The sequence below is a fragment of the Schistocerca americana genome, chromosome 1 (assembly GCF_021461395.2).
Source record: "Schistocerca americana isolate TAMUIC-IGC-003095 chromosome 1, iqSchAmer2.1, whole genome shotgun sequence".
NCBI lineage: Eukaryota > Metazoa > Arthropoda > Insecta > Orthoptera > Acrididae > Schistocerca > Schistocerca americana.
In genome coordinates, this window is record NC_060119.1 from 356116148 (window position 1) to 356260326 (window position 144179).

The 144179-nt window shown below is 43.2% G+C and overlaps 1 pseudogene; it reads left to right on the plus strand.

Moving 5' to 3' along the window:
* The first annotated feature begins 140340 nt into the window (after positions 1–140340).
* On the plus strand, positions 140341–140458 carry LOC124555757 (annotated as a pseudogene).
* Positions 140459–144179: the final 3721 nt, after the last annotated feature.

Genomic DNA, 144179 nt, shown 5'->3' on the forward strand with positions numbered 1-144179 from the left:
CTTACATAGCCCCCATGCTCCCCACAAAAAAATTTACAAATAGTTTTGGGCAGTGGCCAATACAGATTTGAAAAAAAAAAATTTCATACTTACAGTACCAAAGAAATAAAATGCACACACTTATTGATACAATGTCGGTCAAAATCTAAAATTCCTAAACAGCCTACTTACAAGATCTCCTACGAACCACACTTTTTTTAACAACATTATGAGCTGTCCGTCTGGTCATTGACGTGTCTGTTCTCTGCATTCAGATTTGTGTCTGTGTCGTGGTGTAATGTCCGACTGCAACAGCGAGGAGTAAGGGAGGACCTGCAGACGTACGTACCACCTGTTTGTTCTACACAAGTACCACATGTCATAACTCTTGCGTTACGTATCGGAACTTTTAACTCTTGAATTCTTTTGTTGTAACATAGCTCACACCCGTTTATTTTAATTTTTTTTTTCATTTCTGTGAGAGATCTATGCAGCATCTCGCTTGCTCTCACTATTACTGGCGATGGTAATATTTTCTTACACCGTGACTCATATTCTGTAACCTGTGTATAGTATGACAATTCAAAATGGTTCAAATGGCTCTGAGCACTATGGGACTTAACTTCTGAGGTCATCAGTCCCCTAGAACATAGAACTACTTAAACCTAACTAAGGACATCACATACATCCATGCCCGAGGCAGCATTCGAACCTGCGACCGTAGCGGTCATCCGGTTGCAGACTGTAGCGCCTAGAACCGCTCGACCACGCCGGCCGGCATAGTATGACAATTGCCAAGATTACAGAAGGCGAACAGACACGTCGATGACAGGACGGAAAGTTGATAATTTTGTGGAAAAAATGGGACAGAGGGAGGTTTGAACAGGGATCTGCCACTCTGCAGTTCAAATGGCTCCAAGCACTATGGGACTGAACAACTGAGGTTATCAGTCCCCTAGACTTAGAACTAATTATACCTAACTAACCTTAGGACATCACACACATCCATGCCCGAGGTAGGATTCGAACCTGCGACCGTAGTAGCCGCGTGGTTCCGGATTGAAGAGCCTAGAACCGCTCGGCAACAGCGGCCGGCCACTCTGCAGTCCAACACAGTGACCATATAACCACGTGGCTGTTCAATTTAGTACGATGTTGCACATTTTGAGCTTGCGCCGCCCCTGTTTCCATTTTACTTCTTTCTTCACTGTTCAGTACATCTTCTTGCATTTTTCATGCTTAATCATTGTTCTGTTTTTGATGGGCTATCCATTATCATTTCAGCACTACATCTGAGAGGGTTGCGATGGGGAGTTTCCGTTGTAAGATAACGCCACTTTTAAATGACTAGGCTTACAGGGGGTGGAAAAAATATGGAAACACCAAAAACACAACACATTAGCATGCCTAAAACGCTTCAAGAAAACCGTTGGTATTCAAAACAGCTTCCAGTTATCTCGGAATGGGTAAATACAGATGATGTATGGTTTTCCAGGTAATATTGTAGCATTCTTCCAGCAAACTAGTGACAAGTTCAGGTAACGATGATGGAATTGGACAGCGATCACTAACTCTTCTCTCCAAAATAGAACACCAAGTCTATATGAATGATTTTTGTTTTGTTTTTTCGGACGTGTCCGACAGAGCAGTCTCCACTGCTGTGTTTGATCCCGCGGCGGAACATAGAATATGTTCAGGAAGGAGAAATTCCGATGTCTGCCGAATTCAGACAATGAAAGAATTCCCTGGAATCAATCGAAAATTTGTGCGATGACCGGGATTCGAACCCCGTTCACTAGGCAGATGCGTTAACCATGTACACTACCTTGGCACAGTGGTTAGAGACAACTGCACAGACTACGCAAGCATGTCTCTCCCCCAGTCCAAATTCCCATTTGCCGCCCACTAAGAAATTAGCGTCCCCTAGCCCGTTTTCCCCTTTTTTTCCTCATCGCATCACGCGAGATACCTCCGCACGACGTCGGGCGAAGAGTGCTCTGCACTGAATTTTGTCGCCAATGAATTCTCTCATTGCCTGAATGCGGCATAGTTCGGAATTTCTCCTTTCGAACATATTCTATGTCCGGCAGCGGAATCAAACAAAACAATGGTTTCTGTTCTATCGGACATGTCCTAAAGATCATACACTACTCAAATCGATATATATGCTTCGTGAAGGCTAATTTGATCCTTCAGTGCAGACCTCTCTTCGACCGACAGCGTGTGGAACTCCGCTTTCTTCTTTGTTATTTTCGTGACACTCGATCTTCTTGTAAAATCTTAGCTTTCATGGCTGACAATGTAACAGTTATTAAAATGTTTTGGGCTATTATGATGTGCTTGGTGAGCTAGAGTGCCGGGATTTACCCCAGTTCACTGCTACTAGCGCCACGTCATCACAAAGCGGCTGTGCGTAGCGTAAAAGTATTGGGCCATAATCTAAGGATGAAATCAAAAATTAAACTAGCTTTTCCAAACTGTGTCAACATATGCTTCCGTATATTAATGTTTAAACTGTTAAATCTCAGAGTGATCAGCTGAATATGTTTCCGTAAATACATCGTTTTAAGAAAAAACTAAGTGGCGCTAAATAATAAAGGTAGAAAGCGAAAAATTGTTCAGAATGTGCAAATGTATGTGAAAACCAACTTTTACAAGTCTGAACTTCGTTGGAACAATAATTTGGTCAAAATCAGTATTTTTACGAAAACTTGAAGGCGCTAAATATTAGACTTAAAATGATGAAAATTGGTATGAAGCGTCAGTTTGATATAAAAGCCATAACTCATTAAGCTACGTCTAGTAATTTTCGAATAATTTACTGGAAACTAAAATTCGAACAAAAACGTCGTCATTTGTAACATATTAAGTATCGTTAATATTAACGGTAAAAAGTTCTCATTATTTTGATTACAGCACCTGATAAAACCCATTACGTAATAAAGCTATAACAAGTTTCAAGACTTTGATGTAAGTAACAATCAACACAAGGTGTCTTTAAAGATGTAGTTCAGAGGTCATGTTCTATGTCAGTTCCTTTCTAAATATTCTAGCCGGCCAAGTTTAAATGCACTCGAGTTATATCTTTTTCTGTGGTTAACGTCAGCTTAACTCCATTCAAATAAAAATTAGGAAGATTGTAAATTAATTCATGGCCGAGTTAATAAATAATATGTGTCCGAGAAAGCAGTTATTTAGAGGCTGCTACCTGGGCATACAGCAGATGACGGCAGAGGTTCTCTTCGGCTGTCCGCTACGCCCATATAAATACGACCTGTGACGTAGTGACGACACACACTTCGCACAGAGCTATCATTCTCTCCGCGTCAGTCAAACACCTGCACACGCGCTGCCTCGGATGACGACACAGCCAATCTGCAAATAAACCTATGTTTTCGGTACAAATAGGAAGTGAACTCGCGAGGAATATACATCGACCTGGATCGCTTAGATTTCGCGGGAGTAAATGTTTGTGTGCCGCCCGCAACGTTAACAAAACCGCATGGCAAATGGTGATATTATTTTCCACTTTCATGGCGAGCAATTATCTGTGATTATTAGAAGTCAGGGCGAAAGATCATTTAATAGGAACTTACTGTAGAGGTTGCCTCTGAACTGCTACTAGTGCTGTTTATGATAGGAATATTATTATTGTTACCATTAGGGATATTATTATGTTCTGCGTGTCAACTTTTTCTGCATTTAATTGAATCAGGTGAGGTGAAGACTCTTATTAATCAAATTAATCAAATTTCCAGCCAGACAAAGCGACTTTGTAACTGAAAGGAGTACTATTAAGAAGCAGGGAGAAGACGGACGCCCTTGTTCCTAAACGAAAACATCTTATAACTTTTTGAAACAAAAGAGTGAAATGCGCTAATGATCAAAACTAACATGCTTATTTTGTTCCCTGAGACGCGTCAATCTAGCAGATACTGTATGTAATTACGAAGTGTCCATGAGAGGTTAAACAGTGTGTTTCCAGAGTAAGACATCGAGGTATCTACTGCAACGTTCGTTTAAAGTGATGAGAACGGCGAAAACCTGAATCAAACTAGCCGCCTCATTTAATTTTCATATCTACGTTCTATTTATTGAAATGCACGTGAAACATTTTACCATTATCTCTGTCCCTTCAAATAGGCATGACATTTCTGCGTAACATTATTATTTCTGTTATTTGGTTATAATGGATGTACCCAATGAAACACTCATTTAGTTCAATTACGCCGTCAAGTTGTTTAATATCTACCAGCAAATAAAGCGTTATAAACATCTGAATTGCAAAAAATTCCAGTCTCTGACACATGAAAAAAAACTTTTGTTTATAATCATAGTTCCTGATCTCGCTGAGTAAATAGAGTGTCGAAGCATTTCTTTCAGTGATCAAAAGAAGAACGTGGACTTGCAGACTGAAAACTGTGGTCAGTATGTTCTCGATCGCTTTCTGCCTGACCGCAAAAGTAGTTTACAGGTTCTCGTAAAAGACGGCAAACAAAATATATTATTTATCTATTAACCCGCCGCCCCACACGTGATCGGCGAATTTCTTGTTGGAATCCAACGTTTCATCCTTGTCTGCGAAGAGCGTGTTCTAGTGCGGTTGTAAATAAAATTCCCTATCCGCGTGCTCTCGAGTAGAGGGCTCACATCACATATTTTGAAAACTCGTGCGCAGTTGTCTGTTGCGGGCTGGTGTCGTCGGTCTTGCTATCACCCCTCGATGAAAGAGCGGTGCACATCTTCTTCAGCACTGGAATCGAGATACCGTTGAGTTTCACACCCGCCTCTTTGCGATTAAAATTACTAGGGTGTTTAGCAGTCTCTATGGCATCTCATATTCTCCGCTTGGAGCTGCCAGTACTTTGATTAGAGTTCTTGAAACGAATGCGTATCCAAAGGAGCGACTTCAGTGGAGCAAGCAGCACTAAACATGGACTGCTTATTTGGAAGAAGTATTGCGGCTCGCAAGCATTGCTTCACAAGGAAAACACCAACGGAAGTGCTGAGTCTAGACTGTGTCTTCCTATGGGAAATACACCGTAGTTTTCAGTCGGCCATGCTATCTCTCAAACTAGCCTGGAAACTCGCACGGACTAAGAGAGTATCTTAAACGTCATATTCTTTAATGATTCAGGCATTTTCCAGTGTTCATTACCGCTTATCCGAAAGTACGATATTACAGTGATTGTGTTGTTAAGAAAAACGATGTGATGTTCCTTCAGACATGTACACATGTCCGTAGGAACACTGCATTGTTCTACTTAACAACACAGGCAAAGCAGTACTGCATTTATCGGCCAATATGAACCAGCGACTTTCAGTTAAAATGTCGTCCCGAGTATGGGAATTACAGTAAGTATATGAGTGCAGGTTGTGCGGCAGTAACGGTGACATACGGAAATTTCTGTCTGGTCGAGGGTCGTACACGGGTAGGTAAAGTGGTTAAGGCGACCGCTTGCGTAAAGTGGGAAACCTGCTTGGTTGTTCGTTGTCGCATCTGCGGATCCGTTGCATGCATTAGAAAGTAGTATTCCCTTTGATATGGTTGGTAATATCTTTTGTTTACTTGATGAGCGAGATAATAGAGTAACAGACATTACTTTGAGTCCGCAGTCGCGAAATTTGAATATTACCGAGACTTGTAGGTCTGTATTCTTAGAACATTTAAGGACCCACCAGCGCAATCAATTACATATTTAAGGGAGTGCTCCTTTGCGCAGATACCTACTATTCTGAATTCAAGCTGTTCTTATGCCTGAAATTTTCCAGGTGGCTGTTCTTGTTATCTTCCTTTATCCTCGTAGGTCTCTGGAGTAACTTTTCCTTATAATATGGTGCAATCTGATCGTAGTTTATGTCCTCCTGCATTCCTTCATTTTTGCCGGCCAGAGTGGCCGAGCGGTTCTAGGCGCTACAGTCTGGAACCGCGCGACCGTTACGGTCGCAGGTTCGAATCCTGCCTCGGGCATGGATGTGTGTGATGTCCTTAGGTTAGTTAGGTTTAAGTAGTTCTAAGTTCTTGGGGACTGATGACCACAGCAGTTAAGTCCCATAGTGCTCAGAGCCATTTGAACCTTCATTTTTATCCTCATAGCACTTAGGGTACGAAAAAGATAAATGGCAGGTGCTAAAATGCAAAACTTCGGCAATAACGTGTCAGTATCCGTAAAATGATAAACTGAAGTAGTTTTATCTTTGCAGCCGCAGAAGAGTTCCACTAATGAGATATCGAGAGATGTTTTATAAACCAGGAGTGCTGAGGTGAAGACTCCTATTAATCAAATTTCCAGCCAGACAAAGCGACTTAGTAACTGAAAGGAGTACTTTTAAGAAGCAGGGAGAAGACGGACGCCCTTGTTCCTAAACGAAAACATCTTATAACTTTTTGAAACAAAAGAGTGAAATGCGCTAATGAACAAAACTAACATGCTTATTTTGTTCCCTGAGACGCGTCAATCTAGCAGATACTGTATGTAATTACGAAGTGTCCAAGAGAGGTTAAACAGTGTGTTTCCAGAGTAAGACATCGAGGTATCTATTGCAACGTTCGTTTAAAGTGATGAGAACGGCGAAAACATGAATCAAACTAGCCGCCTCATTTAATTTTCATATCTACGTTCTATTTATTGAAATGCACGTGAAACATTTTACCATTATCTCTGTCCCTTCAAATATGCATGACATTTCTGCGTAACATTATTATTTCTGTTATTTGGTTATAATGGATGTACCCAATGAAACACTCATTTAGTTCAATTACGCCGTCAACTTGTTTAATATCTACCAGCAAAAAAAGCGTTATAGACATCTGAATTGCAAAAAATTCCAGTCTCTGACACATGAAAAAAAAGCATTCTCTTAATTTTTTTTGTAACAATTTTTATTTTGTATGAGAAGGAAGGCAGATTAAGATGTAACGACCCGTCGTCAACAAAGTCAGTAGAGGTGTGGCGCGGTCTAGGCTTGGAGAAGCAAATTAAACTTGATCTCTGAAAGCAATGGTCACGACATCTGACTTCAGGGATTCAGAAGAAAGACTTTAGGCAACAATGAGCTGTAAACTCATTTCATTAAATTAATAGCAAGCAGTGATGCTTTGCTTGTAGGATCTCGAAAAGTAAGATTTCCTTATATGGCCCGTAAGAACACCGTGAATTATCTCTTGTCACCAGTGATCGATTATTTGCGGCAGATCTGTGGATATGGACTTGCATCAACTACTTTCTTTCCAAAATATAAGGAAAACCGTATAGCATCATATTGTTACTGCCTCATGTATGTACTGTGTCGTCTCAGTGTCTTGTGTTCAAACTTTCAAAAAAATCTGAATCTTATACGATATCTGCGTCGTTTCAACAAGTATACAAAGGATACCTACTGAAAAAACTATTATTAATTTCATGTTCCACGAAGAAAATAATATAGGAGCAATACGAGCTCTCTGTGGAAGCTACGAAGCTTACTCAAGGGACAGCAGCATGATGACATAACGAAATTATGAAAACTGTTGAAAAAAATCTGTCTATCGACTGAAAAAAGTTATTATGCCGACAGGTTCTTCTGTCACCAAAAATACTTGTTTTCGCTACAACCGTCACGCATGAGTACTTTAAAACGAATTACTATAGAATCTTAACTCCGCAGACAGTGAGGAAACGATCCTAAAAAATCATCTTGTTGATATTTCCTGTGTCCTTAATAAAGCCATCCACAGCATTTTATTTCAAAAACAGGAATGTTACAGGGACACCAATACACAGATAAACAAATCAACAAGTAAAATATCCTCTCATTATTGCCACTTGAAGGCAAAGAGTAGGTTTGCTTTGCACACTATCGTACGTTGTTGTAATATGGACTTATGGGATAACGAAGCCAAAATGTTTATACGGCACACGTGAGCGAAACTATTACTGTGTTAGATTCGTAACCACACATTTTGCAGAGATAGCTATAAAAATTTCAGATTTGTTACGCTAACAACCCAGTTCATTTCCTCTCTAATGATTTATCTGGCCAAGAGTAGACTTACAGGTAATAGAGGTAGCTGCCGAAAATTAGCATGCTGATACTTAATATGGGCGCAGGAACACGTCGGTACTCGATGCACGGCAGGTCACGCGAACGGTGAAAGAAAGCCACATCAAATGATGTATACCGCTTGCACCAGGGTAGTATTGAGGCAAGTGGTCTACATCTATATTTTCATCAATTCTCTGCAAATGACAGTGAAGTATATGGCGGTGAGTGCTTCCCATTGTATCTCGTTCCATTCATGTTTCGAGCGCAGACAGAGCAACTGCGTAAACGCCACTGTGAGCCATTTAATCAGCCTAATCTTGTCTTCGCAGTCCGTACGAGAGCGAAAGACAGGTTACTGGTATACAACAGTTCCATCTTGAAACTTCCATTGGCCCACGTTCCATACAAAAACAACAACAACATATTTTATAAATATGCTATTCCTACATGTTTTATAATTAAAGAACTCACTAATGATGGCAACATTCGTCACTGAAACTAGGTTGGGGAGTAAAGAAATACATAAATAAATAACAAAAATATTTTGCATCAAGGCGGACCCACAATCCCGTGTTGTTGTTGTATATTCCTAGTTCCTCACTTAACGTTGCAATACGAAGGGGAGGGGGGGTGGTGTACTTTATACCCACCTTGTGAAATTATTTTAAACTTGTCGGTTACTTTATATTTTAAAATTTTGAAATAAATATTGATTGTTTTTAATGAACTCCATAAATGTTTTGAAGTTTTCATTTCAATTTAACCGAGAAATTTAAGTCTTTGTAGCAGATGTCATTGCCTGCAATTAATGTCATATTCAATATTTTAGGGTTCATGACCTTACTTACTCATCAATACTTTTTCATAAAGTTTGTTGTGAATACAAGTCAACAACTTTTACAGAAATTTAAATTTTTAATTTTTTTACGCTGGACATAAATTACCACTCTGTTGGTAGTCCACGTAATTGAAAGTGCGTTTATGTTGTTAAGAGTGTGTTAAAAGATATTTTCGAGTTTTGTACCCTACTTACACGTTCATTACCAAGCTGATCGTCGAGCTGAAAGCTCGTTACGAAAATCATTTAAAAAAATTCGTTATTTTGTTGAATTATGAAAGTCCACGCTTTGGAGGTTATGTCGTTAACATAAGTCAACAACAATTAACGAATTTCGTTTCTTTAAAAATTTTTGGGCCTGGGAATAAAGAACCCCGCCCCCCTCCCCTCGTTAATGCGCATTGTAGAAAATACATTGGTACTGCTATGGTTAATACTGTTTCTTTTTTCAGACTCAGTGAGTAGGCTTTCACTAGATATGTTGTGTCGGTCTTGAAAAATCTGCCAGCTCTGTTTTTTTCGGCCTCTCCGTATCGCTCTCCCATCGGTAAAACAAACCTGTCACATGCCGGTTCTGTTTCTACAGCCTCTCCGTATAGCTCTCCCATTGGTCACTGTTCGTGCTGCAGAGAAGGGCAGTTCAATATCTTCTGATGGTATCAATATGAACCGGTCCCGTGCACATGAGTAGTATTCTAGCATCGGTCCCCCGATTATATTGTAGAATTCCACCACCCAACTAATCAACCAAAGTCTGCCACTGGCTTTACCTATGACTGAGCTTGTCTGACAAGAGCATTGCGAATCCCTACAAATCATTACATCCACACACCTGATGCCAATTGTCACTAAGTAGACTTGTAGCCATAGGATACTGCGTATTTCTTTAGGTGAAGTGTACAGTTTCACATTTTTGAACAATTTTTCAATCTTTTGCGATTATGAAATCTTATCAAGAGGTGTCTCAATATTTGTTCTGCTTTTTGTCAGACAATACTTCATTTTGGAAAAATAGCATGATCTGCGACAAGTGTAAGGTTACTATCAATATACAGGGTGGCCCAAAAGTCACTGAACACTGGGAACTAATTTAAAGAAAAGACTGTTTCGTTACAAATACAAACAATACTTACAATTACTTTTATGTTCAAACTGTTGTCCGTCTTCATTAATACATCTCTGAATTCTTTTTAGGACACTGCTACATAATCTATGGCACACCGTGGTATCACTGTCCCAATCGTGAACTGCATCGTGTATGTAGTCTTTTAGATGGGCAGAAGTATAAGGCTTTTGAGACAAACACAGTCATTGACGACACTCCATAGGAAAAGATCCATGGGGGTGATATTTGGTGAATTTGGAGGCATTCAATATCTGCCCTTCGTCCAATCACTTTCCTTTGGAAAGTTTCGTTTAAATAATCGCGGATAGCAATGGCATAATGTCGAGGAGCACCAACGTGTTGAAAGTAAATTTCTTGAAAGTCTTGGCACCACGTAATTCTGAAGTGTATCCGAACAGTTATCTCCCGTCACTGTGCCTTAAAAAAAACCTGCTCACAGTGAGCCACATGATGATATTGCTCGAAAACACTCACACCACTTGATTAAGTGGTTGTTCTAACAAAAGATCGTGATGTGTTATGTCTGTCAACCTGTCAGAGTAACTTAAAACTGGCATCGTCAGATCACACAGTTTCATTGAAGAGGTTAGGGCCATGGCTCTGTTGGTCAAGTATCAAATTGAAGACGTCGATCTGGATCATCTTCAAGTAACCAATATTGTAAACGTGGAGTTTAAACTTTAACATAACAAATTCATGTTGCTCAAATCGATGTTGTATGTCGTACACAGTTTGGGTGGTTTTGATCTAAAGTGTCTTCCCCATTCATTAACAACTGGAGTATCATCACTTTCGCAAAACAATTTTAGCGCGAAAATCCTTTCTTCTTTCGTTAACGTCGTAACTACTCGGAAACCTACAGCTGTAAACACGTTTCACACATTACGGTTTCAGCAATTCACTACTTTGATTATTGTGTTCGTTTTGCTTGTTGTTGCAGTGTATACCAACTTGACAAGGCGTAATTATCATCATTTGGTCATAACAACTTAACGGGTTAAAACGTACTACTATCCTACGCCTTGCTGTTACTTTTGTTATATTTTGCGCCACCCTGTGCAAGATGAACAGCAGCGCCCCAAGACAGTTACCTGAGGCACGTCTGAAGTTACTTCTACGTTTATCGATGAATCTCGATCCAAGGTAACGTGCTGCGTACCCACTACCAAGAAATCCTCAGAACAGTCACAAATCTGGTTAGGTAACCCATGTGACGGTAGTCTCGCAAATAAGTGATTGAATACTCTCGTGTGGGGGATGTTAACATGGGATGAAATTGAGTCTGTGGTAATCTGCCACCGTCTCTCACCGACCAACGATGCAAAAACTTGCTGTCCGCATTATGGCACCCTTGCCACCTGGCCTCGATCTTATTTAGCTCACCTGAGTCGCAATAGAGCGAGGTCTGCGCACGGTGAATTCAGTTTCGGCCGCTGTGGGTGGTATTTGAGCGATTATGAACGCGATCTCTGTAACATTTTTTGCCTTTAATTAAGTTCATACCACATCCTGTCACCATCGTCATCGGCGCGGAATGTATGCCGGGTAGGTGTCTCAAATTATGTGTTCGTGTATGTGTGTGTGTGTGTGTGTGTGTGTGTGTGTGTGTGTGTGTGTGTGTGTGTCTTCCATTTGCCACAAATTACGCAATGGTAGGATAGGGTACAGAATTCTTAGAAAAAGGTCTTTCAGCAGGTATGTAATAAGGAACTTAGAAAGCCAGGAAACTGAAATGAAAATTTTAAAAAAATTCTCATGAAGTACTCCTTCTACCTTGTTTCACATTATCTAGATTCAGGGTGAATTACTTCTCTTGGCTTGAAGCCAAGTGTTAATAGTAATTGGAAACACGCCCATACACCTAGTTCTTGTAGATAGCTGCCATAATATGAAAATTATCACTTAATCATGACAACATTATATCAAGTGCAGCAGATTAACAGCAGGCATATGACATAACCGAGGAAGGCATAACCATGTAGCGACTTCTTAATTGTGAACTGAGTTTCAGGAGCTCTTTTGTGACAGTTTCTGCTCTCTCTTAATGGGTACACGGCTTAGTAGGTTATTATTCATGAAGAGAACCATGGAAGACGAGTAAATCTTGAATCTTGTATTATCCAGAGGAAAACAACTTCATAGATCAATACATAATTTGTGATTCTTATTTTATCGACGTTCGTGTCTTACTTAGAATAAATAGTTATTTCCATTGATCGCAATATCACAGGTCCTAAAGTCCGCTGTTGACTAAGGATCTCACCTACAACATGGTAAAGTTACAAATATTCGACGTAATTATTGGCTTGTTGTTTCGAGCAACGCTTTAATGAAGAACGAATCTTTAGGAACATTTGTTACTTTCATTTGGCCATAGGAACATAGCGGCGGAACAGTGCCGTCTGAAATCAATAATGTAAAATATACTCTGCGTAATGGTGGACGTTTAGATAATGATTCTGTGGCATGAATTACAATAAAAAAAGTCACATACATACAAATACCCGATAATAAATGGCTGCGAGTAATAGCTCTGTTGTGAACGTTTGAAATAATATCGTGGGATGCTACTTGTAGCAGCGTGTTTACGCTGTGCAGTCGCGGACAGTGAGAAATGGCGCCTCGCTTTGCTTATATAACAAGCAAAGCGCAACGCGGCGTTCGATGAATATGATACAGGGTAGCCGTTAGACGCAACATATGCGAACCACCACATTCCACTGCAGTATTTTCAGGAAGATTAATCTAAAATATCAACATTGAAATGTGAAGCGAATGTTAGGACAAATAGTGTTAGTACCGTAAAATATAATTTAACTGTGAAACACATTTTGAAGCTGCGTCTTCAAGCAACTTTATCCCGATCACTGTTTTATTTTTCGGCAATATAGGCAGGCTAAACTCACTGTAATATTTATTACAACGATTATAAGACGTACTTCGTTTTACAAACAAAAAATGTTTTTACAAAGTGACGTTCCCATGTGTTTCCTCTGCCTTTATTAACAAGTTTGATATACTATTTCTGGAGTTATAATTTTAAACTTATAGTCGAGTAAATACCCGCATCTCGTGGTCGTGCGGTAGCGTTCTCGCTTCCCACGCCCGGGTTCCCGGGTTCGATTCCCGGCGGGGTCAGGGATTTTCTCTGCCTCGTGATGGCTGGGTGTTGTGTGATGTCCTTAGATTAGTTAGGTTTAAGTAGTTCTAAGTTCTAGGGGACTGATGACCATAGATGTTAAGTCCCATAGTGCTCAGAGCCATTTATAGTCGAGTAAATAAGTTAATATTGTTTGCCCACAGTCAAAGTTCATTATATTATTCAGAAAACAGAATACGGTGGTATTACGAAAAATGCTGTTTCGTACTGCAACCACAATTATTTTTATTCGATTTCACTATGCTGAAAAGTAAGCTGCAACGATAAAAAATGGGCCTGCCGTAAAAAATCACTGCTAGAAAATATGACAGTACATGTCTAACAAGCTGGTTGGCCTGTACTGACATTGTAGTTTTTCTCTTCTCACCGGTGAGCAATGAGTGAAAAATCACCATTTTCGACAGTAGTGTCGTTGTACACATGCCTCAGTTATATTGTTTCCAAAATTGAAAGTTGATTTCAGAAATGTAATATTATTTTATTATGTAGATACCGGGTCATGTTAGTGATCAGTTCTTTGTTCTTCTCGTTGATCTGGTTCGATATCCAACTCACAGAATGTTGAAACCTCAAGCATTGATGAGACGTTGAACGAATAGTGCTGGGATTGAATTAAGTTGCATTTTTACAGACAATGACGACACTGAAAATACGACTTCCTTGCTGCAGACTACCTCGGGACAAAGAAGTTCGTTAAAAGGTGACATTAAAGGTAAGAAACATGAATATTTCGAACGATGTGTGTAAACGATGTCTGTATGTCATGATTAAGTGGGTCAATGTCGCAGTAGATTAATAAGGGAAACAGAAGATATGTAAAATGAGCTGAGGTGGACTGCCTTAAAATTCTCATTAGTTGTTTCAACAAAGATTATCTGGAGTAACGTATCAGTTCATACTTTCTCACGCGTACAAATTCCAACCCTTTAATGCAGTGTACCAATCTCCAAAATAGAAATTTCTTAAGATGAGGTACACTATAAAATTAAATTTTACTATTCCTTATATCTTGACTACTAATCGACGTGATGTTTAATATAAATAATATTTCTTGCATAACAAAGTGTTAGTTTTATGCCATGTTATCCGAAAAGCCATTTGAAACATTTTTTTTTCTGTGGAAACAGAGCAACAGTCGCTCACACAATTAATAATAACATTCCCAGGAGGGCAAAGTTTGTTCATCAAGTGCTTTTGAAGGTCAGGTTTACGTGCTCCATTTCCACATAAACTGGTTAATGTGAAGATCACTGTTTTCGAAATACTGTGCAGTGGTCGGTTTATTGATGCCTGTATCCTGCAACGTCTTATTCAAGAGACGTATCACATAAGGAAGGAACTTTGGACACCGCAAGAAGAGCGATGCTAATCACCTTCACTATACTTTAACAAATTAAAGAAAATCAACATTATAACGAAGCAAATAATGCAGTCAACTTCATCCTGTCAAACTTATCTGGTCGTGATAAGTGCTCAATACTGGTAGGCTTTTACAAGCATAGGCGTCAGCTATAGTTTATACACCAAGAACAAGGCATACAAGTCCTTTGTAATCCTTTATGTACATCGCTCTGCAATTTTATTTGAGTCTGCGTAAGCTATTTTCATTTTTTAAATAAACACTTTACTTCATGCTCTTTTGCTTGTAGCTAATTTTGGCACCATGCTAAACGCCATGTGCAATTTTATTTGCAATGTGATATACGATGGCATAGCGACGAAGACTCGCGCCAGGGTTGCATTTTATTATTCTACATACGGAATTCACATGTCTTGCGACCGCTCCCACCACGTTCATAAGTACCATTCATTAAAGGTATCCCTGTATGGCGCTTCCTCCACACTAACGTGTGGAAGATATGTGATTACAGTTTTCCACTGTTACGGAATTAGATTTAAAACGCCCAACAGGAAGAAATTACAAAATAGCAATAAGGCTTGGAATAAAGTGTTTCTTTCAAAAATAAAAACAGCCTACACAGGACAAAGAAAAATATACAACGTTCAATATGAAAAAAATTCTGGTGCTGTAGCGTCAACGTATTCATAAGGTGTTACTCGGCGTATTTCGCAATGTGAGTACCTACAGGATCACGGATGGTCGCAAGGCAATTACTGATAAAGACTGCAGAAATTGATAATTACTCGTTACTACTTGCCAACAGTGAAATTATGGGATGAACTATTGACACCGTCGGAGCAAGATTTTGTTCTGGCGTTCCAAACATGGTTCAATTGGTTCTAAGCACGATGGGACTTCACATCTGAGGTCATCAATCCCATAGACTTACAACTACTTAAACCTAACTAACCTAAGAATGTCACACATATCCATGCCCGAGGCAGGATTCGAACCTTCGACCGTAGCAGCAGCGCGGTTCCGGACTGAAGCGCCTAGAACCGCTCGGCCACAGTGGCCGGCTCTGGCGTTCCAAGGTACCCAACATGTGTATCTGAGATGAGCAGAAGTAATATGGTGCGACTCAAGTTATGTTGATCTGTCTTTCAAGAATCTGAGCAGTGACATTTTCTGACACTTCTGGAAACGGCGTACGCACAACGTACTCGATAACTGCATTGTTTGGGTGGTTCAGTTCGATACTTTATTTACAGATGGAAGCCTGCAATAGTCTTACGAATTTTTGAATAGACGCTGATGGATCATCTCAACAACAACAAAGTCCAAAATGTCAGTTAAGGTTTTCAAGCAAGTTTTCGAACTAGAAATCACTTCCTATACCATTCTCAACTGGAATCCTGCTACCAAAAATCACATCAATAAGTATCCATGATGAAGAAAGTTTGGTTTTTACAGCAGCCGCATTGCACAGTTTTGAGAGCGAAAACAGCACACATAGAACCATGGTAATATTTGTTGCAGTATTTGCTCCGAAGCAGAAAGTGTTCGTAATGTTTCTCTTACTATTTCTGTTCTGCTGCACCTCTCGGTAAATAATTGTAAGTACAAGCTCGAATATTTTATGTATCGAGCATGGTACTACGCCGGTTTATTTCTATTCACTTTTTAATTTAGGAGAACTTTCTGACAAGTATTATTACAACTAACGATACGATCACCGAAATGCCTGCGATGTACGAATGCTCTTAGATAGTTTTCCTTTCACATGTTTAAGGAGACTATGTTGGCACTCAGAGATAGGTGCTCGCCCTGTTCGTCATCAAGGAACGTACAACATAAGTTAGTGTATATAAACTTAATTTGCGTCATCTGTTATCTGCTTGTTAGCGAATTTCTGCTATTCGTTTATTTGTTATAAACGTAACAAATGCTACAAGCTTTTTTTACAATGATGTTTGCAAGCTTCATACTTTGTACACATACAAAGTCTTGGCAGCCCATCACACTATACAGAAATCTGATTTCGAGCCGATTTCAACACACGTGGAGAGACTGGGAGAAGCCGTTCGCACCACATTCCAGAAGCCCGTTCCAGGTCAACCAATATCCGGAATGGCCGCCAGCGGATTTCTCTCCATGCAGACCTACATGCGCAGGAGACGGAGGCGGGCCAACAGTGTAGAAACAGGCCGAGGTCAAAGAACGGAGAAACCGCTGCCCCTATTTTCAAGGTAGTGCGGCGTTGACCTCTCAATGGCAGCAGCACATCCAGAGTGGCGAAACCACAGGAAAGCTAACAGATAACTTCTACCATTATTTCCTTTATTGGGAATTATTTTTCACAAGGCTCCCTGTGCTATCACGTGGTTGAAGGATTTTGCGTTGTAAGCCTTCGATATCCGGGTTACACTCAATTGCTGTTCTCTTGTGTTTGTGAACGAAGCAATAACCTGTATCAGTGAGAAGCGTCATTTTGTTTTGGCTCTCTATCGGGGTGCTACAGTACTGTGGATTGGGAATTTCAATGTTTACCAAGACTGCAGACGTGTAGCAGCAAACAAAAAAGTTGATGACGTAACTTCATTTTTTAGAGATGATAATTCCCTAACTTGTTTTTTCTGATTTCTAATCGCATCGGCTGTATTTTTCTGCTGCCAGTACGGTAGATCTAATGTGATGATACTGCTGCTAAAATATCATTTACGTGGAACACACTTCACTGTCAGTCACTTTTGGGATACATCCTGCTGCTAAACAGTTCATCGTAGGCCCTAACGCCAACTGGGCTGCCAGGTGTCAAATTCTATGGTAATCTGATCGATATTTGGTTTCCTGCACTTTATTTAGTGATTATTTGATCTCCCACATCCCACTCTCTCTATCGAAGATGCGTATAGCTAAATATTTAAGACGTTTCACGATCTCTTGTTACCAAACGAAAAAAAAACCCAAACAAACAAACAAACAAAAAGAAAAACAGTCCAAGTGCGACAAGGACTCGCATACTGAGAATACCCGCACAAACCTAATTATGTTCATTACATGTAGCTGAGCCATTCTGAGGGTCGAGAATCTCGACGATTCTTGCCTGCTAACGATATCGATACTGGCAAGATATTGCTCGTGGGAATTCCTAAACCGTATCAGAATCTCTACAGAGGTCCCTAGATTAGCCTGGACACAGAAAAATAAGAGAATAGTGGACTTCAGTTTATTTATTTACTAAATTATGACTACAAATTTACATTTTATGTTTGCATGCCTTAATGTTCGTCTGTTATGCTTTTGACGGATGATGAATGCAGTATATATTCAAATGGGAAAAGATATTTTTCCCGTGATATAACTGCGATTTAACAAGTTTCAGCTGTTTTACTTGTACTGCGAAACCTTGCTTCTTGTCAAAATTCGTCATAGTAGATCAGTAGACTTGAGTGAGTTTGCGAACATAAAAATATATGACATAAAAGGCCGTATCTTTTGATTGCATTGACATAGAAGCTACAATATTTTGCACCGCGGAGGGGCCGTAGACGTTAGTATGTGAGATAAATTTCAACTCGATACGTCCACCCGTTCGTGATTAAAGTGGTTTTTGACAGTCGGACAGACAGACAAACAGACAGAAAACAAAGTAACGTTGCAAGGGTTCCGTTATTACAGATTGAGGCACAGAATGCTAATAATAGTGACAAACGCAGTGGTGTAATGTAGAGCGTCCTCTATAACAGTGGTTCCGAACCTGAGGGTAATTACACCATCAGGGGTAAAATGAAATTATCTGAAGGGTAAAAACTAAACGATTCGATTCTGTCTCAGTCACGAAACTGAATTGTTTTCAAAAGATAATTACTATTATTGCAGTTTTGTAAGATTCTAATACTGACTATAAGAGTTGTCAATAATTACTTTTCTCAATTAATTGGATTAATGTAGTGAAGGTTACAGGTTCCGCACATAGTCCACCCACTATACATATACGTTGTGCTTTGTCCCACACATCGCTGATGATAAAAGTGAGACATATAAGTAACAAATGTTAAATGTCTCAAGAAAATGTTTTCTCCCAGTTGTAGATAGTACCTGCAGTAATCCATAAGTTGCTTCACTACTTGCTCCGAAACAGATAAATGAATTAATTAATAGCACGACACAGATGTAACTACGTAAGGGCTACTGTAGTGCTGTTCACAGTGTTGTTATTATTATTATTGTTATTATTAGAGTTGTTAGACACAAAGCATTAATAACCTGCAGTCGTCCTATTTCTGCCAGTTGAGAAGTAAGGAGCGCTGCAATGAAGTGCTTTATGAACAGTAAGTACAGTACACAAATCTGAACTTATTCGATTTTAAATGGGGTTGCAGTGTACAGTTCAAGCACGTGCCGCATTGGAGAAGAGTAATGCAGGGGAAGCATGTTCTGTCACACACACACAAACTAAATATCACTCATCTTTCATCATTTTGGACATTCTACAGTTAAGTTAGATGCCAAAGTTGGTGATAATGTCATAGGGGGGGGGGGGAGGAGGGGGGAGGGGGATAGATGGCAGGGGAGGGGTGGGGGATGACGAAGAGCAGGTATACCATCTGATGTCTAACTTCATTCACGAGTAATGGTGTAAAAAGGTTGGGAACCACAGCTCTATAATTAAGCACAAATGGTCTCCATTATTGTGACATTGTTGCAAAGTGATGCTCAGGAAGGCCTTCAGATCCAAAATAAGAGATATGTCACACATGTACTTCATTCATTTTAAGATAACGTTCCCGACTTTTCTCAGTAGTCTGTCTAAGAATTTTAGATAATAACTCACATAGTTTCCAGTTTTTGCTCCTCAAAGAAACATTGGAGCCCTATTGACACCTTCGAGACTGTGTGGTTAGCTAATCTGCGTCATCTTCTACTACCCTAATGTGGCAAGAAAAAGAAAGCTGAAGCCAGTACGAAAACATTACTGCTCTTGAGCCGCTTGAAGATAATAATTGCATGTATTACACGCACTGCTGTGTGTACAACGGGCAATCAAATAGTTTTCGCTTGAGGGCGTTGTTGCAGTCTGTATACAACGTAGTGCGCCTAGATAAGCAGCACTATGTAGGCAAGGGATTAGTGTGGTGTTCGTGTCTTTCCAATGGGCGAACGGTAAATGAGGAGAAGTGAACTGTGGCGACATTATTACCAAAACGTCCAAACACGACCAACGTACTGTTATTTTTATCATGGCTTCGAAGGACAAACACCGGTGGACATCCATCGGAGAATGAAGAATGTGTATGTGTCAACATACATGTCTAAAACAACCGTTGTGGAATGGCGCGCCAAGTTCCGTGCTGCTCGCGATTCGACACACGTATCGCAAATGACGTGAACCAGGAATTACGCCTACTGAAGTGAGAAACACTGGATCATCCGCCCTATGATCCTGATTTCTCCCACACAATGATCACGCCTTCGGCCCCTTAAAAAAGACCTTGAAGGTTCGAGGATTCCTGTCGGACGAGGATGTGCAGCAGACAGATACGGACTTCTTTAGGCAGCATCAGTGGGATGATTGCCTCTCGGCGGTATCTCACTTAGAAGGGGCGATTTTGTCTAACAAGGGGACCCTCCATACCATAAATCACGGATTTTGATGCGCTTCAAATATGTTATAGAGGCACTTACCCTGAGTACGTGGCTACCCGGTTTGTTTAGCTACGGGCCTTGGTTTATGAGAAAATCAATTTTGAAGTTCATTGCGTGGTATGTATACCCGTAACAGTAGACGTATGTCGAGCGAGTCAGCGTAACGCAGCGGTAAAGTGGCTCTGAGCACTATGGGACTTAACATCTGTGGGCAGCAGTCCCCTAGAACTTAGAACTACTTAAACCTAACTTACCTAAGGACATCACACACATCCATGCCCGAGGCAGGATTCGAACCTGCGACTGTGGCAGTCGCGTGGTTCCGGAATGTAGCGCCTAGAGCCGCTAGCAGCGGTAAAGGCTCACAACTGCCGCGATAGAGGTACCATGTTCGAATCATGCTCGAGTATTTTTTTTTTCATCAAAATCGACCGAATTTTTAAATTTTACTGCAAAGAAGATCAACAAAGGTGAGCGAAATTATAAATATATGTTAAGTTATTAATTTTTTCAAATATTCATTCCGTTTGTGGTTCGCATCAGATTCTCCCAATTCATCTTCTTCGTTGAAATCTATCATTTCATCTTCAATAATTATCTGTCTTTCGGCCAAGAGATCCTGTATTGCGATACATATCTCATCGCGAATTGCAACCGAATTGGCAGAGATAACGCTAGGCGGTGTATTCGTTACGAGATTCAAATCGCGGAGTTGATTTTCAGCGTATTTAATGGCTTTTGTGATTTCGCCTTTTGATTCTTCGTTCAGCTCCTCTACTTGTGGATCACACGGCGCTAGAGACGCTTTGCGAGCAACTAACGCTGCAGTTAGATGCGAACGTAAAGGAATGCGCCTCGCATCCTCATTGGCCTAGGAGCTGGGGTTCCCGTTACGGCTAACGGTATTCACGGGAGGGGGGACGATAATGGGCGGATATCGATTTCAGGTAATACAAGAAGCGACCGTTGTACGAACATTTGTAACTCCAACTTCGAACCACAAACGGAATGATTATTTGAAAAAATTAATAACTGAATATATCTTTATAATTTCGCACACCTTACACTGTTGATATTCTTTGAAATAAAATTGAAAAATTCTGTCGGTTTCGAACTAAAAAATACACGTGCAGGATTCGAACACGGTACCTCCAGCGCGGTAGCCGTTAACTTTTACCGCTGCGCTACGCCGACTTGCTCGGAATATTTGGAATGTTACAGATATACGAAGCTCGCAATGAACTTAAAAATAGATTTTCTCAGAAACCAAGGCCAGTCGCTAAAAAACCGGATAGCCAGATACTCAGTGAATCCGTGAATTGCAGTATGGAGGGTCCCCTTGTAAGTGAGATACCGATTCTGAACAGAATAACTTTTCTGATCGCACCATTTTTTCGAACACGTGCTATGATACACTGCATTTTTCGCTGTGTAGTGCACTTGTATTATCGGTACAATATCAGTTTAAAAATGCGCATTGTTCTTAGAGAAAACTGAAATTTTGTATCATTCACTTTAAAAATGGCTACCAGATTTGTCACATTTAATTTCGAAGAAGCAGAGAACGCGTTGGGGGTACGCGGCATATCCGAGACCTTCACAGTGATCACTCAACATCTGACGCCCTTCTATATCTTACCAAAACTGGTAACAACACTAAACACGAACTGCACTAACGCACTCGCAAGCACCGGCCGCTGTGGCCAAGCGGCTCTAGGCGCTTCAGTCCGCTGTTGCTACGGTCGCAGGTTCGAATCCTGCCTCGAGCATGGATGTGTGTGATGTCCTTAGGTTAGTTAGGTTTAAGTAGTTCTAAGTTCTAGGGGACTGATGACCTCAGTAGTGAAGTCCCATAGTGCTAAAAGCCATTTGAACCATTTGAACTCCGGCAACCGTTCTATGGTCCTCATCTCTCTCCAATTTTCTACAGAGAATTACAACTCTTATCGATTACATGCCCGTCGATGTTATGTACCTGTACAAAGTAACATTGTCATCCGACCACGTGTTCATGGTGTTTCATTTTTTTTGCTGTACAGCGTATTTCGCACGCGAGCGAGAGTTCGGTCTGATACCTCAAAACGCTTCGCAAAGACCGCTACAGTAGACTATGCTGCTATAAATGTTACTTCCGCTATGTAGACTTCCCGCCATGTCTTCAGACTGAACCTCAGCAAGTCCTGCAGAGGGCTATGTGAATGATTCTTCTACTTTGCTAATATTACTGCTGTGTACACTTCTTTGCGTTTTGTTGCACAGTGTTATTCCGTGGGGAGTAAATAACGGGTGTCGTAGATCTTGAGGGGGATAAAGCTTGGCAGCATCGGGAGGCGCGCAGCGTGGCAGGGCGCGGGGCAGGGGCACGTGGTGGGAACCTGTTGGTTACGTAAAGCATTCCTGGCGCGGACGCGCCGCCCGGATGCCCGGAGCGGCCAGGGCGCGCGGCTGACCGCTCCCCACGTGCGGGCCGACCTCTGCCATCGTGGCCGGCTCAGCGTACAGTTTAACTGCCGCCTCTTAGCCGCACGGGAACAAACGTCGCTCTTAATGTCTCAATCCCGTATTTTATGCGTCCGTAGACCGGGAAGTAGCACTGTGCACCGAGCTCTGCAGCCACATCACAAGGGCGCGTGTGGCGCGTGTGGCGGTCTTACAACACGCGAGCCAAGCTCCAGAGGTGACTGACCGCACGCGTTTGCTCAGAAGCTGACGCCTTCATTAAGAAAATAAATTTGCGTCGTCCAAGCAGCAATCGTTCCTTTACTATATCCAATGGCAGTAATCGAGAGTTGATTACACAACAATTCTCGTCATCTTTTTCGTTTTCAAGGTTTCAGCGCATTCTGGTAGCCGCACCTAAGACTCGTCGTTAGCATTAATCAGCTTTGGCAAAATCGATTCTTACCCCGAGTTACTCTAGCTCAGTGATGGTGCTTCTGCCGGCCGCAGGTTCGAATCCTGCCTCGGGCATGGGTGTGTGTGATGTCCGTAGGTTAGTTAGGTTTAAGTAGTTCTAAGTTCTAGGGGACTTATGACCTCAGATGTTGAGTCCCATAGTGCTCAGAGCCATTTGAACCATTTTGATAGTGCTTCTACAAAAAAACAACCATTGTCAACGACTTTTCTGACAACATCATTTGGCAAGGGCATTTTTGTGGGAATCCTGGTGACTTTGCAATCTCAACATTTACACTACCTGCTCAAAAGTGTTCGGGCACCTAACAGTAGTGAACATTAATACGATGTGGTGGGGACATTTTCAGTGAGGTGTCCGAATGTGTGGAGGAATGGCAGCCCATTCTTTCTCAAGAGCCGAAACCAGAGAAGGTAGTGACGTTGGACGCTGGGTAACAGCGAAGTCGACGTTCTGACCCAGACCATAGGTGCCTAGTTGGGATCAGATCGGTACTCTGGACAGGCAAGTCCATTTCAGGGATCTTGTTCTCTACAACCATTGCTTCACAGGTGCTTCTTTGACATGAACCATTGCCATGCTGATACAAAAAACCATCTCCCAACTGTTCCTCTACTGTGTTCATACCCTTACGCATTTAGTGTTTTCTTAAGCGCAGTAACAGGTCACAACCTTACCATGAAAATCCACCGCCATATCGTAACACCACCTCCACCGTAGAAGGCAACGTTCCAGAGGCATTTTCCAAGCCCAAAACCTTCTATCATATTGACCCAGCGGGTACAGTGACCCATCCCTCCAAGCCACTAGTTTCCAGTCAGACAAACTACAGAAGCGTCGCATTTTACGGGGCTCGTTCAATAAGTAATGCCCCACATAAAAAACATTAATATACATAGATTAATATACATAGATACACATTTGATGTTTGTTCTGTGCGCCGATGAAGTTTCGAACCGCTCTGTAAGATGGCAGAGCTATAGTTCAGCGTTAAAATGGCGTCTACATACGACTCGCGTTGCAAGCAGCGTGCTGTTATTGAATTCTTCTGTGGAGAAAAAGAAACCGCGGTGAAGATCCATAAAAGTTTGCGTGCAGTGTATGGCGATGCTGCAGTACATTTGGGAGATGGACAAAGAAAGTTACATCTTCAGGAAATGAAGAAACAGAGCTGCATGATTAGCCACGTTGGGGACGTCCTGTGACGGCCACTGCTCCAGACATGCTGAATCTTGCGGATGCCATTACTCGTGTCGACCAGCGCATCACCACTCTACAGCTGGCTCTACAATTGCCGGTCATCACTCGAAGTGCGTCTGCAATGACCGAGACTCTCGCATATTCAAAGAAGTGCTCACGACGGGTTCCACGGATGCTCAAATATTCAAAGAAAGGCCATTTATTCTGAATTGTTGAAGCGTTTTGAGACCTACGGAGAGGCGTTTCTGTCACGGATCGTTACGGGGGACGAAAGTTGGGTGCACCACTTTGCGCTGGAAACAAAAAGGCAGTCGATGGAGTGGCATCATCCTCATTCACCACAAAAGAAGAAATTCAAGACAGCTTCCTCTGCCGGAAAAGTCATGGTGACAGTCTTCAGGGATTGTGATGGCGTCATTATCGTGGATGTGATGAGAAGAGGGTCAACCATCAATTCAGAGGCATACTTGGGGACTCTGAATAAAGTCAAGAATCATCTCCGACATGTTAGACCGAACACCAGCAGAAATCTTGCCCCAACACGATAATGGATGCCCACAAATAAGTCTGACAACCGAGGAACACATCACCAAATTTCCTCATCCACCTGCAGTCCAGACCTGGCATCCTCAGACTTACGTCTCTTTGGGCCGCTTAAAGATTCTCTAAGGGAAACACACTTTCAAGAAGACGAGAGTGTCAGTAATGTAGTGAAAACATGGCTACGCCTACAGGACAAGAGCTTTTACCAGCAGGAAATACATGTTCTTCCACAACGTTGACGTACGGCCACAGAACGTGATGGAGACTACGCAGGAAAATAGGACATGGACAAAACATGCTGATGTGTATTTTCACTAAATCCTGACTCTTTAACAGTAAATATGTTCTGAGAAAAAAATATTGGGGCTTTACTTATTGAACGACCCTCGTACACCACCTCAACCGTCGCTTACCGTTGACTATGGAAATGTGTGGCTTCTGAAGAGCTCCTAGATCACTGCACCACATTCCTTTCAACCCTCTACGCACAGTTATTGTGCTAAGTGACCTGCTGGCAGCTCTTTTGAACTCAAGAGTGATTTTTACACTCACGTTCCACAATGCTCGACGACCCTTGTCCGCTAGTATATTAGGTCTTCCTGGTCTTGGCTTAGCAGTGATTGTTCCTTCACATTTCCACTTTACAGTCAGATCACCAGCAGTCAACATGGTCAGATTTAGAAGGGCTGAAATGTCGTTGATGGTGTTGTTATTCATATTGCATCCAATTGTAGTCCCCGTTCGAAGTCACTGAGCTGTCTTGACCGACCTATTTCGATGTTACTGTTTCCTACAGAACACAGTACTCCCTGCTTCGCCTCTCGTGACATCCAATGGTCAGTTCCACATCAAACGAGAGTATCTGGATCCTTTTGATCAGGTAGCGTACGTTTTGTCAGAAGACGGCCATTCTCATTCCGAAAGTAAATTTACGTCGTCCAGAGAGCTATTGTTCCTTTATTATATCCATCCTCTATACTGAACATGATGATGATGATGAAGCCCCATACTTCTTGACAGAGCGTAGGGGAACGATGCGGGAGACGCGCACCGCCGTACTAGGCAAGGTCCTAGTGGAGGTAGTTTGCCATTGCCTTCCTCCGACCGTAATGTGGGTGAATGATGATGATGATGAAGACGACACAACAACACCTTGTCATCTCGAGGCAGGTGAAAATCCATGACGCCGCCGGAAACCGAACCCGGGACCCCGTGCTTGGGAAGCGAGAACGCTACCGCGAGACCACGAGATGCGGACTCTATAGTGAAGAGTTGATAACAAAAGCAACCTACGTCTTTTTTTTCGTCTTCATAATTTCAGCGTATTCTGCTAGCCATGCCCAAGACTAATCTTTTGCATTAATCAAATTTTGCGGAATCAGTCTTTGTCCTGAGTTACTGCAGCTCAAAGATAGAGTGATTATACAAAAACAACTCTTGTCACAAAACGTTCCTGATGAAAACAGCCTTTGTCATTTGATAAGGACTGCTTTTTTGTGGAGTTTTGGGGACAATGCAACGTGAATATCTATTACTACGGCTTTCCAGTCCATTCCTTGTCTGCGTTACGGTTCAGTGCCTAAGATTCTGTAATGGATTCCGAAATTCCGAGGACAGCGTCCAAAACATCAAGAAACAAAGGAAAAGTAATACAAAGAAGAAGGAGATGACTGCAAATGAACGCTGTATCTGCTTTCTCGTTCCGTTCGCTACTAAGTTTTTCAACTGCTCTTCTTCAGAGGAACGTGTATATATGCTGTTACCTGCTCTCGGTGACTGCACGTACAAAAGACCACGATGCTCTCAGCCGACAAAAACTGAACGAAGACAAAAACTTTTCTCGAAGTTCTACAGAATGGAGTTAAATTTTTTTTTAAAGATTTCTACTTGACTCTCTTTATTAGAATTGATAGTATGAAACAAAAAAGGACCCTCAAAACAGTGCACGGACAGGGAACAAGGGCTAGTGATAGTGCAAGTTCAGTGTCCGGTACCCCTTCTGCATACAACTCTACTTATTATAAACCCCGAATGACCGCTGATGGTACTGCAACAAAGCTACTTGTCCGCAGAGAGACCTTCCTGCATTTACAGGTTGACTATGCAGTGGACAGCAGCGTCCGAAATCGAACAACAGTTCTGCAAACGACAGTCCGCAGCTCGTGGTCGTGCGGTAGCATTCTCGCTTCCCGCGCCCGGGTTCCCGCGTTCGATTCCCCGCGGGATCAGGGATTTTCTCTGCCTCGTGATGACTGGGTGTTGTGTGATGTCCTTAGGTTAGTTAGGTTTAAGTAGTTCTAAGTTCTAGAGGACTGATGACCACAGATGTTAAGTCCCATAGTGGTCAGAGCCATTAGAATTTTTTGCAAACGACACGAGGGCAAAGCACAATAACACGTCTCTTGCATTTCTTCGATGACTCAGATACGTTACTGAACATCACAGATGTCTGTATTTCTTGGTGGACAGCCTGGAAGTGGCTAACAGTGTAGCATACATTTTTCCCGTGACACTTCTTCTTTTAGTACTCAACGCTCAGAATTTATTCTTAATCTTAAGAAACACAATCAAGACATTGAAGTTCGTGATGATAACTTAACCTCTTGTTCTGTAATTCATTAGCAAAGTATGATTAGTTCAGTTATTGTGTCGTTCCTTTCTACTCTCAGCTAAATTTTCTGACAAAAACAGCCTGCTTCGCTAAGCTCAAAAGATAGGTTATTATAATATCGTAGGAATGTTCGAGGCATGCTTAGGAAGCAATTTAAAAAATACAATTGACGACAAGATAATATACAATAATTTACAATATTTTATCGGTTCCCTGAAAAATGCTAACTTTTGGCTACGATAGTATGTGTTTTAATTTCATCTGTAGAATAATAATTAGTGTCGCGGCAACGAAAAGTTTCTAATATCAACAAGTTCTCTTCTGAGCTGTAGTAAATATACGGTCTGATCGAATTTAAAATATTACAGTCATATTCTCAGACGTATCCTGCTGAAACATGCACATATATATCAATGTCAAAATATTCGCCAGTGCCAGAAGCAGGTATAGTACTAGAAAACTCTCTCTCTGTGTTCCCTAGCGTTTATCCCATCGTACCTATTCAGCAGTTTTCATGATTCGGCAAATTTTTATTTTATCATCAAATTTTGGCCGGACGTCCATCTTGTCACAGTCGCCAGGGAGGGGAGAACTGTAAACTGTCTGTCTTTCACGGTGTATATTTTGTGTTACCGTGTTTTAATTTTCTGCCATGGAGGACGTGGACGTGTTCGATATTTGCCGAAACGAGCGTAGAACACAGCTTGAAAAACCACACTCAGACTGATCGATCGACCAATCCAATAGTCGTACCCGCAGCACGGATTGCTTTCTGCAACTGTCTCACCTCTTTGTCTCGAAAACTCTCTCTCTGTGTTCCCTAGTGTTTATCCCATCGTACCTATTCAGCATTTTTCATGATTCGGCAAATTTTTATTTTATTATCAAATTTTGGCCGGACGCCTATCTTGTCACAGTCGCCAGGGAGGGGAGAACTGTGAACTGTCTGTCTTTCACGGTGTATATTTTGTGTTACCGTGTTTTACTTTTTTGCCATGGAGGACGTGGACGTGTTCGGTATTTGCCGAAACGAGCGTAGAACACAGCTTGAAAAACCACACTCAGACTGATCGACCGACCAATCCAACAGTCGTTACCCGCAGCTCGGATTGCTTTCAGCAATAGTCTCACCTCTTCGTCTCCTGAGTTAGCGTATGCACGACAAAGTATGCGAGAAGGTAGATCATAAAAACTATGCAGCGTAAATGTGAAATTGGTGGAAACTCTCTCGCAACACACACCTGCTCAAACAAAATAAATGAGAAACTCTTTGGTGCAGCTCCATCTAATCGAACAACACTCTCAATAAAATTAAGTTTCTTTTTCTGACTTCGATGTTGAAATGACAAATTGTTTGATATCGATGTAGACGAGCTGTGTCGCACCGGATAGGGTCCCAGAATTGATTTATTCCGATCACATTGTAAATTAACTGTCACCAATGAAGCAAGTCACTACCGTACAGAGAATACACCGAGATGAGAAAAGTCATGGGATGTCTCTTAATATCGAGTCGAGGCTCCTTTTGATCGGTGTAATGCAGCAACTCGACTTGACATGGACTCATCAAGTCGTTGGAAGTACCATGCAGAAATAATGAGCCATGCTGAACCTATAACCGTCCATAATTCCGAAAGTGTTGTCGGTGTAGGATTTTGTGCACGAACTGACCTCTCGATTATGTCCCATAAATATTCGATGGGATTCACATAGGTCGATCTGGGTAGCCAAATCATTCTCTCGTATTGTCCAGAACATCCTCCAAACCATTCGCAAAAAATTGTGGGCCGGTGACACGGTATCGTTGTATGAAAACATGAAGTTCAAAATGGTTGAAATGGCTCTGAGTACTATGGGTCTTAGCATCTGAGGTCATCAGTCCCCTGGACTTGGAACTACTTAAACCTAACTAACCTGAGGACATCACACAAATCCATGCGCGAGGCAGGATTCGAACCTGCCACCGTAGCAGCAACGCGGTTCCGGACTGAAGAGTTTTTAGCAAACAGAACACAGCATGTTGTTATCAATGGAGAGACGTCTACAGACGTTAAAGTAACCTCTGGCGTGCCACAGGGGAGTGTTATGGGACCATTGCTTTTCACAATATATATAAATGACTTAGTAGATAGTGTCGGAAGTTCCATGCGGCTTTTCGCGGATGATGCTGTAGTATACAGAGAAGTTGCAGCATTAGAAAATTGTAGCGAAATGCAGGAAGATCTGCAGCGGATAGGCACTTGGTGCAGGGAGTGGCAACTGGCCCTTAACATAGACAAATGTATTGTATTGCGAATACATAGAAAGAAGGATCCTTTATTGTATGATTATATGATAGCGGAACAAACACTGGTAGCAGTTACTTCTGTAAAATATCTGGGAGTATGCGTGCGGAACGATTTGAAGTGGAATGATCATATAAAATTAATTGTTGGTAAGGCGGGTACCAGGTTGAGATTCATTGGGAGAGTGCTTAGAAAATGTAGTCCATCAACAAAGGAGGTGGCTTACAAAACACTCGTTCGACCTATACTTGAGTATTGCTCATCAGTGTGGGATCCGTGCCAGATCGGTCTGACGGAGGAGATAGAGAAGATCCAAAGAAGAGCGGCGCGTTTCGTCACAGGGTTATTTGGTAACCGTGATAGCGTTACGGAGATGTTTAATAAACTCAAGTGGCAGACTCTACAAGAGAGGCGCTCTGCATCGCGGTGTAGCTTGCTCGCCAGGTTTCGAGAGGGTGGGTTTCTGGATGAGGTATCGAATATATTGCTTCCCCCTACTTATACCTCCCGAGGAGATCACGAATGTAAAATTAGAGAGATTAGAGCGCTCACGGAGGCTTTCAGACAGTCGTTCTTCCCGCGAACCATACGCGACTGGAACAGGAAAGGGAGGTAATGACAGTGGCACGTAAAGTGCCCTCCGCCACACACCGTTGGGTGGCTTGCGGAGTATCAATGTAGATGTAGATGTAGATGTAGAAGCGCCTAGAACCGCTCGGCCACACTGGGCGGCAAAACATAAAGTCCATGAATTGTTGCATAGGGTCTCCATGTAGACGAACATAACAATTTTCAGTCAATGATCGGTTTATTTGGATCAGAGGACCCAGTCCGTTCCATGTAAACACATACCACAACGTTACGGAGCCAGCACCAGGCTGCACATGCGCCCTATTGACAACTTGGGTGCAAGGCGTCGTGGGGGTTGCGGGACACTCGAACCCTACCATCAGCTTTTACCAACGGAAGTCGGGACTCATTTGACCAGCGCACAGTTTTCAGGTCGTCTTGGGTCCAGATGATATGGTCACGAGCCCAGGAGAGGCGCGGAAGGCGATGTCGTGCTGTTAACTTACGTACTCATGTCGGTCGTCTACTCTAGGACTGCTGATATTTTTAAAAATATCGGGTCCGATACATCGGTATTTGTAAAATAGCACTATCAGCCGTCAATAAATCAAATAAAGAATCGATATACGGTCGGAGAAAATATCGACGTACCGTTCAAAAAGTATCAGTTGCACTTTGTAAATATACTACCGATTTCAGGGCTGTAAATTTAAGTATTGGGTTATTATTAGGTATTATGTTCATCATAAAGCTAGCAAACCCGCTTATCCCTCTTAGAGCAAAAATTGGAAAAAAAGGATACACGCCGACCGCTGTGGCCAAGCGGTTCTAGGCGCTTCAGTCCGGAACCTCGTGACTGATACGGTCGCAGGTTCGAATCCATGGATGTGTGTGATGTTGTTAGGTTAGTTGGGTTTAAGTAGTTCTAAGTCCAGGGGACTGATGACCACCGACGTTAAGTCCCATAGTGCTCAGAGCCATTTGAACCATTTGAACCAAAAAGGATGCACGTTAACGCTTGGCGATATCCACTTTGCTAACAATGGTAACTGCATGTAAGTAGCACAATAAAAGGTGTCCAATGGGTATGTCGTTCGGTTTCCTCACATGTCGGATTTGTCCAGAACACTTCATGTCGATTTCACTGTTTTTTTTTTTTTTTTTTAATTTCCGCAACGGCAGCGACCTAGCATCTGTAATATCATAACTGCGTGATGACGTTAAACGCTGCAGTTTCTGTTGGTAGCACCGAGTGCGAATTACGTTAGCATTTCCCCTCACATGTCTCCGTCTACCGCAAAGATCAATCTTGTCATTTAGAAATCGTTCATTGTTTTCAGCAACTGTTTTTGAAGAATGCCGAAGTGAAGAAATAGCACACTAGTTGCGTTAAAACTTTTTTTTAACACAACTGGTATGCTATTTCTTCAAATCAGAACTGTTGTTACACCGGCAGCTCCCAGTGTAATCGGACTTCTTCTTTGTGCCACCTATACTTGCTTCATACAGTCAATGAGAAAAACTGGACGTGAAGAAAGCTCAAAAAGTAGAAATATTCCTTCATGCAGTGAAAGTAAAATTATGTTCTACCACAACTTCAAAAGAACAATTCAAATATTTACCGAAAATTGAAAAAAAATGTACAATATAAGTATCTGCACTAGATATAGTCATTTCGATGTCGATTTATCTCGGTGGAAGGTATAGTCGACGTAAATCGATACTTTTTGAAAAAGTACATATGTCAACATTTTACCAAGCGCTCTACTCTACTGCCATAGCTCATTAACGCCAGACTTCACCGCACTACCGTAAAGGATACGTTCGTCGAATGTACCACATTGGTTTCTGTGGTTATTTCAAGCAGTGCTGCTTGTCTGTTAGCACTGATAACTCTGGGAAAACATCCCTGCTCTCGGTCGTTAACTGTGTCGTCCGTGGTGAGAGGTAATACCAGAAATTTGGTATTCTCCCCCCCCCCCCCCCCCCCCTTGAAACAGTAGATCTCGGAATATTGAATTCCATAACGATTTCCAAAATGGAATTTCCCATGCGTCTAGCTCCAACTAACATTCCACGTTCAGAGTCTGTTAATTTCCTTCGTGCGTCCATAATCACGTCGAAGACCTTTCGACATGAATCACCTGAGTAAAAATGACTGCTCTGCCAACTTTTATACCTCTTTTACGCGATACTACCGACATCTGCATATCGATATCCCATAACTTTTGTCACCTCAGTGTAGTTCCCTTTAATATTTTCGATGTGTCAGGTAGTTCTAAGTTCTAGGGGACTTAGCCGGCCGGAGTGGCCGTGCGGTTCTAGGCGCTACAGTCTGGAGCCGAGCGACCGCTACGGTCGCAGGTTCGAATCCTGCCTCGGGCATGGATGTGTGTGATGTCCTTAGGTTAGTTAGGTTTAATTAGTTCTAAGTTCTCGGCGACTGATGACCTCAGAAGTTAAGTCGCATAGCGCACAGAGCCATTTGAACCATTTTTTTCTAGGGGACTTATGACCTAAGATGTTGAGTCCCATAGTGCTCAGAGCCATTTTTTGAACAGTTGATTCATCACGGCGCAGTCACAATTACGTAGGGACATGAAACGTGTTTGGTTTCGAAATGGGAGTACAGGTCTCATGTCCGATGCAACAGGTGCGACGAAATTGTAGGACTGTGAACCCTCACACGAGTAGCTACCCGCTGGTCCTTTAAGTAATTATGAGAATGAAGAAATTTTAAAATAATTCCAACCACTCTCTGTCTTAACAGCAGTCTTTAAGACGTTATAGAATATTCACCTTTCGATTATTATCGAGTGTATGAAGTGCATAAAGTATTAAATAGAGAAAATGTTGATGAACTCTTCTGGAGGCATCAGACGGGTGACACCGTCGTTGCAGGATCATGGTTGATATCCTGAGAATATTTTATCAGTTTAATTCGCCGGAGAAGCCGGCATTCCTATAGAGAAACTGTTGATATATGTCAAGGGTGACGTGTGGGATAGAAGACTACTGGGTCACAGTCTCGAGGCTAGTCAGAAACTTCCTTTTTTCCTAAGAATCTGATGGCACTAATAAACTGCGACAAGTAATGGCAACTGGCGAAACGGTAACATAATACTTGCTAATAACAACAGCAAAAACAAACAATTTTTGTTCATAAATACGTTTAAAATGTATAAAATTCAGTTCAACTGACAGCCTTTGTTCTTGACTTTGTATTAACGTGTTAAAGATTAATACGACAGTTACATAGGGTTTGTAAGCATTTTTAGTATCCATGATACGTAATGATACGTGTACACAGTAAACAGTCCATTGTCACAGCCTCTAATATGAAGTAAAACTTGAGTTTAGATATCAAATCTAATAGCAGTAAAATCTGAAGTTATGTGAATCACTTATTGAAAATTCTATCTTCGGAGCAACGTTACAAGAAGAACTAGGGAAGCTAAACAACGAAACTATTTCTGTTTGATTTGGTGACAGAAAAGAATAATTACCAATATTATCACTTTCTTTGGTAGTTTTCTGAAAATAGCTGCAGCGCACAGTTTGCTTGGAGAACTATTCGTACGGCAGTTGTTTTATTTGGCCCTTCGGAAAACGTTACACGGAAATGTTGTCGGGCTTCGTAGAATAAATATGATTGCAGGCTCTCCCGAATGTAGTAATTAAGTTATAATCACGCACGAAATGGCGCTTGAAGAGATCACGAACCAAACGAGAAGTCTCCTTACTCAAATATTTCGCGTTTACTCACGTGAATCTTTTTACTGTACTTTTCATTGTAAGGATGATAGAATAACATCGTCTACGCACAGAAAACACGTTTTTTTATATTTTGTAATGTGAGTCAGCTTTCATGACACTTACGAAATAACACAGCCCAGCGACAATCTCGTATCGACAAATGATAAGATACAATAGCGTAAGTGAATAAGTCCGCAAGAGGAAAGAGAGCAAGAAATAACAAGTTCGTTTGCATGGCCATCATCCGCAGCAAGCACAGCAATATTAGTTTTGTAAATAAAAACCACCTCTTTCTTGCTGCAGTGTATTTTATTTAATACAGACGCTATTCACCTTTTACCTTAAGGCATCTTCAGTGGTACAGCTATTCGAGTTTTTGACTGATAGTTGCGTTTCCTCTCATCTGGCCACGTGCTAGAGGTCGCAGCAAAGCTTCACTTATGAAACAAAAGCACATTTTCATTTTGCGAACTTTTTTCTTCGAAATTTTCGTATTTTTGTGCTAATTGCTGTGGAGCACTATTAGTGAACGCACAGTAGTTACAAATTTAAACTACAGTTTCAGGTAAAATATCTACAACTAGCGACAGGAGACTAATAGCGCTCCACAGCAATTAGCACAAAAACCATGAAAATTGTAAAGGAAAAAGTTCATAACATGAAAATGTGCTTATGTTTCATATGTGAAGTTATAGTGCGACCTATGGCATGTGATCTGATGAGAGAAAACGCAGATTGCAGCCAAATACTCGAATAAATGTTCCACTGAAGAAACAATAAGATAAAAGGCGAAACGCGTAGGGAACAAATAAAATACAATGCAGCAAGAAAATGGCGATTTTTATTTACAGAACGAAAAGAGCAAGAGATCTTTCCACACAAGTACACTGTTTTATATAGTTCTTTGATATTGTTATCTTTGTGTATTTATTATCTCGATGATAGTTACAAGACTCATGCTTCGCTGCAATACGTAGATACATGTACAAAATAAAATTAAATATTATTTTACTCACGCTTACTGGAACATGTCATTTAGTAAGTATTACTCTCGATACGTGGATAAATTCTTCAAGCCTGGCTGTGACGCCACTACAGCAACGGCTGTTGATGTCTTTACTTTGTTAGCCTGCTGTTCAAAGGACTTACACGATTGTTCACCTGTTTCCAGAGAGTGTTATTCGATTTAAGAAAGGTTTTATGGTTCTCACAGCGAAATACTATACCTTATTTCGACTGTCGGCTCTCGGAAATCTCGATATATTTTAAATAGCAAGTGAAATATTACTGGTACGCACATTTCGTCGTTCCATGAAGTATTCCATTGCTTTTGTGTGTGTGTGTGTGTGTGTGTGTGTGTGTATGTGTGTGTGTGTGTGTGTGTGTGTGTGTGTGTGTGTGTGTGTGTGTGCGTGTGCGTGTGCGCGCTTTTCTGTGTGTGTACGTGGGTGGGTGGGTGGGTGTGAGTGTGTTATGTAGAGAGACCGCTTTAAAGTGAAACCTTCACTGCAGGAACTGTCACACGCATGTTATGTTCCACCAAGACCTTCATTCGGCCACGGAACAGTAACCTGAAATATTTTAAAATGCGAGACAAAATTCAGTTTCCAAATATCCTTTAGCGAGTGAAAGCTTTCCGGAAGCTTTTTCCGCCACTGAATCTGTGTCATTATTCGACTCTACACAATTCGGGAAATCGTTATTTACAGACTTCGAGAAATGACAACGTTTTGATGACAAATTGAACATATAAAATAGCTGTGGCCGGAAACGAATAATTATTTCTCTTGTCAGTCAGTAACGTTGCAGAGACCGAATCTGACACCAGCTGGATTCGCATTGTGATGAGCGTGACTTAAATCCCTGTAAGACAATCAACGTTTAGGTTTTCTTTAGAATCAGTGGATGTTATACAGTAAATGCCAGGTACGTCTCTTCGGAAAGGAAATAAGCGACGGCAGCTTTCCTTCCCTTCCCGGTCTCCTACGCGAGCCAGAGCCCGTGCTTCAGCTCTAGTGACTTCGTCGTCGACCGCAGGTTGGTCCCTAATCTTCTCCCCATTCCACTCTTTGAAACTATTTCTCGCGAGACAGTCTGACGAACTTCCGCTCCTTATACGATGCGAGACGTTTCAGTTACGAACGATTTAGGTGTGAATTTGCAGATTTAGGACAACATTCTAATTATCTACAAGGCTGGAATTTTTGCAAGTGTTACTGGATATTAATTCGGCTTCTTCATTTAAAATTTAAATTGCAGATAACATCATATACACTCTGAGGAAAAGAAAAAAAACTATTCTCCCCAAAGGAATTATCTGGGTGGGACGAAAATCGGTAGATGTGATGTAAATGTATGGACAAAGAAATGATTACAATTTCAGAAAAACTAGATGATTTATTTAAGAGAAATAGCTTCACAAATCGAGCAAGTTAGTAACGCGTTGTTCTACCTCTGGTCCTTAACAAACCATTTATTGGGATTGGCATTGATTGACAGAGTTGTTGGATTTCGTACTGAAGGATATCCTGTTAACATCTACGTCTACGTGGTTACTCTGCTATTCACAATAAATTGCCTGGCAGACGGTTCAATGAACCGCATTCAAGCTGCCAAATTCTCTCCAACTGTGCGTTAGGTCGTCAGAATCATGGAATGTCCATAATGCTCTAAATGTTCTCAATTGAGGAGAGATGCAGCAACCTTGCTACCGAAGGTAGGTTTTGGCAAACGCGAAGACATACAGCAGAAATTCGCCGTGTGCGGGAAGGGATTATCTTGCTGAAATGTAAGCCCAGAAATTGCTAGCCATGAAGGGCAACAAAACGAAGTATGGAATATCATCGGCGTACCGCTGTGCTGCAAGGGTGGTGCGGACGACAACCAAAGGGGTCCTGCTATGAAAAGAAATGGCACCCCAGACCATCGCTCATGGTTGTCAGGCCGTGTGACGGGCAACAGACAGACTAGCATCCCACCAGAGTCCGAAGCGACTCGAATACGTCTTTGCTGGTCATCGGGGCTCAGTTCCAGGCGGGATTCATCACTGAAGACAATTATACTCCCGTCAAAGACTTTCAAGGCCAAAGACATGTCCAGAGGCGACCTGGACAGCGGTGTGATGTCAGCCTCACTGTTCCCCGCCATACGGCCCGACAACCAGGAGTGGTTGTCTGGGGTGGCATTTCCTGCCATAGCAGGATCCCTTTTGTTGTCATCCGTGGCACGCTTCTGGTGCAGCAGTACGTCAACGATATTCTACGTCTCGTTTTGTTGGCCTTTATAGCAGACCATCCCGGTCTTACGTTCCACCAAGATAATTCCCGCCGGCACAGGGCGAAAGTTTCTACTGCTTGTCTTTGTGTTTGTCAAACCCCTATCTTGGACAGCAACGTTGCCGGATCTCTCCCCAATTGAGAAAGTTTGGAGCTTTACGGTAAGGGCCCTTCATTGGACAGAATATGGCACGATACCCTCAGGAGCCGGCCGAAGTGGCCGTGCGGTTAAAGGCGCTGCAGTCTGGAACCGCAAGACCGCTACGGTCGCAGGTTCGAATCCTGCCTCGGGCATGGATGTTTGTGACGTCCTTAGGTTAGTTAGGTTTAACTAGTTCTAAGTTCTAGGGGACTAATGACCTCAGCAGTTGAGTCCCATAGTGCTCAGAGCCATTTGAACCATACCCTCAGGAGAACATTCTGTAAGTAGGCTGTTTAGGTTTTTATGTTGGTAACGCCACGTGGTGTTCTGTATGAAAATAGCTGACTGCGATGTGTGCAGTCTGTGGCTCGTTGGATTCTTTGTTTGAATATTCCTAGTGCAGCGTTGCGCTGTTGCATGTGAACAGCGTGTAGCGTTAGGCAGTTGGAGGTGAGCAGCCAGTAGTGGTGGATATGGGGAGAGAGATGCCAGAGATTTGAGCGGTTACTACGAGCGGACGATCTGGACGTGTGTCCGTCAGAAAAAGGAAATTTGTAAGACTGGATGTCATGAACTGATGTATATGACTTTTGAACACTATTAAGGTAAATACATTGTTTGTTCTCTATCAAAAACTTTCATTCACTAAGCCTATCAGTAGTTAGTGCCTTCAGTAGTTAGAATCTTTTATTTAGCTGGCAGTATTGGCGTCCGCTGTATCGCAGTAGTTCGAGTAACGAAGGTTTTTGTGAGGATGTGATTCACGAAAGGTATAGGTTATTGCTAGTCAGGGCCTTCTTTTGTAGGGATTATTGAAAGTCAGATTGCGTTGCGCTAAAAATATTGTGTGTCAGTTTAGTGATGATCAGAAGAAGTAAAGAGAGAACTGTGTGGGTACGTTCAGCTTTGTTCAGCTGTTTGAAAATCAAATAACGTAAAAGTTTTTCCAGCACAGTCATTCTTTACATACAAAGGGGAAGTTTCATGTGGGGAAGATTTTGATAGAGAACAAACAATGTATTTACCTTAATAGCGTTCAAATGTCATAATAAATTTATATCAGTTCATGACGTCCAGTCTTACAAATTTCCTTTTTCTGACGGACACACGTCCAGATCGTCCGCTCATAGTAACCTCTCAAAACTCTGGCGTCTCTCCCCCCACATCCACCAGTGCTGGTGGCTCACCTCCAAAAGCCCAACACTACACTAGCGAATATTCCAACAATGAGTCCAACAAGCCACAGACTACACACACCGCAGTCAGCGATTTTCATACAGAGCACTACGTGCCGTTACCAACATAAAAACCTAAACAGCCTACTTACAACCCAAGAGCTCCATCAATCAAACCCAATCCGAATAACTGCTTCCATAAAGGTCAGCGGTAGACCAACTCGTTATTGACTTGTTTAGTTAGTGAAAACCATTCTTTCGAACAAATAATCTAATTTATGTGAAATTGTAATCATTTGTTTGTCCCTATATGTACATCAAACCTGCCAATTTCCGTCCAATTCGTATAATTCCTTTCTGGTGCGTCTTTTTCTTCTTAGAGTGCATAAAAATTTAATATTGCAGATAGTACTTTCAGGGCATAAGAGAACAATTGACAGGAATGGGGGAAAGAAATACAGTAGAAGAAGAATGGGTAGCTCTGAGGAATGAAGTTGTGAAGGCAGCAGACGATCAAGTAGGTAAAAAGTCAAGGGCTAGTAGAAATCCTTTGGTAACAGAAGAAATATTGAATTTAATTGATGAAAGGAGAAAATATAAAAATGCAGTAAATGAAGCAGGCAAAAAGAAAAACAAACTTCTCAAAAATGAGATCAACACGAAGTGCAAAATGGCTAAGCAGGGATGGCTAGAGGACAAATGTAAGGATGCAGAGGCTTATCTCACTAGGGGTAAGATAGATACTGCCTACAGGAAAATTAAAGACACCTTCGGAGAAAAGAGAATCACTTGTATGAACATCAAGAGCTCAGATGGAAACCCAGTTCTAAGCAAAGAAGGGATAGCAGAAAGGTGGAAGGAGTATATAGAGGTTCTATACAAGGGCGACGTACTTGAGGACAATATTATGGAAATGGAAGAGGATGTAGATGGAGATGAAATGGGAGATACGATACTGCGTGAAGAGTTTGACAGAGAACTGAAAGACCTGAGTCGAAACAAGGCCCGGGAGTAGACAACATTCCATTAGAACTACTGATGGCCTTCGGAGAGCCAGTCATGAAAAAATTCTACAAGCTGGTGAACAAGATGTATGAGACAGGCGAAATAGCCCCAGACTTCAAGAAGAATATAATAATTCCAATCCCAAAGAAAGCAGGTATTGACAGATGTAAAATTACCGAATTATCAGTTTAATAAGTTACAGCTGCAAAATACTAACGCGAATTCTTTACAGACGAATGGAAAAACTGGTAGAAGCCGACCTCGGAGAAGATCAGTTTGGATTCCGTAGAAATATTGGAACACGTGAGGCAATACTGACCTTACGACTTATCTTAGAAGAAAGATTAAGGAAAGGCAAACCTACGTTTCTAGCATTTGTAGACTTAGAGAAAGCTTTTGACAATGTTGACTGGAATACTCTCTTTCAAATTCTAAAGGTGGCAGGGGTAAAATACAGGGAGGGAAAGGCTATTTACAATTTGTACAGAAACCAGATGGCAGTTATAAGAGTCGAGGGGCATGGAAGGGAAGTAGTGGTTGGGAAGGGAGCGAGACAGGGTTGTAGCCTCTCTCCGATGTTATTCAATCTGTATATTGAGCAAGCAGTAAAGGAAACGAAAGAAAAATTCGGAGTAGGTATTACAATCCATGGAGAAGAAATAAAAACTTTGAGGTTCGCCTATGACTTTGTAATTCTGTCAGAGACAGCAAAGGACTTGGAAGAGCAGTTGAACGGAATGGACAGTGTCTTGAAAGGAGGATGTAAGATGAACATCAACAAAAGCCAAACGAGGATCATGGAATGTAGTCGAGTTAACTCGCGTGATGCTGAGGGAATTAGATTAGGAAATGAGACACTTAAAGTAGTAAAGGAGTTTTGCTATTTAGGGAGGAAAATAAGTAGAGAGGATATAAAATGTAGACTGGCAATGGCAAGGAAAGCGTTCCTGAAGAAGAGAAATTTGTTAACATCAAGTATAGATTTAAGTGTCAGGAAGTCGTTTCTGAAAGTATTTGTATGGAGTGTAGCCATGTATGGAAGTGAAACATGGACGATAAGTAGTTTGGACAAGAAGAGAATAGAAGCTTTCGAAATGTGGTGCTACAGAAGAATGCCGGAGATTAGATGGGTAGGCCACATAACTAATGAGGAGGTATTGAATAGAACTGGGGAGAAGAGGAGTATGTGGCACGAGTTGACAAGGAGAAGGGACCGGTTGGTAGGACATGTTCTGAGGCATCAAGGAATCACAAATTTTGCATTGGAGGGTAAAAATCGTATAGGGAGACAAAGAGATGAATACACTAAACAGATTCAGAAGGATGTAGGTTGCAGTAGGTACTGGGAGATGAAGAAGCTTGCACAGGATAGAGTAGGATGGAGAGCTGCATCAAACCAGTCTCAGGACTGAAGACCACAACAACAAGTAGCCAGGCAAGTATCTACTTTAGAAGACAGGCGTTAGCGACCTCACCATTCTTCAGGGACTTGCACTTCCTAAGTTACTTCTCTATATGTTTGTGACTCACCGCCCGTCCGGAACAGCGCACATGGCCAGCCAGCCCAGGCATCATTGAGCAATCCGGCTGCAAGTGTAGCTTGCGAGGTGCCCGATACGCCGACACGCGCACACTGTAGCAGCGGGTAGCCCTGCCTTACCGGACACTGTTCATCCCAATCCCAGCTCAGTAAGAGAAAATAAATCAGACGGAGCCGTGCGGCCGGCGCCACACAGCCAGGCCGGCTTCAGGAGTCGCGGCACGTCGCAGTGGCTTGGCGCTGCAGGTCACGCACCGACCGCCAACCATGCGTTGCCTATCCCCGTCCATTCAAATTTGCTTTCCGCGGTGATCGCTCTTTAGTTCCACTGCTACTGTGCCGCACATAGAAATCTATTCTGCCCACAAGGGGGAATATTAATGCTCCGCTCTTAATGCTAAGCCAAAATTGTCTTTAATTATTACTCACAGGTTACAAGTTCTGAGAGGTGCATACTCATTATCGATTAGTGTCCTGTAACCTGTGAGCTGCCTTCCACTGCCGCACAGAAAATAATTGCCGGACGAGGGAAGTAATGAATGTTGTAATTGTCCAAAAATTGGTGTTAGGAGCAGCGCAGCTAAAGGTGTGGACCGATAGAATTTTTGACAGTGTCAGTTGCATATCACTATCTGATATGCACAATCTTTGGGGTGTAGTTATTTAAAATTCTGGGACTACTTTTTCAAATGAGAGTAGATATTCAGACTGTGAGATAAAAGAAGAAAAGATACTGAAAATCAGTAAAAAAAATCAAGCCAGTGGCGCGTCGTCGCCAAGTCGAAATGTTGCGTCTCTCCCACAAAAGGCTGAAAAATCGAACTGGCAGTACAGTGGTTATTGACATAAATATGTGAACTGGTATTACAATAAAATATTCGAACACATTATGAATTAGAATTAGCATAATATTATGGACATTTTTCAGAGCTACAGAAAACGATTCTCACATGATAAGATCAAGGTGCCCGCGAAAAAACTGAATGCTGTGCTCTCGTTAATTAGCACAGATAATATAAATGTTGGCATATGAACTCTTTGGGCCTGAAAAGTTACACAAAATTATACGTACAAAAAATAATTTTTAGTAAAAGGGGTCTTACAAACGAATACAGATTTTTAAGACCGGAAGATTCTTAGAACTAATGTGGTACGGGAGAGTTCATAAGAGCGAACATTTTAATGTTGAAGCACAGTGGCCGAGATTCATCGGGTGTGTAATCTGGAGTGTTCAGCCATAATCTATGCTGGTATCCGCAAAATAGAGAAACAACATACAAACAGCAAGTAATTAGGAGAGTATAAAGCGAAAACACAAATGAGTTTTGCTATTTGGGGAGCAAAATAACTGATGATGGCCGAAATAGAGAGAATATAAAATGTAGACTGGCAATGGCAAGGTTCAAATGGTTCAAATGGCTCTGAGCACTATGGGACTTATCGTTGGTCATCAGTCCCCTAGAACTTAGAACTACTTAAACCGAACAAACCTAAGGACGTCACACAACACCCAGTCATCACGAGGCAGAGAAAATCCCTGACCCCGCCGGGGCAATGGCAAGGAAAGCGTTTCTGAAGAAGAGAAATTTGTTAACATCCAGTATAGATTTAAGTGTTAGGAAGTCGTTTCTGAAAGTATTTGTATGGAGTGTAGCCATGCCTGCACGTGAAACATGGACGATAAATAGTTTAGACGAAAAGAGAATAGAAAATTTCGAAATGTGGTGCTACAGAAGATTGCTGAAGATTACATGGGTAGTTCACAAAACTAATGAGGAGGTACTGAATAGAATTGGAGAGAAGAGGAGTTTGTGACACAACTTGACAAGAAGAAGGGATCGGTTGGTAGGACATGTTCTGAGGCATCAAGGGATCACCAATTTAGTATTGGAGGGCAGCGTGGAGGGTAAAAATCGTAGAGGGAGACCAAGAGATGAATACACTAAGCAGATTCAGAAGGGTGTAGGTTTCAGTAGGTACTGGGAGATGAAGAAGCTTGCACAGGACAGAGTAGCGTGCAGTGCTGCATCAAACCAGTCTCTGGACTGAAGACAACAACAATAACAAGAAAGTGATTTGACACTGAAACTGTGCATTTTGTTTCCATATCAACGTTCTTCAAAACTGTTTCGAAGCGCCCGTTCGCCTCGATAATGATGTATCCGAACATGACCATCGACCTATCAAATGGTTCAAATGGCTCTGAGCACTATGCGACTGAACTTCTGAGGTCATCAGTCGCCTAGAATTTAGAACTAATTAAACCGAACTAACCTAAGGACAGCACACACATCCATGCCCGAGGCAGGATTCGAACCTGCGACCGTAGCGGTCACGGCGGTTCCAGACTGAAGCGCCTTTAACGCACGGCCACACCGGCCGGCATCGACCTATCCAGGCGATTATGCCATGTCCAGTGTAGTTGAGATTTAAGATACCGTTGGGTCGACGTGGGGACACGTAGAAGTCTGCTGCAGAACCCCATGTTTAACAATGTGCGAGCGGTTCTAGGCGCTTCAGTCCGGAACCGCGCTACTGTTACAGTCGCAGGTTCTAATCCTGCCTTGGGCATGGATGTGTGTGATGTCTTTAGGCTAGTTAGGTTTAAGTAGTTCTAAGTCTAGGGGACTGATGACCTCAGATGTTAAGTCCAATAGTGCTCAGAGCCATTTGAACCATTTTTTGTTGAAGTCCAGGGTGTTTCTACCATATGTGGGTGACATTTCATTTAAACTACGTAGAATCCTAAAGAAGCATCAAGTTAAAGTAACCTTCACACTACCTACAAAAGCGTTTGTTCTTTTCGGCTCGGCAAGGGATGTTCTGGGTTTGCGATCTGCTAGAATCCTGCAGAATACAATGACGATATGGCAAAGGCTGTGGTGGTCAGACCACACGCCCAGATCAATGAGGTGCACCACACTCATCTTGCAGCCCAGTAGTTCGGCCACAGCCGAACATTGTACCTCACAAGACATTCTGTGGATTATTCTGCCATGAAAATCCCAGAACGACCAAGACGAAGTCGTTCTGGAATACAGCTATTAAGGAACCCTTGGTATACGTGTGGCGGAAGCTCTTATTAGTTGACATGCCGGCTTTAAAGCTTATAATGCTCGCGACACGTCCAGTGACAATTAATTTTATTATTTTAACATCTGAATGTTAACTCCGTAGGCCCCTGGTCGATAGGAGTCGTGCATGCAATATCACCAAAGCGCATGCGCCTGTGCGCCTCAGATGGAACTACACTGGTGTCTAAAATTAAAACAACAAACGAGAAGTTTGCAAGGTTGCATTTATTTTGTCACAAAACTGTATTACCAGGCGACAGTAAGCTAAAAGCAATTTAAGAATACAGAACGTAAACAACTGCAACATGCAGAACGCAAGACAAAAATTTTCTTCGTTTTTTCCAACTTCAATGGTTAAAATGGCTCTGAGCACTATGGGACTCAACATCTTAGGTCATAAGTCCCCTAGAACTTAGAACTACTTAAACCTAACTAACCTAAGGACATCACACACACCCATGCCCGAGGCAGGATTCGAACCTGCGACCGTAGCAGTCCCGCGGTTCCGGACTGCAGCGCCAGAACCGCACAGCCACCGCGGCCGGCTTTTCCAACTTAAACGTATTTCCACTCAGCTGGTTACTGTGCTCAGTGTGGGGTTTGACCACCTCTGGCAGCAATATAGGCGTGACAACGATAGGGCATGTTGTGAATGATATCATCAATCGCATTTTGAGGCAATAACGCCCTTTCTTCCCGCAGAGCTGCTCGCGAGTCTTGGAGAGTGGTTGGTGGATGGTGACGTGATGCAACCCGTCTCGCAAGTGCACCCCAGATGTGCTCCTTGGGATTCAAATTGGGAGAAAGAACAGGTCACGCCATGCGTGCAAGGAAACGTTAACACCCCCGTGCTCTATGAGGTCGAGCATTATCGTTCGTCAATATGAAGTCTGGGCCCACAGCACCTCGCAGTAACCGCATTGAGGTCCAAAGATCTTGTCACGATACCTGCCAGCTCTTACACCTCGCCGATTCGCCCGTACAATTTCAAGATGATCTGTTCGAGAGGTCACCAAATCCTTGTTCACACCATTAGCAATATTCTTTAATCAATGTTTCGGTTCCGAAATCGTGTTCCACGTTTGCTCCAGATGTGAATTCGCCGAGAATCACTATACAGACGAAATTGGGACTCATCTGTGGAGAGAACATTGGTCCAGTGTTCGACCGTCCACATGGCATATGAGCGACTCAACTCTAGTCGTTCCCTTCTGTGGAGACACGTTAGAGGCACACAAGCAGCACGTCTTCGACAGTAAAGGCCACTCTGCCGAAGCATTATGTACACCGTTTACTTCGATACAACACGTCCAGTTGATGCTGGGAGGTCAGATGCCAGCAGTACAAAGGCGGTAATATCGTTCCCTTACAGCCAAATAACGATCCTCTCTTTCTGATGGCATACGTGGTCGGCCCTGCCCTGGTCCTCGGGATAAAGTTTCGGTCTCTATAAACTGTTGCCACTCCCGAGAAATAACAGGACGATTGACATTAAGCTACCGGTCACATCAATTTGCGACTGTCCGGCTTCTATTCTTCCCATGGCAATACATTGCAGAGAGTCCGGTGGGCGTCTCTCTGTGCCACACTGTACCGTCTGTGAGTGTGTAAACAGCGACTGTGGATGTGGGACTACACGGCAAACACTATCCCGTTTGAAACTTCCTGGCAGATTAAAACTGTGTGCCGGACCGAGACTCAAAATCGGGACCTTTGCCTTTCGCGGGCAAGTGCCACGTCAGTGACATCTCAGAGAAGTATCTGTGGAGACTAGGAATGTATGAGGTGAACCTAATGCTTTGGGCTACATAAGATGACAGTCGAGGGTTTAAAGTTCGTGACGTAATAATTCCCTTTTCTGACGTCGATGGTTTCAACGCATTTATACCGCCATGGTCCAGTGGTGACGTTGTACTGTGACGACACTGGCGTTCTCATGCCAAGTTTCGAACTCTGGAAATAGCTATCGACTTTCTCGTCCATGGAGAGATGGTGCAATTGATTTTGCTAAGATAGTGTGGCGCCCCACTTGATTTTGTATGGATGTATACTAAAATGATTCACTTGTGCGAGAAACTGATTTGAATTACACATCTTAACTGAAAAGTACAGACTCAGAACAGTATCTGAAGGAACTTCGAAGTGGGACTAAAATTTTCAATTTATCTGCAGTCTCTGATCTTGCATATCCGATATAAACGCACGTTGTAGGAGCATGATCCTTTATTGGGCAGAAGACACAAAAATCACTTCAGTAATCATTCGTTCCTCAGTGATTTAGCGAAAAAGTCAATTGTTACGTCATTTATAGTTCACAAATCACCTCATCTGTGCTCAAAAACTGCTTTCGGCATCTCACTTTAACCACTTTGAGTCACATTGTTTGCTTCACTTCTACGCCTTTTTGTCATCCCTCGAGTCTTTATAATTCACATTTTCGTAAGTTGAATGCCCATAAAAGCTAATGCCACTACTCCAGACTGCCTTCTGTCCACCTTGGTAGAACACATGCCCGCGAGAGGCAAAGGTCCCGAGTTCGAGTCTCGGTCCAGCACACAGTTTTAATCTGCCAGGAAGTTTCATATCAGCGCACACTCCGCTGCAGGATGAAAACCTCATTCTGGAAAAATCCCCCAGGCTGTGGCTAAGCCATGTCTCCGCAATATCCTTTCTTTCAGGAGTGCTAGTTCTGCAAGGTTCACAGGAGAGCTTCTGCAAAGTTTGGAAGGTAGGAGACGAGGTACTGCCAGAAGTAAAGCTGTGGGGACGGGGCGTGAGTCGTGCTTGGGTAGCTCAGATGGCAGAGCACTTGCCCGCGAAAGGCAAAGGTCCCGATTTCGAGTCTCGGTCCGGCTCACAGTTTTAATCTGCCAGGAAGTTTCATATCAGCGCACACTCCACTGCAGAGTGAAAATCTCATATTATCCCGTTTGATAGGTGCCCTGATGTCATCGTGGGTGCGGTTGCCCGTTGATCGGAACGCCATCTTCCGTGCAGAACGCTATCGCATGGACATCTGTTGACAGTTCATATGATTATATCGTGAATTAGACACGGGACGGGGTAATAGCGGTTTGTTGCTTTAATTTAGGACACCATTGTATGTTCTACAAAGGCGGCTAAACTAGACAGAGGGACTGAGTCATCGAAAACCTTTGCGCATGCGTCACCGCGCCGGTTTACGGTATAAAGTCAACGATGTGCACCAGCAGTCTCCAGTCTAAAACTCACCTGAGGATGACTGAATGGTTCTCAGACGACATGTTGTGCCAAGATGTTGACGTCATCCGGCTGCCAGCCCGAAACCATGAAGTACTCAGTTCGCCTTGAAAACTTCAATATCACAATTGTATTTGCTGTTTGCACTTGCAAATTATTGATATTTAACAGTCAAATGTGTGGATTAACGCTCAAACACACAATATTCCTATCATATAGATTTACGCAGAGACTATGCATGTTGCACGCGGGGGTTTACTGAATTGTACGTTAACATTCATAAAAAAATGCAGTTTAGCAAAAGTGGCCATAAAATATTGCTACAAACGGAGTTATATGTTTACTTCTTTCTCGAGACGAATACGCAGAAAAAATTCCGAAATCTTGTAATGCTAGAAGTGTGTCAGGTTTTTGATTATACTTATTTACTGTCAACACTCTGAGAAAAGAAGTCACAAGCTATAAAATCCCGCCAGAGGAAAGAAATGCACCTAAATACGACTCTGGAAGTAATCTGTAGCAATCACAATTGAATCATATCGGTTAACGAAATATACTGCGCCATAGTTCTTCTTTTCCTGCAAATATGCTGTGAAACAGGTGGCAATCTCTCGAAATGTCTTGTAGTTCAGAGGAAACACCGCGAAGCTCATATTACGTACAGACTGTCGTTCAGTCATAACTTCTAATTACAACGCTACATGGTACTACACGCGTAAGAAAGGATAGGTTGAAGATGCGCGCTGCTGTGGAGCATGACGAAATCCGGCTGGTGGCGGGATCATTCTCCATTCCCCGCGCAGGCAGCAGTTCGCGCCGCACAGCTCAGTAGTAGCGGCCTTACGTTGCGATCCGGTTGACACGTTCACGCAGATGAGACCTGGCTTATCATTGACCTCATCGAAAAAAAAAAAGTTTGCGTCCCTAGTGAGTGCTCCGGGACACGTGCCATATGTCAGAACGATTGCTCCACACTTACCGCTCTTACTTGAGGTCTACATGGATGAAAAATTCGTTTTCATGTTTAGGTACTTTCATAGCGCCAATATTAAGTTCACTACTGCCTGCAGATATTCCAGTGTTCAAATGGCACGTTAGTTAGGATACGGGAATATAGATCGTGGGTACAGGTAAGCTGTCACAAGTATGCAAAACATGACGAACGTCGAGTGAAAGAGGGAATATCCAGCATAGAGCCAAATAATATCTCACAAATAAACGATTAGCTTTAAGAGACAAGATATAAATACGGAAAAGATCAAAATTTTATCTTAAAGTCCACCACTTTAACAAAACACCGACCGGATGCATTTTAAGAAGATCATGATGGTTGTTGCATAGGAACTAGTAAGCTATCCGTGAAAAAGAATTAAAATTTTTATGTACGTCTGATTTACATGAAATGTATTCGCAGTTGCGAATATGGACAACCATCAGGTGTATAGCTGAACGTGGACTGTAGAAATTTGTGCCGGATCGGGACTAGAGCCTAAATTTCCCGTTGATCGAGTCCCGGTCCTGGACAAACTTTCATGGACGTCTTTCCATGATACAGCTGATAGTTATCCATATACATTTCATGTATTTCGTAACGGCTGTAGACGATGCATTCCGTCTTACTTTTGGAAAATACAGGCACTGGAATATCGTACGTCAGATTTACGGTGTGCTATCAATCGGACGATTTCAATTGACATTATATTAAAATTAACTAACTTTGCCATCATGAAAGAGGGGGCAGGAAGTGGAGGGAGCGGTTCTACAACTAACACTACACAAACACCGATGTCTGTATCTACGGCTACATGATTGCTCTGCATTTCGCAATTAAGTACCTGGCATAGCGTTCATCGAGCCACCTTTTACTTCTCTACTGTTCCACTCTCGATTAGCTCATGGGAAAAACGAACACTTAAATCTGTCCAAGCGAGCTCTGCTTTCTTTTATTTTTCTCTCTCTCCTACAACGTAATCGCCCAAGTCTTCTTGAATATGTAAATAATTCATAAACAAGTTAAAAAAGTTCGACAACCGGCCATTGTTAATAACACTAATAAGAAATAGGGCTGCTACCGGTTTCAAACCCACAGACTGACCATTAGGGGGCAGTCCATTTTGCTAATTTTAGGTAGGCTATACTGAACACAAGTTGTCGCCTGTTATAGATTGAGTTGAAAGTTTTTTCAGACTGTGGTACCATCGAAAATTATGTTTCATTTTATGACACCACGACTTTTTTTTTTTTTTTTGATAGACGTTGATAATCTGCGAAATAGTAAGCAAGATTCAACATTTCACCTTCCCGAATTTTAAAGAGACAGTGTTGAGCGACACACACACACACACACACACAAATGCGCGCGCGCGCACGCGCACACACACACACACACACACACCGGGGACCAAAAGCACACAAGACCAATTCCCTGTGATCACTGGAATCAAAGCGGCACATTTTTTAGGTTACAGCCAGGTTCCAGGCACAGTGTATTGAAAGAAATTAGAGCAGTACAAAATGATAATAGGCGTAACAGTTTCCAGAAAATAAAATTGATTCGTTTCGTCAGAACATTGTAGGGTTGAAAAACAATATGGGTGATCTTATTTTATGCCTATAAGATGCGGAAAAATCTAAAGTGATAGCTGCTCTCTGAACACCATGTAACTACAGGGATGGGGAAGGTAACTATCAGGAATTACAAACTTCAATCATTCACATGTAATGTTAACATGGATAACGGAGGAACATATGTAAAAGTTGCAGACAAGGTCAAAACTGTTGAAAAAAGTAGTTCTTGTGCTGACGAGAACCTAGCAGCATGTGTTTGTGGTTTGTTGCTGCAGAATACTTCTCTGATAATTGCAACAGTCTACTAATTCCTTCTAGGTAACTTTCAGGTATTTATGAGAAATCTAGTTGCATTACTGAGCTACCTTTCATGCAAAAAGAAACAGTAATTTGTAGGAAATGCAGGTTTTGAGTTCTTAACACATATGCACAGGAAAAGTGAACTATAATTATTATTTGGGTGTTTCAATCTAATATCAGTAGTAGATTTCCAACTTGTGTGCAGCAAAGTAGTAGAATACTGATTGATAAAATTTTTGTAGACAGTGATCAGGCTTCAACAATAAATGTGTACCCAATTGCTAATGGACTATCTCGGGATAATGCGCAATTAATGGAAATAAACAGTATGACACTTTTCAATCCAGAGGCAGGTTCATACGAAGGAGTGAGGCTTACTAAACAGAATTGGATACAATGTTTCAAGAGTAAGCTAAAAGGGCTGGTATGGGATGAGGCATATGTGGAAAGAGATGTTAATGTCAGATTTAGTTTATCCTGTAGTAAATTTGTGTCGGACTTAAAATGATAATGCGCTCATTAATGTTAACACTAATCATTTTTACATATTCTGTAAACTGACTCGTTCCACATCATTTCGATAGAAGAATCTTTCAAATTATCTATGGAAAATGTAACTAACTAATTAACTAACTAACTAACACACACACACACACACACACACACACACACACACACACACACCTTGTCATAAATATCACATTTACCTCTCTGCGGTGGAAAGCTTCACATTCAACTCACTCTTCAGCCGGTTTGAGGGGCACATGCTTTATCACCCACAATTATATAGTCCGAGCCGCCTGTGGTTCATAATAATATCGCACCACCTCTGCTCCTGTCAGCAGTATTAGGCCGTCGAGTAAAAATTAGTAACTGAGCAGATCTGTCAAAACATCACAACTGGTCCTAAAATTGCACTTTCGATAAGCTCCTAATTATATCTTATCTCTGAAGAGTATGCACGTTGTGCTGCTTATTTGGGGGTTTCTTCTAACGATGCTGACATCACAGTGAAGGGGGCACTAGAGCACCCAAGACACGCAGTACTGGACGTCTAAGACAAGAAACACGCGTGACTAACCTGCAGTAAACGTGAGTACTTCAACGATGACTTAGAAAAGCTGTAGCACAACAACGTGTTCAGCATTTAAAATTAGATTTTTAATCCGTTTTTTCTTTGTTTTAGTGAAGAACGATCTCGTAGATGCCATGAGATTATTCGTTTCGAATGTGAGCTAGCCATTGCATATCACTTGAGCAACGGATCCATCAGAGCCATTTCAATACTTCTAATGCTGTCCAAGTTGACTATTGGTGATAAGATTGCAAAGTGGCAACTCGAAGGAATAGTCACAGCTAGACCAAGATCATGTTCAAATGGTTCTGAGCGCTATGTGACTCAACATATGAGGTCATCAGTCCCCTAGAACTTAGAACTACTTAAACCTAACTAACCTAAGGACACCACACATATCCATCCCCGAGGCAGGATTCGAACCTGCGACCGTAGCGGTAGCGCGGCTCCACACTGAAGCGCCTAGAAGAGCTCGGCCATACCGGCCGGCCCAAGATCAGGAAGACTTCATACAGTGACGGATAGGGCCTCGAGAATTGCACAGTTTGATTGGTTTGTAAGAAATCGCATGAAATCAGCGGAAAGAAATACTTGTGAGTTCCAAAGAGCTACCAGCAGTCTAGCTAGCACCATGACTATGCGCAGGCTGTTAAGAGGAATTGGGTACAATGATCTAGCAGCTCCTCATAAACCATTCATTTCTGTAATCAGTACTAAGCGATGCTTGAAGTGCGTAAAGAGCGATACCATTGTCCGCAGCTCGTGGTCTAGTGGCTAACATTGCTGCCTCTGGATCATGTGGTCCCGGGTTTGATTCCCTGCCGGGTTGGGGATTTTCTCTGCTCGGGGACTGGGTGTTTGTGTTGTCCTCATCATTTCATCACCATCATCATCGTTTGTGACAGTGGCTAGATTGCACTGTGAAAAAAATTGGACAACGTAACACTTGGGACTTTGCATGGGCGCTGTTGACCGCTAAGTTGAAAGTCCCACAAACCAAACATCAACATCAGCGATGCCATTAGAGTGTCGATGACTGGAAACGAGTGAATTGGAGTGATGAATCACGCTACATCCTGTAGCAATCGGATGAGAAGGTTTTGCTTTGGCGAATGCCTGGAGATCGTTACCTGTCATTATGTGTAATGCCAACAGTGAAGTACGGAAGAGGTGATGTTGCGGTGTGTGGGTGCTTTTTGACGTTAATGTGTGATGGCCTCACTGTACTTAAGAAAACGTGAGTAGGTATCAACACATTTTACAGCATTGTGCACCGCGTATAGTAGTGAAACGGTTCACAGGTGATGACTCTTTGTATCAGTACGCTAGAGCACCCTGTCGTAAAACAGCGGCAATGGTTCACATTACTGAAATGGGGTGCCCTATGCGGAGTCCCCACCTGAATCCAGTCGAACATTTTTTGAATGAGTCAGAAGCTCGACTTCGCTTCAGACTCCTTCATCTAACATCAGTACCTCCTCTGGTTTCGGCTATTGAGGAAGAATGGGCTGCCATTCCTTTACATAAATTCAGACACATCATTGAACGTGTCCCCAACAGAGCTCGAGCCGTCATAAAGGGGAAATGTGAACACGTCCCATATTAATACCCACTAACAGCCGTCCGATACTTTTGATCAAGTAGTGTAACAGTGGTGGAAGCAGAGGCAAGTTCGTCTTGCATCTGTGACTGTACAGCGCAGCGTGACTCACAGAAGCTGGTTCTCCCCTTTCGCAAATGAAATACGCGGTTGACAGAGCACGTCGTAGTGCTCGAGGCAGTACGTGAGGCAGTAACGCAAATCCGTGCAGTGTCGTAATCAATAGGACATTTTAACGCAGCTAGCAGTCCGTTATTAGCAAGTAAAACCAGATAAAGTCACTGAATAGCGATGCAGGTCGTGTAGGGTTATATAACAGGTGGACAAAAATCCACAGGATTTTCTTGTCTCTAATTCTTCGTCTATCAGTATAAGCATACACAGCTAATTTTTAAATATTTGTACCAAACGACGGATGAAACATGAAACATAGGGAAATATTCTAATAAACATACTACCTACAATGCGATGCTAGCGAGAAACAACTGTTGTACGCATCTTAGCTGTTGTATCTCACCTTATTGTGGTGGTGTGTTTATTATGATGATAGCTGCTTCACCTCACAAGCGGAACGAAACAAGCGTGCCTCACTACATAATACACAAATAAGAATTTGCGGGTTGTTTCGTTTGCAAAATATTCTGTACATCCCGCTTAGATTGCTGTTGTGGTGAATCATACCTCCGCACATCAAAGTGTGACACATCTGTGATCGCAAATAGGAAGACTACTCCCTGCAGCGCCCTCCGTATTTCCAGTGTTCTTCGAAACATATCAGACATCAACGTGGCTTCCCGTACCCACTTTCACAACCGAATGGCCATGTGTCAGAAGGTATACGAAACGGAAAGTAATCGTGTGTGACGGATCTCTAGAGCGGGTACCTGCTGGTTATGCAACCGTGCAACGCACAGAGCCGGCTTTTCGCGGGTGGTCAGCGCAGGATAGGTGCGGCGAGACGCTGCAATACACTGCACGTGATGGCCATCTCGGCTGTTAGCGCACGTAACGTCTCACAGTTTGAATGACGCTGGATGGAGCGCTCAAGGCGAGGACTGGATTACATAACGGGAAGCCAAGGCTGCGGCGAGAACTGTTCTGCTGCCTGCAGTGGCTGGACACCTCAGGGCGCTGAAGCGTGTCAGCAGCTCTACTGGGCTGGTGGCGGGTTCTTTATAGCCAAATAATGGAGCATCCCAGTCATTTGGGCAGCACAATCAGTCTCCGCGTGCTTATGTTGAATTTAAGCCACATGGAAGACTTGTGAATACGTTTCTGAAAACATTTCCTCTATTGTACCGTGTCTGCCAACTTTACACTCGTAATTTGCACAATATGTGTATTCGCTAGGTGCAGAAGTTCATAGCGTTTTTCCATAAGTTTAATAATCACAACAAATATACATAACAGAGACTTTATTCGTCAATAATATATTATCCTCCATTATTTGCGACAGTCTGCCGCCGGCCGTGGTGGCCGAGCGCTTCTAGGCGCTTCAGTCCGGAACCACGCGACTACTACGGCCGCAGGTTCGAATCCTGCCTCGGGCATGGATGTGTGTGATATCCTTAGGTTAGTTAGGTTTAAGTAGTTCTAAGTTCTAGGGGACTGATGACCTCCGATGTTAAGTCCCATAGTGCTCAGAGCCATTTGACAGTCTGCCAACGCTGACCTAACTCTTCGATTCCGCGACTGTAGAAATCACGTGTCTTTTAGGCGAAGAACTCGTTGGGGCATGTTCGCAGCTCATTTTCATTCGCAAACGAAGTTTCTTGAAGGTTGTTGGGTAGATAATGGTTCAAATGGCTCTGAGCATTATGCGACTTAACGTCTGAGGTCATCAGTCGCCTAGAACTTAGAACTAATGAAACCTAACTAACCTAAGGACATCACACACATCCATGCCCGAGGCAGGATTGGAACCTGCGACCGTAGCGGTCGCTCGGCTCCAGACTGTAGCGCCTAGAACCGCACGGCCACTCCGGCCGGCTGTAGATAGTGGAAAAGGTGAAAATCTGAGGGCGCAAGAACAGGTGAATTTCGTGGGTACAGAATAATTTCACAGCCCCACTACTGTACAGCGTGTTTTATCAATCTAGTAAAATGTAGGCGGACGTTATAGAAGAGTAGCATCACTTCATGTAGTCTTACGGGCCGTTTGTCTTGTGCTGCGTTACAGCTCGGGGGGAGCAATTCGCAGTACATCACCCTGTTGCTTTCCCATCAGATGCATGATATTATCTTCTGTGCATGTGCAATTGGGCTCAGCCATTCATTTCTTTTGATTATGTTAGCATAAATAAACCATTTCTCGTCATCAGTAACGGTACAAGATAGGAACGGTCAGCGTTATGTACTAGCCAGTTGATGCCGAACAAGAAGAGATGCACACATGACTACTAGCTGCTTTCTGTGATTTAGGCTTAGGGCATGCGGTACCCATGCACTCAATTTTTGAACTTTCGCCAGTGCACGCATATGTCGCGCGATGGCTGAATGACCACAGTTCATCACATTAGTCAGTTTTCTAGTACACTGACATGTCTTATTGTGGATTTACGCGTTTAAATTATCTTTATCAAACCTCAAAGGACTTCCTGAACATGGAGAGTCACTAATGCCAAAACGATCGTCCTTAAACCGAGAAAGCTTTTTTCTTGTCGTGCTCTGTCCAGTGACACTGTCCCCATACGCGGCGCAAATCTGCCTTCCTCCGCCGGCCCGGGTGGCCGAGCGGTTCTAGGCGCTACAGTCTGGAACCGCGCGACCATTACGGTCGGAAGTTCGAATCCTGCCTCGGGCATGGATGTGTGTGATGTCCTTAGGTTAGATAGGTTTAAGTAATTCTAAGTTCTAGGGGACTGATGACCTCAGAAGTTAAGTCCCATAGTGCTCAGAGCCATTTTTTTGCCTTCCTCCGTCTCTGTCACTTCTCTATTGAACTCAAACAGAAGAACATGTCGGAAATGTTCCGATCTCTCCGCTTGGAACTCCATTTTCTAGCGTCCACAGATCCACTCGCTATCTCCAAATGAGAAAATGACAACTTGTGAACTCAAATAGCAAAGGTGAATTACAAGTAAAAAGCTACTATCGATGAATAAACCCTTAGCAGCCGAAATACCAACACGCAAAACAAAAACGCTACAAAGTAATGCACAGCTGTAATAGAATACATACTCCAAGGAAACAAATACCTTATACCGCAAAAAGACATTTTGGTTTTCAATGCCACCAGCCGGCGTTCAATATTCAGTAGGATGTCCATTTAACGTCTTTGACAAAAAATACTTTTTTACGTTTTAAATTTGTGACGTTCCTGTCCAAAGTAGAGAGTAAACGATAAATGATACGGTATTCAAATGCGACGGGTAGGGTACAGCGCCGCGGGCAGTCCCATAACTACAGAGCAGTAATCTACTTGGAGGGCACCCTCTTCTGATAAGGTACGAGGCCAGGCATTGTGGGAACCAGGTCACGTGCGAGCAGTAGATCGCGGTACGGCATACAGCAGGGGGAGGTGACTAAGTTTAGGAACCAATTGAGCATTTCTGCTTGTAGCTGAATGCAAATAGACAAGGGTAAAGGCAACCAAATGGCTCTGAGCACTATGGGACTTACCAGCTATGGTCATCAGTCCCCTAGAACTTAGAACTACTTAAACCTAACTAACCTAAGGACAACACACAACACCCAGTCATCACGAGGCAGAGAAAAATCCCTGACCCCGCCGGGAATCGAACCCGGGACCCCGCGCTCGGGAAGCGAGAAGGCTACCGCGAGACCACGGTAAAGGCAACCAAAGGGGAATGACTCAGGGTTGCTGATTTATAATTTAATTTGTTTTTATTATTGTATCAAAATGATAACAGACAGAGGATTTTAACTGCGTCAGAAAATAATCGAATACGGACGAAGATACACGTTCTGCAATCAGTTCGGTCCACGTCTGAATGCCAGCGCACCACATTAAATATCTAGACTGCAGATACTACAGTTTATAGACGTCACTTTTAGAGTCGCAGATAGTCACATATTTCTTGGTTATTGTGTTTCTTACGTGTCCTGTTAGAAAACCGTAATATATAGGTGGTTCATTTGTTGTATTTTCTCAACTTGATATCTTCTGAAATTTTCTAGCTCATATAGTCCTTTTGTTATTATGCTTCCCGAAAGTCCCCTGCCACTAACTACGAATGAGTTATAAGAAGCTTATAAAAGTCATTACTGACTTGGAAGACGTACCAAGTAATCTAGTCTACACCGTTATTACTGTACCAAGATGAACAAAATTCATCAGGTGGATTTTGCTCGTATCGGTGTAGCCGTCCGGAGTTTAGTTAGTAAATGTCAAGTCAGTCATCTGCCTTACAGCATGTACGTACAAACTCTAAGATACAAATTTTTGCCTAGTATAATGTCGCCCAACAGAAAATAAAAAATAGTTCAATTGTACACAAACCTTCAAGCATTGCTTGTTTTAGTTTCATTAGTGTTGCAAAATAACGGGACTTCATATTGCTAAAATATTGACTGACAAATAATGTTGGAAATACGGTTCCATAATTACGTAACTGGTGCCATTCATTTCCACAACATGGGCTAAATGTTTCCTTTTCCAAAAAGGCAGATAAGTTAGAATTTAAAATGAAGGCTACATTGAGGTCATTGGAAGCACAGCAAGTCGGTCGGAGTGGCCACGCGGTTTGAGGTGCCATGTCACGGAGTGCGCGGCCCCTCCCGTCGGAGGTTGTGTGTGTTGCTCTTAGGATAAGTTAGTTTAAGTTAGTCGAGCGACCAATGACCTCAGCAGTTTGTTCACTTAGGTATTCACACACACATTTTGGTAGCACAGCGCTAGCACGTTCCCACAAGTCGAGAAGGTTTGAGAAGCAGTTTGGTCGCACCCTTCTTCAAGAAATGCTTCCATTGCGAGTAATGCGGCAGACTATTAACGAAAATCTGAGCACACGGAATACCCGGTCAGTCTAAAAAGTCTGGAGGCTGATTTTATTGCTGGTGTATAAGCTATATCAGTGAAGTAGCTAAGGTGGCAGCTTGAACTAACAATTGTAAACAACATGTGTGCTTTCGACCACTCAGTTGTGAACTGTTTCAGGTAGTGAACGAGCAGCCGTAGTGTATCATCGCTGTTGTGTCACAAATCGCCGTGGAACAACATCTCTACATCTAGAATTCAAGACACTCCGAAAATATTCTGAAGGAGAGAAAAGTGCGTACACAATTTCTCCCGCACATCTCGAATAAAGAACAAAAACAACGGCGCCTAGCACCCGGCGCAACTTGATGGAAATGCAAAATGCAGATGAGTCTTTCCTGGAAAACAAATCATTAAGAATGACGAGACATGGTGTTATGAATATGAATCTACCACCAATCAACGAAGTGCAGAAATTCACATGAATGTTGAACGCTTTGATAACCGACATTCAAGCCAATGTAAAGAGCGAGTTGAGCAACGGTCCGACGAGGGTCTTTTGTGACATGATAATTAAATCAAGATCCTAAGCTGCCGACGGGCGTTGATATACATCAACTGGGACAGTTGAAAATGTGTGCCCCGTCTGGGACTCGAACCCGGGATCTCCTGCTTACATGGCAGACGCTCTATCCATCTGCGCCACCGAATGCACAGAGGATAGTGCGACTGCAGGGATTAATCCCTTGCACGCTCCCCGTGAGACCCACATTCTCAACTTAATGTCCACACACTACATTCGTAGTGCCCCTGCCCATTAGACTCATTACTCACGGCAGAAAATCTTACCGGAAGAGTCCGGGCAACGTGTGTGCATCCGCACAGAAAAAGGTCAATGACCGGTTAGCCTAAACTATATGAAGATGGTATCTGTTCCTACGGGCTGGCCGGAGTGGTCATGCGGCTCTAGGCGCTACAATCTGGAGCCGAGCGACGGCTACGGTCGCAGGTTCGAATCCTGCCTCGGGCATAGATGTGTGTGATGTCCTTAGGTTAGTTAGGTTTAATTAGTTCTAAGTAATAGGCGACTGATGACCTCAGAAGTTAAGTCCCATAGTGCTCAGAGCCATTTGAACCATTTGTTCTTACGGACATGTCGAAAAGAACAGATAGCGTTGGTGACCGTGCATCTCTCTAGAATCAAATGATAATTAAATCAAGACGCTAAGTATATCGACGCCCGTCAGCAGCTTAGGGTATTGATTTAATTATTATTTCATTCCAGAGAGAGTTGCACGGTCACCGATGGTATCTGTTCTTTCGGACATGTCCTTTAACTTTCATTTACCTTTTATTAGTCCAGAGTCGAAACATTTTAAACTGATATAGTAGATATGGATGTATATGCAGGGAATGGCTATATAGATTTAGGAAAACAGTAAACAGGGCGCTGCATTCATGGACTGTGCGGCTGATCCCGGCGAAGGTTCGAGTCCTCCCTCGGGCATGGGTGTGTGTGTTTGTCCTTAGGATAATTTAGGTTAAGTAGTGTGTAAGCTTAGGGACTGATGACCTTACCAGTTAGGTCCGATAAGATTTCACACACATTTGAACATTTTTTTAAACAGGGCGGAAAGTTGAAACCTGTTTCCGCCGAATAAGAGTCCTGTGTCCCTTCACTGACGTCAGAAAAACAAAACTCCTCCCGAACAGGCCATGAAGGCCCAACAGTACCGGCCGGCCGCCGTGTCATCCTCAGCCCACAGGCGCCACTGAGTTTATGAGACCGGAGCCTCTACTTCTCAATCAAGTAGCTCCTCAGTTTGCCTCACAAGGGCTGAGTGCATCCCGCTTTGCCAACAGCGCTCGGCAGACCGGATGGTCACCCATCCAAGCTTTAGCCCCGCCCGAGAGCGCTTAACTTTGCTGATGTGACGGGAACCGATGGCTACCTACTTCCTATGATCTGTTGAATTATAACACAGCGCGAACTAAAAGTGACATGTTGGAAGTAAGTGAAAACCGAAATTCCTGGATTTCTTGAGCAATGCTATAGCACTGCGGTATCCGGGCTCGCCTTGCGGATTGACTCAACCGTTCACGGAATCTTCTCCTTTCCATTTGAACTTAGCAGAAGCACTCACGCGGGTTTGTCAGAGAAGCTACGGATATGAAGGCGTACTGGAATGTCGTAATTTCTCTTACAGCTTCATGGGAGAGTCATGGAGAGAAAGGTGGAAATAGGAGATGCCAATGACAAACTAGTCCGTGGGACGTGCTGGAATGCCGCAATTGGTACTGCACTACCTGGGAAATGCAGGGATCGGCTCTCGAACTTCAGCCTGGCACACACTTTTGAATTGTCTCTGTAAACACTGCACACACCATGATCAGAACAAGGTAATTCATTCTCAGCAGAGGCCTTAGTTTTAGTTTAGTTTGTTCTGCGGTATGGTGCGTGTAGTACAGCGATTTACCTAGTTACTCGCTCCGTTCCACTGAAGCCTGCTGTAGCCACCGACTCAGACCGGGAGACTGTGTAGTCGCTTCCACAGCCGGCGGCGCCCCATCCGTGCAGCAGTCAGCGAGCACACCGGCAGAACACGGAGACGCGCCCTCCTTCGCCACGTCATGTCACGCGGCGCGATTCCAATAGTCGGAGCTGGGTGAAGTTGACCACAGAGCGACAACAATCCAGTGTCATTCTCAAACTATGTGCATACAACGTAGGCGCCAGCTGCTGCCTTGCCCCCAGGGGCTCAGCATTCGTTTGCTGGGTACGGGCTTGGCGACCCCGGGGTTCCTGAGCTGGGGACTGGTAAGCGCCGCCAGTCCCCTGTCACCGTAACCTCTAAGCATACTTCAACGACCACCGTGCGGCGCGGCGGTGGAATGTTGTGTGTCTCAGGGAATGGGGATCTGGGCTTGACCGCCCGGATCGCGAGGATGGAATAAACCTCTATAAAAAAAACCCTCAATCTCAAGGTGTGCTGCGCGCTGATGAGATGCATGGCTGTTGAGGTGGAACAGTCGATAGCGGGCAACCTCTGGGGAACCTGCCGCACCTCAGTTGTATAAGGCTTACCTAGGCACACGGGGCTCTGTCTAGGTGGACTTCTAGTTCCCTAGCTGCTCGTGGGACCGAGATGGATCCTTCGAAATTCTCTTTTCTTCCTCCCAGCGGAAAGGGTGGGCCGCTGGAAGGTTCTAACACCCAGTCTCTTAAGAGGGCCCGTGCAGTCAGTCCCCCTGACTCCGGCGCTTCTTTGAAAAGTCCAGTCTTAGGTAACAGAATGCATTCTGGTAATCCGAATGTGTTTCTCATTGTGAAACGGAAGGAGGGTAGTTTCGAGAAGGTTTCGCCCTTCTATATACAAAAGGGATTGGAGGGAATCTGTGGCTCCTTAAAATCGGTGAAGCGCTTACGTAATGGGACCTTGCTAGTGGAAACTTCCACTTCCCAGCAAGCAACTAACCTCCAATCTGCTAAATGCCTTGGAGAGTATGTCATAGACACCGAACTGCACAGCACCTTGAACTATAGCAAAGGTGTTGTGACATGCCGGGATCTAGCTGATATTCCCAAGGAAGAACTGCAACGTGAGTGGGCTCCGGAAGGTATCGTTGATGTCCAACACATCATGAAGAGGGTTGATGGCACTCTTGTCAAATCCGACTCCTTTATTCTGACCCTCAGTAGCACAACACTTCCTGAACATGTTAAAGCTGGCTTCCTTCGCCTTAGTGTGAGGCCTTATTTCCCGGCCCCAATGCGCTGTTTCAAATGCCAGCGTTTTGGGCATACTACCTTAGGCTGTAAAGGCGAAGCGACGTGTGGAAACTGTGGTCAGGCTGCTCATGAAGGAGTTGGTTGCTCGTCTCCGGCTAAATGTATTAATTGCTCTGGGAACCACCCTGTTTGGAGTAGGGACTGCCGCATATTTTTAGAGGAACGCAAGGTCCAGGAAATAAAAACAACCAAGCGTATCCCCTATGGTGAGGCCAAGAAGATTTATAAGTCGATGCAACCTCCCACATTTGCTACATCTTTTGCTTCCCTGGTACAGAAGCCTACTCCAAAAGTCGATGCCTCAACGCAGACTGAGGTGGTGAGTGTTGGCACTAACACCTGTAGCTGTCAGTGCACTTGCAACGCAGCCAGTGTTCCAGAGCCAGTAGCCCCTACTCGAACGGCAGACAAAAGTACAGTGGCGGACTTGGTCCAGCCCCTCGCGCCTCCAACAGCTGAGGTTGTCCCCAAGCCCAGTGCGCCACTTACCACTCCCACATCCGCTCCCTCAAAGTCCACCAAGCCACAGAAAGCTACTGTGAAGCAGCAACAGCGGGTCAAATCCCGTAGTAAACCATCTGACCATGCGGATGTTGTTTTACGCGAGGCTTCATCTGACTCTTCCCCAGAGTTGATGGAGTACGATGTATGTGTGGGGCAATCATCTCGTCCCACGCCTGCCCCTCCACCTGCTGCGGTCTCCCCACCCCGTCGGAGAGACAGGATGAAGGTGCTACCCCCAACATAGATGGCTCCCATACTCCAGTGGAACTTGCAAGGGTTCAGGACGCATGTGGAGGAACTTCGTCTACTTTCTCAGGGTCGACCATTGTGTCTCTGTCTCCAGGAGACGTATTTCCATCCATCATACTCCCCTGAGATACGAGGCTATACACTCCACAAAAAGGACGACCTGCGTGGAGAGAGAGCTAGAGGAGGCGGAGGTATTTTCGTCAGGACGGACTACCATTCCTCGCCTCTCTCACTTACGACGACTCTACAGGCCGTCGCTGTGTCCGTGCACGTGCGTCATCCATTGACTGTATGTTCACTTTACTTGCCCCCACATGATGCTCTTGATGAAGCGGCCCTCACCGACCTTCTTACACAGCTCCCCCAGCCATTCATTATTTGTGGTGATTTTAATGCCCACAATGTGCTTTGGGGCTCTGCAATTACCTGCCCCAGGGGTAGAGCAATTGAGAGGCTTCTCCTGTCATCCTGTGCCTACTTGCTCAATGGAGGACAGAGTACTCATTTCTGCACGGCGACTGGGTCGTTCTCTGCCATTTATCTCTCGCTTTGCTCTCCAGCTCTTGCCGCTAGTGCTCACTGGGAAGTGGTCGCTGACTTGCACGGCAGTGATCATTTCCCAATCTGGATTCACCTGCCAGATGGCGTGGGCCCCGACAGGAGACCACCACGATGGGTGCTCAGTGGAGCTGACTGGACACTTTATAGCCAGTTGGCCCAATTCGAACACTGTGCGAATGTTGAGGTGTGGGTGGATCATATTACCAAAACGGTCCACCATGCCGCTGCGGCATCCATTCCACAGTCCACAGGTCACCGGAAAAGGCCACCTGTGCCTTGGTGGAGTGACGAATGCCGCTCTGCAATCAGGACCAGGCGTGCGGCTCTGCGGCGGTTCAAGTGTCGGCCGACTGCTGAGAATCTTGCAGCCTTTCGGGTGGCGAGGGCGAGATGTCGCCGCATTATTCGTGAGAGCAAGAAGAGGTCGTGGCAAAAGTTCCTGAACACCGTTAATCGTTCCACCAAAAGTTCCATTGTGTGGGAGACCATTAGGAGAATTTCTGGCAGAGGAGGGAGGTGCCCCATAGCTGCTGTACTGAATAACGGCACTCTCCACACAGATCCGCGAGACATTGCCCAGACTATGGCAGCATATTTTGTGACAGTTACTGCCACAACCAGTCAGGATCCAGGTTTCCAGCGCCATAGAGCGGTTGCTGAGAGGTGTAGTCTGAACTTCCAGCCCACCTCTCATGAAGTTTACAACTGCCCTTTTTCTATGTGGGAGCTGGATTCTGCATTGTCTGGAGCTCGTGACACTTCCCCTGGTCACGACAGGATCCATTACAGTATGCTATGGCACCTCACAATGCGCAACAAAGAAATCCTCCTCGCACTTTTTAATGCCATTTGGGCGTCGGGTCACTTTCCTGACGCGTGGCGTGAGGCAGTTTTAATCCCTTTTTTAAAACCTGGGAAAGACCGCTCGAGCCCAAGTAGCTACCGTAGTATTGCCCTCACTAGTTGCATAGGGAAGACCTTGGAGCGGATGGTCAACCGCCGCCTTGTCTGGATGTTAGAATCCCGGCAACTACTTAGTCGCTTTCAGTGTGGGTTCAGGAGGTTTCGTTCCACCTTCGATAACCTTTCCCTCCTGGGGGCGGCTATCCAACAAGCTTTCCTACGCCGTCATCACCTTATAGGTGTATTTTTCGACATCGAGAAGGCCTACGATACCACTTGGCGGCGTCTCATCCTGGAGCAGCTTCACGAATGGGGTTTTCGTGGTTGTCTTCCTCTTTTTATTCAGTCTTTCCTCTCGCCACGATATTTTAGATACCGAATTGGTGACGTCCTGTCTGATCGCTTTGAGCAGGAGAATGGTGTCCCTCAGGGTAGCGTTTTAAGTGTGACTCTGTTTGCCATCGCTATTAATAGCATTACGTCCATGGTGAAAAGTCCTGTCCAGTGTTCTTTGTTTGTGGATGATTTCTCTTTGTTCTGCTCTTCTTCAAGCCTTGCAACGACAACTCGTCAGTTGCAACTTACGATTAGGCGTTTGGATGACTGGGCGCTGAAGAGTGGATTTAAGTTTTCCACCGAGAAGTCTGTATGTGTTCTTTTTAACCGTTCTCGTTCGATTTTCACCTTTCCTGAGTTGCGCTTGAGGGACACTATTCTTTCTTTTAAAGACACGGTGAGATTTCTGGGTCTCATTTTTGACTCGAGGCTCACGTGGTTACCTCATCTTAAAGACCTGAAACGGCGGTCGCTTCAGGCTTTAAGCATTTTAAAATGTCTTAGCCACAGTACATGGGGAGCTGACAGGACTTGTCTGCTCCAGTTTTACAGGGCGTTTGTGCGATCTCGGCTCGATTATGGGTGCACGGTGTATGGGTCTGCGAGGCCTTCGTACTTAAAGATTTTGGACGTTGTCCACCATGAAGGGCTGCGGTTGGCCACTGGGGCATTCCGAACTAGCCCCATACCAAGCCTCTGTGCAGAGGCTGGTGAACCGCCACTTCATATGCGGCGACGGCTACTTACGGTACGCCAGGCGTATAAAACTTTGTCCACACCGTACACACCTGCATACCATACCGTTGCTCAGCCTCCTCTGGCACGGTTATTTCATAACCGGCAACGTGCGACGCAGCCCTATGGGATTCGCGCACAGGATTGCCTCGCAGCAATGTCTATGGCTGGTCTTCGTGTTTTACGTCGCGGTTGGAGCAGATCTCCACCTTGGCTCTCCGGAGACCCAAACTTATTTTAGATTTGACTCGTTTTAAGAAGGATGGCACGCCAGATTTTACATTCCAGTCACTTTTTTTAACATTTTAGATGTGCATCCCGGTTTCACTGTCGTTTACACTGATGGCTCCAAACAGGAGAATTGCCTTGGCTGTTCTGTGGTGTTCCCTGACCATGTTACCCGGATTCGCCTCCCTGCTGAATATACCGTTTTCGCAGCGGAGCTCCACGCGATCCTGACGGCACTGGAGCAGATGCATCGAGTTCGGGGCGATCGCTTTCTTCTCTGCTCCGATTCTCTTAGTGCCTTACAATCGCTGCAGAACCTGTACCCGACTGAAGAGATGGTCCAGCTGATACATAGCCAACTGTACTTGCTCCAACAGCGGGGTCAAGAGGTATCCTTCTGCTGGGTGCCTGGTCATGTCGGCATCTGGGGCAATGAACAGGCTGATCGGGCTGCCAAGGAGGCCTGCAGAGAGCAGGATGTGGTCCAGTGTCCTATCCCCTTGCAGTCAGTCATCGCTGCACTCCACAGGAAGTGCATGGAGTTGTGGAAGGACGAATGGCTGGCGGTGACGGCCAATAAACTGCGGTCGGTAAAGTCAACCACTCGGCCGTGGCGCTCCTCCTGTCGGTTGCTCAGGCGGGAAGAGGTGGCCCTCACACGTCTTCGGATCGGGCACTGTCCTCTGACGCATAGCTATTTATTACGGCGGGAGGATCCTCCGTTTTGTGATGCTTGTGGTGTGCACATCTCTGTCCGCCACATTTTAACAGACTGCATTTTATACCGTGATGTAAGGGCAGAAGCACAAGTTGATGGTGATCTGCCCTGTGTTTTAGCTAATGATGAGACGTGTGTGTCTAGGGTTTTTAAGTTTTGTGATGTGTCTGGACTCTGGCCTAAACTTTTAGGCTGGAGGTTTTAGTGTATTGCAGAGTGGCTGACACCTCCTTTTTTTTCCTTGCGGTCAGCCGGCCACTTCCATCTGCTACATTGTTTTAGCCCCCTCTCTCGTTTTCTTCCTGTGTTGTCCATGTTTTACTGCTGACGCCCTGCTTCATCCCACGCTTCGGTCTGGGTGAGCACATCTTTTCCGATGATTGTTTCCCGTGTTTTATGTTCCGTTTTATGTAAATATTCTGACTTTTTTTTTTTTTTTTTTTTTTTTTTTCTTGACACCCGTCTCACTATGATACTGAACGGGCGCTGAAGACCTTGTTGTCGTGCGCCCACAAAACCCCTCTACTACTACTACTCAGCTGCTGCCTTGTTGACAATTTACACTCTCATCTTGGACTGTATGGTGTTTTACTCTGGCTGGAACTCTCATACCAGTATAACACACTTCGGCTTTATTCACGGAAGTACAGTATTTCATAGCGTTCATCCTTTGCGTAACAGCAGCTAGCGAGAAGTTTGTGCCGAGCACCAAACACTCAACCTGTATCGTGCCTGTAACTAGTGTTTTTGTTCAAATTAAGGAAACGACAGCACTGTTCCAACAAAACCACTTTCTCAGTCAAGGGTAACAAGGCTTACTTAAGGTCGGCGCGAGCAGTAACATTGTAAAGGCAGCTAAAAGTTCCTGGGTGAACGTGTTCACAGACTATAAATTCCACGGCTGCTGATAGTGTCGAAACCTTCGTGGCAATAATGGAATTTGATGTTCACTGACTTGCGCTTGTCATATCTATCTCACTACACTCTTTCTTCGTCTTATTCCACGTATACGTCGCTATGGACTAAAATTATTTCAGCTCTTTCTCCTTTCCTTTCTTCAGCATTTCAGTCATCATTTCTTAATATTCCTCTTTTCTTTATTCTGTCCAAGTGCCTCCTGTTTTCTTCAGAGGTTCCCATGAAAAAACCACGGGGTCTTGTAATTTCTGTCTGAGTAGCAATCTTTTCTCAGAATCTTGTGGAGTAATTTGGAGTTCGTACATGTCCCTTTCAACTTCTTTGTACCATGTGTTACCCATTCTTAATTTGCCAAAGTAAGCGATCAGTCCTTTTGCCAATCTTTTGGGATTCATTCTTTAGATGTGGCCGTAGAAAGCCATTCTCCTTTTCCTAATCATGTCTGTAATTTTCTCAATACGTGTACTCGTATAAAGTTCACTAATATGACTTCTTTTGTACTGTGTTTACTCATTGACTGGTCCCAAAATGTTCCTTAGTATTTTTCTTTCTGTGATTTTCAGTGCTTCCATTACCGAATTTTTGGTCAGAGTTAAACATTTTGCTGCATAAAGAGCTTTTGGCCGAAATACTATACAGTATTGTATAAGTTCAGCATTTATGAATATTGATGCTGGTGTCATGTAATTAACTCTTGCTTTGATGGCTTCTCTCTCCAAAACGTCTTCCTCAGTTACTTTTTCTAGTTACCTGAACTTGTTAGTTCTCTCAATTTTTCCATATTTAGTTTTCATTGTCTTTGGGGCTGCCTTAATATTGGTCATAAATTTCATTTTCTCAAAGGTGATTTGCAAGCTTGCTTTTCCAGCTTGTTCTGTAAGCTGTTCTGTTTGTCTAGTGGCTGCTTTCATTGGACCTGAAAAAATATCTTGGTCATTCACAGACGCTAAGCAGTCTATTTGTAAGTTGTCTCTTTTGCAACCTAGTCTAACGCCTTTATTGATGTAGCTTACTACTAATGACACTCTACATTCCCTTACGTCTATATCTAGAACACAATTAAAGAGCAGCGGGAAGAGCTCATCTCTCTACCTTACTCCAGTTCTGATCTCTTCATTGCAGTTTAACTTTCTTACGAACCAATTTCGTATTTGTGCTTCACTTTATACAATATTTGTCTTCTTATTTCTGGATAACGTATTTTAAAAAGTTTTGTGTTTCCCCCCAGCTCATAAGTACGAGGGTTATTCCAAAAGTAAGGTCCGATCGGTCGCGAAATGGAAACGACTGTGAAAATCCGATAAAGCTTTGCACAGATGTGTTGGGTAGTGTCTCTAGTATAACCCCAGTTAGCATCACGTCGCTCTTCTCATTTCTGAGCTCGCAGTGAGTGCGTAAAGATGTCTAGAAAATAGTGTCTGCCGCCAAGTACGAGGGCCTGGTGAGAAATTTCGCCTGAAGCTATGCAGCCAACATTACATAACTGTCGTGCTGTTTCGTCTTCACGACAATTCTCAGCCGCATTCTGCAGGGGCAATGAAGATGCTCCTGCATCGTTTTCAAATGGAAATGTTAGATTACCCACAATACAGTCCGCAATTGTCTCCCCCTGAGTTTCATCTCTGGTCACATGAACCGCTGTCTTTGAAGACAACATTTTGACACAGACAACGAGGTGTAGGCCAGCGTGGAGAATTGGCGGAAAGCACTGGCGGCTGCCTTCTATGATGAGGCTATTGAAAAGTTGGTACAACGCTATGACAAAAGTCTAAGTCAGAACGGCGACTACGTAGAGAAGTAGCTGAAAGGTGTAGCTAATTGTTACAAGTAAAACATTTCTGATGTTCACTGTGGTTTCAATTTGGCAATCAATCGGACCTTACTTTTGGAATAACCCTCGTATTTGAAAAAAGTCGTATTTCGGAATTATCAAGAGCTCGTCAGAAATAGACCTTTATTAACCACATGTTTTGATCATCTGCTCATCTTCATGTACCATAAAACAGCTAGTATGCTAACGTCCTTATACCGTTATAATCAGATTCCACCCTAATGGATCTTGATGATGATACTGTAGGTAGATTAATAATCAATTTCCACAGATTTTAATATTTATGATATATATATATTTTACGGCCGTGATGCAAGGTGGTTTTTATTTGACTTGACGATATAGAAAGAACGTTGTCGTACAGGCTGCTGTAAATAATTTTTGTGATATCTGATAACGATCAGACGTTGGAAACCAACAGCTAAAGATTTATTTATCTGTATCTCTTGTGTTCACTGGCCTCTAGCACTAGCTAAATTAGAGATAGTCTCCGAGTTTTGTAAATTGAACTGTTATAGGTTGAAGCACAGGTTGGTAGCGTTTTTGTTTTGCTTATTGGTATTCAGGTAGATATGGGTTCATTTAGCGATTGCCATTTATATTTGCAGTTTGATCTTGCTTTTTCAGTTTACATATTGTCATTTTGTAATGTAGAGTCAGTGAGCGGAACTGTAGGTACTGATAAATGGATTTCCACACGGAGTAACCGGAACATTTCTGACAAATCCTTCTGTTTGAGTTCAGTAGAAGGGTGACAGCAGCATTTGCAGCCAGAAACATTTGCGCCATGTGTGGAGGTAATGTCACAGGACAGACCATGCCAAGAAAATCGTTTCCTCGTTTCAAGGATTCTCCACGTTCAGGAAGGCCTTCGGGATTTGATGGAGATCGTTTAAACGCATTAATCGACAATGATCCATGTCAGTGTACTAGAGAATATTGTGTACGTTGGAGAAGGTTAAAAATTCGGACTTACGGGTACCGCATGCTCTACGGCAAAATCACAAAAAGCAGCGGATGGACATATGTGCATCTCTGCTTCCTCGCTATCAGTTGTCTCGTGAACAACACCGACCATTCCTATCCTGTATCGTTACTGATGACGAGGAATGGTGCCTTTATTGTAACGCAATGAAATTAAAGGAATTTTTGAGCTCGAACAAAGCAGTAACTCCCCGTATAAAGACCTCCCCGAATCCGCAGAAGATAACGTCATGCATATGATGGAACGGCTGGGGTGTGGTGTACTACGAATCGCTTCCCCTTAGTGTAGCCATCATTGCTGACATTTATTGTCGACAGCTGAGAGGTCTCGCATACGCAATACGAGAACAACGGCCCGGAAAACTGCGTGAAGTGATGCTACTCCATGATAACGTCCGCCTAAATTCTGCTAGACTGAAACAAGGTACTACACAGGAGTTGGGTTCGGGGGGGCGTTCCGCAGCCTCCTTGTTCACCTGATCTTGCTTCCTCAGTCTTTCACTTTTTCCGCTCTCTATCGGACAACCTACAGGCTACTTGCTTTCCAGATGAAAATCAGCTCTGAACGTGCCCCGAGGAGTTCTTCGCCTCAAAACCACGTGATCTCTGCAGTCGCAGAGTCAAAAAGTTACCCCCGCTTGGCAAACTGTTATACACTACTGGCCATTAAAATCGCTACACCAAGAAGAAATGCAGATGATACACGGGTATTCATTGGACAAATATATTATACTAGAACTGACATGCGATTACATTTTTACGCAATTTGGGTGCATAGATCCTGAGAAATCAAAAAAATGTCTCTGAGCACTATGGGACATAACATCTGTCGTCATCAGTCCCCTAGAACTTAGAACTACTTAAACCTAGCTGACCTAAGGACATCACACACATCCATGCCCGAGGTGGGATTCGAACCTGCGACGGCAGCAGTCGCGAGGTTCCGGACTGAGCGCCCAGAACCGCTCGGCCACCACGCCCGGCTGACAAATCAGTACCCAGAACAACCACTTCTGGCCGTAATAACGGACTTGAAACGCCTGGGCATTGAGTCAACCAGAGCTTGGATGCCATGTACAGGTACAGCTGCCCATGCAACTTCAACACGATACCACAGTTCATCAAGAGTAGTGACTGGCGTAATGTGACGAGCCAGTTGCTCGGCCACCATTGACTAGACTTTTCAATTGGCGAGAGATCTGGAGAATGTGCTCGCCAGGGCAGTAGTCGAACATTTTCTGTATCCATAAAGGCCAGTACAGGACCTGCAACATGCGATCGTGCATTATTCTGCTGAAATGTATGGTTTCGCAGGGATCGAATGAAGGGTAGAGCCACGGGTCGTAACACATCTGAAATGTAACGTCCACTGTTCAAATTGCCGTCAATGCGAACAAGAGGTGACCGAGGCGTGTAACCAATGGCACCCCATACCATCACGCCGGGTGATACGCCAGTATGGCGATGACGAATACACACTTCCAATGTTCGTTCACCGCGATGTCGCCAAACACGGATGCGACCATCATGATGCTGTAAACAGAACCTGGATTCATCCGAAAAAATGACATTTGCCATTCGTGCACCCAGATCCGTCGTTGAGTACACCATTGCAGCCGCTCCTGTCTGTGATGCAGCGTCAAGGGTAACCGCAGCCATGGTCTACGAGCTGATAGTCCATGCTGCTGCAAAAGTCGTCGAACTGTTGGTGCATATGGTTGTTGTCTTGGAAACGTCCCCATCTGTTGACTCAGGGATCGAGACGTAGCTGCACGATCCGCTACAGCCATACGGATGAGGTGCCTGTCATCTCGACTGCCAGTCATTGGATCTCGACCAACGCGAGCAGCAATGTCGCGATACGATAAACCGCAATCGAGATGGGCTACAATCCGACCTTTAACAAAGTCGGAAACGTGATGGTACGCATTTATCCTCCTTACACGAGGCACCATAACAACGTTTCACTAGGCAACGCCAGTCAACTGCTGTTTGTGTATGAGAAATCGGTTGGAAAGTTTCCTCATGTCAGCCCGTTGTAGGTGTCGCCGCCGGCGCAAACCTTGTGTGAATGTCTGAAAAGCTAATTATTTGCGTATCACAGCATCTTCTTCCTGTTGGTTAAATTTCGCGTCTGTAGCTCGTCATCTTCGTGGTGTAGCAGTTTTAATGGCCAGTTGTGTAAATAGTGAAGGAGAATGTATTATTGATGACTAAAGTCTCTGTTGTGTGTATTTATTATACCTACGGGAAAACGTTACGAACTTATACTCCAACCCAATAGATACGGTTGTCCATTGCTGACCAATGTTTCTCGGTTTGGTGAATAAACAACGGCATCTGCGAAGAATCTCCGTAGAACATAGCCCTAAATTTGGAGTGACAGAAAGGCCACCAATGCCAATATGTTCGGCGCTTCAGAAGTTATATTGAGATGACATATGGGGTGCGAGGCTACGGACGGGATTAAGGGGTAACCGACGGAGGGCGTCCGAGTGGTCCGAGCGGCTGGCGCTACGTAACAGGTGGCCGACACAAAGGACAGTCCAGTCCTTTGGCGACACTTACGCAACGTAGACGTTGCGGCAATCATTGGAGAGGGCACACACATCCTGGCTGCAGGCGCCTCCCGTTATATAAGTCCCCGCTACATCTGCATGCACGCCGCACCTCTCCCGCACTGACCACTATAGGTACTCGCGATGGACGTGGACGGCTTGTACGCAGTAATCCGCCCTTCTTGCCACGTCTCTGTGCTCTCGATGTTCATTATACTTGTTACTTCAGGTTACGATACATTTTCGACATTACACATGTTGTGACTGACAATTCGCAATTTTTTCACACACACAACTTTTATTTATGTAAGTTTACAAGGTTGATGGCTGAACAACAAAGGAAAGGGTACAATAACGATGCCAGTAAAAGTCTCTTAATTGAGGCAAACAAAAGTTCACTTCTAATTTTCCACAAAGGTTCGTGGTAACACACACACACACACACACACACACACACACACACACACACACACACACACACGAGGAAAAGTCCAATTCACAGACGAAGACGTAATCGAAGTCCACGAGGTCGGCATCGGGAGTGAACTGAACTTCGTGGCTCGTTGTAGCCCCTAAATACTGTAGCTGTCTCCAGCCAATCAGGTTTTGGCGTAGTGATACTTCCTGCAGGCCATGGCTCGAGCTCCCCCTGCAGGAAGTAGTTCTCGGAATGTCTCATTCCATTATCTTATATGTAAATAGCTGGTGTTTACCATGGTGTTTTTGGTACGCCTTGGACACAGACAACCTTGTCCTCTGTTGTGTAATATGGGTTGCCAGCCCTCAGGGGCTACCTTGGCTCCGGCTTACAACATACACCATGTCTCAAACCTTTTGGGTCAAACTGAAACAGGTGATAGCGGGTCCACAGTCGATTACCCTGGGGTAGGGAACCAGTGGTCGGGAACGCATATTTATTGTATTATGGACATACACAGCGTACACCACATAACAACAACGTATCTCATAATAAATTCATAACGACGAAGGCTAGTCTCATTGCATGTATTGTAACGGTTCATGAAGTTGTACTGGACTCTCTCAAAGATCCCTGGTATTCGTTGTACCAGCGGACAGGCAGATTGGACTCTAGCAAGCCGGTCTTCATCCATTTCTATGGCGATTTCGCACACCAACGTCTTGACGTAACCCTAGAGGAAAAAATCAAGAGATGTGAGATCCGGCGATTGACCTTGCCATGGGACAGTAACTCCCCTTTCAATTTAACGATGTGGATTCGTGTTGTTCTGATGCGGACATTAACATCGAAGTGGGCTGGTTCACCGTCGTGTTGATACCACGTACTTTCGCGGATAACATGGGATACAGCCTCCAAGAGCTGCGGCATCACATCTCGCAGGAACACCAGTTAACGTGGACCAGTCAAACAAGAAGGCACCAAATAAGGTCCTAATAGGTGATGTTGGACAATGCCCGCCCATACATTAACAGAAAATCGTTGCTGGTGGCCAGCGATATGGGTGGCGTATGGATTGTCCTCACTCCAGATATGACTGTTGCAGCTGTTGAAAACACCGTCACGGGGGGGATGAAACCTTATCCATGAACAATACGAACTGTACGAAGTTCGGCACTACAACACTGAGGTGGTTAATCCGTTGACAGAATCTGTTGGTCCCAGTACTTGCACTCTTTCTATATGGAAGGAGTGTAATACTTGTTCCACCGTTGCTCTCCATACTGTATCCTTCAAAGTGTGCATTTCACGGTCAAGTTGACGGATGCTCATTTATGGGTGGTCGATCACACGATCCAACACCATTTCCTCAAAGTCTGGTTTTCGGACATGCCTTGAGCGAGAACCTTGGCTGGCTTTCTGTGGCGTGAACGAACCCCTCTCTAGTAAGTTGGTATCCACGGAGATAAACTTATTCCAGTTAGGATGACCCCTGTTTGGAAAGCGTTCTGTGTACATTCGTGCTACTTTACGGGTACTACATCCTGCCGCGCCGTACATTAAATGCGTGTCTACCAACTCTCGTGACGACTAACGTTCCAACTTTGACTATGCATCATGCACTGTACACAGTAATACACCTCACCATGAACACATCAGAAGCTGTCTGAAGCAATGGACAACTGACCCCAGGGACAGTGGTGTTCGTGCGGTATAGGTTAATGCGTTGGTGCGATGCATGCGGCCTCTACATGACACACGTGCTACGGGCTAAGTTGTGTACAGTATGTCTGTCAGGTGGTCAGGGGTGTACGCTGCTTATCACCCGCTGCTTGCTCCAATATACAACAGATAACCGGCATCTATGCGAGAGTGTGACCGAATGCGCCGTTGCAATACATATACTGAGACTGGCGGTCGTCGCGTTGAACAGTTAGTATTAGCTAGGCTATTGTTATACGGCGTATGCTGTGTATGCCCATAACACAATAAAAATGCATTTTCAAAAATGGTTCTGAGCACTATGGGACTCAACTGCTGAGGTCATTAGTCCCCTAGAACTTAGAACTAGTTAAACCTAACTAACCTAAGGACATCACAAACATCCATGCCCGAGGCAGGATTCGAACCTGCGACCGTAGCAGTCTTGCGGTTCCAGACTGCAGCGCCTTTAACCGCACGGCCACTTCGGCCGGCAAATATGCATTTTCGACCATCATTACTTACTCATACTTATTCATAAGTCTTCTTGTTGAATTGTAAATTTCTGCAGTAAATCCCACATGTTTAAAGAGTGGGGGTTATGAACCATGTGAGTGGATTCTGTCGTCGTATCGGTGGAATTTCCGTCAGATCTCCTATACAGGACAACGTCGATATTATACATTACATCCTTTTCAAGCTTTTGCTACACTAATGTAACACGATCTCAACGTTTTTCACGTGATCACTTGCTTCCACTCAGTATTTTACAGTTACTCATTTTATACATCTCTGTGTCAACCATTTCAAACATTGCACCATAAGCTTTGTGGATATCTCTTGCACACCTATTTTGTTTGAGTATGTATCAGTGCATTTGGATTCAGGTCTTAGAGACAGGGAGATAATCATAAAACGGAAAACCTATTTTTTTCTCAAACACGTCGACGATGTACACAGACTCATATTTAAGGTCTTGTAATAGGTGTCCACAACCAGCATAAATTCATTAAAATACAGTATGTTTCGTGTATATCTTAGAAGTGGATGTTAGAGCCGGCCATTTAGTTTTTCAAAAATGTAGCTTCAGAATAAACTGCTATTGCTCTTTCACTTGACCTGACGCAGGAATTAGGAACAGATTATTTTACATGTTTGTACCAGTAGCACAGAGACAGTTGTCTTGGGACTTAGATTCTTATCCACGTAATGCCTTCTACACATTCTCTTTTCCTACGGGTAAAGCTACTGATTGAAGAACTTTGACAAGCGAGAGATTGTGACGGGCAAAGGCTGAAAACGAATATTTGGGACATTTGTGTGCTGCCATCTTTCGTGTCTATAGAAAGTCGATGAATAACTAAAATGATAGTAAGGGAAAATGTTATCGACGTCAACTCTCAACACAGTAACGTTTGACGATACAGATATACGTACTTTGTAAAACATGATCTATTTTAATCTCCGGCGTTGTACATAATAATGAATAGCGCGAGTGTTTCGTAGCTCACTACTCATTGTTGTAAATGGAGCTCTGTGCTCAAGACCCATGCTTGAGGGTTTGCTGATGATATAACACCACTACTTTTGATAGCAATTGGCAAGGCAGCATCACGACTAAATCATGGAGCAATGCAAACGAGATTGATGTCCAGATCCCTCATGCCTCTTGTTGCGTCACAATGATGCTCGTGTCACGGTGTTGTGTCTAGACAAGACAGCCTAGACACAATGAGAGGAAGCCGAAAAGCATGCGCTACGCTCACGCAGATGGGCGTGAGGTCTGAAACAGGATACGTAATGAATGCTATAAAGAAAAGTACGTAGCTTCTGTAATACTTAACTTTAACCCATCCTTTTGGTACATCTGGAGATTGTGGCGTTACAAGTGAGACTCTTTAGAAACATGCAATGTTACTAATGGCGCCTTGCTAGGTCGTAGCCATTGACTTAGCTGAAGGCTATTCTAACTATTGGCTCGGCTAAAGAGCGAGGCTTCGTCAGTATAGTCGCTAGCTACGTCGTCCGTACAACTGGGGCGAGTCCTAGTCCGTCTCTCGAGACCTGCCGTGTGGTGGCGCTCGGTCTGCGATCCCTGACAGTGGCGACACACGGGTCCGACATGTACTAATGGACCGCGGCCGATTTAAAGCTACCACCTAGCAAGTGTGGTGTCTGGCGGTGACACCACACACGGTATGTCACCTTTCGGGATAACTTCTGCTTGCTGCGTGCGCTACTCGACGTGAAAGTGGCAGTTTTCAACACGACCTACATACGACAGAAGCGATACTTCTCGATTTTCTAACGAACTGTTGGTCACCTAGTATTAGTGCGTGATTATTTCCGACCTTGCGATGGTGCAAGGCGTGTGCGTTAAAGGTTTAGAATGATGTCGTATTGCGCTTGCGGATTCTGTAACCTGTGGAAAACAGCAGACCGAGATCTGCTTCGTATTGCGCAAGCACAACTGACGCCCACCTGTACCTTCACTTCTGTGCCCTGTTACACAACACATTGCATAGAACATGTGCAACAACGTCAGTAGAAGCTAATGAAAGCTCCAAAGTCACCATCGGATTCTCAATGTGGAATAAACAAAGCTAAATTCTTACCCGTGTCACAGTACATTCTGATTACCTCTGCGGGCGCACTGCTTGTATGTTGTGCTACCATTGTTTGGACTAAAACGACTATGTTCCAGGTAGGACACTAAATGACACACAACATCTCGTCAATGTAGTGCAATACTATAGTCAAATCCACAAGTTAGGTCGTGAGTTTCCAGAATGAAGAGTTGGCGAGTGCCGTCCTCGAGTGCTCTGGACGAAATGCTTCTGCGAGCCGTACCATCTTCTGGCCAGTGCTAGCCAATCAGGCGCAGGTACCTCCTCCCACGCTACTTAAGCTTTTAATGCAATCTTGCGTATATTAACTGCGCCTTTGAAAAGATAATTAACCTTTCCAGATGAGTTAGTGCGAGATCGACTCTGTTTGCTTATCCGTTTTGAATTTAGGAAGTAATTTTTGTATTTATAGGGCATAAACAATTTAAGTGGAGGACCCTGACTCGTTGGCTTAGTTTTTGGTGGGCTCTGGCGTTTTTTAGTTCTACAAATCTGGCTGGACCGTTGATTTCCACCCTGCAGCAATCAACGGTTTTTCCTGGCGCCAGCTTCCCTATGTGCAAAATTCTACAGGGTCACGTACAAAGAAACAGTCTAGCTCTCCAAAACTGTTGCCTGCATGTACCTGCCTGCTCACTACCTCTGCACACGCGCTCACACCATTTTAGATTGGATTCACAGCGCCTAACATTTACGGTGTGTTCCATTCCTTTAAAACTTTGAGCTAAATAGGTCGGGGGTCCACTACACGCAGGAGGCGGCTACGCTGGGAGCAGGGGCTGTGTGGCGTGGAATGGGCGGTGTTTTAGGTAGGAGGGTATTTGGAAAACACAAAAAGGGCTTCAGTCACAAAGGGTGCAGGCCGAACACAGGAATAACGTACCAGAGCTCCAAGCGCTAATAGAAATCACTGATCCTCAAATCGTTACAGGCACTGAAAGCTGGCTAAAGCCACAGATATGCTCAGCCGAAATTTTTGCGAAGAACCTAACGGTGTTCCGAAAGGATAGGCTAAACACGGATGGCCGTGGCGTGTTTCTTGCTATTAGAAGTAGTTTATTTTGTCGTGAAATTGAAGTAGATAGTTCCTGAGAGTTAGTATGGGCAGAGGTGAACAGAATAAAATAATAATTGGATTCTTTCACCGACCTTCAAATTCAGATGATAATATTGCTGAAACATTCACAGAAAACTTGAGTTTTGATTTCAAACACGTATCCGACTCACACGATTATAGTTGGTCGTGACTTAAAATTATTCTCGATATGTTGGCGAAAATACGTGTTTATTCTGAAGGTATGCATAAAACATCATCCGAAATTGTGCTAAATGCATTCTCTGACAATTATTTCGACCACTTACTTCATGAGCCCACGCGAATAGTAAAAAGCTTCTTCATCTCCCAGTACCTACTCCAGCCTACATCCTTCTGAATCTGCTTAGTGCATTCATCTCTTGGTCTCCCTCTACGATTTTTACCCTCCACGCTTCCCTCTAATACTAAAATGGTGATTCCTCGATGTCTCAGAACATGTCCTACTAACCGATCACTTCTTCTAGCCAAGTTGGGCCACAAGCTCCTCTTCTCCCCAATTCTATTCAATACCTCCTCATTAGTTATGTGATCTACCCATCTAATCTTCAGCATTCTTCTGTAGCACCACATTTCGAAAGCTTCTATTCTCTTCTTGTCCAAACTATTTATCGTCCATGTTTCACTTCCATACATGGCTACACTCCATACAAATACATTCAGAAACTACTTCCTGACACTTAAATCTACACTCGATGTCAACAAATTTTTCTTCTTCAGAAACGCTTTCCTTGCCATTGCCAGTCTACATTTTATATCCTCTCTACCTCGACCATCATCAGTTATTTTGCTCCCCAAATAGCAAAACTCCATTACTACTTTAAGTGTCTCATTTCCTAATCTAATTCCCTCAGCGTCACCCGACTTAATTCGACTACATTCCATTATCCTCGTTTTGCTTTTGTTGATGTTCATCTTATACCCTCCTTTCAAGACACTGTCCATTCCGTTCAACTGCTCTTCCAAGTCCTTTGCTGTCTCTGACAGAATTACAATGTCATAGGCGAACCTCGAAGTTTTTATTTCTTCTCCATGGATTTTAATACCTACTCCGAACTTTTCTTTTGTTTCCTTTATTGCTTGCTCACTATACAGATTGAATAACATCGGGGGTAGGCTACAACCCTGTCTCACTCCCTTCCCAACCACTGCTTCCCTTTCATACCCCTCGACTCTTATAACTGCCATCTGCTTTCTGTACAAATTGTAAATAGCCTTTCGCTCCCTGTATTTTACCACTGCCACCTTCAGTATTTGAAAGAGAGTATTCCAATCAGCATTGTCAAAAGCTTTCTCTAACTCTACAAATGCTAGAAACGTAGGTTTACCTTTCCTTAATCTTTTTTCTAAGATAAATCGTAGGGTCAGTATTGCCTCACGTGTTCCAACATTTCTACGGAATCCAAACTGATCTTCCCCGAGGTCGGCTTCTACCAGTTTTTCTATTCGTCTGTAAAGAATTCGCGTTAGTGTTTTGCAGCTGTGACTTATTAAACTGATAGTTCAGTAATTTTGACATTTGTTAACACGTGCATTCTTTGCGATTGGAATTATTATATTCTTTTTGAAGTCTGAGGATATTTCGCCTGTCTCATACATCTTGCTCACCAGATGGTAGAGTTTTGTCAGGACTGGCTCTCCCAAGGCTGTCAGTAGTTCTAATGGAATGTTGTCTACTCCGGGGGCCTTGTTTTGAGTCATGTCTTTCAGTGCTCTGTCAAACTCTTCATGTAGTATCATATCTCCCATTTCATCTTCATCTACATCCTCTTCCATTTCCATAATATTGTCCTCAAGTACATCGCCTTTGTATAGACCCTCTATATACTCCTTCCACCTTTCTGCTTTCCCTTCTTTGCTTAGAACTGGGTTTCCATCTGAGCTCTTGATGTTCATACAAGTGATTCTCTTTTCTCCAAAGGTGTCTTTAATTTTCCTGTAGGCAGTATCTATCTTACCCCTAGTGAGATAAGCCTCTATATCCTTACATTTGTCCTCTAGCCAACCCTGCTTAGCCATTTTGCACTTCCTGTCGATCTCATTTTTGAGACATTTCTATTCCTTTTTGCCTGCTTCATTTACTGCATTTTTATATTTTCTCCTTTCATCAATTAAATTCAATATTTCTTCTGTTACCCAAGGGTTTCTACTAGCCCTCGTCTTTTTACCTACTTGATCCTCTGCTGCCTTCACTATTTCATCCCTCAAAGTTACCCATTCTTCTTCTACTGTATTTCATTCCCCCATTCCTGTCAATTGTTCCCTTATGCTCTCCCCGAAACTCTGTACAACCTCTGGTTCTTTCAGTTTATCCAGGTCCCATCTCCTTAAATTCCCACCTTTTTACAGTTTATTCAGTTTTAGTCTATAGTTCATAACCAATAGATTGTGGTCAGAGTTCACATCTGCCCCTAGAAATGTCTTACAATGTAAAACCTGGTTCCTAAATCTCTGTCTCACCATTATATAATCTATCTGATACCTTTTAGTATCTCCAGGTTCTTCCATGTATACAACTTTCCTTCATGATTCTTAAACCAAGTGTTAGCTATGATTAAGTTATGCTCTGCGCATAATTCTACCAGGGGGCTTCCTCTTTCATTTTTTAGCCCCAATCCATATTCACCTACTATGTTTCCTTCTCTCCCGTCCCTACGATTGAATTCCAGTCACCCATGACTATTAAATTTTCGTCTCCCTTCACTACCTGAATAATTTCTTTCATCTCATCATACATTTCATCAATTTCTTCGTCATCTGCAGAGCTAGTTGGAATATAAACTTGTACTGCTGTGGGGAGCAAGGAAGGTGCCTCCACGTGTGCATTTTACTGACATGCTACATAGAAGAAAGTAAAATGCCGGCGCTCCCCGGAAACGTTGCCCAATCGGACAACGGCAAAACCTTCCACCACCGGAAACCAATGCAATCAAAAGCCAAAAACTAAAACAGGTCCTCTTCAGGACCAACCCTGACGATCGTTAGCCTGAATGTCGAGGGAATCACCAAGAACAAGGAGGATGTAATATCGCAACTATGCCAATCAGAAAAGTGGGACGTACTGTGCCTGCAGGCAACGCATAGAGATGAAACAGCAAACAAACCCAATATCAAAGGAATGCGCTTGGCAGTAGAAGCACCTCACATAAGGTATGGGAGCGCAATATTTACCAGACCCGAGATGCTGCTCTCTTCCACGAGTAAGACAACCAGCAACAACATTGAAGTGTTAGCGATAGAGAGTGGATCATTTACAATATGCTCCGTATATAAACCCCCCGGCCAGAACTTACACACTTCAACGCCAGATAGCTTCAACAACCAAAGGACACACTTCGTTGTGGGCGACTTTAACAGCCACAGCACCACCTGGGGCTACGACGAGACAGACGCCAATGTTCAGCTGCTAGAACATTGGGCTGAGGCAAACAACCTCTCACTTCTCCACGACCCCAAGCTCCCCTGCTCCTTCAACAGCAAAATTTGGAAGAGAGGTTACAATCCCGATATTTGCTTCGTCAGCCGGAACATCTACGACACCTGCTGCAAAAGAGTATATGATGCAATCCCAAAGACACAACATCGACCTATTGGAATCCAAGTCTACTCAACAATCAAAACAACCAAAATACCTTTCCGTAGGAGATTCAACTTTAAAAAGGCTAGGTGGTCAGAATATTCCCAAGTGCTGGATGAGGAATTAGCCAGTCTGACCCCAACACCAAATAATTATCTTATCTTTGTTGAGACTTTGCGAAAGGTATCTAGACGCTATATTCCTAGGGGTTGCAGACAACACTATATCCCAGGGCGCTCAAATACCTCAAAGGACATCCTGGAGAAGTATCAAGTATTGTTCGCGGAAGACCCATTCAGCGACGAAACCATCACCTGTGGCACAGCTTGTAACACCTGTAACCTCCCCACAAAAATTTTGTACGACAATATTTAATAGAAATGGAGCCAAGAAGCAATATCGTTCCCACAGAAATATTTAAATAAAAAATATAATAATAAATGGGACCCAAGAATAACCTCCCTGCAATCAAATGTACTGACAAAGGCAACAAAAATGTGAAATTCGCAATCTGACTCTGGTGTAAGCTCCCACAAAAAAAATGAAAGTCAATTCAGTGATAAAACAATCTCAGCAATAATGATAATTCAATTAAACCGAAATATCTGTCTTTGGCCCTGTGCAAAAATCAGAATTAAATTCTTACCTCATTGTAACTGCTAGTCAAATTTCTGCTCTTATTCTTACGCACGGCTTGGAGGAACTGCATTGCAAATAATAATATTCCTTTTTTTTGTAATTTAACTGAAACTTTTCTTTAAGGGAAGTGGAACGAAATCGTTAGTTCAATTAAATAAAATTTTTTTTGTAAAATGCTTTGAAATCAAAATTATTATTGGGGCACTTGTTGGAAATTAATTACAATAAATAAACTTTACATTAACTGATGATTACCTTAATTAACAATATACCTCATTCAGCATCTTGACCAGTGTTGCCGACAGACTACATCACACAACCGGACTGGGCTGCTACTACTGACCGACCGCTCTACATGACGACTACTGGCGAACTGCTCTACATTGCGACTACTAGCGAACTCCACGACGACTACTACTGTACTGCTCGCAACACTCGCGCGGTCAAGCGCAGACTAACTACGATAATAGGCTCTCTGGTCAAAGATTTTAACGTGCCTCACCATCGCTGCTACGTTACATACGTGTTTCACACCATAGCTCTAATGTTGTACCGATTTATTTCGCCTTTGTTTCATTTAATGTTACATCGCTGAGCTTTTGTAAATGTGTGTGATTGTTTCGATAGCATAAAACTGTATATTTCTTTCTTTGCACAAACTTTGATGTCATGGTTTGGTTCTATGCAGTCGTTTGAATGCTTTGCCCCATTTGGAGGGAACAAAACTTACTGTATATAATAGTAATTTTGTGTGAATAATTTTTTGTAGAAATGTCTATATGTGCAAATGTTTACTGTTATGTAAACTGCTGGTCCTCACTTAGGGTTCCTAGTTAGTTTGTATGTAAAAGGTGTATTGGTTCCCCTCGGGAACGGAACTGTGTAGCGCACGCAAATTGTGGCTGGCCTGTGTAGAAAAGGTGGAACTGATAGTCAGTCGGAGGCGAGCTACGAGTCGGAGGCGAGCTACGAGTCGGAGCACTGCCATGTAAAAGATGCATATTGTGCTGGTTCCGAGAGAGGCTTTTTCTGCTTCTTTCCAATGCCTCGGATGAATGGATAAATAGCTGGAACTATTCTGGAATTTGTACCTATCATCGCCACCAAGAAATGACAATCCAGCAATTCTGCCTGCAATTCCACCTACCAACATGCAGTTGCCACCACATTGCGCAATCATTGCATCGGAATGCTATAATGATGTACAGTGAAGGATCAGCTTAATGGATGTGTTAGTGTGTTCAAATATAAGGTAAATTTTATCTGAATTTATGTACCTACCTTGATTTTTTCCTCATCATAACACCTCTCAGGTTCCTCTCCGTTTGAGCTAAAGTGATATCCGAGTGCCCTTACTAAAAGAACATTAAAGCCCAATGTTTTGCTCATTAATGCCTCTTCAACATAGTAAAAAGAAAGTTAAAATTAAGGTGGCAAGAGAGTGAATTAAAGTAAATGTTGTTTGCTGAAAATATTCCTATTAAAACTGCTTATTAAAGTGCTGTTGCTAACTTCAAAATTAAAAGTTCTTAAGACTGAGGCTTATAAAACAAATGATCACATTGTTGTCTGTAGTAAATTCTAAAAGGTGAGTCAGTTTTTTGCAATTTTGTCAACATTGTGTTTCGATGTAGTAAAAGTGAGAAAGCTGCAGTTGTGAAACGTTATATACTCATGTTTGCTAAGTGTTTGTCTCTCTTGTGTATTAGAAGTGCATATTAATAGTAATGTTATAAAAACCATTCACTTTGTGTAAGCCCTGAAAGTAATAGTGTGTTTCGGTAGCTGTTATAATTTTGCAAATTGTTTCTGCTGCTCTGATAGTTCCAATCTTACCGTAAACATATGTATGTGTAATAGTTCACTGCACTCGCGTGTGACAAAGTATAGGTTGTGTGGATCCGTTATAGTTACTAATAACTATTTTCTTAAACGAGAATGTTAATCATTCTCTTGCCTAGTTAGGCTGGCGACCGCATTCTTTCTCAGTTGAACAGTACAGATAGACAAAATTTTGTTCGTACTGTTCAAATATTTACGTAATTCTGACTTTCATTTTCGATAAGCCATTCCCGTTAGGTACAGCACGGTCAACCTAGCAAAATTCCTCTCAGAGGGTAACACTGCTCTGTTGCTTTATACCATAATTGTTTTTATTAGATAATTATATTTTACGACCTGCCTCCTACTTTAGGGTTATGGTATAGCAGTGACAGACGGAAGTGTTATACGCGGCTTTTCCGTGACAGGACTATTTGTTCTGTCGGGGCATAATAAGTAATAAACCAAATTTGGTATTTGATTACGTAAGCTACGTAAATGCTGTTGTAGTGTTATAAGCTTTAATGTCAGCCCTCAGCGAGGCACGCGAGAAGAAGTGGATAGCAACCCTAGAAAGAATGGATATGTCCCACAGTAGCAAAATAGCCTGGAACCTGATTAAGAAACTGGATGGTGACCCAAGGCTAAGCAAGGCCCCGGCCAACGTAACTCCAAACCAGGTGGCCAACCAACTCCTTCTAACCGGCAAGTTCAACTCCAAACGTCAGAAAACTAAAATCATACGCCTACTGCCAACGGAAAACACCAACTTCCAGAAACCATTTAGCATGAGAGAGTTGAACAATGGCATAAACACCACGAAGAATGGGAAAGCCGCTGGGTTTGATGATATTTGCGTGGAACAGATTAAAAACTTCGACCTTGGCGACAGGGACTGGATACTTGGAGTTTTTAACTTGTGCCGTGAAACCTTTCAGACCCCGAAACTGTGGAGGAAGTCAAAAGTGGTGGCTCTCCTTAAACCCGGGAAGGACCCAGAGTCTCCGAAGAGCTATCGACCCATAACCCTTCTCTGCCATCTGTTTAAGTTCTATGAAAGATTGATCCTCAACAGAATAGAGAAGATCGTTGACTCGAAGCTAATTCCACACCAAGTAGGTTTTAGACCTGCAAAGTCCTGTACCAGTCAAATTCTAGCATTGACGGAACATATCGAGGATGGGTTTGAGAATAAACTAATCATCGGGCTGGCACTAGTCGACCTAACTTCCGCCTATGATACAGTAGATCACCGGACACTACTGCATAAAATCTACGAGACCCTGAAAGACTACCACCGAGTCAAGATAATCAAATCCCTACTCCAAAATAGACAGTTCTTCGTAATGCTTGAGGGGAAAAAGAGTCGATGGCGGAATCAGAAAAATGGGCTCGCCCAAGGGAGCCTGTTGGCGCCAATCCTATTCAACATATATACAAATGACCAACCAACTCCAGACAAATCCAAAACTTTTGTATATGCAGATGACCTGCCAATAACAGTTCAAGGCAACAGGTTTGAAGCCATCGAGGAGAAACTAGAAACCGCCCTTTCTATAATGTCAACCTACTACAAAAAGAAGTCTCTAAAAGCCAATCCCTCCAAAACTCAAGTGAGTGCATTCCATCTGAACTCCAGGCAGGCAAAGTACAGGCTCAATGTTACCTGGGATGGGACATCACTAGAACACACAGATACTCCCACCTACCTTGGCGTCGTGCTGGACAGAACATTGACATACAAATATCATTGCGAAAAAACACGCAAAAAGTAGAAGCACGAAATTCCCTAGTAAGAAAGCTGTCCAACAGCAAATGGGGTGCCAAACCTACCGCGGTCAGAACTTCAGCCCAAACTTTGTGCTTCTCAACTGCCGAATATGCCTGCCCGGTATGGTGCAGATCCGCCCACGCAAAAAGGTAGATATTAGCTTGAATGAAACACGCAGGATAGTGACAGGCTACATGAAACCTACCCCCATAGAAAATCTTTACAGGGCCGCAGGTTTCACAAACCCTGACTCACGTAGGAAAGCCCATGAACATACCGAGAAGCTAAAACAAACGTTTGATGCTCGTCACTCAATATTTGGCCTAGAGTGTGGCCCCAGCAGACTCAAATCCAGACGCCGTTTCCTAAGTTGCGCCTTAGATGAGCCCCCCATCTACTATCCACTACGAGAGAACCCACCAAGCGGCGTTTCTGATGATTGGAAAACCTGGAGAATGCTTAACCGGATCAGAACTGGGATGGCTCCTGTGAAATCTAATCTGATCAAATGGGGTTTGTTGGACGAAAATGACGACAAATGCGACTGCGGCACTCGACAGGACATGGAACATGTCCTACAATGCTCAGCCTGCCCGCACAGATGCACCCTCGACGATCTATGGCTGGCTAAAGAAGAAGCATTGGACATTGCCCAATATTGGGCAAACAAATTGTAGTTTCCGGACACGAAAAAGTAAAGTAAGTGTACTACTGTAGTAGGCGTGGGCTTTATATCTATCTTGGCCACAATAATGCGTTCACTATGCTGCTCGTAGTAGCTTACTCGTACTCCCATTTTTTTATTTATTATTAAACCTACTCCTGCATTACCCCTATTTGATTTTGTATTTATAACACTGTATTCACCCGACCAAAAGTCTTGTTCCTCCTGCCACCAAACTTCACTAATTCCCACTATATCTAACTTTAACCTATCCATTTCCCTTTATAAATTTTTTAACCTACCTGCCCGATTAAGGGATCTGACATTCCACGCTCCGATCCGTAGAACGCCAGTTTTCTTTCTCCTGATAACAACGTCCTCCTGAGTAGTCCCCGCCCGGAGATCCGAATGGGGGACTATTTTACCTCCGGAATATTTTACCCAAGAGGACGCCATCATCATTTAATCATACAGTAAAGCTGCATGCCCTCGGGAAAAATTACGGCTGTACTTTCCCCTTGCTTTCAGCCGTTCGCAGTACCAGAACAGCAAGGCTATTTTGGTTAGTGTTACAAGGCCAGATCAGTCATCCAGACTGTTGCCCCTGCAACTACTGAAAAGGCTGCTGCCCCTCTTCAGGAACCACACGTTTGCCTGGCCTCTCAACAGATACCCCTCCGTTGTGGTTGCACCTACAGTACGGCTATCTGTATCGCTGAGGCACGCAAGCCTCCCCACCAACGCCAAGGTCCGTGGTTCATGGGGGGATATATATATATATATATATATATATATATATATATATATATATATATATATATATATATATATATATTGGCGTTGGTGGGGAGGCTTGCGTGCCTCAGCGATACAGATAGCCGTACTGTAGGTGCAACCATAATATATATATATATATTATTATAACGATTGTTCCCCTTTAGGAGAGCGATTGAACTTGAATTCATAATTTCATCTTCGGATGTTTTTCTTCTTTGCTTCCCAAAACCTCCTCATCCTCTCAGAATGCTCCTCCTTCCGTTCCTCTGTCCATTTTTTACCAGGCTGACGCGATGTTCTTTCCCGAAACTTCACACTTGTGATTTTATGCCGGCACTCGGTGCGATCTTCGAGATTTTTTATGTTGGTCTGCTGTAGACCCCTCTGGACTTCTTTCAGCCATTCTGTGCCACATTTACTCCTTGTTATAATATTGAATAATTTGTTTGCTGTTCTGGAGTCTTCCATCCTGTAGATGTGTGTATAAAATTTGGCTCGGCGCTTTCTGATTTCATCTGTTACTATGTTGATCTTTCTATAGAGACTTCTGGTCTAGACTGTATACCAATTAGTTTCCTTTTACAGTATGCTGGTACAATAGCTCCATACTTAACAATCATATACAACCGTTCGCTCGACGAAAGATCCGTACCTAAAGACTGGAAAGTTGCACAGGTCACACCATCATCTGAAAAAGGCAGTAGGAGTAATTCGCCAAATTACAGACCCATATCATTAACGTCGATATGCAGGAGGATTTTGGAACATATATTGTGTTCGAAAATTATGAATTAGCTTGAAGAGAACGGTCTATTGACACACAGTCAACACGGATTTAGAAAACATCGTTCTTGTGAAACACAACTAGCTCTGTACTCGCATGAAGTGTTGAGTGCTATTGACAAGGGATTTCAAACTGATTCTGTATTTCTGGATTTCCGGAAGGGTTCTGACACTTTACCGCTCAAGCGGCTTTTAGTGAAATTGCGTGCTTATGCAATATCGTCTTAGTTACGTGACTGGATTCGTGATTTCCTGTCAGAGAGGTCACAGTAACTGCGGAAAGTCATCGAGTAAAACAGAAGTGATTTCTGGCGCCCTCCAAGGTAGTGTTATAGGCCGTTTGCTGGTCGTTATCTATATAAACGATTTGGGAGACAATCTGAGCAGCCATCTTAAGTTGTTTGCAGATAACACTGTCGTTTATCGACTAGTGAAGTCATCAGAAGATCAAAACAAATTGCAAAACGACTTAGAAAAGATATATGTATGTTGCGAAAATTGGCAATTGTCCCTAAATAACGAAAAGTGTGAGATCATCCACGCTAGTGCTAAAAGTGATCCGTTAAACTTCGTTTGCACGATGAATTAGTCAAATCTAAAGGCCGAAAATTCAACTAAATATCTAGCAATTACAATTACGAACAACTTAAATTGGAAGAACACATAGAAAATGTTGTGGGGAAGGCTAACCAAAGATTGCGTTTTATTGTCAGGACATTAAAAAATGTAATATATCTACTAAAGAGACTGCCTACAATACGCTTGTCTGTCCTCTTTTAGAATACTGCTGCGCGATGTGGGATCCTTACCAGATAGGATTGACGGAGTACATCGAAAAAGTTCAAAGAAGGACAGCACGTTTCGTATTATCGCGAAATAGGGGAGATAGTGTTACTGAAATGATACAGGATTTGGTATGCACACCATTAAAACAAAGGCGGTTTTCCATGCGGAGGAATCTTCTCACGTAATTCCAATCACCAACTTTCTCCTCCGAATGCGAAAATATATTGTTGAGACCGACCTACAAAGGGAGAAATGATCACTATTATAAAATAAGAGAAATCAGAGCTCGTACGGAAAGATATAGGTGTTCGTTTTTCCCAAGTGCTATATGAGATTGGAATAACAGAGAATTTTGAAGGTGGTTTGATGATCACTCTGCCAGGCACTTAAATGTGGTTTGTATTGTATCCTTGTAGATGCAGATGTAGAGCTGTATCGGTCTGATCAACTCAGTGGTATGGACGAGCGGTCTACTACGGACGTGTTCTTGCGCTCGGCTGCAAGGTAAAAACGGCGGAGCTACTACGCAGTTAGACAGAAAATGGCCCACAGAAATGTGCTGTAGTGGGAGGAGTGAATGCAAGTAGCGTTGACTCAGATAGGTCCTATTTTGAAGGTGACAAATCTCTGAGTGTACATATTTGCGAACACGCAGATTTGCAACAGCAATCACATTTCTTCGTACGTGATAAATTCCCGCGTTGCGTAGGGACACATGTGCACTAAAACTTTCTGGTTTTCTGCAATTTTGTTGACTGATATAGATGAAACTTGTTATAGCGAGAAGACACACTTATGCGCCTAGGTAGACCGTTCCTTCGTAATGCCACTAGACTCGTTCCTTGAGAGTCAAGATATCAAGTGGGACTTTTTCCTGGGCCTGTCTTGCTTCTCCGGTACTTGCTGAAGTTATCGACTAATTGTACTATACGTCCACGCTTACTCCCTTTCTGGAATGAAGGCTGAGAAGCCCCTGACTCTAGTTACATTATGTACTGTTTTAAAGTAAAGCAGCCACCTGTTGCGTTACTAGCACATCATCCCAGGTGCGTTTCGAAGAGATATGTCTTCATCTTCAGGAGATTGACTGGTATTTTAAAGCTGTCGAAACACGTTACTCTGTGAGAATTTCTATACAATGAGAGATCAGAATCTTTTCCTCATCAGGTGTTTCCGAATTAGTGTACATTGCCTCTGCAATACAGCGTTTGCCCAAACCTGGGGTTTTCATTCAGAATCGTGAAAATGAAGTGTCACATAAATACACTTTTGTTTACCAAAGCCGTAAGTCCTCTGAAAAAAGATTGCGCACAATGTATAGTGTGTGCTGACTCGCATTACCCTGGGCTTGCAGGTTACACAAAACAAACGGAGAAACGATGTATTATGAATGCGATATTCCCTACTACGAGACAAAATTGCGACAAAGAAAGGAAAATTCAGACAAAGAAGAGCTTCATCAATTGTGAAATAACAGTCAGTCATCCGTTAGAATGTGGACATACATTCGAAAAGCTTCTGCAAATAAATAATTGTACGAATGACTACTAGCTTTAATTTCTGAAACAAGCCATACTTGTATTAAGGACGCTTGCCTGTGAAAGTGCTTCAAGAAATCTATTGTTTTGTTTTTCATGTTAAATCGGAGCTTAGAGTATATTGAACAAAACTGTGGTTAAAAGAACGGAATCGGACATAAAGAAGTTGTTTAAAAATCTGCTTAAAGATCTCTCGGTATGCGTCCACACCCCTGTTTCTACTGCTTTCACAGGTCACCGTTGTCGTTAGACTCCTGTTTGAGAAACATATACTATACAACTGTTTTTCAAATTGACAGCCCTGTTGGAAGATACTCTTTGTGATAGTGATATGTTTCCCTTGCCTATCTTTAGTTTTCTAGCGTTGTTTTCTTTATAAATTTTTCTGCAGTTTGAGTTCAAAAAAATGGTTCAAATGGCTCTGAGCACTATGGGACTTAACATCTGTGGTCATCAGTCCCCTAGAACTTAGAACTACTTAAACCTAACTAACCTAAGAACATCACACACATCCGTGCCCGAGGCAGGATTCGAACCTGCTACCGTAGCAGTCGCGCGGTTCCGGACTGAGCGCCTAGAACCGCTAGACCACCGCGGCCGGCAGTTTGAGTTCCCGCTATTTTTGTCGTCCTCGAAAGTTATTATGCCTGTAAATTTTTTTAATGTGGGGCAGTTAGCAGTTGTTAAGTTCTAGAGAGTTCTGAAAATGATAGAAATATATGCTGGATTTCATATTAGACAATCACTATTGGCAGCTGATTCCATGAGGGTGGCGAAAATTGAAATTCGGGTCCTTGTGGCAACTAAATACACCAGAATAACAAGGAGAAACAAGAAGGGAAAGAGAAACAGAGGTGAATCATAGATCAAATATTACCTTGAACTGTATTTCCCAAGAATTAAATTTTCTCACGCACTTACTTTAACCACAAAAAAATTAATGTCAGGCAGATATCTGAACTTTTGAGATGTTTTAGGGTGCTATTTGGAAGAAAGTAGACCACAGACGCTGATCTACCATCAACAGGAGGAAAATACATACTGATTAATTATAAAAAGTTACCTTAATTTTGACTATTAGATGTAAATAATTCTAGATTTAAAAAGTTGGGATTTAAATGACATGATTGTAGTCTAATTTTTAGATAGACATGTTTTTAATGTGTACTTAAAGTTTCAAGCACGTAAGTGAGATGGTTAGTCAGTGCATATATTACAAGTATAGACGTAAAGACGTAATGTACTGATCTTCACAAAAAGTGTTGTAATGAAGTCAACATGTGAACTAATATGATTAATTGTACATCAATATGTTCAGCAATAATCGGTCCTGTTGTCCTATAATCTTCATCCTACTAAGAGCTCACGTTTTTTAGTCAGGGGCAAGTAAACTTCATAAAAATTGTTAGTATTTTTCCAGGTGGTTACAACCAAACTACCTAAATTCATGTTACTACCAACAGCGCTGGGTAATACGTCAGAACCAGATACCTTGTGCTTCAGTATTTGCTTCGTTCTACCTGTAGGGACCAAGCCACGACAAACGGTGGGTATTTTGAAAGGTAAAGGAAGACTGACAAGCTTATCAGGGAGTCATTGTTATGTTATAGACAGTCAGTGCACAATGTGGGAGGTTCGAGTACTCCCTCTTCCATGGGTGTGTGTGTTTGTCCTTAGGGACTGATTACTGTAGCAGTTAAGTCCCATAAGATTTCACACACACACACACACACACACACACACACACACACACACACACACACACACAGAATGTGGTCATATTTTTGCTGACCACGCTGAATGAACTGAGGTATACGATTTGTGATTTGTGCCTGATAAATAAAACTATTAATTGCGAAGTAAAAATAAAGTAAATCTCATAAAAGGCTGGTGGAATGAAAAAAGAAGTATGCTCGACACGCAAAGTGGAGTTTAAATATAGAAACACCTTTGGTATCGTTATCTGAAGTATGTTATTAAATTAAATAAATAAATAATAACAAATACAGTTTTAACTAATTTTGGTGTGTTATGTTTGCTTCTGAACTTATATTCACAAAACATTTATCACACAGTCATATTGGAATGTAGAGGCCTTAAAGCAGTACAGTGTGAATTAGCTTCCTTCAATAAACGTTCTTTTATGAACATTTCTTTGTCGTCTGATACAATAGGAATCATACTTTTATGGCTATAACACCACAACCTCTTGATGTGAAATGATGCTCCTATTATAGCAATACGATAAGAATTTGTGAAAGTCTGACACAGTGGTATACAACTCATACGCAATTATCCAAAGGAAAATTGTAAGTGTTACCATATTTCGCATTTTGATAATAGTATAAAATGTTTAACGCATGAGGGAGATAACTAGTCACTAGGCGAAATTGTAGTTGGACTTACTGTCAGGAAAGAGATGTTTCACAGAATAAGGATAAGTGATGGAAGAGACACCCACAAAATCGATGCTGGCTTCCGTATTGTTTCTTAAGCAAAAGCAATGTGAACCAAAGCTACCGCATATGGTCAGGATTATGTGACTGGCCATTCATCATAGATCATACAGCATTGTAATGACTCTCTTGTGAACCACATGCATGTAAATTAAGGACAACATTGCTGAGCGATATGCATGCCTGAAGGTTTTGATCAACATAATTTTTCGAAAAATCTTTTCTCATAGAAAAGAACGCAGGAGCAGGCCTAGACCTGAATATGAGGTAGCTTTTGTGTGGAAGTAGGATGATATACAGGGTGATTCAGCTGTCCCTACCTATAGGTTTTACGCAACCTGCAACACCTTCAGATTCCTATCGTCTCTCCCGCGCCACATGCAAAATAATAGTCCTGCAGAAACAATGGAAAATACCTTCTTGTAGGAAATTTAATGTAGCTAAATTTTGTACCGATTTGCGTTTTCGCTAGAGGATGTAGTTTATGAGTTATTCAAGAAAAACTTACAAAAGTGACGTTCAAACGTATTTTTCTTGAATAATTCGAAAATCGTGGCCTATGGTGAAAATGAATTCCAGTACAAAATTTAACTACTTTAAATTCCCTAAAAACGGTCCTGTCCATTGGTCTATAGGGCTAACAGTTTGCTTGTAGCGAGCGAGAGAATATGAACCTTTCGCACACAGGTTTTGAATGCGTTGAGGGTTGCATAAAATGCTTAGGTAGGGGCAGCTGAATCACCCTGTATAAATTGTTACTCGGTTCAGAGGAATTTTTTTGAATAAACCTGAAACTCAGCAACAAAACTGAATAAGAACAGACTAAACAATATGGAATACATAACGTATCTTTATATACATTGAACCCTTAATTATTATTGGCTGCATTTCTAATAAATACTTCCAAAACAACATAATTAATGGTATCGTATATACTTCATGACAGGATTCCGTAGCCATAGTCGCTACACCGTACATGAAAAGGGCATAAAAAAGAGTGCCACTTAATATGCCTAGCACCCTAGCACCAATGTATGGAACATGTTTGGCACACTTATACAAATGATTCAGTTGCAAAAGACGGATTTTTTTCTGATGTATGTGGTAAGCGTTCTATGCTACTTCGAAAGGAGAGAAGAATGAGAATTCTGTGACGAAATAATTCTTGCTATCTAATGTCAGCCAACAAATGGCATGAGGTAGCGCTGTAGTGAAAGTGCTGAACTTGTGTTCGGTTTGCGTGTTCGTTAAATCATTTCAGGCGATTGCTGAGATAGCTTCTCCCAATCTGTAAGGGTGGATTTTTGCCGTCATCACTGACCATCTGCAGGCTTCGTCTTTAATCACTACAGTATCAACGGAACGTTGTGCTAAAAGTCTCCTTTCATTTTTCTGACAGTTTGATGGCCAGATCACTGGTGATAACGGTTGACAACCCCGGAACACTAAACTTTAGTCAACATGATACGCATTTAGTGCAGATTCTTTTCCTGTTTCCTACTATGAGTCATAAGAACCAAAAATCAGTGACATTGATTTTAGCGACCTGCTCACATAATTTAACGCGCCCCACGCTAGCTTAAGTGACTAGAAGGTGAGCCCGATTTGGACGGAAACCGCGAGGCGGATTGTGGTTTTTAGGCGGTATTCCGTTGTCGTGTACGCACTTGTTAGGCTTATCCACGGTCTCCATCTCAGTAAATATGATACACAGTTAAAAGTACGATGACACAGGCAACGAAGTTTACATAACTCATACACAGGTGGTGCACAGGACTTCCCTTCCGTAAATTAAGTGACGACTGTGGTCACAGGAAGAACATGAGTCACTAAGTTAGAATACTACAAATTCGACAAATCATGAAGACAGCGGACCTCAAACAAAGGAATCAGCGATAGGGAAGGTTGACTTCGCTTTCAACTAGTAAATACACTCTTAAAAAGAAAAGAAAAGAAAATCGATCTACCACGAAGAAATTATCCGAGTAGGACAGAAATCGGTTGATGTGATGTACGTGTACAGACAAACAAATGATTGTTGTTGTTGTTGTTGTGGTCTTCAGTCCAGAGACTGGTTTGATGCATCTCTCCATGCTACTCTATCCTGTGCAAGCCTCTTCATCTCTCAGTACCTACTGCAACCTACATCCTTCTGAGTCTGCTTAGTGTATTCATCTCTTGGTCTCCCTCTGCGATTTTTACCCTTCACGCCGCTCCACATGTCCTACCAACCGATTCCTTCTTCTAGTCAAGTTGCGTCACAAATTTCTCTTCTCCCCAATTCTCTTCAGTAGCTCCTCATTAGTTATGTGATCTACCCATATAATCTTCAGTATTCTTCTGTAGCACCACATTTCAAAAGCTTCTGTTCTCTTGTTGCCCATACTATTTATCGTCCATGTTTCACTTCCATACATGGCTACACTCCATACAAATACTTTCATAAAAGACTTTCTGACACTGAAATCTATACTCGATGTTAACAAATTTCTGTTCTTCAGAAACGCTTTCCTTTCCATTGCCAGTCTACATTTTATATCCTCTCTACTTCGACCATCATCAGTTATTTTGCTCCAAAAATAACAAAACTCGTCTACTACTTTAAGTGTCCCATTTCCTAGCCTAATTCCCTCTGAATCATCTGATTTAATTATCCTCGTTTTGCTTTTGTTGATATTCATCTTATATGCTCCTCTCAAGACACTTACCATCCCGCTTAAGTGCCCTTGCAAGTCCTTTGCTGTCTCTGACAGAACTACAATGTCAATGGCGAACCGCAAAGTTTATATTTCTTCTCCATGGATTTTAATACCTACTCCGAATTTTTCTTTTGTTTCCTTTACTGCTTGCTCAATATACAGATTGAATAACATCGGGGAAAGGCTGCAATCCTGTCTCACTCTCTTCCCAACGACTGCTTCCATTTCATACCCCTCGACTCTTATAACTGCCATCTGCTTTCTGTACGAATTGTAAATAGCCTTTCAAAAATGGTTCAAATGGCTCTGAGCACTATGGGACTCAACTTCTGAGGTCATTAGTCCCCTAGAACTTAGAACTAGTTAAACCTAACTAACCTAAGGACATCACAAACATCCATGCCCGAGGCAGGATTCGAACCTGCGACCGTAGCGGTCTTGCGGTTCCAGACTGCAGCGCCTTTAACCGCACGGCCACTTCGGCCGGCTAAATAGCCTTTCGCTCCCTGTATTTTACCCCTGCCACCTTCAGAATTTGAAAGAGAGTATTTCAGTCAACATTGTCAAAAGCTTTCTCTAAATCTACAAATGCTAGAAACGTAGGTTTGCCTTTGCTTAATCTATCTTCTAAGATAAGTCGTGGGTCAATATAGCCTCACATGTTCCAATATTTCTACGGAACCAAAACTAATCTTCCCCGAGGTAGGATTCTTCCACTTTTTCCATTTGTCTGAAAAGAATTCCCGTTGCTTCTTTGCAGCCGTGACTTATTAAACTGATAGTTCGGTAATTTTCACATATCTTAACACCTGCTTTCTTTGGTATTGGAATTATTATATTCTTCTTGAAGTCTGAGGGTATTTCACCTGTCTCATACATCTTGCTCACCAGATGGTAGAGTTTTGTCAGGGCTGGCTCTCCCAACGCTGTCAGTAGTTCTAATGGAATGTTGTCTATTCCCAGGGCCTTGTTTCGACTTAGGTCTTTCAGTGCTCTGTCAAATTTTCACGCAGTATCATATCTCCCATTTCATCTTCATCTACATCCTCTTCCATATCCATAATATTGTCCTCAAGTACATCGCCCTTGTATGGACCCTCTATATACTCCTTCCACCTTTCTGCTTTCCCTTCTGTTACCCAAGGATTTCTACTAGCCCTCGTCTTTTTACCTACTTGTTCCTCTGCTGCCTTCACTATTTAATCCCTCAACGCTACCCATTCTTCTTCTACGGTATTTCTTTCTACCATTCCTGTCAAATGTTCCCTTATGCTCTCCCTCTCTTATACTCGCTACAACCTCTGGTTCTGTCAGTTTATCTAGGTCCCATCTCCTTAAATCCCCACCTTTTTGCAATTTCAGAAAAATGGATGATTTATTCTTGAGAAAGACCTTCAAAAATTGAGAAAGTCAATAACGTATTCGTCCATCTCTGACCCTTATGCAACAAGGCTTGGCCTTGATTGATAGAGTTGTTGAATGTCCTCTTGAGGGGTATCGTGCCAAAAACTGTTTAGTTGGCAACTTAGATGTTCAAAATCCTGAGATGGTTGGAAGGCACTGCTCATAATACCGCAATCTTTCTTAATTGGGGAGAGAACCAGCAACCTCGCTGGTCAACGTAGGGTTTGGCAGCCACCAAGACAAGCAGTAGAAACTCTCGCCGTGTGGGGGCAGGTATTATCTTGCTGAAATGTGAGTCTAGGATGGCTTTCCATGAAGGGCAACAAAATGGGGCGTAGAATATCGTCGACGATCCGTTATGCTATAAGGCTGTCGCGGATGACAACCATGACAACTATGAGGACAAATGGCACCCCAGACCATCACTCCTAGTTATTGGGCTACATGGCAGCCGACAATTAGGTTTGGTAGTCTGCCGCTGTTCGGGGTGTCTCTAGACAAGTCTTCGGCGTGGAATCTTTTGGCTGGAGTAGAATTGCCTCCAGTGATGAGTCCCGCTTTGAATTAAGTGCCGATGACAAGTGCAGACGTGTCTGACGCTCCGAAGAGCGGGCCCGCCGTACAGCCCGTTAACAAGTTTTCTGGGGTGACATTTCAGTTCATTGCAATGCCTCTTTGGCTGATGTCCGCGGCAGCCTTACAGAACAGCAGTACGTCTACGATATTCTACGCTCGGTTTTGTTGTCCTTCATGTAAACTGTCCCGGACTTACATTTCAACAAGAACAATGTCTGCCCTCACGCAGCGAGAGCTTGCCTTCGTGCTTGCCAAACCCTACGTTGGCCAGCCACTTCGCCGGGTCTCTGCCCAATGGAGAACGTTATTATCGCCAGGGCCCTCCAACCATCTCACGATTTTGATGATCTAACACGCCAACTGGACAGAATATGGCACCATATCACTCAGAAGGGTATCGAGACGCTGTCAATTAATGCGAAGCCGCATAAATACTAGCATAAGGGCCAGAGGTGGACCAACGCATTACTGACTTGCTGGACTTGTAAATCTCTTTCTCTTGAACAAATCATCCAATTTTTCCGAAATTGTAATCATTTGTTTGTCTATACATGTACATCATATTTATTGATTTCCTTCCGATTCGGATAATTCCTTCGCGGTCCTTCGAACAGGATAAAACAAAGTCAAAGGAGCACCAATAGCTCCTTATCTTCGTAGTTGAGAAGGGAGGCATCTGCTATACGACTGATATAATTCTCGTCTGTCGTCCCGTCTCTAGCCCCGTAATGTCGTAACGGCTTGCCAAAGTGTCGTACATCCAATTAACTCAGTGAAAAGCCAGACATCGGCAATTGCGTCCTTAGACATAAAATCTTGAGTTAGTGCTTGAGACTACGTGAGGTTAATCACGGGGACGGTGGGATCGCCATTAAAAGCGCATTACGGCCCATACATCATACTTGCCCTATGGAGAGGCCACGTCCTGTACTCGAGGACAACTGCCGGGTGATTACCCTTTGCGTCACGGCAGCGTGTGTCCACTGATCGCCTGGTACTGCTGCTGGATGGTCTCTGACAGGCAGTATTAAAACCGTCTTTCAATAGATCGGAGCAAATCACCACTGGCCTTTGCATTAGTCACAGATTGGGTTCCACTGTGTCTCAGCACTTCCTTGCGAGCACTGAGATGATTCAGAAGGCTGATCTACAGTACTGATAAACACAGGTTATATTAACTCAGATATCGTCAAGACAAGGGTATGAGCTTCGTAGTATTCCAGGAAACTGACGCGCTACGTAGGCGTCTGCTGGAACTCCAGAGAGCGAGTAACACTGAATGATGCTCGCTACGAAGTCTTTCATGGTGGCTACTGGAAACGATCCGTGTATTTAATAATAAAATAGACAGTGACGCTATTGAAATAAACGTGTTTCAGTTTTCCCTTAGGGCTGTTGCATATTTCGTTCAATTTCTGAGCATAAGAGTTAAACAAGAACGGTGGCAATACAGTGGCGAAGAACTGATTGATACACACTATCTGATCAAAAATATCCGGGCACCTATTAATGGACAGTAATATGGGGAGCGCTCACCCTTTGCCTTTATTACCTTTGGAACTCTACTGGAGACACTTTCACTGAGGTGCCTGAATGTCTGTAGAGGAACTGCAGCCCATTTTTTCTCAAAAGGTAAAACCAAAGAAGGTAGTGAGAACGTTGGACTTGTTTTCTGATGTATAAGTACTTCTCTGCCAGAATAGGAAACCTAACCATCTCCCTTTTACCCTTACAACGCAAATACTGCTAAGTTTGTAAGTTTCTTCGTCTACTACTCCTCGTTCTCTCTTAGGCTCAGATTCGTCTACTGAACTTGCAGAACGAAGGAATAAGCGTATTGTTACTATTACGGAAACACTGGGCTACCCACAAAACAGTTTTTAATCAGTTACCACAAAACTGTTAACATTCAGAGCAGCAATGCCACTGACAAGATGCAACACAAAAACCCGAAACGCACTCGCAGTTTCTTACAGAAACCAGCCAGATGGGATCGTTTTGTTTCTCATCCACCCACGAATTTCAGCGCAATGCCAAACCATTATAGGAGGACGCTGTTTGACTGTAGTGTTAACATGTGGTCCGCAGCTCGTGGTCGTGCGGTAGTTTCTCGCTTCCCGCGCCCGGGTTCGATTCCCGGCGGGGTCAGGGATTTTCTCTGCCTCGTGATGACTGGGTGTTGTGTGATGTCCTTAGGTTAGCTAGGTTTAAGTAGTTCTAAGTTCTAGGGGACTGATGACCTCAGCTGTTAAGTCCCATAGTGCTCAGAGCCATTTGAACAATTTTTGTTAACATGTGTACTTGACCTCCAGGAAAAATACGCTGTCATTAAGTCATTTTTTCTTGTTTTAACACTTGAGCAGTTTCTGAAATAAACGATTCAAGTGTATACGTTCATCGTAGCCTGTTAGTCCTGTTTGGTGTGGGTCTCACACGCAATAGTCTAGGATGAAGAGCGGCACGTTTCGTCACAGGGTTATTTGGTAACCGTGATAGCGCTACGGAGATGTTTAGCAAACTCAAGTGGCAGACTCTACAAGAGAGGCGCTCTGCATCGCGGTGTAGCTTGCTCGCCAGGTTTCGAGAGGGTGCGTTTCTGGATGAGGTATCGAATATATTGCTTCCCCCTACTTATACCTCCCGAGGATATCACGAATGTAAAATTAGAGAGATTCGAGCGCGTACGGAGGCTTTCAGACAGTCGTTCTTCCTGCGAACCATACGCGACTGGAACAGAAAAGGGAGGTAATGACCGTGGCACGTAAAGTGCCCTCCGCCACACACCGTTGGGTGGCTTGCGGAATATAAATGTAGATGTAGATGTAGATGATTCTCCTTTGTAAACTTATTTCATTTTCCAAGCATCCTTTCAATAAACCAAAGTTGTACATCTATCCTGCTTACGACTGAGTTTACGTGATCATTCCCTCGCGTATGCCTACAATTTGTTGCACCTAGGTATTTGTACGAGGGTAATCCCAAAAGTAAGGTCTCCTATTTGTATAAGTACATAGACCTGTTTATCTCTACAATGGTTTATATCAGTTTACATCTTGAACATATAGCTATTTATCGACATAATCACCATTTCTGTCGATGCATTTTTGTAGACGCTGTGGCAGTTTTTGTGTGCCCATGTCATACCAGCTCGCCGCCATGCTGTTCAGAAAGTTATGAACCTCTTCTTTCACCCCGTCGTCGGAGCTGAATCGCTGTGACCACAATTAACCCTGACAGGTGCTGAGAGATTCTGAAGAAACTCAAACGGCCAATTCAGAACCGAAGAAGAGGAATGTTGAGCAAGGGCTTACACATTCTCCATGACAACGCTCGCCCACACATTGCTCGGCAAACCGTTGCTCTCCTGCCACAGTTTCAGTGGAATATAATCACGCACCCACCCTATAGTCCTGACTCAGCACCCAGTGACTATATCACCTGTTTCCTAGGTTAAAAGAACGCCGAGGCGGATGGAAAACCGCCTAAAAACCATCCACAGACTGGGCAGCTCACCGGACTTTGACCCAAGTCCGCAGGGCGGATTCGTCCCGGGGACCAGGCGCTCCTTCCCAGTCCGGAAAGCCGTGCGTTAGACCGCACGGCTAACCGGGCGGGTACTTTGAAGAAGCTAAACTCTAGATCATAATGTATTGTACTTAATGATAGAGAAAAATTTTATTTTGACGGTCTATTTAGTTTGTACGAAGTGTTTGTATATTGAAATAAAGTATATAGCTTTTTCCATGGGCGATCGAAAACTTTTGGCCGGTAATGTATGTGGGAACTGCGCAGCATAATGTGAATGTTAACAGTGCTCCGCCCAGTGGCCGCCGCCTACAGCCGGAAAGGCGTGATGGCACGACGGACCGGCCGCAGCCCGCCGGCGAGGCGGCAAGTGCCGCCGGGATGCAGACGTCGCCTATTGATTTATTTAGGTCCTCTGCGCTTGTTGCGCTCCCCACACCATGGCCCGGCGAGCCACGGGAGTCTGTCGTGGAAGCCCGGTCTCAGTAGTTGGAGCACGGCGCCTCAGGTATTGACGAGTCAGTCACCTGCTCACCTGCCCGTGACACCGGCTCAGATTTACGCCCCAGCAGTCGGGCTGTGTGTGGCCAGCACGAGGCGTGGGAGACTCTCCAAGGCCGCCGGCGATCGATCGCCCTGGCGTAAAGCCGGAAGGGCTGCCTGCGCAGCCAACAGGTCCGGTCAGCCTCTCGAATCCCGCGCTGTCTATACTTTTTTCAAGTTCAGACAGGAAGAGAATAAAAACTTCTAAAATACGGCGCTATAGAAGACTACTGAACATTAGAGAGGTAACTAATGAAGAGATACAGAACAGATTCGTGGAAAAAAGAATTCTACAGCACAGCTTGAGAGAGAAGTATGGAGGGGGAAGGGGCTAGGGTTAAAAATAGTTGAGCGAGATCAAGGCATTAATACACTAAAAGTGATGAAAAGGTTTGCACAGGATAGAATTGTCTAGATAGTTGCATGAAACCAGTTTTCAGACTGAAGACCAAAACATTTGTGTCGCTATATTGACGATAAGCCTAAGACTTTCCCTTTCAGAAGTAGATTTCAACAGACATACGACTCGAAATATATTGCAAAACAGCAACATACTATGCAACAGCAAAAATTGTTTAATGTAGAGTAATGAAATTTCGGGAATGCATTTGTCTAGGTAACGTATTTAAGTGGTTATCATTGTAAGATCACAGGTTACTGTAAGCGCGAGATGGGTCATGGCAAATGTTAAATGCTGGTACATTAATAGCCAGAATAATAGCCGGAATGTTAAATGCAGGCATGCAAATGCGCATGCATTGTGCTGTACAGGTACCAGATGTCAGTTTGTGGTATGCAATATCCATGACTGTTGCACTTGGTCCATCTATGCAGGGATGGCTAATGCCGTTTGTGTATGAAGCCGGAGTTGTCGCGCGATGATGTCCCATACGTGCTCGAATGGAGATAGATCTGGTGATCGAGCAGGCCGAGGCAACATTTCGACACTCTTTAGACCATGTTGGGTTACAACAGTGGTATATGGACGAGCGTTATCCTGTTGGAAGACACCCCTTGGAATGCTGTTCATGGTTGGCAGCGAATCCCCAGACTGATGTACAAATTTGCAGTCAGGGTTCGTGGGATAAATACGAAAGTGCTCCTGCTGTCACACGAAATCTAACCCTACACCGTAACTTCAAATGGCTCAAATGGCTCTGAGCACTATGGGACTTAACATCTGAGGTCATCAGTCCCCTAGAACTTAGAACTACTTAAACCTAATTAACCTAAGGACATCACACACATCCATGCCCGAGGCATGATTCGAACCTGCGACCGTAGCGGTTACGCGGCGCCAGGCCGGAGCACCTAGAACCCCTCGGCCAATCTGGCCGGCCTAACACAATATCGTAGTGAAAATGCATCCTCAATGTGCAGTGTGTATTGATGTTTTGTCATGTTGATACATGCAATACTTATCTCGGAATGTAAATAGATTTTTCGGAGGCACGCCAAAGAGAATAAGGGCAACATCTAGCAATCAAAAGAAGCGCAACAACATAACTCGTTTATGGGCTCAATGCTGTTGAATTTGTATTATATTTGTTCTAGAGAGGATGATTTTTTAGAATCGTACAGCAGTGTCTTACGTGACGACTATCAGGATTTAAATGATATTGTTGACATCACTACAACCAATTATTGCATTATTATTTGGAAGAAATTTTGCTTCTAATGTTCTGAATACTAGTTTACGAAACGTGAAAGTCGTAAATTTCTGCACAAATGGTATTCTATTATGACTTACCTCTGAGAACAAACAGCACTGAAGTAGCTAATGATTGCACGAACTTACCTGCAAGAAACAGATAAGTACTGTTAAAAATCAGAAAGTACATCTTTGAAGACACAATGACAATTTGAAGAAAATTGCGCACGCTGATATTTCATAGGTAGTAATGGTAATCAACAAACAGCATCGATCAGCGCAATGAATGAGAAAACATGGACTTCACGTTTTCATAATTGTTACACTGTGTGTTGGTTGCGTCTTCATTCAGTGTGATGAAGTTATTAGCCGTTGTCTTATCAAATGGTTCAAATGGCTCTGTGCACTATGGGACTTAACATCTGTGGTCATCAGTCCCCTAGAACTTAGAACTACTTAAACCTAACTAACCTAAGAACATCACACACATCCATGCCCGAGGCAGGATTCGAACCTGCGACCGTAGCAGCCGCGCGGATCCGGACTGAGCGCCTAGAACCGCGAGACCACCGCGGCCGGCTCGTTGTCTTATCAGTCATGCAAATGTGTCCTCGAAGTCTTTCGCGGCGGCATGTTTAATAAAATCTTCTTGTTTTTCAAGCTGCGCCATCTTCAATAAACTTCTGTAGCTTTCGATGGCTATCTCCACCATCGTCGTCAGGAGTAAAACTACTGTCTGTCGAGGTAGTTTTGTTTCTTTATTGGAATTTCACGCCCATACCCCATATGGGCAGTGGAGGGCTGGCAGCGGCACAGTCCACTGCTCTTCAGCCAAACGATTTTACAACATACATGAAAGGGGAACGCTTACAAAAAAGGGGGTGATGAAAGGGAGACATAAAAAAACACAGCAAATGGAGATGATGGAAGTTAAAATATACACTAATACGGGGACATGCACAGAGGGGAAGGTTAAAGGGTGGACATAAAGTTAAAAGAACACAGATGGCAATTCGTTGCGCACTTAAAATCACTAGAGTCAAACACAAGTTAAAAGTCGGCGACAGTATAAAAATCGCACAGAGCGAGACACTTAAATAACAAAACCACTGGAACACCATCACAAAGAATATAAACCGCTGGTATGGACCTGCTGAGGGACTGGAGGTCGGAGAGGAGGGAAAAACAGGGGAGGGGGGATGGGGGGACAGGGGCGCACCAAGAGGCAGGAGACGGGAAGGGGACTGGCGCGATTGTCCGCTTATACAGGTACGATTACGGACGCTGGCACCAGAGAGGGCCGAAACGAGGCCTGCGCGGAAGGCGAATTGGGCAGCTCGTAGCAGCTCCGGCCCGCCGAGGGACCGAGTGACGTCAGGTGGCACGAGGGAAGGCGCCACGTTTGAAGCTGACGCTCCCGCCACCCTGCAAGCGTTAAGCATCCTTCGTTGCTTTCTTTTGACATCCAAAGGCCGTCCTCAAGTCCTGCTCAATGTGCACCCTTGGTCTCTGTTGAAATTGTTGCTGTTCATTATAATCTCAGCCGCCTCTTTTATAACGGCTTTTATAATGGAATCCCAGGATGTTGACGCACGAGCTAAGACTCTCGTGTTCGCAGAGTGCATTTTGTGTCCTTCCAAGCATCGCTCACCTATGGTTGATTTGTCGAGCTCTCTTTGTTTAATATGTCTCTTGTGCTCGGTAGAACGCTCTGCAACTATGCGAATTGTCTGGCCAATATGGATGCTGCCGCACTCGCAAGGGACACCATAAACACCGGGCAAACGAAGAGCTATATCGTGTTTAACAGGGCGCAACATACCTCGTATCTTGGGAACAGGTCGGAACACTGGTCTCAATCTATGTCTCTGCAGTGCACGTCCTAACTTGTTGCTCATTACCCCACAGTGTGGCAGATAAGCCGCCGGCTTGGCTTCTTCTGCCGATACACAAGGAGTCCGTCTTCGGCGACGCCTTAAAGCGTTTGCAATGTCTCTTTTACTATAAACATTGTCTCTGAACACGCGTCTCAAGTGCTGTAATTAAGATTGTAGGTGGCGGTCGTCGGAAGTAGCTTTGGCTCTTTGTATGAAAGTGTTCAGGACCGCTTTCTTGTATACAGCGTGGCGAAGACTATCGGCATTCAATTATCGATCAGTGTGCATCGGTTTCATGTACACTGAATGACTGGCCGAGCGGTTCTAGGCGCTTCAGTCTGGAACCGCACGACCGCTACGGTCGCAGGTTTGAATTCTGCCTCGGGCATGGATGTGTGTGATGTCCTTAGGTCAGTTAGGTTTAAGTAGTTCTAAGTTGTAGGGGACTGATGACCTCAGATCTTAAGTCCCAGAGCGCTCAGAGGCATACACTGAATGACCAAGGCGGCCTCCTGCCTTGCGCTCAACGAAAACATTCAAGAACTGTACATTGTATTCCTTCTCCATATCGATGAAAAAATTTAATGTTGGAATGGACACCGTTCATGTGATCCACGAACTGCTGCAATGTATTTTCACCGTGAGGCCGTATCAGGAAGGTGTCATCGACGTGCCTTAGGAAGCAAGACGAACGCAACGCCATAGAGTTCAGAGCCTGCTCCTCAAAGTGCTCCATGAAGAAATTCGAGACTGCAAAAAATGTTCAAATGTGTGTGAAGTCTTATGGGACTTAACTGCTAAGGTCATCAGTCCCTAAGCTTACACACTACTTAACTTAAAGTATCCTAAGGACAAACGCACACACCCATGCCCGAGGGAGGACTCGAACCTCCGCCGGGACGAGCCGCACAGTCCATGACTGCAGTGCCTTAGACTGCTCGGCTAATCCCGCGCAGCTCGAGACTGCAGGAGACAGTGGGAAGCCCATTGCTGTGCCTTCCGTCCTTTCATAATATTCATCGCGGTACAAGAAGTACGTTGTCGTGGTAGAGGCAGCCATAGAAAGCTCCAGAATTCTATTCGAATTGACGCGGCTTGAAAACGGAGAAGATTTTATATAGTCATGTAGATGCTGCAGTCGTGCAGTTCGATTTCAGTTATTAATTCAGTCGCCAGAAGACAGAACTTGTTAAGTATCGTAAATTATTAGCAAACGTCGTGCCGATTGGCGGTTTTAGAGGATTGGGAATGGTGATTATGAAAGAAACCTTCAATTCTTTAAAAGACGAATGAGGGAAGATTGTTTCTCAAATCATAGGACGTTAGCAAAGCAGAATATCAGCTGTTATCAAATACAGTTGAACGTATGAACAGTGAGATGAGGGAGACTCAGATAGTATCTGCGGATAGAATCAACGATCGTTATGTTCTACTATCTAGGTTTGTTTTTCATGTGGTTCAGCACTTATGTGCACTGTTCAGGGCTGGGTTGAGTTTCTATAAAGTAATAAAATAATAAGCAGAAAGTGTCACAACTGTTTCTAAGCTCGATGTACAGTGCCTAATATCTGAAACAAAATAGTATGTAAATAAACATGTGTATATCTCACATCATTGTTGGTGCCTTTCAAAACACTGGAGATGAGAAGCTCATGGAATGATAAAGCTGGTGTTATTAAGTTGTATTTAGACATAACTAACCTGAAAATGATCAGCATAATATTACGCGCAACTGACAACGACAAGGCAACAAAAGATGGAAATGTTATCTCACTGTAAATGTAATAATGAAGTCTGTGTGTAAGTATTCAAAATTGTGGTAATTTTGTTACGACATATCAAATGCTCAGTCAGGGAAGTAAACTGAAGCAAGTACCGAAGAAACAAGGAAGGAAGGAAAGAAGATGTGTGTTTAACGTCCTGTCGACGACCAGATTATTAGAGATGTAGTACGAATTCGTACCTTTTCGAACATACCATTTGCCTTAAGCGTAGTAGGGAAAGGAAGGAAAACCTAAATCTGGATGCCAAGACGAGGAATTGAGCCGCCGTCCCCACGAATGCAACTCCAGTGGTAAGTGAGGAACAAGGGCAGCAGGTCATTCAGGTCAGTAATCGAACCGAGGTGTCCGGTCGGCGTTGCATAGCTGTTCAACCTGAGCAGCAGAAAACGCGCTCCGCTCCCACTGCATTTCTCCGCTCCGCTACTTGCCAGTACTTTCGCTGTATCTCCCTTCGGCTGCGGCGACAAAACGAATGGCACCGTGTCAGATAGCGAGAGAAAATAAATGTTTGTCCTGCACATTACACGGCGTTCGTGAAAGAGAGAGATTGTTTGGGACTCGAAGCGTTTAGTCGACGGCGTTTGGAAGTCGCGGCTCTATTAATAAGGCTGCATGGGGCGCTTGTCACGCGGGTTCCGCTTCAGTTAGCAGCCACGCAGTCGGGGTCTGGTACACGCTGTATTGACCAACTACTGTAGTGCACACGCGTTCAATACGCCAGCGGGCCGAGCCATTGGCCGCACTACGTGATGTCTCGTCTGCATAAAGTGGATGTCTCATCTCAGTGGCCTTGATCGTCTTGCAGCACGATTCTATGTCAGTGCTCTGTTATTTCCAGTTTTTTAATAAACTGCACGACCATGCACATAAAATCCTAACAGATCTTTCACTTTCAGTTGAGAACTATTGGTGATTAATTCTTCACACAGAAAAATAGGCGGTACGGTAAGTGGCGCCCGAATTCGCGGGCCCCCTTGCATGTGAGACATGTGTAAACCGTCTCTGGTTGTAATTTGTCTGGCTGACTACTGACTGTCATCACTATGTTTTGCACACAGTGGAAAATCCAGGGTAGAAAAATGGTTCAAATGGCTCGGAGCACTATGGGACTCAACTGCTGAGGTCATTAGTCCCCTAGAACTTAGAACTAGTTAAACCTAACTAACCCAAGGACATCACAAACATCCATGCCCGAGGCAGGATTCGAACCTGCGACCGTAGCGGTCTTGCGGTTCCAGGCTGCAGCGCCTTTAACCGCACGGCCACTTCGGCCGGCTCCAGGGTAGAATGTGACAATATTATGAGAAGGAACGTTGCTACTCACCATATAGTGGAGATGTTGAGTCGTAGGTAGGTACAACAAAAAGATTCACACAGTTAAAGCATACACACACACGCAAACGCTACTCACACACACGACTGCAGTCTCAGTGTGTGTGTGTGTGTGTGTGTGTGTGTGTGTGTGTGTGTCTTGGTTCAAATGGCTCTAACCACTATGGGACTTAACATCTGAGGTCATCAGTCCCTTAGACTTAGAACTACTTAAACCTAACTAACCTAAGGACATCACACACATCCATGCCTGAGGCAGGATTCGAACCTGCGACCGTACCAGCAGCGCGGTTCCGGACTGAAGCGCCTAGAACCGCTCGGTCACAACGGCCGGCTACTACGTGTGTCTATTGTTGACGAAGGTTTTAATGGCCGAAATCTTTAATTGTGAGAGTCTTTTTGTTGTGCTTATCTGCGACTCAGCATCTCCGCTATTTGGTGAATAGCAACTTTTCTTCTCATATCATTATGTTTTTCTTACTTAGTGACCTTCACATTACATTTGATAAGCTGTTTCTTTGAAAATAGGTTAGAAATAGGTTATTAACAAAGGCTTTTATTTTTGTGTTTCTTTTACAAAAGTGCACTAATCTTGTGTGTTCGTGTCAGTTTGCAGGCAGTTGGGAGTAACCAGATTGCGTAACTTCTACGTAAACGTTTATATAACATCTCAAGCTACAAAATGCTATAAGAATAATGGACATACTATGATTTGCTATAATTGCCTTGGAGAGGTAGCGTAATTTTTGGAACGTAAACTCTTGAGATACACACATAAATAAATGATGCGTTGCCATCAAGTCATACTAATGGTCACTGTGGGGGAAAAAACATTTTCCTTCCCGCTATCAGTTGTTCAAACACTGTTCAAAAATTTAACCACTTATGGTCAGCTTGCGTTTAAATATAAGACGCAAAACTATTTTCGCTTTGGCTGACAATTATTTTCTTTTCAGAGGCTAGTGTTACATGGCCTACATTTACAAAGATGTACAGTGTCACCAACTATGCATCGAAGTATTTGCATCATGACACTTTGAGGAAGTTTATATTTTCTTACAGAAGTGTCGTGAGAGAGGCTCCCACCCGCTAGCAAATGAAATAGAAATCATCGCTTTGAAAAGTTAATGTTCCTCATCATACAAAATATTTAGTTTCTAGCTGTATGGAAACTGATGCTGATGAGGGTTTAAATCCAAGCTGACAAGTGAGTGTGACCTTTAAACGTGCCGTCAGTATTTGTTTCAGTAAAAACTATTGCTCACAGAAGGTGGGACCCGTGTCCCTGACCATCAGCTCGTTTTATAGTAGTTTCAATTTGCTCCGTAAGCTTCCATATGGCGCTAGTGTGCTGCAAGAAGCCCATTTCTTCAGGCGGTTTCGGGGACCTGTTTTACTGCAGGCAAGGTAATCATAGTGCGAATAATAACGCGCTGGTAGGTTTATCAAGCGCAAAGGAATGGAATCCGACGATTTACGCCCTAAGGCATCCTACTCGCGTACTGCACCGCGTTAACGGCACGCGTGTCTCAGCACTGGGACCACGGCAATCTATCTCACGAGGTAATTCTGCTTCCGAAAAGCGCTAAAAGTGGAACAAAGGACCCGCAGGTCGTCGGACGGAGAGCGATTTTTCACTCTAGAATAGCTTCAAGTTTCTCGTAACTTCCATTACGAGGACACAGGCCAATAACCGCCATCCACTTATGTTACTAACGGGAAATTCAATTTCGCCCAGACTCGCTCAGACATGCTTCGTAGTTCAAGTTATTCGTTCATAACGTTCTAGCTAAATCTGTTTGCCGGCCAGTGTGGCCGTGCGGTTCTAGGCGCTTCAGTCTGGAACCGCGTGACCGCTACGGTCGCAGGTTCGAATCCTGCCTCGGGCATGGATGTGTGTGATGTCCTTAGGTTAGTCAGGTTTAAGTAGTTCTGAGTTCTAGGGGACTGATGACCACAGATGTTAAGTGCCATAGTGCTCAGAGCCATTTGAACCTAAATCTGTTATACACCGGCGCTACCGGGCTGTGTAATGTCAACAAAACTGGTTTTGGGCATCTTCGAGTGACGTCTGTACATGTATTTATTTGAAGGTTGCTCTATAATCCCATTGCAACGTCAAGATGGTAACAAACATTTAAAAAATTTCTGTATATTGTTTTCACTGGTCTATCAGTTTAATTTAGTAGCTTACTTATAGCTACCAGCCAGTTTCGAGTAGCTTTGAACACATACACAGCATTGGCGGTTATGGAACTGAGTAAGTCTCAATTCTCTGCGATAGGTAGAACGGCCGCCAGAGTGCATTACTGTCGTTCCTTTTTAGTGTTGTCACCAGGCTTAAGACTTAATCTTTATACATAAAAATGGTTCAAATGGCTCTGAGCACTATGGGACGTAACATCTGAGGTCATCAGTCCCCTAGACTTAGAACTACTTAAACCTAACTAACCTAAGGACATCACACACATCCATGCCCGAGCAGGATTCGAACCTGCGACCGTCGCAGCAGCGCGGTTCCGGGCTGAAGAGCCTAGAACCGCTCGGCCACAACGGCCGGCTATACATAAAAGAAAATGTCCTGAACGACTGACTGGCTCATCATGGCCCAGCCCAAACCTCTGAGGATAGAAACTTGAACTTTGGAGTGGGGGTTGATCTTATACTGTTGCCGTCGTTTCAGATGGTATTTTTCGAAATTCCATCCCCTTTTTCTAAATTCCACCCATAAGGCGGTGAAACAGAGGATGAAACGTTTCTTAAAAATATGCCACTATTAAGGCAATTGTGAAGTAAGAACTGCGAAAATTTGTATTTAGTTTCTCAGTCAGGACTAAAGAATTACGTGTTTCAGAACGTTTGCAAATTTAACCCTTATGGAGGCACGGTAGTGGATGACTTTTTTTTAAAATAAATCGTTATTAATGACCTGCTAAAGCATTTTTAAAGCTGTATCAATAAAAATTGGAATTTAATTTCTCAGTCATAAATTTAAACAAAAACATTTTTCGGTGTTTTTTTTTTTTTTTTTTTAAAAAAAATTCAACCCCTCACGGGGCGAAATAGGGCCTGACTGATTCACTGACTCGTCATCGCCCCGACCCAACTGCTAGGGACAGAAAATTCAAATTTTGTAGAGGATGCAAGGTTTAATAAGGGTTGTTCGAACAACTGAAGGAGGGGATGAAAGATTTTTTGAAAATTTGTAGCTATTAAGGCTACTGCTAAGCTATAACGACGAAAATTTGTATCTGGTTTCTCGGTTAGAAATAAAAAATAGATACTTCCGTAAGTTTGGAATTTCTACCTCTTAGGGGGTGAAATAGTGGATGAAAATTTTTATGAAAAGATATTAATACGAAAGCATTTAAGAAATAAGCCCTCTGAAAATTTGTATTTGGCTTCACCGGTATAAATAAAGTGCGTGTTTCTGTGTTATTTAGAAATTCAATCACTATTGGTGTGGCGGAGGAGTGTGAAATAAGAAAAGAAAATTGTAATGAAAATATGCCGTTATATTAACCCACATATAGAGCAAAATCTGTGAAAATTGGTATATGACTCCTAAAGAAATCTTTGTTAGAGGACGAAAGTTATTAGGGAAATACTACCAGAAGAACTCGAAAGGCGGGAGTAGCAAAGACCTAGAATCCAGCTATCAGAATCGATGTTAGGTCAGAAGTACGTTTTTCGTCATAGCATGGCGGACTCTCTGGTATGACCTCAGACCATGGCTAGCAGTGACTGGGGGAACTCTTAGGGCACAATAATACGTTATGGATCGTGAATCCTCTTGAATTTCCTGTCATGCAAAAATATCGTGGTATCTTATCTTTAAAGAGGGAACCCCAAGAGAATGTGTGTGAGACCAGCTTGAACATCACATCCAAGTGCTGGTATTCAGAACATCAAGAACCACTCACACCAGTTGTGGGCCAGCTTACCTCAAGGAGAGGATACAGAGGCATGATAAAACCCTTCCCAACCGAACCAGTGCATGCATCCAGACCAGAGAGGTTGCAACGCTATACTGACAAGTGTACCCAGACTGCCAAGTTCTTTGTAAATCTGACTCGATTTTGTGATCACTGAAATAAGAGCACATGCCCTCTCAAGGCCCGAAGTTTCATTTCGTTCAGTCCTCCCCTTTTGGGTGCTTCACATTTTTATTAGTCTCTGGATTTTAACTCTTTCCATTAAGGATCATGTCATGCGTACTACTTAGAAGTATGAGATGTCCAGTGCGCTGTGCACCTGATAATGAGCACAAGTTTCTAGTACAGCTTAATGAAGTACCTAAGCAGGAGGCAGATGAAAAGACGTTGTTCTCTAAACTTATCGAAGCTGTGGTGCCCATCCAAACAACTCGATCAGCATTAACAAAGTCATGAGGGAATGCGGAAATAGCTTTAGCATCATTTCAGCTACTTTCGGCAGTATTCAGCCCTCAACAGCCCGCTCGTTGGAGGAAAGTATCTAACTCCTTAGTTTTCAGAATAAATGTAAACTGCTGTTTTCCAAAGCAAAACAGCTATTTACGAATGTCCCCAAACAATACTCTCCCAGCCGACCGCGGTGGTCTAGCGGTTCTAGGCGCTCAGTCCGGAACCGCGCGACAGCTAGGGTCGCAGGTTCGAATCCTGCCTCGAGCATGGATGTCTGTGATGTCCTTAGGTTAGTTAGGTTTAAGTAGTTCTAAGTTCTAGGGGACTGATGACCACAGATGTTAAGTCCCATAGTGCTCAGAGCCATTTGAACCATTTGAACCAATACTCTCCCTCTCTCCCCATAGGGTGGAGTTTGAGAGAGAGAAATTTACAAATGCTGACCCAAAATTAATTACTTCCGCAGTTTGTCATAAGTTTTGTCTGTTTCGTGGTCAACATTTGTAAAACTCTTATTCCTCTATCTCAAACCCCACCCTATGGGGAGAGAGGGAGAGTTTTCGTTCTAGCGAATCAAAATTTACGAAGTAAATAAGTATTTTTCATTTGTCCGTAACCATTTTCTACGCAAAAATGAGAACATGGGTTTTCTTGAATTTTCAGCGCCAAGTACCAAGAATTAAAGCAAATGTTTAAAACAAAATTTACGCATTTTTTTTATGTAGACTCTGATTCTGCTATAAAAATGAGGGTTTCCATTTGAAATTCTAAGAATGCCTCCTGCCCCACCCCCAGGGGTCTGGGGTGGCGGACTAATTTTAGCACCAGCAGATGTCCCTCTCGATAACAATCAACTTTGGATTATACTCGTTTTTTAGTGTGAAGCTTATTTTTCGAGTTAATTCTGGTTTGTCAACTTAAAGTTTACACCCTGTATAATACCTATTAATTCTTGAAAACAAACCCAACACATGTATTAAATTTAAATGTAGGAACTACAATTTAAGACCGCTCGTTAAGAATGACCGTAAGTCATTAAATAATAACCTGTAACGTACATTCGATGCAAATAAAAGGCCTCCGATTAGTAACAAGAAATGAAGTATAACAGTTATAAACAAATATTTTTAATCCATTTGCAATCCATATCATTTAATTTAATTGTTTATTTATTTTTGACGTGTACTTCCACCACGTTCCCGGTACATGTTCAGTTACAGGACGAGAATCTGGTGGTGGTCACGTTGTAGTGATGATTCTGCTCTTATAAAATCCGAGCAGTACACTTAGGAGGCACACCTGCTAACTTTGGAACCCACGCGCAGAAAGGCCGACGCTCCCGCACAGTGAACAGTGCTATCGACCGCCCTGAAAGCGACTCCAGTGTCAGCCCGCGACTAGGCGCAGCCCCTGCACGGCGCGGGGCGGAGGGTGCAGTCCGCGTGTACTGGGTGGAAATCCTCACTGCCCGATCCGTCTCTGTCCCAGCGTACAAAATTGCGTATTAGACAGAGCCTTTTGTACCGCCATGCTAGATTCTCAACTTCAGGCGATTTTCCTTATTTGTCTCAGTGTTGGAATGTTCCGACAGCCCGCGAAACCAATCGTTCAAAAACCACGTGACCTTTTTGTAACAGAGCGCACTTATGTCATATAACATTAATCGTAAGTTCAAAGTATGTGTATAGACATGTGTTGCTAAGCGTGTTGAGTTATAAATGTAGATGTTCTACACATACGTCTGCACTTAATGCTGACCAAGCTACCATAAGGTGCATGGCGCAGGTTACCTTGAACCTCTATGCTAATCATTTCCTTTCCTGTTTGGACAACGTGGTTATGGATTAACAGCGATTAATACAAATTAACTTAGTATTAATAAAATAGTCTTAACCACGTTTTTTATTTATTTAGTGCCGACTGGTTTCAGTCCATCGCAGGGGCCATCTTCAGGCCAAACATACTGTGAAATTACAATTCAGATCATAGACAAGACTAATGATAACTATCTTAAAAGAGTGGATTACATTAATATAATGTTTTATCCACTGGTTTACCGCTGGTGGCGTCACGTCTATCAAGGTGTGGCAGGAGACTGTAAGGAATTCACCTTATGTTTGTGTTTATATAGCAATCTCTGAGCACGTGAGCGTAAGCTCGTCTGGAGCGGTGTTCTTTTTACATTGTAATTTTAACACGAATTGTATTTATACTTCAATTTTTATGCCTTGACGTTTACTATTGGTCACCGCTGGAGGCGCTGCTTACGCTCACGTGCTCAAAGATTGCTATATAAACACAAACATAAGATGAATTCCCCCCTTTAGGGGGAATCGAAACTCAATAAAGAAAAAAAAGTGAATTCCTTACAGTCTCCTGCCACACCTTGATAGACGTCACGCCACCAGCGGTCGGCTGGTGGATAAGACATTATATTTATGTAATCCACTCTTTTAAGATAGTTATCATTAGTCTTGTCTAAGATATATAGTGTAATTTCACAATATGTTCGCCCTGAAGATGGGCCCTGCGATGGGCTGAAACCGGTCGGCACTAAATAAAAAACGCAATTAATACTGTTTTCTTAATACTAAGTAAATTTCCTTTCCTGTTCCACATGCAAATGGAGCGAGGAAAACACGACTGTCTATATGCTTCTGGACGAGACCTGAATTTTCTTACTTTGTCTTTACTGCCCTTACAATCTACGTACATGGCAGCAGAATTGTTCTAGAGACTGTCGCAAATAATGGTTCACTAAACTTTCTCAACACCGCTTTGCAGAACGAACTTCTTCCTCTTCTTTCGAGCAAGGATTCCCATCTGATTCAGAAAGCATACCATCTAGTTGTAACAATGTAACTTGATGCAACTAAATTACTTCGATGTCTTCCTTTGATTGGACGTGGTTGAGATCTCACACATCCGAGTGAAAGTTTTCTGAACACTGTGTCCTTTATGGAAGAGCTACACTTACCTTGAATTTTTCTATAAAAGCGAAATCGACCTTCCTCTTTCTCTAGAACCGACCTTACGCGCTCGTCCCTTCCACTTCAGGGCAACTACGAATTTTCCACATCTACAAAGCACTGTAAGAGGTGAAAGACTCAATAAATGTCATTAAAAATTACGGCCATTTGGAGATGGAACTGTCGTGTGACTAGGGCCTCCCGTCGGGTAGACCGTTCGCCGGGTGCAAGTCGATTTGACGCCACTTCGGCGACTTGCACGTCGATGAGGTTGAAATGATGATGAGTAGGACAACACAACACTCAGTCCCTGAGCGGAGAAAATCTCCTACCCAGGCGGGAATCGATCCCGGGCCCTTAGGATTGACATTCTGTAGCTCTGACCACTCAGCTACCGGGGGCGAACCATTTGCAGATTAAGCATAGACTCATTAGACTCATACCGAACCCTGCAGCCACCAGGAAACGGCTTCATCATCGTCATCACCACCCTTATCATCGTCTTCATGTTCTTTTACCCAGTACGAGGTTCATTCAAGTTATAACCCCCCACCCAATTTTCTCCTCAAAGCTGGAAACAGATAGAAACATATGATTTGTTTTAAAATCCATGTGAACTCATTGTAATGTGTGACAGAGATAGGAGCTCTGTACAGCACACAGAACACTAGCTGTAGTGAGGGCTGTTTTTGATACTTAAAATGGCGACGTTCTCATTTCAAAACTAGCTGGCACTCATCCGTTTTCTCCATTTGCGTCATGTAACGCCGACTGAAATCCGTCAGACATATGGTGATGGTGTCACGAACGTGCCTAATGTTCGTTCACGGAGTTCAGAGAAGGCAAAACACAGAGTGACAACAAACTAAGACAATCTCTGTTTCCGACCAGTCAGTCTGGCTACGTGATCGAACGAATGGAGAAAGCTGTTCTGGTCGCCGAATGGGGAACTCACAGCCTCCAAAGTTGGAATTTCCATGAGGTCTATGCACATAATTCTGCATGATCTGAAAAAGCGAAAAGTGTCCTCCAGGTAGGTGCCACGAATCCTGACGGTTGACTACAAGACTGCGTGCGTGATATTTTGCCAAGCAATGTTGGTGCGTGATGATGGCGTTAATGGGGCTTTCTTTTTACCGATTGTGACAGTGGTTGAGTCATGGATGTCGTTTTTCAATACTGAAACGAAACGCCATTCAGATCGAAAGGAAACACACACACACACACACACACACACACACACACACACACACACAATGCCACCAAGAAAGTTTCGGGTAACGACCAGCCTTGAAAAAATGATGGTGACCATGTTCTAGAACAGGGATGGCGTGATCCTTACTCATTACATTCCAGAGGGCATTACGGTGACAAACAACAGACAGTGATACAGTCAACGAAGATGTTTTGAAGAAAAAGGTCCTTTCAGAATTCCATAAGAAATGGCCCAGAAGACTTCACGTGTACTATTTCACCAAGACAATACACCAGCAAATGGTTCAAATGGCTCTGAGCACTATGGGACTTAACAGCTACGGTCATCAGTCCCCTAGAACTTAGAACTACTTAAACCTAACTAACCTAAGGACAGCACACAACACCCAGCCATCACGAGGCAGAGAAAATCCCTGACCCCGCCGGGAATCGAACCCGGGAACCCGGGCGTGGGAAGCGAGAACGCTACCGCACGACCACGAGATGCGGGCAATACACCAGCACATCGAGCGAATGTCTTTCGTGGCTTCAACTTCGAAATGATTTCTCAAGCATACTTTATGCCGTTATTTGACATGTGACCTTACAGACTACAATTTATAACCCTCCTCGGAAATTATACACTGAGGTGACAAAAGTCATGGGGTAGCTGCATGCACATATACAGATGGCGTTAGTATCACGTACACAAAGTATAAAAGGACAGTGCTTGTCGGAGCTGTCATTCGTACTCAGATGATTCATGTCAAAAAGTGTCCAACATGATTATGACCGCTCATCAGAAATTAACAGACATTGAACGCGGAAAGGTAGTTGGAGCTAGATGGATAGAACATTCCATTTCAGGAATCTTTAGGGAATTCAATACTTCCACATCCACAGTGTAAAGAGTGTGCCGAGAATATCAAATTTCAGGCGTTATCTCTCACCATGGACAACGCAGTGGCCGACGGCCTTCACTTACAGGTGGAGAGCAGCGGCATTTGCGTAGAATAGCCAATGCTAACAGACAAGTGACACCGCATAAAATAACCGCAGAAATCAAAGTGGGACGTACGACCAACGTATCCGTTAGGACAGTGCGGTGAAATCTGGCGTTAATGGGCCATGGCAGCAGATGACGGACGCTAGTGCCTTTGCTAACAGCACGACATCGCCTGCATCGCCTCTCCTGAGCTCGTGACCACATCGGTTGGACCCTAGGCGGCTTGAAAATCGTGACCTATTACATGAATCCCGATTTCTGTTGGCAGGGTTCGAGTGTGGTGCATATCTCGCAAAACGATGGACAGAAGTTGTCAACAAAGCACTGTGCACTGTGGAAGCTGATGGTGGCTCCATAATGGTGTAGGCTATATTTCCATGGAATGGGCTGGACCCTCTGGTCCAACTGAACTGATCATTGAGTGGAAATGGTTATGTTCACCTACTTGGAGACCATTTGCAGCCATTAATGCACTTCATGTTCCCAAACAACGATTGAATTCTTACTGATGTCACCGGGGCACAGTTGTTAGCGATTGGTATGAAGAACATTCTGGACATTTCGAGCGAATGATGTGGCCACCCGGATCGCCCGACGTGAAATCCATCGAATATTTATGGTACATAATAGAGAGGACACTTCGTGCACAAAATCCTGCACCGCCAACACTTTCAAAATTATGGACGGCTATAGAGGCAACGTGGCTCAATATTTCTTCAGAAGGCTTCCAACGATTTACTGAGTCGATGCCTCGCCGAGTTGGTGCACTACGTCTGGCAAAAGGAGGTCAGCCACGGTATCAGGACGTATCGCATGACTTTAGTCACGTCAGTGTATGTTTACTGCGTTTGTAGTTTTATGACAGTTCATATTCCAAAATCAAAAATGGCTCTGAGCACTATGGGACTTAACATCTGAGGTCACCAGTCCCCTAGAACTTATGGCTACTTATACCTAACTAACCTAAGGACATCACACACATCCACACCCGAGGCAGGATTCGAACCTGCGACGTAGCGGACGCGCGGTCCCAGACTGAAGCGCCTAGAACCGCTCGGCCACACAGGCCGGCTATTCCAAAATCACGCAATACGTTCTAACTCGCGTATTTTTATAAAAATGTTTTCGCCAAAAAATTTTTCGTTACATTTCAGAACGGAGTTTTACGGAACATTCATACTGAGGTTGAAGCTGTGTCCATGGTTGCTTGCAAATAAATTTGCTTTTGGATAGGTTCCCCCGTCAGCAAAACTATTTTCTTCTTTTTTACCCAGACAATTTCGCTGAAGTTACAGCACCATCATTCGTTTTTTTTTCTTTCTTTTTGATAACAGGTATAATTGTGTTTACTGCCTGAGTGTATCGAAGTTTTCTTTTATTTATGGAACAAAATGCCTTCAAAGGTAGACTACCGAAAGAAACACAGATCATTCAGAGTTTCAAACCTTGGGATTATTAGATGACCCGTGAGGGGAAATCTGGGTGTTCAGAGATAGTTAACTAGAAGCGAAAGAAAGCTGCTTCAGTTAAGTGCTGGACTGCGTCCCACCAGGACAACTGCGCTCCTGCAAGTTAAGAGGGCAGCTACGCCTGACTGCCATCTGATGACGCGAGAGATAACTTCTCAGAGTGGTCATTGAGGAACACAGTCGCTGTTCCGTTGGCATCTAAAGCGTCGTTACATGACGTGTCCACTCGAATTAAAGAACTGTTTAGAAACTATTTCCGCGGTCTCGATAACACTCCGTGTCTTTTAGATAGATGAATGAAAAAACCAAAAGAAGTGAAGTAAGGAAGTGAAAGACCTACAGCCGTCCTTATGATGTCATTTATTGTATGGTTGCCAGTTTCGGTTCGTCAGTGCACCATCTTCGACCTTAGCTGATGCAGAGGCGTTTAACACCATCCATACACACGATGCATCAGTGGCCAACATCTATATTTGCTTTTCTAAGACTACCTGTAACCCAGATGTTGTCTCTCCAACTATCAACTAGCTGATAGTTGATGGTTGGGGAGACAACATCGCGGTGCGAAAACCAGTTACATATGTTGGCCACTCAGGCGTCATGAATACGGGTTGTATTAACCCCTTTAGCACCACCTGAGGCCTGAAGACGGTGCAGTGAAGCTCCGAAACTGGTAGCCACAGAATAAATTATATCATAAGGACGGCTGTAGGTCTTTCATTTCCTTGCATACACTATGTGATAAAAGTACCCGGACACCCCCAAAAAAATATGTTTTTCATATTAGGTGCATTGTGCTGCCATCTGCTGCCAGGTACTCCATATCAACGACCTCAGTACTCATTAGATATCGTGAGAGAGTAGAATGGGGCGCTCCGCGGAATTCACGGACTCCGAAAGTGGTCAGGTGATTGGGTGTCACTTGTGTCATACGTCTGTATGCGAGATTTCCACACTTCTAGAAAATCCGTAGGTCCACTGTTTCCGATGTGATTGTGAAGTGGAAACAAAGGGACACGTACAGCACAAAAGCATACAGGCCGACCTCGTCTGTTTGCTGACAGACCCCCGCCGATAGTTGAAGTGGGTCGTAATGTGTAATACGGAGACATCTACCCAGACACAGGAATTCCAAACTGCATCAGGATCCACTGCAAGTACTATGATAATTAGGCTGGAGGTGGGAAAACGTGGCTTTCATGGTCGAGCGGCTGCTCATAAGCCACACATCACGCCGGTAAATACAAACGACGCCTCGCTTGGCGTAAGGGGCGTAAACATTGGGCTATTAAACAGTGAAAGAACGTTGTGTGGAGTGTCAAATCACGGTACACAATGTGGTGATCCGATGGCAGGGTGTGGGTATGGCGAATGCTCGGTCAACATGGTCTGCCAGCGTGTGTAGTGCCAACAGTAGAATTCGGGGGCGGTGGTGTTATAGTGTGGCCGTGATTTTCATGGAGAGGACTTGCACCTCTTGTGGTTTTGCGCGGCGCTATCACAGCACAGGCCTACACTCATGTTTTAAGCATCTTCTTGCTTCCCACTGTTAAAGAGCAATTGGGGAATGGTGATTGCATCTTTCAACACGGTCGAGCACCTGTTCTTAATGCACGGCCTGTGACGGAATGGTTACACAATAACATCCTTGGAATGGACTGGCGTGCACAGAATCCTGACCTGAATTCTATAGAACACCTTTGGGGTGTTTTGGAGCGCCAACTTCGGACCAGGCCTCACCGACCGACATCGATACCTCTCCTCAGTGCAGCACTCCGTGAAGAATCGGCTGTCATTCCCAAAGAAACTTTCCAGCACCTGATTGAACGTATGCCTGCGAGAGTGGAAGCTGCCATCAACGATAAGAGTGGACCAACACCGTATTGAATTCCATTACCGATGGAGGGAGCCACGAACTTTTAAGTCATTTTCAACCAGGTGGCCAGATACTTTTGATTACATAGTGTATGTGAGGGGCGGTAGTCCCCCAGATCTCCAATCATAATTATGGTCATACAGAAAAAATTGATGGTTCGTACTGAATGTGAGCTTGGATTTCCTCAAATTTGTCACTAGTATACAAAAACAAGAGGCCCCAAAAATGCTCCTTTTATAATGCAAACGTACAATGGTGAGCAAAATTTGAGTGCGGAAGTAACTTTCGCTTGATATGTCACTGACAAGTAACATAGCTTGATGAAACTTGGATTATACTTAGAAAGAACTGCCGTAGCACAGTACAAAGGGCAGTTGAAATAAATACGCAGTGAGACACTCAGAAACTAAACTTTCATTCTACAACAGTAATTACAAAGAAGTCACTGTGATTTATTATGGTCCACTGTACATTACAAAAGGTGGGACATGGTTCTTAAAAGCATTTGATCACCACGGACAGCAATCCATGTTCCTCGACGTATATAAATCGTGACCACTAGTTTGCTAAGGAGTTTTTGTGGTAAAGCGTTCCATTCGTCTATCAGTACGGCCATGCAACATTATGGGCACTGGTTCATTTGCACACGCTGCATCGCATCACACATGTGCTCGATGGGATTTAAGCCGCGGGAACGAACAGGCCAGTCCATTCGCCAAACACGCTCTCGTTCCAACAGCTCCACAAGTGCTCAGTTCGATACGATCACTTATTGTCAGCTATCAAAATGAAGTCAGGGCAGAACGCACCCCTGAAAAGACGCACGTGAAAGGAGTAGAGTGTCACAGTAACGGTGACCGGCGAGTGCGCCGTGGTCAGAGATTTGAAGGTCAGTACGGCCATGCAACATTATGGCTCCCCGCATCGTAACACATGGACCACCAAAATGTGCTGGTAGAAGAATGGAACGTCCTACCGCAAGAATTCCGTACCAACCCTGTGGCTGGTATGAGAGCACGTTACAGAGCGTGCATTGCCGTCTGTGGTGATGACACACCCTATTAAGAACCATGTCCTTACTTTTGTAATAACCAGGGGACATCACAAATCGTGGTAACTTCACTGTGATTATTGCCTTTGAAGATATATGTCATATCTGTTCGAGTCAGTGCATATTTCCTCTTTTAGTTACCTTCTGTACTACACTGTAGTAGTTATTTCTGTGTATGGTCCAAGTTTCATCGAGCTATGTTACTTTGGAGTTACACATCACTCGAAAGTTACTTTCGTCCTTAACTTTTTTGGACAAGTGTTGAAGACAAAAAGTTGATTATTAGAAAAAAGCAGTACATTAATTCATTTGGAGTGAAATTTTTTCTGCGTAGCTGACTGTTTACTCAGCTTTAAATTACTGTGGTCCCCTCTTCATACTCAATAAAGTGCAAATCTTGGATCTCTTGAGATAAAAAGAAACCTTGTAAGCCCGTTCGCTATATACACGCTAGACAAGTCAATTAATAAGGAGTGTTCAAAAAGTCTCTCCGCAGTGCCGTATGATTGTGAGCCGCACGTGCCGCATGCCGCAGTGAATACACCGAAATGAAACTCAGTGAAATACAAATTATTAATTTATTGAATATTCATTTTTACTTACAGATTTTCACATTAAATTTTGGAAGTGTCCCCACTGTTGTTGAATACACAATTAAATTCGTCTAATCATGTTTCCAAACACAAGCTGTAACATTTCGTTTGTAACAGAAGCAGTGAAAGTGGATATGGCAGTTTTCAATTGATAGATGGATTTTGGACGGTTTTTGTAGAGAGTTGCTTTCGCTGCACCCCAGAGGAATAGGTCAGGTGGTGTTAGGTCAGGCGATCGTGGAGGCCAAAGTCCCTGTGAAATTATGCGATCACCAAAAACATCAACGAGCAGTGACACTGAAACGCGAGCTGTGTTCGCGGTTGCTCCATCTTATTGAAAATAACCGTTCAGTATTTCACTTAATACAATTTATCCTATGAATGGATACAGAATATCACTGCAGTATCGTTGTGCGTTTATTATTTCGTTGAAAAATATGGGACCCACAATCCGACGTCTAGAAATTGCAATCGAAAATTCCTATTTTCACAGAGAATGAAGTAGTTCCTCATGAATACACAATGGATTTGCAGTACTCCACATACGAGAATTTTGCGACTTCATGTACCCAGGTAAATGAAACCTCGCCTCATCTTTGAAAAACGTTTCATTAAGAATATCCCTTCCATTTCATTGAACGAAATTTTTTAACCATGGACAATAATGCAGTCTCTTGCCATGATCAGTATTTTTCAGGTCTTGCACGACTGTCACTTTGTATGGGAAAAGTTATAATTTTTTCCTTACGGCTGTGTAGGCCGTTCCGACACTAACATCGATTTGCTGGGCAAGTTTTCTTACTGACTTGTTCGGACTCATAGACATCTGATCGGAAACATCGATTACTTTATCCTCAGACAAAACGCTAGGACGACCGCTTCTCGGTGCATCTGTACTTCGAAATTTGTTAGTCAAATCTCTCACAGTATCACGGTGTGGGAATTTTGTCTCCGGGAAAACTGAATTAAATGTTTGACGAAGTGAAACTGTATTTACCGTCAGCTTTGAACACTTGTTCGACTAAAAACACATGTTCTTCAATGGTTAGCATTTTAACAGTGACAAAAAGGAAACAAACGAAACAAACAAACAAAGGAACTAAACTTAAACGTTCACGTCAACACGTAACGACACACACGAACGATGCTACTGACGCTAGCTGAGGTAAACGAAACAGTGGAATGTTGGGAGAGTCCAATTAAAGGGAAGTAACCCAGGCAGGCGAACAATCATATGGCACTGCGGAGAGACTTTTTAAACCCCCCCCCCCCCTTACTATCCCCTTTCACACACTCTGATAATCAATTACAGGTAGAGATATTAGTGTCCACATTGTGAAATGGGTCCAAGCTTAGGTCGCTAAATCACCTGGTTTGAAATTATCAGCGTGTTGTCTGCTAAATTAGAAGATATGAAAGATCATAATGACAGAATTTTGCGACAGTAACATGGGCTACACCGTAAACCCGTCAGTAGCGTCCCGTTAACTTCGGCGGATAACGGACGTGTTAACCTCGGCGACTTTCGTGGTTGGTGCTTTTCGAGATGAGTTGTCTATTTACTGACATCGGACTTTTTCACTCTCCTTTTCGTCGTCACCAACAAAAACAAAGCATTGCACGATGCATATAGTCATCACAGTCGTCTACATTAACAGTTAAACGTAAGACACAAACATTCAGGCGCCTCTGAAGAAAGGCGAAAGACTGCGTAAAGAATGAAAGCCTGTCCACCTTGGCGGCTATGCAGCCTCTCACACAGGTTCATTTCCCAGTCATTCACATCGAATCAAGGTTATTGAATCATCGTGTTATGAGATATGAACCATATGTTTCTTTTTTCTTGTAGACGGCATGATAGTCTCCAAAAAGACCTATAAACCTTTAAGTAAAATCTGGCCAAGAGCTTCCAACTGCTGTAGATTATTCGCTATCCACGACCGACAAGAGAGTGTGTTAGGTATTAGCTAAAATTTCCTCGAATGTAGTAAATTTATTTCAATAAAACTGTAGTTTAAGCATGAAGAAAATGTTGTAGAGGAGGGAGCTGTAGCTTGATACAATTTTCAAACTTTCGCCTGTAGCCAGGGCTGCTGTAATACATGTTTACTATATTTTCTTACTCAGTTTTTAAATCATAGCATTAAATTTTTGTGTGCTAGAATATTTTTTTGAAATTACAAAAATTACTCCGGAAAAATATAGGTTTTCCAAATGTAAAGAGATATTCCAAGGCACTTCATGGTCATGTACGTAGGAACAAACGCTTTAGTGAAAGAAAAAGCGTTGCAATCGAGGAAATTCTGCCAATATTGTTTACTCTAAAAAGCCAAATACTTGCTTGCATAAGGGCCAGAGATGAACCAACGCATTATTGACTTGCTCAATTTCAGAAGCTCTTTCTCTTGAATAAGTCATCCATTTTTTCTGAAATTGTAATCATTTGTTCATCTGCAAATTTACCGAATTCCGTTCAATTTGGATAATTCCTTCGTGGTGATTTTTTGTTGTCTTAGAGTTTATTTAATCATTTATCTATAACATTGTTATTCTACTATGTACCAATAAGTTAAATCAAATTAAGTAAATGTCTCATCAAAAATTAGTTACAAATTGAGAACATTTTGAAATAGAAGCTACTGGGAACTAAGACCAATTTCGATTTTCAACACGGGTAAAATCATTATGACATTACAAAATTCAGTTCATATGCTAGTATCACATGCTCTATGGTAAAAAAAATCTCCTTGTGTTTAAAGATGCAAGGTGATGCATGACCTACGAAGTATGGGTTAACTGTCCCCATGTTTTATAAATATTTCTAAAAATATATAGCGTTTTACCGACCATACAATTCTGTATCTGAAGAATTAGCGTTCTGTTCCAAATAGCTTTAACATACTATACAGCACTTAAATGTGTCCAATGTGAAATATTTACAAATGCATAACTAAACACAGCCACATGTCCAACAACAAAAACTGTATAAAATGGCGAAAACTGCTTATGGCGGTCTCTAGTGCGCATTCCTTCAGCCAGTAGAGTGAACTGAAGCACCAACCTAAAACGTAGGTACACCGTCCAGCAGGTATGACACCCTCCCTCACAATATGTGTGTCAAAAAATCTTGTGATACATGGGTGGCTGTATGCTTAATTTGACCAAACATTACTACAAATGAATAAATAAATCTCTCTGTCATCCTGTCAACAATGCCATTTAAAGAAAGTAGACTGCAGATTTACTTTCTGTCGACGACGAGGTCATTAGGGGCGGGCTAGTAGCACGGATTGGAGAAGAATAGACAAAGGATGCAGCCATACCCCGTGTAACGATCCAGTTGCATCTGCTTGTTTGATTAACCATAAAATATTAATTCAAAACGAAAGGAATTATAGAAAATGGATCCGTTGGTGAATGATAGGAAAAGGGGAACAAGCGAGTAAATTCCTTTGATGGATCTGCTTGTTACAGCATGTTTCATGTTATTTGGTTGCAAAGAGTTCCTAGATCGTCAGCCGACATCGCACACATGGGGACAGCATACTCGGAAAACTTATGCAACAGCGACGGACGTCATGAAGTATGGGCACGGAATACGATGAGGCAACCTCCACGGCCAGTAAATGTTTTCTTAAAAAAGAAACTTAAGACTGTGTTGTGAAACAGTCACTAATTGCTATCAGTTCGAACTGGGACGAAGAATTTAGCTTGCACTAGGTTAAAAGTATTTGATTGTACTGTTTATATTCTGAAAGTCCACAACAAGACACTGTGTTTGTAAAAATAATTAACAATATGTTAATTATTTATTTTCATACCACCTTTGTAATTGCAGTAGTGTGTGTGAACTAATCAGAGTCAGATGCTTTCAATATTCATATTTGCTTTTAAGTGATGTAAGATTTTGAAACGAAAAATTATAACTGACCTAAAAGCAATATTCTTTTGAATTTCATGGCTTAATATATTTGTTTGATGACACAAGTGACAGAACATTAACATGACTGAGTCAGATACTTGTTTGATCCCAGTAACGTATTTTGTGCAGGAATTTATGGTTTTTAATCAGGCTGCTTAAAAGAAATGGTTCATCCAAGCAGTATTATACAGATACACTTAGATTTAATTCCGAACATTAGCGGTCGGGATCAGTGCTATATATGCCTTTGCAATAGACTTAGAGAACCACCATACCATCTCGAGAGAAACGTTCGTGCATTTGCCTTAATGATTAAGGTACACTACGGTATCCGTGATTCTGGATGGCTCGATTTAAATCCTGCTCCTGCCGATTAGAACTTGCGAGCCTACTGCCTTGTGTAAGCTGCTCGGTAACAGTGCTCGTTCAAATTTTTCTCTGTCTGACAAAGAGCGCCTTGAAAGCGAGGTCGCAAGTTCAGTCTTTACTAAGGCTCATTGGAAAGTGTCGTGTTAACATCCACGAAAGAAAAATATATTAGCTGCTAATTACTCACCATGTGCATCAGAGTGCGACAGAAAGAAATGAGTGTCCGGGAGATGCAGAAATCAACCTTCTATGGGATGTATATATTAACTTCACAAAACGGACATCCTCGACCACTAAGGAAGTTTTCAAAACAAACCATTAATATGCACCATGGACACCGAATGAAAAATGGCGCGCCAAAGTGATCACAAAGGTTCTAACATCAAGATCGAAGGCGAGCTCCTTGGGCGTTGCAAAGTGTGTGGGACGCTCAGCTAGCTATCTACTCTTAAAGAATGCATACAGAAACATATTGATCTAACGTGACGATAAGAACAGAAGAGATGTGATGGCATGCAACCAAATGCGAAACAGTCTGTCGTGAAGTTTATCGTGAAACTGACCATCCTTTAACGCATAGCTGCAGATAGTGCAATAATATGTTTTATAGGCACGGGATAAATAAGCATGCAAGAGATGAATTTGTCCATTGGCACCAGGTAGTATGAACTGCAATGTCAAACACGTTTCTGGAGGGATAATTTGCTCGAAACGCGTGCGCTTTTCATACGCAGACCAGGATTCCAGCATAAGCAATTTACTTTGAACAGTTATTGCCAAAAGCAGTTCTCACACAATTCTCGTACGCCCATTTTCCCACTCTTGCTTGCTGTGAAGTAAATATTCCTTCCTGCCCTCGCAAGACCACGCACACAAGACAGAATCGTACGTGGCAGAGCACCTCTAACTTCTAGCAGCACTATAAACAACTTTTCAGTCAATTTACTATCCAGATTAACAGTCGGCACAATTGTATACAAGTGCGTTAAGGCACCGATGTTAGCTGATCTTGATACAACTCTCTTAGTACCTCTAATTTCTGGGGTTCCTTTCGTATGCATGTCCTCTTCAGATCTCGACTTGTTGGAGTTAAAAACAAATTGCTTACTGAACGATGGGATAAGTTTGTTTATCTCATCTACAAATCTGCAATTTGATGTGCATCGTCAAGTTGACGCTTTGTTTGAAATTTCGTTATCGTACATCTTCCAATTCTGTAGCATTGTTTGAAGTTATGCAAGCATCCACTTCTTCCCTTGATGTCACTGTTATCCATGTCGCCCGCAATTTGATGTGCATAACGCAGTAGGTCGCTATAATGCACATCCTGTAAATTCCATCGAGCATCCTTCAAACTCGCATACACCAGGTTTGGTAACAGGTGCGCCTTCTCCTCTCTTTAATATCAATAGTTTTTGTTATGCACTACGCGGTCATATTGCTGCAGACTTATTCGAAATAGGTTCGCAATTGTTTCTATACGAGTACTATGCTGCTGATGATCATCCGTGGACGTAATTATATTTAGTACCCGTTCCTTGACAACCACTGCTCTTTACGACGTTTCACTGGAGACGGGATTTGTGGTCCCTGTCCGACAATGATGTTGAGCTACGTGGTTCGACACCTGTTTCAATATCAATCTCACTTGTTCAGTACCTATCGGCATCCATGTACTCCTCATGCACACCGTCTACATAGTCGAGCGTATACAACGAAACACATTCCACTGAGTTATCTTTCAGCAACGCTAATATTTCATCTGCCTCTTCTTTCCAACTGTGCGAAATTCCTTGGGATTCTTCCAGACATCACTAGCACTGCAATACTTTTGTGATTACTCGTCGACTACGCAGTTAAACTACGCTCTGTAGCCTCGAGCCGTGCCCAACATTGGATACCCTCGGTCTCGCCCCCTGCTGCAGTTAGCAACCAATATTGTGGTTGGATGATAGACAATATGTGGGGCGCCGAATGCTGCAAACATCATTGGCCTTTTGCGACGTCGCACCCAAGACGTTCCATTTGAGATGGTGACATAGTCATCTATGACTCTACTGAGTTAGTGAAAATATCGCTTGATTGGGTCAACTTTTAATTACATAATTGTAATCATTACCCGTATACGATGAGACAATAAGAGTAGTTATTCAGCCTATGTCCGTTATACGAATAGAGCTATTTGGATAACTGTCGCGAAACTATTTGTAGATATAGCTAGGTCACGTACTATGTAGGACTTTCGTATAGCGTTTGCAGTTGTTACGAGGCATGTTGTACTGTTATGTGATGCGTATAGATTTACAGCACGTTGATTCGATACCACTTCACTGCAGGATGTTCGATGCTTCAGCTCTGCTCACAATAAAAAAAAGTAGTTCTGTACGTGATAGATGTAAGTAACGCAGAATGTACGATCCAAAGTGACCTGAAAAATAATTCTGCAAGTTTTCGTGTGGAGAGAACGGTGAGCGTTGATAAATACAGTTAACATGTCTACCATGGGCACTAAAAAATGGAAAAAAAATTATATGTCTTAATGCATCGAATTATGACCGTAATGTTTCTCGGTAAACAAATAGTAACTTGAGGAGGAATTGTAAACGGTATCTGCAAGTTCGAATTGTACACTTGATAGCACAAAAAAGGGCTGTGGCTGAAATTTGAATTACCCACAATGTTACTTTATGGGGTGTACAGATCCGCTCGTAAAAGCACCGAATACTTGTAATGTTGAGTGTAGTAGGACAATCAACACCTTTCTGGCTCTTAGCACGAGATCGCACCCTCCGAAAATACGACAGAAAACTGAGCCGCGTCATTCTTAGCATTGCACACTTATTAAACGCACTTCATTTCGTAATGTGGAGTCAAGAGCATTAAGAAGTATCTAAATGTCGGCAGTATAGTACACACATCAAAAAAAGTTTTGCATCACCTCGGTTCCGAGACTTCCGGAGCATGTACAGAAAATTGGAATAGAGATCAATATAAACATCATGTCCGCCCTTTTTATTGCTCATGAAAACCACACATTGCATGTTGTACCAGCATAGAGGTGGTGGTCCATATTGCTGTACACACCGGTACCTCTAATACCCAGTAGCACGTCCTCTTGCATTGTTGCATGCCTGTATTCCTCGTGGCATACTATCCACAAGTTCATCAAGGCACTGTTGATCCAGATTGTCCCACTCCTCAACAGCGATTCGGCGTGGATCCCTCAGAATAGTTGATGGGTCACATCGTCCATAAACTGCCCTTTTCAATCTATCCTAGGCATATTCGATAGGGTTCATGTCTGGAGAACATGCTGGTCACTTTAGTCGAGCGATGTCGTCATCCTGAAGGAAGTCATTCACAAGATGTGCACAATGGGGGCTCGAATTGTCGTCCTTGAAGACGAATTCCTCGACGATATGCTGCCGATATGGTTGCAGTATTTGTCGGAGGATGGTATTCACGTGTTGTACAGCCTTTGCGGCGACTTCCATGACCACCAGCGGCGTACGTCGGTCCCACATAAGGCCACCCCAAAAGAGCAGGGAACCTCCACCTTGCCGCACTCGCTGGACACTGTGTCTAAGGCGTTCAGCCTGACCAGATTGCCTCCAAACACGTCTCCGACGATTGTGTGTTGAAGGCATATGCGACACTCATCGGTGAAGAGAACGTGATGGCAATGGTGAGCTGTCCATTCGGCATGTTGTTGAGCCCATCTGCACCGCGCTGCATGGTGTCGTAGGTGCAAAGATGGACATCGCCATGGACGTCGCGAGCGAATTTGCGCATCATGCAGCCTATTGCGCACAGTTTGAGACGTGACACGATGTCCTGTGGCTGCATGAAAAGGATTATTCAACATGGTGCCGTTGCTGTCAGGGTTCCTCCGAGCCATAGTCCATAAGTAGCGATCGTCCACTGCAGTAGTAGCCCTTGGGCTGACCGAGGCATGTCATCGACAGTTCCTGTCTCTCTGTATCTCCTCCATGTCCGAACAACATCGCTTTGGTTCACTCCGAGACGCCTGGACACTTCCCTTGTTGAGAACCCTTCCTGGCAAGTAACAGTGTGGACACAAACAAGCCGCTGTATTGACCGTCTAGGCATGGTTGAGCTACAGACAGCACGAGCCGTGTACCTCCTTCCTGGTGGGATGATTGGAACTGGTCGGCTGTCGGACCCCCTCCGTCTAATAGGCGCTCTTCATGCCTGTTTGTTTACATTTTTAGGCGGTTTTAGTGATGTCTCTGAACAGTCAAAGGGACTGTGTCTGTGATACAATATACAAAGTCTACGTCTATCTTCAGGAGTTCCGGGAACTGCGGAGATGAAAAATTTTATTTGATGTATCTATCATGCGTTCGTTACTCAGTGACACAGTCGGCAATCTGGAAGGCAACTGCTTAGCTACAAAGTTTACTTCGTTATCTGGCTTTCTGTAGTTTTTTTAATCAACAGATATAATTAAATTAACAAAACGAACAGTCCATGGTTCTAATTAAGTTATTTTCATTCCTCAAAAGGGCACAGCAAGTGGCTTCTTTATCACTTTATATCTCGTCCTAAGTACTTCACCTTCAATGAATGAGGTGGGTAAAAAATTTCTCATTTTCTGCCCCTTCCTTCAAGGCAGCTAGGGTGAAGTTCCAAAGCTCATCACGGGTTTTTGGCGTGGAGTCAGGCCAGTTTTCTCACATGGTCCGTTTGTCCCTGTCCATATGTTTTCAAGACTGTTTAGGTCTGATGCAGAAGGAGGCCAGTAGAAGAGAAATCTGATTCTGTTCTGGAAAGTACTCCTGCGCCTTCGCTGACTTGTGTATAGGAGACTGGTCCTGCTGGAAAAAGATTACTCCCTCAGGATATACTTGTGACAGTAATGGGACCATGATAGTACTAACAATATGGATGCACAGTACAACTTCGACCCCTCCTGCAGAACATTCCAAGTCGACGGAAACACATTCAGCCTGAAATTACCACAGACACAAGGCCTGTATATCCGTACTGGACCATCATTCTCTTAGGACAATACCAGTCCCTCGGAAAATATCACATTCCGCCAGTCACGATCGACATCGTTCTCCTCATGATCATTGACAGCCGAACGTTTGCTAAGTAATCTGGCCTCCCGAAGCCAGTGTTGAACCGTATGCACCGAGCCGGGAAGCGCAGAAGTATGTTTCAGCTGCAATGCGTTTAAAAAAGGCTTTTGCCATGAGGCGTTGGTGGGTTCATTATTCTGGACAGGTGTTGTTACACGTCAAAATGCATGTTCCACACGCATACTAGATTTTCCAGTATCCCGACAACGTCTTAATCAACTTCGCGCAGTGCACTCAGCAATGCCATGCTGTGTCACGGCCTCCGACGCGCTCAAATTCCTTCGTCCCAAGCACAACGGCGCAGTCACGACTAGCCTGCTGGCCATGAGGCATAGCGCTTGAATAATGTGACTCGAGGCATGACTAATGTGATTCGGCTGGAAGCAATGTGGTGCAAATATTTCATCTTGCTCGTGTTCTGACGTTAACTAGTATAGCATGAGTGGTACGCTTTCAGACGTAACTCGCAGCGACAGGATGTCAGTCTACACCCTGTAATACTAATAAAACTGTTGAATAATTCTATCGCGGTATGCTAAATAGAGGTAGTAAATTTATTTTTCCAACTCCAGGCAGGTCGTCCTCCAACAGAAATACTCCCACTGATTCACATCCTCTGCGAGAAATTAGCTGGAAATCATCGGAAAGTGTTTCATATAGAACAATTGAGAACTTCAAGGACAACAAATAGTTCAGCCAGAATACTGTGTCTCTTATGGGGGGGGAAAAAACTCTCAAGGATCGAACATGAGACACTTTACATATAAAGCCTGCGCTTTGTTTTGAGCTACAATGACCATTTACGAACTTACTTGCAATCAGTTATCATACACTATATATAATACCAGCATATCGTATTTGCAAAAAAAATTCTGCGCCTTTTTGTAATAGATCTGGATGTAACATGATTAGTTTGTTGTATTCTTTGACGTGATATTTCCTCTTCTGCATGTTCCTAAGCAAACAAGAAAATACGGGATGTTGCATCTTATTCACGTCAGTACTATACCGAACTTCATCTCTGGTTGTGATTTCCGCCGGAAAATTTTGTTGTTGTCAAGTGCAGCTAATACGAAACTCGCAGATAGGTGAAATGCAATGTATGCCAGTTCTAGTGAATAACTTGTTGATTTTCATGTTAATAACACAGCTGAGAGATACAGCGATATTTCGCTCGCTTCATACTGCCTAACACCGAAGGGTAGTTCGAGGATGAGAATTGTGTTTGGTGACACGACAAAGTACAATTTCATACCGCACACCTATAATAAATACTGTTCTACTCGACATCGAAGTAATCAGGTATTCAGTATCGTTGACACTCTGCAGATAACGGCTGTAGATCTACCATCTCAAGCATTACAAAAAAAAAAAAAACGTTCAAATGGCTCTAAGCACTGTGGGACTTAACATCTGAGGTCATCAGTCCCCTAGACGTAGAACTACTTAAACCTAACTAACCTAAGGACATCAGACACATCCATGCCCGAGGCAGGATTCGAACCTGCGACCGTAGCAGCAGTGCGGTTCCGGACTGAAGCGTCTAGAACCGCTCGGCCACGGCGGCCGGCTCAAACATTACACACAATTACTTTTCGGTGGACGCTACTTGTTGTGAGCGCATATCTTTATCGTCATTTGTGATCGTAATTTAATGAGTGACCACTAGGAACGACTAGTGTCAACCAAGACGTCACACTTACGAAATGATTCAGAACACCAACCTCTCACTAAACCACAGCTATTCATAGCGATTTCTCATGCTACTAATGGGCCTCTCGCGAGGACTTCCGTCTTCGTATCACTAGTCTGCCTCACATAGAGCAAGTCTCCATCTGCTTCAAGCGAGTTCACCAAAAGTGTCTTACTAGTATCAGTTAATGACACAGAAATGCCTGAGGAGCGTCGTAAACAGATCACGTAGCGAAGGTGAAACTTCAACTGTAGGAAAGTCGGAGAATTTGAAGTATGACGACGCAAATGAACATCAGCAGTTATGTGCAGATGTGAAACACGCAGTGGAGACATACCGTAAAGGGATGAGAAAGAAAACCTTTTGGGAAAACATTTACCAAAAGGTAGCGTAGGTTTATGGGGCATCTCCTAGAGCAGGGCTTCCCAACCTTTCCAGCTGACGGACCCCTTCTTCAGGCGAAAATCCATAGCGGACCCCTCGTCAGTGAAGAGCACAGTAACTTTAAATTTCAGAGCGAAACCCATGGGAACTGAAAACTTCTTAATGCACGTGCCACGTTCACAATTCGTCTAGCATGCAAGAAACAATATAATGAACACACGGCTTTATCAGATTTTCTGCAATGGTATGAGCGTTGCCTGTTTTTGCCACTCGATAACTAACCAAGAAAGAAGCTTTTAATGAATTTTTATTAATTGTTTTTGCATGAGTTTTCATGCAATGCTGAGAAGCAGCTAGTTCAGCACTCTTTCTTTACAAAAAATCGATGTTTCTAGTCTGGAAATCCGGGTGAGTACCTTCAAAATGACGGTGCAATTTAACTGGAACCATCGAACACTTCAGAAGGACTCGCGCACAAATCACACACTAAGCTTCACCCTTCTTTGTCTCCATAAAGCCCATTTCTAAATAGCTTTCGTTGTACTTACGCTTCTTGGTTATTCCACTTCCACAGGATATTGCAACATTTTTATTCAATAATTTTAGTCATTATTTTACACGATTTGATGAAATGTGGCCGCGGACCCCCTAGAAAGAGCCGACGGACCCCTAAGGGGTCCGCGGACCACACGTTGGGAAGCCCTGTCCTAGAGCATTCACGAGTAGTTAACGTGGCACTACATTGATCGGTAGGGGAGACATATTTTAAGGGCACCAAGTTCTTACGAAATAATGGTTGGTTGGTTGGCTGGTGTCGGGGAGGGGACTAAACAGCGAGGTCATCGGTCCCGTCAAATTTGAGAAGGATGGGGAAGAAAATCGGCCGTGCCCTTTCAAAGGAACCATTCTGGCATTTGCCTTAGGTGATTTAGGGAAATCACGGAAAACCTAAACCACGACGGCCGGACGCGATTTTGAACCGTCTTCCTCTGAGTAAAATAAAGAACATATTCATGAAGGTGTTAAATGCAGCAGATATGCTGGAAAAAATACGAAAGTACGGAAAACAGTATTACAGGCTAAAATTTCAGGCGGCTGGTTGATTTGTTTCGACCACGTACTCGTAGATTACTTGTAGATTACCGTACCAAAAGACGAGAGTAGCACAGGTCACACTACTCAAGAAAGGAAATAGAAGTAATTTGATGAATTACAATCCGTTATCACTGAAGTGGATTTACAGTAGAATTTTCGAACATATACTGCGTTCGAACATTAAGAATTACCTCGAAGGTAATGGTCTATTGACACGTCGTCATCTCGCATTCAGAAAATATCGTTCTTGTGAAACGCAGCTAGCTATTTATTCGCACGAAATAATGAGCGCCATCGGCAAGGGATCTGAAAGTGACTCCATATACCTAGATTTCCCGAAGTTCTTTCACACCGTTCCTCACAAGAGACTTCCAGTAAACTTGCGTGCCTATGGCGTATCGCTACAGTTATGCGACTGGCAGAAAGGTCACAGCAAGTAGTAATCAACTGAAAATAATAAACAAAAGTGATATCTGACGTTCCCTTAGGTAGTGTTACAGCCTTGTGCTGTTCCTAATACATATAAACAATTTGGGAGACAATCTGATCAGTACTCTTAGATTGTTTGGAGGTCATGCCGTCATTTACAGGCTAGAAAAGTCATCAGAAGATCAAAGCCAACTGGAAAAAGACTTAGCCACGATAGCTGTATGATGCAAAAAGTGGCAGTTGCTTCTGAATAAAGAAAAGTGTGAGATCGTCCACATGAATACGAAAGCAAATCCGTTATATTTCGCTTAAACGATAAATCACATTCAGCTAAATACCTAGGAATTACAATTACTAACAACTTAAATTGGAACGATCACACAAACAGTGCTGCGAGGAAAGCAAACCAAAGACTGCATTTTATTGGCAGAACCCTTAGAAGATGTAGCAGATCTACTGAAGATATTGCCTGCAATACGCTAGAGTATTGCTATGAGGTATGACATCTTTACCAGACAGGATTGACGGAGGACATCGAAAAAGTCCAAAGATAGGTAGCTCGTTTTATATTATTGCGAAATTTGGGAGAGAAAATGTCTCGGATATGGTAAGCCACTTGGGGCAGCAATCATTAAAACAAAGACAGTTTTCGTAGCGGCGAGTTCTTTTCACTAAATTTCAATTAGCAGCTTTCTCCTCCGAATGTGAAAATATTTTACTGTCGCTAACCTAGATAGGGAGAAATAAAATATAACGAAATCAGAGCTCATACAGAAAGATTTAAGTGTTCATTTTTCCCCCTCACTGTTAGAGTGTGGAACGACAGAGAAATAGTCTGAAGGTGGTTCGAAGAAACCTCTGTCGGGCACTTGAGTGTGGATTGCACATTAGTCATATGGATGTAGATGTAGATTACAAAGTATTTATCTAAACATTACTGTGAAAAACAGTCATTTTTCTCTGTTCGAGGAAGGAAGAAGGTTAGAATTCAATATGCCATCGATATGGGTAAGTCATTACTGGCAGGGAACTATCTGAGACTGGATAAAGCTAAGGGGAGAACCATTGTGGCATCCATTCAAAATGACATTGAAAAAATTAGGGGTAACTTAGTGTAGTCGGGCGAGGGTTTGTTTACACTTATTACCAACATCCGTCTCTCCGTTGTATATTGCCGATATCGTTTCTTTGGAACAGACACGTACGATTTCCTGTCGACGGTACGTTTAAACTATAATCTTCCTTTCCTTTTTTTTCGATTGGACGCTGTGTAACCCTTAGTTTCCGAATGGTTTTCTCAATGTCTCATTTACTGGATTTTAGGTGTGACATATTGTCACGTAAAAGGACGCAACCATTTAATAGCTTCGGAGCTTTTTGTATATACATTGCTGTTATGGTCGCTGGACAAGTACAACAGTACTTTGATGTTGGTACTTGTGCATGACGCCATATACCGTCTGTATGAAGCCCCCTATCTCCTTTGATATTCTGAGGATCAGTTTATTCGAAACAAGCCAGTAAAGTTGAGTTGCTGAACATCAAACGTCTATAAGTTTTTCCAGCGACCATAATGGCAGTGTTAAAAAAAAAGCTCCATGTCATTTACTGGAACCAAAATTGAGGCATTCTAGTGTCACAGCATATTTACAGTACAAAAATGCCCATTATGAAATTTCGTCCTGCGCGTATTTTTGGTTTAAAAAAGTGCACATCAAGGGCAGGCAGTATGGCAGCTCCGTAATCATACGTTCGATAAGTATCTCCATTCAATACTGTATTGCTATGTTTGTTGGCCAGTTAGTATAGTGGGTAGAGTTTTGCGTTACAACACTCGAGTTCGTGAGTTAAGAGTATAAATCTAGGTGTAAATTTCTGTAATTTCTTATTTCAGATTGCATGATATGGTATCTGGTGGCTTCTTAACTGTTATAAGTAAATTGTGTACGTCTTCTAAAAAACATGTGTAATTATTTAGTATGATGACAGTAAAATAGTTCTCATTATTCCACTTTTAAAGACGTATTTTGGCTTTGTTTCACTTTTATTCCTCCAAAGTAATAAAGAAAAAAAGATTACAAAGATTTAGCTCAGGTTCGATCTTTACTATCATCCAATGTCCAATTGTTATGTTGCTCTTTTATTTGGTTTCAGGAAACCAAATGAAGAATACATTTGTCCTCCGAATTTGCGTGTGAAACAGCCTTATTGGCTATCTTCAATGCCAATTAACTCAGAAATGGAGCAACGTATCAAATATATTTTCTTAGCAATTATTTCTTGGCAGGAGCTACCCTGCAATATGCTTCCTATCTTTTCAGACTGTTTCTAACCACCTTGCATATTTCAGCAAATGAGATTTTTTTTGACAGAACCGTAACCATTGAAAACATGAGGGCTACACAGAATCCAATGGAGAGACGCATGTTGGGAATTACTAGAAGAAACAGTAAAGCAAACAAATGGGTCAGGGAACAGAGTGGAGTGCGAGATGTGGTTATGGCTATAGTTAAGGCTTAATAGATGAGCAGAGGATCGATGTTTGGCTCAGGGAGTAGCAATTGACCCACAATATAAACAGATGCAACGTATTGCGTATACATAGGCAGAAAAAGCCACTACTGTGTGAGTAGATGATTACAGAACAGTCACTGTAAGCAGTTACTTCCGTAAAATACGTAGGAGTATGCGTACGGAGAGATTTGAAATGGAACGTCCACATAAAAATAATCACAGGAAAGGCAGAATCCAGCCTGAGATTCATTGGAAGAATCCTCAGGAAATTTAGTACATCAGCAAAGGAATTAGCTTCCAGAATACTCGTTTGACCAGAACTTGAATATTTCTCATCAGTTGTTTTTGTTGTTGCTGTTGTGTCTTCAGCCTGGAGGCTCGTTTGGTGCAGCTCTCCATGCTACTCTATCCTGTGCAAGGCTCTTCATGTCCACATAACAACTGAAACCTACATCCTTCTGGATCTGATTAGTGTAGTCATCCCTTGGTCTCCCTCTACGATTTTTTCTCTCGACGATTCCCTCCAATACTAAATTGGTGATCCCTTGATGCATCAGAACATGTCCTACCAAGCGATCCCTTCTTGTAGTTAATTTGTGCCACAAATTCCTTTTCTCCGTAGTTCTATTCAGTATCTCTTCATTAGTTACGTGATCTACCCATCTAATCTTCAGCATTCTTCTGTAGCACCACATTTCGAAAGCTTCAGTTCTTTTCTTGCCTAAACAATTTATCGTCCATGGTTCGCTTCCATTCATAGATACACATCCCAATTAGGTGTTTTTAGAAAAGACTTCCTGACACTTAAATCTGTACTCGATGTTAACAAATTAACAAACAGCAGCAACATGGATCCGTGTAGCTGGAGACTGCAGTGCATGGAGGAGATTAGAGTACGCCTGCCTTCAGTAGTGTATTTCAAATAGGAATGGTGACTGTTATGATGTTAATGCAGTAAACGGGCAAGTTCAAAAAATACGTTTTCGAAAGGAAGACACAAATGCTCACGTCTCTCACAATTAGAACATGTAATGTTAAGTTCGAACTCAACAACCTGTGGCGACAGCAAGGATGGACCCATTAGCCGATAAACGTGACTGGCCTCTAATTTGATTCATGAAGGTTAGCGACAACTTGAGAGGATTCGCTTCTGATTCTCCGATTGGTGGACGAATAGCCATAAAACCACGACCTTTCCTCGTGTGCCGGAGGAGCCAGCAGAACCGGTCTATTTTGTAGGTGAGTTGCTTATGAATGTCGTAGATGTCATTGAAATACGATCTTCCCGTCGCGGATGCCAATGAAGGCAACTTAGGAATGCGCGCCGCACACTTAAAACCGGTTATGTTACAGAAATTCAAACGTTCTGACATTCCAAGCTATTCGTAGTTCGTTAGAGCACAACATTTTACTGGCTGGTGTTTGTAACATTCGGTTTATTTTCCTTGCCATCTCGTTCAGCATGCTATGAGTGAATGCAACAGTGAGACTTGCAAGTTCTTCTTTAGCGAAAAAATTAGTCTAGTAGTGCTTGTCCGGGCGCTCAGAACTTCACATGCTTTCTAGAGAAACATATCCGATTAATTTGGGCAACTATACTAGCAGGTCGATGAAAGTAAAAATGACATCAATATTAATAATCGTATATTCAAATAACACGCAGGTTAATAGGCTATCACATTTGAAACTGAAAAGTCAGTTTAGCGGAATAAAACTTATCTGATAATGAGTATAGCAATTCATTTTGTCAGAACTAACAACATACAGTGCGTTTCCGTGATGATGCTACAAACGTTGAGGGATGAAGGAGGATGGTAAATGCTTAAATTTAGGGGAGGGACCCGGGACCGGAAACGACCGAGTCAACGTTACAAGCGAGAATCTTTCTGATTCCTCTGACAATGGAATACCGTACATGTAGTGACACCGTTATTGTTAAGATTGTACGGTGCACGAATTCCAGATGTGGTAGTATGGACCAAAACAAGAAAAAAGTATTTTGCATACAAGGGCTATAAGGGCAACGGCCTTGCCGCTGTGGATAGACCGGTTCCCGTGAGATCACCGAAGTTAAGCGCTGTCGGGCGTGGGCGGCACTTGGATGGGTGACCATCCAGGCCGCCATGCGCTGTTGCCATTTTTGGGGGTGCACTCAGCCTCGTGATGCCAACTGAGGAGCTAGTTGACTGAATAGTAGCGGCTCCGGTCAAAGAAACCAATCATAACGACCAGGAGAGCGGTGTACTGACCACACGCCCCTCCTACCCGCAGCCTCACCTGAGGATGACATGGCGGTCGGATGGTCCCGATGGGCCACTTGTGGCATGAAGACGGAGTGCATATATACAAGGGCTATAATAGGCATTCCTTAAAAGCTATGAGCACTTGTTCATCTTCGATACTGTGGAACTCACCTCTTCTATTACAAATTCTTTGCATTCCATATTTTTGGAGGAGGTAGTATGGACCAAAACAAGAAAAAAGGCCAGTAAATGTGGGCTCTAAAACGCATAGCTTAAGAGTTGTTTGTACTTTTTCATCTTCACTACTGTGGAAGACGTCTCTTCTACTGAAAGACTCAGAGAGGAAAGAGCTTTTTCAAACAGTAAATATTTTTCCATAATTCGCTTTGTATTGTTTAAATTTATAAATAACTTGTACTAAACACATCATAAAATGCCTATATTCTTCCTCGCGGTTCCAATTACCTTCGTACCTAATTTCATCGAAATAGGTTCAGCGGTTTAGTTGTGACGACGTAACAGGTTCAGGTATATGCAGACTAAAACGACATATGAAAATTAGTGCGAAGGTCACGATTCTAACCTGGGTCTGCTGTTCACCAGGCAGATGCGCTAACCGCTACGCTGTCCTTGCACAGTGACCCTGCACAGCTGCACAGACTACCCTGGCACGCTTCCCTCCTCAGTCAAAGGTAACCTTCACTAGACAGGACACTTGATATTCCCCCTAAACTTGAAAAGCATTGTAACGGCTCTCCAACTGTATTGGAATAGCACCTCAGCATCCAACTAAACGAGTTATCACGCCTGAAACTCAAGCATAAATGCTTTAATCAAATGAAACTACACGGTTCCAAGTCTCAAACTTTTATGACGTATATATGCAGATGGAAGCGACAAATGAAAATACTTTTCGAGTTTTGGGGGAATACCATGTGGGTTGAGGCATGACTAGGAATTTAGATTGAGGAGGGGGCTTGCGAGGGTAGTCCCTGCAGTTGTGCAAAGCCACTATGCTGGACTGGCGCAGTGATAAGCGCATCTGCCAAGTGCACGAGACCCTGGTTCGAATCTCGTCCTCCATACAAATTTTCGTTCGTCGCTTCAGTCTGCATACATGCATTTTAGATATTTGAGACTTGGAAAGGTCTCTGAAACCATATAGCCCCATTTTATGGTAACAGAGTTGCTTTTGGATTTACACTATGGAAGTATGGATAGAGGTTGCTTTCCAACAGTCGACTCATGTTGACGAGCAACGAGTCTCCCGAGATTGCTTAGCGTCATTTTCATGCTCCTCTGCTGGAGCCTTAAATTCAAGTATTCGGGTCTCCAAGTAGAGCTTTATCTGCGGACGACCTTGAGTGGAGACGAGGCCCAGACAATGACCCCTTCCTGCCAAGTGCGGCGATCCACAATGTCTGTAGCGATAGCGTCGGCCAAGGCGTAGAGTCCTCCTCCACTTCAAGCGTGAAGGATGACCAACAAGCACCCCCGATCCATGACGCCCTGTTCCATAAAAATTTCGACGATGTCGTTTTCTTAATCGTAGTTCGGATGCCTCCCGGGGAAGCAGCGTTTTCTGTTTTCAACATTGAAATCAACCCTGTCGTAAAAGATTGCGGTGTCATGAAAAACTACCGCGGGGTAGTTAGAAGACATAATAGACGAATGAACAGGGGTTCTGCATCGACACGTACTAACACATCCGAGGAAGTAGTGCTGCTTCCTAGGATTCACTGTGCGGACCTCAGTTGTACATTTATTTGTACACTATGAAGTTAGTACGTGGCGTTGTCTTTCATACATATTACAAAAAATTTCAATGTAAGCGCCAGACGTTACTGCACGTTTCAAAAAATACACTGGTGGGAAAAAATCGTAGCATCAAAAAATTAATTGATGTAGAGAAATGAAATTTTGGGAGGACTTTTGTCTAGGTAAGTGACTAACTTTGTAAGGTCACAGGTTAAAGTAAATGCGAGATCAGACAGTGCAAATGTTAAATGCTGGTACATTATTAACCGATAAGTGCTGGTTGCAAGCATGCAAACGTGCATGCACTTTGTTGTTTAGGTGCTGGACATCAGTTTGTGGGATGGAGTTCCTTGCCTGTTGCACTTGATCTGTCAATACAGGGCCGGTTAACGGTGTTTGTGGATGAGGCTGGAGATATCGTCTAATGATGTCCCACACGCGCGCGATTGAAGACAGATCTGGTGCTCGAGCAGGCCAAGGCAACATGTCGACAATCTGTAGACCATGCTAGGATACAACAGCGGAGTGTGGGCGAGCGTTATACTGTTGGGAAACACCCCTGGAATGCTATTAATGGATGGCAGTACAACATATCGAGTCACCAGACAGAGTCACAAATTTGCAGCCAGGATGGGTGGGATAACTACGAGAGTGCCAATGCTATCATACGAAATCGCTCATCAGACGAATTGGTAGCAAGCTTCCAAGAGGCCTCTTCCCAGCCAACACATGCCCATCACTGTCACCGGCTTCCATAAGTAAACGCAACAGACATCCCCCCTGGCCTCGAATGAGCTCTCGCTTGACACCACTGAAGTCGCAGATAGCGACTGTTTGGGTCAGTGGAATGCACGCTGCAGGGTATCTGGCTCTGAGTTGTCCTTGAAGTAACCGATGTGTAACAGTTCGTTGTGTCACGGTGGTGCCAACCGCTTCTCAAATTGCTGTTGCAGGTGCTCAAATTGCTATTGCAGATGCAGTGTGACGAACCAGAGCTATACGCGGAACACGGTGATCTTCCCTCACGAGAGCAGCGATTTTTTACCGTCAGTGTATAAGCCAGTTTATGCTTGATATCGAAAGTACGTTAAGCAAAACTTTAGCAAAAAATTAAGATTTTCCTACATTCAGAAATGCACATCACGTTGATTTGCTTTTTTGTAGCACGAGGCGTGGCAATAAAGAGACTGGCAATGAAGTTAGTAGCTCGCAGCCAGCTGGACCGTGCTGAACAATAACATTTTTGCAAGGAAAAGAGCTGAAGGTGACATGTTGGATTAGCTTTTTTTATTGGTGGTATTGATCGTGTGCATGCGGGCGTGTCTGTGTGTGTGTGTGTGTGTGTGTGTGTGTGTGTGTGTGTGTGTGCGCGCGCGTGTGGGCCCGTGCAGGGGATCGTCCAAAAATGCCTCTGAGCACTATGGAACTCAACTGCTGAGGTTATAAGTCCCCTAGAACTTAGAACTACTTAAACCTAACCAACCTAAGGACAACACACACATCCATGCCCGAGGCAGATTCCAACCTGCGACCGTAACGGTCGCGCGGTTCCAGACTGTAGCGCCAGAACCGCTCGGCCACCAGCGGCCGACGCAGGGGATGGTGTAGGATGGTGTATCAGCAGGTAAACGGAAATAGGTCGTTGGAGGCTGCCATCAAGAAATAGAAGCTATGTTGAATTCTTTCAGAATACGTAGGAAAATCTGAAGCTTCACACCTACTGTAACGAGAATTGTAACATGCTGATAAATGTTGCAAACAAGTGGGTCAGTGAAACTTCCTGGCAGATTAAAACTGTGTGCCCGACCGAGACTCGATCTCGGGACCTTTGCCCTCCGCGGGCAAGTGCTCTACTAT